At 45.6% G+C, this 109,378-nt stretch overlaps 6 protein-coding genes and 2 long non-coding RNA genes across 20 annotated transcripts in view; 3 read left to right on the forward strand and 5 right to left on the reverse strand.

Annotated features, from left to right (window-relative positions):
- The window catches only part of gpr185b (G protein-coupled receptor 185 b), a 3,538-nt gene extending 2,579 nt beyond the window's left edge, over positions 1–959 (forward strand). For all 5 annotated transcript variants that reach the window (XM_088295091.1, XM_088295089.1, XM_088295090.1 and 2 more), the window contains exon 2: positions 1–959. This exon is cut by the window's left edge and continues 1,348 nt beyond it. The gene's annotated coding sequence lies outside the window, so the exon portion shown is untranslated.
- A 2,676-nt stretch (positions 960–3,635) lies between these two features.
- LOC148338668 (actin-binding protein WASF3) lies at positions 3,636–11,814 on the reverse strand. Of its 2 annotated transcripts, XM_088294555.1 has the most exons (11): positions 11,610–11,814; positions 9,019–9,152; positions 8,496–8,630; positions 7,865–8,018; positions 7,666–7,783; positions 7,169–7,237; positions 6,812–6,859; positions 6,558–6,691; positions 6,201–6,485; positions 5,710–6,128; positions 3,636–5,562 (listed from the first exon to the last, which is right to left on the reverse strand). In XM_088294555.1, the coding sequence occupies exons 2-11, from the start codon at positions 9,149–9,151 to the stop codon at positions 5,405–5,407; spliced, it is 1,653 nt and encodes a 550-aa protein (XP_088150681.1). In that variant the 5' UTR covers position 9,152; positions 11,610–11,814; the 3' UTR covers positions 3,636–5,404. The 2 variants fall into 2 exon arrangements, with proteins under 2 accessions (XP_088150681.1, XP_088150683.1); XM_088294557.1 differs by lacking the exon at positions 7,169–7,237.
- A 2,272-nt stretch (positions 11,815–14,086) lies between these two features.
- Positions 14,087–52,634, reverse strand: htr2cl1 (5-hydroxytryptamine (serotonin) receptor 2C, G protein-coupled-like 1). Of its 4 annotated transcripts, XM_088293675.1 has the most exons (8): positions 52,426–52,634; positions 46,366–46,555; positions 23,413–23,548; positions 18,625–19,304; positions 18,282–18,482; positions 17,349–17,645; positions 16,228–16,421; positions 14,087–15,238 (listed from the first exon to the last, which is right to left on the reverse strand). In XM_088293675.1, the coding sequence occupies exons 4-8, from the start codon at positions 19,022–19,024 to the stop codon at positions 14,669–14,671; spliced, it is 1,662 nt and encodes a 553-aa protein (XP_088149801.1). In that variant the 5' UTR covers positions 19,025–19,304; positions 23,413–23,548; positions 46,366–46,555; positions 52,426–52,634; the 3' UTR covers positions 14,087–14,668. The 4 variants fall into 4 exon arrangements, with proteins under 4 accessions (XP_088149801.1, XP_088149803.1, XP_088149800.1 ...); XM_088293677.1 differs by lacking the exon at positions 46,366–46,555; XM_088293674.1 differs by lacking the exon at positions 52,426–52,634 and having other exon boundaries at positions 46,366–46,840.
- Positions 52,635–60,438: 7,804 nt separating this feature from the next.
- Positions 60,439–63,624, reverse strand: LOC148338670 (uncharacterized). 2 transcript variants are annotated; one of them, XR_015842840.1, is made up of 3 exons: positions 63,332–63,624; positions 62,428–62,507; positions 60,439–60,733 (listed from the first exon to the last, which is right to left on the reverse strand). It is a non-coding gene; the product is annotated as an uncharacterized LOC148338670 (long non-coding RNA). The 2 variants fall into 2 exon arrangements; XR_015842841.1 differs by lacking the exon at positions 63,332–63,624 and adding an exon at positions 63,138–63,208.
- A 1,905-nt stretch (positions 63,625–65,529) lies between these two features.
- Positions 65,530–70,853, reverse strand: ccnb3 (cyclin B3). Of its 2 annotated transcripts, none has more exons than XM_088293321.1 (12): positions 70,717–70,853; positions 70,525–70,607; positions 70,292–70,390; positions 69,104–69,213; positions 68,878–69,004; positions 68,703–68,801; positions 68,372–68,464; positions 68,144–68,281; positions 67,546–67,701; positions 66,800–66,949; positions 66,595–66,725; positions 65,530–65,808 (listed from the first exon to the last, which is right to left on the reverse strand). In XM_088293321.1, the coding sequence occupies exons 2-12, from the start codon at positions 70,600–70,602 to the stop codon at positions 65,739–65,741; spliced, it is 1,251 nt and encodes a 416-aa protein (XP_088149447.1). In that variant the 5' UTR covers positions 70,603–70,607; positions 70,717–70,853; the 3' UTR covers positions 65,530–65,738. The 2 variants fall into 2 exon arrangements, with proteins under 2 accessions (XP_088149447.1, XP_088149446.1); XM_088293320.1 differs by having other exon boundaries at positions 65,531–65,808; positions 70,292–70,393.
- LOC148338672 (uncharacterized) lies at positions 70,825–104,065 on the reverse strand. 3 transcript variants are annotated; one of them, XM_088293323.1, is made up of 6 exons: positions 101,210–101,526; positions 100,240–100,585; positions 99,627–99,774; positions 98,880–99,029; positions 98,295–98,511; positions 70,825–70,858 (listed from the first exon to the last, which is right to left on the reverse strand). In XM_088293323.1, the coding sequence occupies exons 1-3, from the start codon at positions 101,399–101,401 to the stop codon at positions 99,653–99,655; spliced, it is 660 nt and encodes a 219-aa protein (XP_088149449.1). In that variant the 5' UTR covers positions 101,402–101,526; the 3' UTR covers positions 70,825–70,858; positions 98,295–98,511; positions 98,880–99,029; positions 99,627–99,652. The 3 variants fall into 3 exon arrangements, with proteins under 3 accessions (XP_088149449.1, XP_088149450.1, XP_088149448.1); XM_088293324.1 differs by lacking the exons at positions 70,825–70,858; positions 98,295–98,511; positions 98,880–99,029; positions 99,627–99,774 and adding an exon at positions 101,686–104,065 and having other exon boundaries at positions 99,783–100,585; positions 101,210–101,290; XM_088293322.1 differs by lacking the exons at positions 70,825–70,858; positions 98,295–98,511; positions 98,880–99,029; positions 99,627–99,774 and having other exon boundaries at positions 99,783–100,585; positions 101,210–101,524.
- On the forward strand, positions 71,211–72,498 carry LOC148338673 (uncharacterized). The gene is made up of 3 exons (XR_015842839.1): positions 71,211–71,322; positions 71,774–71,881; positions 72,144–72,498. It is a non-coding gene; the product is annotated as an uncharacterized LOC148338673 (long non-coding RNA).
- tnfsf10l (TNF superfamily member 10, like) lies at positions 74,866–89,165 on the forward strand. Its single transcript, XM_088294675.1, has 7 exons — positions 74,866–75,256; positions 81,790–81,933; positions 86,785–86,821; positions 86,909–87,016; positions 87,124–87,272; positions 87,344–87,454; positions 87,524–89,165. Exons 1-7 carry the CDS (start codon positions 75,023–75,025, stop codon positions 87,707–87,709), a joined length of 969 nt encoding a protein of 322 aa, XP_088150801.1. The 5' UTR covers positions 74,866–75,022; the 3' UTR covers positions 87,710–89,165.
- Positions 104,066–109,378: the final 5,313 nt, after the last annotated feature.

The raw sequence follows: 109,378 nt of genomic DNA on the forward strand, positions 1-109,378 counted from the left end.
CTAACGAGGTCACGAGGTGGAGGCTTCAAAGTGTGGAATCATCTGATAGCGCCGTTAAGTTCCATCTTTTAAGCACATTTGGAACTTTTCATGTCGAAGCAACAACCGCACAAGCCAAAGGAGAAGAAAGCGAGAGAGCGGCCGCCTCCGTCTGACGTCAATGCATCGGATCGTGACTTTGACGAGTTCAGCACCGAGGACAGCGCCGTGGCCAGTCAGGGGGCTGGCAGATTGCAGGGTAGCTCTTTTCCTTCCGCGTGTCTCAAGATCGGATCAAAGCTTCTTTTGTCGATGGCCAATTAGAGGAACTGATGTGATGAAGCCGTCTCCCGCGTGCACGTTCACTCTGCTGACTCCAGCGATTATCAACGAGGTTGAGCTGATATCGGCTTTCACCGAGCCATAAAGATGTGTGTTTTTTCCAACGCCCACACGTGTCGCGTGTTTTGCAGAGAGAAGACATTCAGGTGGGCAGGTTCAAACGTGGTCCAAAGAGGGGAGGGAAGGAGGGCTTGAGGATGATTTGGAGATGAGAGGCTTTGACGAACGTAAAAGCAAAAAGCGCAGGCTGTTTGTGTGACGAACGTAAAACCATGCCAACGCTTTCTTCCAAATCAACCGCACGAAGTCGAACATGAGTATCTTCTAACTCGCGCACATCTTTCATGGCCACGTCATCTCGTGTCTTCTTTTGGCTCTTGTGTAACATTTGCAATAATTAGAGAACGAAGCAGAAGGAGGCGCGTACAACGTCAAAACAACAAACTTGATTTGATGAAAATGTGGCAGGGCGACCGTGCAATATTTGATTTTTCACCGGAAGTTTAGAAGTAAGGTGTAAGCAAACTTGACACGATGCAGCGACGCAGTGAAAATCCTGCGTTTTTGGATTCAGTGCATGAGTCGCTTTCGATATTCCTCGATTCCAAAAAGGCAAACTGGGTGTGACCTTGGGTGATGTTTTTCTCAAAGCTGCGAACGCAAAAACTGGACTTCGCTCAACGTTACATTTGAAACGATCGCCGTCACCGTTCGGTGGAGAACTGCCCTCGACTCATGACTGTATTTTAGTTCCAAACTAAACACATTGTTTCCTGTCTCTTTAATGAGCGAGCTCATTTTTATAAACAAAGTGAACACACCAAATTTAAATACACATTTAAAATACACGCAAAGCTTTTCTCGCTCAACAAACTTGCACAGAAGCTAATCTGCTAAATTGATGTTCACTTTAAACAGAATACAACCCCATAAAAGTATTTGCAATAAAATATTCCACGCGCCTTCTCTGGTCTTAACATGGCATTCTGATCATAAAAAGACAGCATTTTGATTCATATTTCGTGTTGAGAGTGAAGCAATAAAATCCTTCTGATTTTTAGCCATCTCAGAGGCGGCCATTTTGTCACTTCTGTCGACTAAAAATGACATCAAAGTTGCTCAGGGCTCATAATTGGTCGTTAGCTGAGTCCTGCGCATCTATGATGTCATTTTCAGTCGACAGAAGTGACAAAATGGCCGCCCCCTGAGATGATTTTACTGCTTAACTCATATTCCACAAACGCAATATGAACCAGAATGCCATGTTTTGACTAATTGGGCCTGCATAGAACATATTATTATAAAGACATTTTCGGGGTTGACTTCCCCTTTAACGAAGCCAAACATAGAGATTGCTCGTGGTCATCTATCGTAATCACATTATTGTTCAAGGTAGCTTGGCGCCAGTAGACCACATTGATGAATGAAATGCTTCGTTAGCAACAACAACAACAAAAAAGTCGTCCCCAAAAGATTTCAATTTCATCACATCACGTAATTTTGGGGGATTCATTTTATTACCATTAACCTCAGTCGTTTAGAAATATCAAACATTCCTGAGGTACGAGTGGAGCGACCACTCACCGTGTGTGTGAGTGTTTACTCACACTGACAATTGGAATGAATCATCCCCCATTAGCAAATATCACCGTAAACACACGCACACACCACACGCACACACACACATACGCGCGCGCTACGTGATTAAGGAGTTGGCTTTCTGATCTAAGTGTGTTATTTTTCTTATGCAATGCTGTACAGAAATGTCTATTTTTGTAACGTTTGATCAGGGCACGACTTTGGCTTTTTTGACTTTGACATGTTGTCTGCTGTTCTTCCTGTTCACGTTGGGACGCGTTTTATTTTCCTTTTTGATTGTGGAACAAATGATGCGTCAGGAAAAAAGGGCCATATTTTCCACCTCGCTGGTGTCTTATTTTGATTTGTATGTGTCTGTCAGACAAAAAAAAAAAGCACTTGACCTCGGTGTCAACCATCGTTTGTTCTGCTTGAGTGCTTTTGGAAAATTTACGCACGGAATGTCACGCACGTTTCTTCCTCATTTACTCCATTTCAAGAGTTGTTTTGACAGAGTTTTGTGTCCATTTCGGGATGCCGCTTCAAGTGTCCAGCATTCTCGCAAAGGCTTTCAAAACAGGGCAGCAGGGCAAGAAGTCGCTTAGCCGGTCGGGCTTGCACCCGAGCGCAATTCAGGAAGTTCCAGACACAGGATCAATCAAGAAAAACCAAGTCAGAGCTAATATTTGGACCGAGTATGGCCTTCATTGACAAATATTATTTGAGCTATCCATTGTTGTGTGTGTGAAAGAGAGAATGCGCGTGAATGTGTGCGCGTGTGATCTGCGACCATTAAAACAGCATCAGGATGAAAAAAAAACGCACTTTATATGAGGGACACAATTGTTGCACTTGTATGTCGAATGTAGAACCTCCGAGAGAAACTTTTATTTTTATTATTGTTCATTACTGGAAAAAGAAAAAAGGGAAAAAGAACATGTGACTGTAAAACCCGAAACGGAAACGGTAAAAAAATAAAATAAATAAAAAGAGGCTAAGATGGTGATTGTTTTTTGTGGCGTCACTGAGCAAGTCATCCATGTCACATGACTGGAAGGCGACGACTATAAAGATCCTCCTCACAGGTAGACGCGCACGTTCATTCGTGACGCAGCAGGTGGAATCCGAAACGCGCGCACGGCTAGGCAGACACGGGAAAAGAGCGCCCCCGGGTGGTCACATGCGGCTTTGCAATGATGCGGCTCGGCTGCCTGACGTCACGGCGACCGGAGAGAAAAGATCGGGCTAATCGCCCCCCAGACCCCCCCCCCCCCTTTCATGTCAATTTACATGAGGGTAAACTACTTCACGTTAATCAGTCATTAACATGAACATCTGGCCGAGGACGGCAACACGCACGCGCACACACGCAAATTAAATGTAAGAGGTTGCTACCGATGTGATGCACTTCATCTCCCAGATTACCTCAATTGCGTCATTGGAGTATTTTTTAGGGAGCGCCTGGCAGTGGAATTTTTTTTATTCCTCCATTCGTTCATCCAAGGGCTGATTTCGCAGCCACGTCACGTGATCACGACGGACACACCCCCGCATCACGTCAGCGTCTCTCCCCACCCGCAAATGGGACCATGATAACGTAATTTTTGGTTCCCTTTTGAAAAGTTTTAGGTCATTGTGTTTTATTTATTTATTTATTTTTTGGTTGCTCTTGATCAGGAGTGATTTTTATTTTATTTTTTAAAAAAAAAGCAAAAACAATGCAGAGAATGAAGACATCAAGTTGAGCATTTATTGTCTATAGTTGCATGCATACTTGCTTACAGCAAATTTCTCTGAATGAATAAGAATAATCTTTACTGCAGCATTTCCCGGATGTCAACCCATAAAAGCACACAGCGACAAGGCTGAAAACGTGACATTCGTCCACGACGTGAACCCGCACAACATTTTCTTGGCAATACGACTATCGAACTATTAAAGCTCAAACAGTACCACTCAACAGTCCATTCAATACACACATCTTTAAATTAATCTTTTTCAAGAACTGTGTGTGTGTGTGTATATCTCTTCATTTATTTAACAACAATCTATCAGCACATTTGCAGTTCCAAAGAAGCAAATCCGTCAATGATTTGACTGTTTTTCAAAGCGCAATGTTTCAGTCTTGGCCTAAAAAATAAAGTATGAAATAATACTACAGTAAATCAAAGCAGATGACTCACAGCAGCGCATTTCAACAAAACAGTCAAGCCAGAGCTAAGTGATAAATAACGCCGTTTACTACAGTTGCACATGTACTGAGAGTGCAGACACCGAGCCGCCGCAGCGCTCACAATGGACTCCGCGTGTGTCGAAGCCTCGAAACGCACAGAAAATATTCACAGCTTTGGATTGAGACCGAAAAGTGACTTCAACGATTTGAAGTTCGGCCCGAGCTCGCGTCAAATAAGCGTGACGTCACACTTGGACATACTGGGCGGGGGGGGGGGAGCTTTTGTTGCTTTTTCGTTCTTTGAATCCAAATGTGAACGCTTCTTTTTTACCGCTTGCAAATCAAATGTGACAAGTCATCGTTCTCGCTTTGACTTGCAAAGTTAATAGGTTGGCGGGAGTTCACGTTAACACAACTGCTCGCTTGAACGTATTTCGAACAACAAAAAAGACAAAACAACTTACAACCAAGTCACTGTACAAATGTTCATGTTGTTTGCTGCAATACACTCGCGCCGCCTGGGGCCTCGCTTAGAAAGTCGAAACGGACGGCGGTGAGGCAGCAAATCGATTCCGCTGATTGCTGTCGGTTAATTGGCCGCTTTGCAACGTCAACAAACGTCAGCATGCGTGGACGCACGTGTCGCGTAAACTTGGCGAAGAGTTTGTTACGCGTGAATGGAAGAAAAGTGCTCAGGTGGGGTTACTTGTTCCTATTTGCTGACGTGTTTGGCAGATGTTAGCGTTGCACAACGGCACGCACTTGTGTTCTTTCGCGCAATTCCAATTTGGATGGAATGCAAACCATTTGTTGGGTCGGAAAGAATCGATATTGTCAGGGGCAATCCAATGTTTCTATTTTGAGAAGGTCTCGTCAATACTCATCATATATACACCAGGTTCAAAAGTTTGAGGCCACCCAGACAGTTGCATGATTTGCATGAAAACAAGAGAATCCACGTGGGCATTCTAAAGTCTGGGGAACATGAAATGTGTTGGATTTTGGGGGGTGGGGGGACGCACATTGATATGAGGGTGTATTTCTGATGAGCATGGCGAAAATCTGCGATTTAATTCCCATTTAAATACGACAAAAAAAAAAAAAAAAACACTAATATGTGTTTGGGGGACAATCTATGATATGCGCATCTGCGGGTGCCAAACCCCGATATGAAGGGTCCACGCTACTTAATATTATCTGCATTGAAAAAAAAAACAATCTCTTTTCATTCCCCCCCCCCAAAACATGACCTCAAACTTTTGAACGGTTGGTATTTTAAGGAGGAAACCCGTCGGCAACGTGTGCGGCCCCTCACCGAAGCTAAACAGATTTTTAGTCGGACCACTCGTTCTCATCCAGCTCGGAGTCGTCGTCAGACTCGCTGTACTCCACGGCGATGCGTCGAGACAAGATGGTGGCCACGTCGTTGCCGACTGGCTCGCGTTTGGCCTCCTGCTCCCTCTGCTCCTGCACCTTCCTCAGTTGGATACCTGAAGCGAGACGAAGAACCAATCAGCACACTTGAACAACTCCGGCAAAAAAAAAAAGATCGGCCAAATTGCATTTTTTTTTTTCCACTTTTAAAATTTCTTGCAAGCATTCGCAAAAAGACTTTGGCGTCCGTGAAGTGGGCCCACCTCTACGTATGGCAGCCAGCAGGTCGGAGCGGGCGTCGCTCATAGGGATCATGCCGAGCACGGCGCCCTTCCTGGCGGGGGGCGCGGCATCCGTCGCCGCCTGACCCACGGCGGCGCGCGTCGGCGAGGGGTGCGCCTGGTGACCCACGGAACCTCCGGGCGGAGGGGGCGGCGGGGCGGCCGGCGGCGCCCCGGAAGGAGGGTGGGCGGGAGAGGGGACATAGTTGACCGGGGGAGGCGGAGGGGAGGGCGAGTAGGGACGGGAGAGGGCGGAGGAGGCCGGGAGCACGGCCGAGGCGGCGCCGGAGGGCGGGCCCGGTGTGTGGTCGAAGGCGGTCTGAGCGGAGGGGATAGTTGGGGGAGGTGGCGGGGGCGCAGGCGGGATGTAGTACTCTGGAATGGTGGACGGCTGGCCACCGCTGTGAGGGAACAAAATCATTTCAGAGGACGGACGTCAGGCACGAGCTCGGACGAGCGGCAAGCAGACGTACCCGTGGCCGGCGCGGTAATCCTTGAGCGGCGGCTGCCTGGGCCCGTTGAGGGTCAGATCGCCGGCGGCCTGGTTCACCTGACCCGACGGGGTGCGGCCCAGGGAGGCGGCGTGGCGCCCGGCTGCACCCGCGGCTCCCGCTGGCTGGTTGGCCGGCCGGAGCCCCCGATCCAGCGACTGGGTCTGGGCGGCCGCGCCCGAGTGGTCCCGGGCGTGGCGTTCTGAGGCGGCGGCCTGGCTCAAGGGGTGGTTGGGACTGGCGGGGTACGAGTCGGACGCCGCGGACCTGACCGCGAGGGACGTCAGTTAGAAGCAGCGGAGCAAAAAAGCTCAATCAGGCGGCGTGTTGTCGGCGTACCTGCTGTCGGGCGACAAGGAGCCCTCGGGGGAGGTGCCGTGGTAAGGCGAGGGCGTGAGTCTGGCATCGGGTCGGAACTCCTTGTCGTAGGCCAGCACGTTCCACTCTTGACGCCGGTTACGAGCCTTGCGCACCTTGCAGAGAAAGAAAGCGAAAGAAGATGATGAGCGGTCATCATGACGACGCCTCCTCCGACACGTGCGAGCGGGTCGCTGGGTCAGAGGGGGGGGGAATTCCTCTTCTCCCTCACTGACCTTCTTCACTTCTCGGCCCGGGTCGTCCACCTGCCTCTGTTGCTCCTGCTGCACAAAGAAAACGCAGGTGCTTGATTACATGTGCTAGAGTTTGAAAGGTCGGGCTTTGTGGTCAGGTCTCACATACGGACACACACGCATGCACGCGCAAAATTATCCAAATCATTTTGCAAATACTGAAGCACACTTAACAAAATGCAAATCAACACAACACAAAACACAAGCATGATGAGTGTGAATGTGCTCGGACCGTACATCCTCGGTGACGTGTTGTTTATGTGTGTGTGCGTGTGTGTGCGGATGTTGGCGGGGTGAAGGGGATTTAGGGGGAGAGGTCAGGGCTCAGGGTTTTCTTACAGAGATGGACAGGGGGCTCCTGGGTGGGGCCTGTCTGGAGTGGGACCTGTCTGGATGGGCCGGGCAGCCCTATGGAAACAGACACAAGCTGCTGGGTTAGTCTGAGAAGACTGACGAGAAGGAGGAGGAGAGGAGAGGAAGGGCCTCGAGGAAGAAGGCAAGGAAAGGCCAGCTTGCGCTGCGGATTGCCGAAAAGACAAAATGCCGGCGGAGACGTGAGAAAATGAAGAAATGTGGACAAAGGTGAGCAAAGGCATCCGGCGGAAGCTGGTCAGGATTGTGGCTGAGGTCCAACGAGAATTCAGAAGACTCAAGTGTACGGCGCCAGGAAGCAAACGCACACGAGGGCCATCCGGAGTTTTTGTTACCGCCTGACCAACTTCTGCCGCGTTACGAGCAAGAGCAGCAGAGAAGCAAAAGAACGGGCAAACTATCCAATCGAACGCGGACGCACGCATCGGCACAAAGGCAACTCGAAGCGGTCGGCCGGCGCTCACCTTCTGCCGCCTCTTCTCCTTGCGCTTGTCCTCGGTGGCCTGCAGCATCTTCTCCTTCCACAGGTTAAAGAAGTAGGACGAATCCGTGTAGAACTTGAGCGCGTCCTTCTTATCATCCCTGCGAGAAGCGTCCAAGGAGGAACGTGGCTCACTCACGGCACGAACAAAAATGCGGTGTCAAGCGAAGATGTGCGCGGACCTGTAAGGGCTGAGGATGTTGAGCGGAGGAGGTTTGTCGCAGCGGCGGTACATCTCCACCACCGGGTTGGGCACAGACGTCCTGGACACCACCTGCTGGTCCTGGATGGTACTGCTCTTGAAGGCCTTCCTCATGTTGATGTCTTGCAGGGACACTGACGACGACAACACCCACAACGTGTCACACTCACATCCGACATGTGTGTCCGGATATTTAACACGGCTGCGACACTATCCAAGGAGTGCCAGATGGCTGCATGTAACCCCCCCCCCCCACACACACACACACTAAAGCCTACTGATGTGACATATGCTCCCACCACTGAATTACTTTTGCGAGTTGTTCGCCTCTCGTCACGCACGAACATTTTTTTATTTTTTTATTTTTTAAAATAAGGATGGAGAGATGATGACGAGGTGGAGGACGGAGCAGCAAAATAGGGGAAAAGTGCCCCATCTGTGAGTACTCCTACTTTGACCAGTATCTTTTTTTGCCCACAAAGATCTGGATTTCTACTCAAGTATAGAGTGAGAATAGGGAAAACTGAGAAAGAGCCTGAAATTTGGACTCATCTGAAGTCTTCGTAACGGCAACCACACACACACACACACACCCCAACGCACACACACACCTTCCTCCACCGTGGAGTCTAATTGAGTGACTTTGACCGCGAGTTGGTCGACGCGTTCCTGCAGGCTGCTCATCCTCAGGTAGAAGCTGTTTGCTTCATTGAACAGCTCCCCGAAAATGTCCTCAGCGTGGCGGCCTGCACACACACACACCCACACACGCACGCGGGCATTTTGCATTTCAGCTCATAACCGTCAAATAAACTAACAGCAACTTTACTGTCCAACAATATTGCTTTAATAACAACAATAATGAAATTAATCTCTAATTAAAATGCCAAACTAATCGTGACAAATTCCATGGACAAAATATGTCAAAGGAGCCATATTTTTTTTTATAATTATTTCTATAGTAAAAAGGTTATTTATTGGCCCATTCAAGCATCAAACCGTTTTTTTGGAGTTTTGCTTCGCAGCACCTTCTTGTCAGATAGCAAGTTTTTACAAAAGCATTGGACTAAAAAGTTTGCTGTATTCCTGACTAGAATGATTGACAAAACCAAGAGAGACGTGTGTCACACTCACTGAGGCCTCCCAGCTGCTTGATGATGGCGGCGAGCGTGCTGTTGGTGACGCACTCCAGCTCGCTGGTCACGCCGTGAGGCAGTGCCCCGCGGCACAGGTGCCTCGGCTCGATGCTCCTCTTCACCAGCGGCATTCTGCGGAAAAAAAAAAAGAAAAGAAAAACCAAGCGTTCTGGATGAGAGGTGGATGAGATCGCTTGCGCATCGAGGACAGTGCCTCTGGATCGGCAGACAGGTGTGGTGGTCTCCGCCGTACAGGGTATCAACCCTGCCTACATGTTTTTCCATATCCTCACAAAACTCCTCAAATGCAAGTTATTTCCTCAGTGACCAATGAATGTAGCTGTGTTCTGATTGGCCAGGCGGTCGCACAGGCCCAAAAAAAGATGGTCCAAATTGCTTATTCATCTTGACTGCATGCATTACCGCTAATGTCCACCAACGGTTTCGGGGACTGCTGCCGTGAGAGGTGAGGACATTCTGTGATGAGCACAGAAGTCCAATAAAAAAATTAAAAAAAAAACTCCAATCGGGTTTTGATCTCAAATTGCACCTGACCCATTTGGCCCCCCTCAAGAGGGGCCCACATTATCATTTCAGAATGTGCCGGTCCTGACCAGCAAATGCTGGCCTTTGAGCACCATCTCCATGCGTGACTCCAGGGAGGGGCGCCGGTGACCCGCGTCCGGGCAAAGGAAAACATAATCCAATTTTTGTCATTGTCATAGGGGTCTTTTGAGCTGTGCTTCGCCCGATCCCGCACCTGGGATCAATTTACCACGGGTGACTCTGCCACCACGATAAGGTGACGGCTCAAAGAGGTGTATAAACTGCTGTTCAAACGTGTCGACGTTTATTATCCTCGTTAGGATCACTCAAGGGGGATTTCAACTATGTTGAAACAATAATCAAAATGATTGGCAGAGATGGAAGGCCTTAAGCAAAATATTATTTTGGAAATTGGGCTGGCTCAGATCCCCTTCTGTGGGAAGGAAGGAGATGATGGAGTGTTGTCATGACAACGTGTTTGCTGGTAACGGCAACAGGAAGCGACACAGGACGAACAGATTGTGTTGAACTTTCATCTTACATACAGACACAATTTACGCCTTTCCTCCACATTGTCAGCATCTTCGTCATCGTCGTCGTCGTCATTTGTGTGTTCCCAGACCTTTTTTGAGTTTGACATTGATGTTTCTCCTTCGAAAGGCACATCATGGTCAGCGTGAAATGTGGGGCTCAACAATCAGAGCCCCGCAATCGTTCCATTGTGAATAGCAACAGAAAGAGAGCTTCTTCTATAGTGGATGAGCTGTCACGATACATCGCTATCTTGGATAGATTAACAAAGATGCGCATAATTTGTAGTTTTTAATTCTCTGACGTACAGTGGTTAGGAATCACTGTATGACCCGAGCGACCCAGGCTAATGCTCTTAACACTGTGCCTGCTGTGTCTCAGCAGACACGTGGAAACAAGTCTCGGAAGTCACTTGGCCCGGCGCAGTAAAGCGAGGTCAATGTGGCTGTCTGGACAAGTTCAGGAGAAAGGCACACTGGAGTCAAGTGAGACTGAAAGAAGAAGTCATTTTCACTCGGTCTCCTGCAGTGCCCGAGTAGTAAACAGGTCAGCCAAAGCGGCAGTGGCCTGCCTCCCCCCGGCCAGGGCCGCCCCCCCCCCGGCCTCTCACAATTGAATGTGTTGATCTCAGCGCGGCTGCAGCAAGTCATCCGCGATAGAAAGTGTCAGTGAGCTCGGGGGGCCCAATGGGGTCAACTGGGGGGTTTTGTGGGTGGGGGGGGGGTCAAGGTGTGTCTACTGGAGCGAATGTACGAGTGAGGGACGGACGGGCACAAGTGCCGTCTGACATTGAGGGATTGTGACAAGACGAACGAATGCGAGCACGTTCGCTCTCGTCTCGGCTTTCCCACCTCAAGTTGGCACCAGCGAGCGCCTGTGCCAAATTCCAGCTCCTTCTGCCACAATTTGGTGACGTAAGTGCCAGAGGAATCTCTGCAGACTGCAAATGTGCACGGGAAAGATGAAAAACAACTCCAATATTTCACACGAACGACGCTTGTAGATCCTCGAGTGCAACATGACTGGCACATACGAGCATATCGTGGGGTTACCGTGGCAACCAGAACGTCCGCGAGGTGGGGGAGAGAGCGAGAGCGGGAGAGGGTGGGGGAGGCATGAGGGGCGAGGGCGGATTGGTGCCTTGCTAGAAGGCATGTGGGGCAGGCACGTCGTACATGCGACATACAAGGTGCAATACACACTCGAGGGGAACACGTACGTGCATGGTGTGCGCGCGCACACTCGTGCCCTGTTTGGCGCGAGCTTTGTGCTTATCTCGTTGACGCACGCACGTCCTTGCATGTCAGTTCCGAAGACGAACACGCGCTCGGGGGTCGGGCACCATTCAACGACGGTCACGCGCAAACGGGGGTGCGGGGGAGGACGGCGTAGAGGGATGGGGTGGGGTGGGGTGGATTCTCGGGGCCTTTGCGGTTAAGCGCGTCTTCGTGTGGGGACGCGCGCGGGGCCTCATCGTCTGTGCGTGTGCGCGCTCCCGTTTAAGAGACTTACCTGGCCGGCTGGCTTCTCGCTGCTGCTTCCTTCTTGAGTCTTCCGACGATTTTTGCTCGTCTCCTCCCCTCAGTTGACGGCGTCCATGTTTTGGGGGCTCAGCGGATGGACGTGCGGACGGATGGAGGATCGACTGCCGTTGGACTGCTCGTGTGTGGTTTCCACGGTAGCGACGTCGACATGACAAGCGTCAAGGTAGCCTGCGGTGAACCACACAGAACTTCCGGTATAGATTTCACAATAAAATCGCTTGCGGCATTTAACTAGGTTAATGAAGACGGTGAGGGCGTTTATTTCATTATTTGAATTTATTTGAAGTGCCAATAAAAAATAATACACACATCAGCACTTTCATACAGAGTGTATTTCATTTAATAATAGTATTATTACCACTCATACCAGAATGCAACATCTTAATCTCTTTTTTGGGGGGGATGGGGGGGTGGATTACATGTTAATGCATTTTAGGTCCTCCACAATATGGTTGTTTATAAATACGACAATGTGTGACGACAGCAGTCGCCGTTTATCCTTCCGTCAAACAACGCATGCGCGAGTAACTATGTGACGTCATAACTGCCTTCATTAAATTTGACGTCACATGACTGAAGTGTATCACAAAGTAATGGTCTTCGTGACTGAACGTTGACGACAACGAGTTTGAGATTTGTGATTTTTCTATTGTAATTCCGTTCCGTCATCGCGTCACGTGCTTCCAAGTACGTCCTGTCGCCACACGGCGTCGCTGTTGCGTTACAAAAGGTAAGTTTGCGCGTCGCTGTCCGCGGTGCTGATCCATGTGATTATTTCTTGGCATGCAGCATGATGTAAAGATGTTGCAAGAAATCACACTTAATTTTAATTAGAGGTTTAGTTTTTTTCTTGTATTTTGAATGTTACAAGATAGATTTGTATTTAAATCATTTCAATGTTACAATTCGTTTTTAGTTGCCACATTAATACTACCGTATTTTGGGGGGAAGTTGTCATTGTTTTTTGTTTTGTGCATTTCCAACAGTATTCATCCTTGCTGAAGACAAATTAACACCTAGGTCAAATGTAGACTTTCTTTAACAAAATATTTAGAAGTGTTTCGCGTGTTGACCAATAGCACATTGAAACAGTTAACATTTCCTAAGGAGGGGAAGGGTGACCTCCAGACCTTTCCATTTCTCTGAGTGTCCTGCAAAGGACAAAGTTTGGACTGTTGGACAAAAGACAACAAAAGACATGTGGCCGCGCATTGGAATCTTTTTTTTATTCAATAAATTGCAGCACCCCGCTTGAAAGAACTGGAACTAAACATTTGTTCGGTGATCGATTACTGTCAAAAGAAAATAAATGCTGGCGATTTCCTGGTTGTTTACAGGCAGAGTTGAGGATATATTTGGGAACGTATTTAACAAAAGTGTAGCCATGCTTTTACGCAAATGAGTCAATATTTCAAAATGAAACTGATTTTATTCAATCTTTTGGCAGGTTACAGTGAGGTCAAACATTGCACGCAGCACCTCGTGAGACGACAATACGGATTGATCTTGCGCAAAATGTTGTTGCCTAGCAACAAAAAGTCTGCTGCAAGTTTCCATTCAAGGACATACGCATAAATCCTCTTCATACCGACTGTAGATATCGTCTTTCTATCTCTGATGACAGACATCTCTCGGTTGCTTTACATTACGCAACTCGATTGAGAATATCCTTTCCTGTCATGATAGATTTTAAGATTCCTCTCTGATGGGATGGATTAGGATGTATTCTCTTTAACTGTATGGATCAATATATCATTTTCAAATGGTAGAGATTACGATGCGTTCTCTTAGAATAGGCCAGTTTGGATCAAATAAAATGTTGGTCGCTCTGAAGAGGCTTTGACTTCCTCGTCCAACTCTGCCAGTAAACCTCTCCTGATGCGTCGACACACAACAGATGAGATCCCTATTGCGTGATCCCTCAGCCGTGCATCTGTGACCGGACGGACCGAGTGCCGAGCGTGGGCCAAACGTGCACACTTGATATGCTCAAACATTGCTAGCTCATGTAGAAAAAGCATATTGTAGGAAACCGAATGAGGCCGAAGTAGAAGAACAGTTCTGTGTTTATCCTCGATTACCTTCAAAAAGCCTGTGCTCGTATTATATCACCTTTGACCTCTGGGTTCATCTTCTCCAATTTTAACTTTGCAAACGTGACTGGATCACATTTGAGGAAGACCTACTTTATATGTATGTGTATACAAACAGTATATACATACAGTATACATACACACACGTTACATGCACATGTATACATATATATACTGTATATACACATATGCATATACATATATATGTATAATATGTATATATTTAAAGTATACACACACACACAATTTTATATATATATATATATATATACATATATATATATATACGCATATATATATATATATGAAATTTGCTGCATATATATATATATATATATATATATGCAGCAAATTTCATAGAGTTCATTTTCTTCTAAAAGAAAAGATCATTTGGTATTTGGTCTCAGTAAACAGTAGCATTTGAGTAAAATATTCAGGATACATTTCTCAGTTTTACACTGACCTTCACGCCGAATATTTTATTTTCACATTTTACCCTGTTACTGAGACCATATAGTCTTTTTAGAGTAAAATGTAATGTACTAAATTTACTGTGTACATGTATACACACGCACACGCACACACAGACACGTTTATACACGAGCGTGTGTGTATTCATTAGTGTGTGTTAGGTGTGTGTGTGTGTGTGTGCGTGAGAGAGAGAGAGTGAGCGAGAGGTGCCTAAACAACCTAATCATTTCGAACCTTTTTTCCTTGTCTATAAAAAAAAACACAGAAACGCGCGAACAATTTAGTTGTCCCACATGGCCACTGGGTGGCGCGGGGAGACTAGCGGTTGTCCTACATTCGATATGGAGGTTCTGCTGGCTTCCACTACCCGGGATGAGCCCTCCTCCGAGTTTCAGTCTTTTTTTTTTTTTTTTTTTTTTTTCTCCGAGTTTCAGTCCGAGCCAGAAGTCTCCTTCGAAAAACGTCACACGCTGCTTGTGTGAACCGTGGAGGCGGGGCTATAGCTGATGAGGGACAGCTCTTGTTCCTCGGTTTCGGCCTCAGTTTCAGAAAACGCCCCGCCCACGTCGTGGCACCCGGAGAGGCTCAGCGCCGCGCCCCCCCGCGTTCGTGTACCGGCGTCCTCCGGACCCGGCATCAGCTGGCCGCCGTTTCGACAGTTCCTGTCACGGCCCCGTTGGGCGCTCTGCCTCCTGTTGCCGTCCATCAGGAGCGGCGTGACGGCGTGCGAGGACGGGGGCGGGGCCAGCAGCGGGTTCTTCATGACCTGGCCGCCCCCGACCACGTTGGCATTGGCGCCAACGTTGTAGCGACAGCGGATATAGCTGGAGAATGCTCTCCTGTAGGTCTTGTTGAAGAGCGTGTACACGAGCGGGTTGACCCCCGACGAAATGTAGCCCACCCACACAAAGACGTTGAGCAGCTCGTGAAGCAGAGACTCGCCGCAGGAGGCGCCGCACAGCACCAAGGTGACGTTGGTGATGAAAAAGGGACACCACATGACAAGGAAGAGGAAGAAGACAATTCCCAACACCTGGAGACGGACACAGTGAGAGGAAAGAGGAAGATGAAGAGGTTGTAGAAGGAAAGGACGCATGAATGGAGAGAACGCCATGCATTGCGCGGAGTATCCACTAGGGGGCAGTCAATCATTCAACAATGATACTGTAGAACGGGCCATCGTGCAAGATTGAAAAACTGTCACGTTACTTAAAACTTTTAACTACGTCTTACAAAATAAGACTACTAGATATTTTATTACTAGATGGCGACAACACTGACTCAACATAAAAATGGCAACCAGTTTTGCCAACACTTTATTGGAAGTTCCTTTTTTTAAATAAATAATTTACAGGTCTCTATGTTTCATTGAAAGGTAGTAGGCTACTTATTGAAAATAAAATAAAGACAACACTTGTGTATAAATATACAATAAAGACGATCTTTCTATATTTTACTGAACCATTAATTATCTAAGGGCAAAACTGAGTGGTCACTGCTCATGTAGTGCGCACACTTTTTTAAATACGTGAGGCGGAAAAAAAAAATCACAGGTTGGATACTAGCCTTTAGGAAACCACATCAAATTCCGCACAGGTGTTAATTAAAGCATCAACGTCTCTGCCTGCTCTTAATCCCTTGCGCACCCGATGACCAGTCAAATTGCAGCCAATCAAATTGTGTTTTATCATATCGCGAGTATATTGCAAATTCATCATTTAGCCACACTTTCTAAGGTCAAGTAAAAGGTCCTCGTGGCTCAAGTTGTATGCCTCCTCTCATTGTTATTCATCAGTCTTGCACAAGAAAAGTAATTTAGAGTTCAACAATGCCCTCAAATCAAATCTAAAGGTCCTAATTGCAGTACACAAATTATTTAATTTGGAGCTTGATAAGAGCAGGTGTAAAAAGGACATAGGAGTGTACGCAGACATTTTGGCTCACAAAGTATCTGCACTCTCGTTAAACTGAAACATTCGGCATCCTTTTAAGATAAAAGCTAACAAAAACAGTCAATCCCACCTTGGAGGCCCGCCTCTCGTTCTTGATGGCCTGCATCATTCCCCGTCGCCCGTGGCAACCAGCGGCGTCGCTCCGTCCGGGCCCGGCGGCCGGCGAGCTGAGCTGTGACGTGGCCTCTGAGCCGGGAAGGATGCTGACGCTCTCAGACGCGGACACGCTGAGTAGGATGCCGGGCTCAGATGCTGGCTTTAGCTCTATTTTGGGGGAGGCGACCATCTTAGATGTTTTCATTTCATCGAGAACAATTCAACAGTCGCAAAATTCACAAGTTTTGAGCAAAAGGCCCAGCATTCTCGGCTGTCACCACTGATGGGAAAACAGCCTACCCTCGAGAAGAAACGACAAATTATCTAATGTTCGCACGGGAACATGACGACTCTAATCAGCTCATCTTCTCTTCTATCGTACTTTGAATGTGTGATGTGTCAGCTGACAAGATGTAACACGAGGTAAATTGCTAAAAAGGGACACATTTCAACAGGTAACCTGATTCAAAAACAGACGTGGGAATTCAGATAACATGATCAGAGACGGACGACCTTATTAATTCACAAGCAAGCAAGTCGACGCTCGGGTGATAATACTCGAGTTGACTTTAAGTAATCAATGTCGTCAGATTTTATTTTATTTATTTTTTTGGTACCCACATCCAATGGCAAGATGGCTAAATCAGCCTACCCGCCATCCTTCAGTGTATAGGATTGTTAAAAACGAACACCAATTTACTATAATATGTGATAATATTGAGAAAAAAAAAACTCAGGTGTGGGCAAACTACGGCCCCGGGGCCACATGTGGCCCATTAGACGTTTGAATCCAGCCCGCCGAATTTGAAAAAATTTTAAATCAATAAACCTTATGAATGTTTTAGTTTTTAAATACTGTGGTTTTTCAAAGACATTGTCGTAATGCTTTTGTTCACTTTCATTTAAAATTAAATGTATTTTTTTTTTTCTCCGATGAGGTGAGGTGACCAAAACACTCCATCCATCTGCTCCTGGTCCGGCCCCTCTGTCAAATTTTAGAACCCATTGTGGCCCGCCAATCAAAAAGTTTGCGCACCCCCGGTATAACTATTTACAACATCATTCACCTTGTGAAGTGGCCTGTTGGGAGCTCACCTGGCGGGTCGGGCAGGTCTGGCGGGACGTTCCCGTGAATCTCCGAGGCACCGGTCACGGCGGGGGACTGCAAAGGCTGCTGGGAGGAAGCCTTGGCATCGCACAGAAAGACGGTGGCCTGCCTCTGCAGCACTTGGATGGTGAGGCCGTACGTCACCACCATGATGACCAGCGGGATGAAGAAGGCCACGAAGGAGCCGATCAGTATGAAGCGCTCCTCGTTGAGCACGCAGCTGCCGTTGACAAAGACTTTGTCCTCGTTGTGGAGGCCGATCACCGGGATGGGCATTGAGACGCCTGCGAAACATAAAAATTGCTTGGTCAGCTTGCGGCAACTCGTCAAGCTCTTCATTTACAACTTGAAACGTTTGAAGATTGTTTTGGGTCATCTCCTAACAAAAAGTCACACACAGGATGCTCCCAAACAGAAAATGTTCCTTCGTCGAGGCTCCCTTGACTTCTTAATGAGACGTTGAGGTGTTTTGGTTCACGTCAGCTGCTCCAAAGACCATTTTGTAGTCAAGAGTGCCCGGCGGGCATTAAAATTGCTCTTTCAAAAGCTTGTTGCGTGCGTTCTCTCTTGTTAGTCTGGAATTTATGCCTCACCTGAGAGGGCTGAATTGAAATCTTTTTTTTTTTTTTTCCCCAGATGTAATCATTAAGATAAAAATTTTGCTGCCGGACAGCAGCCGCATGAATTATGGATTGTTTTAACTCGACTGAGCTCCTCTCTAAAGGAAAACGTTTGCACAAGTTAGACATCTCGTTGGCAGAATGGACTGACCGCAGTTCTGTCAGAACTTTACAGTCCGGAAAAGAAGGAAGAAAAAGTACACAATCTGCAAACTGCCAGAGAGGGCGAGAGGGAGCGCAATCTCCACTTTGAAGGAAAGTACAAAGGTTGACAGAGAGGAATAATCAACGTATCAATACCAATGGATATGGTCCAGACGGCGGCAATTTTCATCATGGCTTTGGTCCTGGAGTTGAAGCGGCTGTGCTCGATGGGGTTGCGGATGGCCACGTAGCGGTCCAGCGAGATGGCGCACAGGTGCATGATGGAGGCGGTGGAGAAAAGCACGTCCAGGTAAATCCAGATGGGACACAAGGTGTTGGGGAGGGGCCAGGCGTAATCTGCTTTGACAACGTGACAAAAAAGGAACAGGAAGTGAGGCGCAAAGCGTCTGGGCCACGCCCAACCGAACACGAGCCAATTGGTTTTCTCGTCAAGGTGACACATTCTGATCGGTTGGGGGTGAGGCGTCGGCAGACTCACCGTAGAGGATGTTGATCAGGGAGATGGGCATGACGAGGATGCCCACCAGCATGTCGGCCACCGCTAACGACCTCAGGAAGAAATTGGTGGCGTTTTGGAGCTTCTTCTCCAGCGACACGGCCAGGATGACCAGGATATTTCCGCCGACAGTCAGCGCGATGATGACCAGGATGAGCAGTGCCGGCCAGTTCTTCTCCTTCATGGCCGAGCTGGTGACCCCCTCCCGTGTCAGGTTGTTCACAACGCCACTCATGGCCACCGCCATGCCGGCGCTGCCGCCCTCCACCAGGCTCTGGTTGAGCTCCGGCGAGCCGTTTCTCGGCCACGACGTCCAGCTTGCGACCTCCGGGGAGGCGGCGGTCCCGAAGCCGCCGAGGGGAGCTGTCGCCAGGCTGCCCATCCCCGAGGAGAGAGCCTTAACCCGTCGGAGGTCGGAGAGGCATCAAGGGAGACTTACTTGACCAGTTCGGAGGGGATTCTTAAAACAAAGACAGGCGGGGAAATGCTATTTATCATTTCAGGTTCAGGTTCAACTCCCATGCCAAAAAGTCCCAGCTAGGAAACCGCAGCTCCAGAGCCGTCCGTCTGGATCTTAAAATTAGACGAGTGGTTTTCATGGCATTGTGTTTCCACGCTTGGAAGAGGCTCCCGGCGATTTCCTTTTTCAGGCGGGGACGGATCTGGGGAAATAATTAATAAAAATGTCATTAAAGTCGATAATGCCTCTTGTATTTTTTTTCACCGTTCAATCAATCATTTCTCTTTGACGTTTCGCCGTCTCACCCGGCTTTCTTTTACGAGTAAAAGGGAGCTCCTTACATGAAATGCTAACGTGGAACTGAGAAGTCATTTCTCCTCCCTCCCGCTGTCCTCTCCATTTCAAGTAACTGCACAGATGGTGATTTATCCCGTTTCCTCTCTGACCTTTTATCCGCGACCGGGCTGCGGAGGAGGAAGGTAAAACCGCACCCCTCTCAGTCTAGTCGCCGACACCTCCTGTGCCATCTGGGGCACCCGAAGGTGATTTTAGAGCCAGATGAGCTCTGCAAAGACTTTAATCCCTGGAGCGTATTCTTAGTATGCCATGGAGCATTCCGCTGGGAGAACACCCGAGACATATAAAAAGTACGGCAGACATTGCGGGAGGCGGACAGAATGGTTTGTTTTGCAAAATATTGAGCGTATCAAGTTGCTACAATTGCCGAGATTGTCCACCCTCTTGTTGACCATTTAAGGACATGAGACTGCAAAGTCCAAAGTGGGGAGAGCCTCGATTAATGTTTGTCAACATGAGCAAGTTCAACCAGCAAGTGCAAAACAAAAGAAGAAGAAGAATTTTCCGGCTTATTTTACGGGCTCCAGTTCAGGATTGCAATGGTAAAACTTTACACATATTCATTCATTTTATGTTCCAACCTTGCCGTTTGATTTTGTATTTCTGCTTTATTTATCAAGCTAAGGCAATTGAGGACAAATTCACATTTGCAATGAAGAGCAGCAGACAAAAGCAAAAATAAAAGCAAATACAAATAAATGGACTTCAAACTGTTCAATGTGAAAGTTGCATCAAAGCACCCAGCGAATGAAAGACTCAAAACTGGTGCAGTGTACGTTCTCCCTCATTCACTTTTGAAATGATGACATGGAGATAAATAAGGTGAGTTTTATTGTTTGTTGCAGGATGTTTCAGTCTTCTGGGGCAGAAAATTGAAAAGGAAACCGATCGAAATTGGTTTGCATTTTGGGGAAAAAAAACGAGGTTAATGAAACTGCTAGAACAGAGAGCGCGTTTGACGGTACACATGGCGGGCGAAGATAGGATGAAGTCTTGCGCAAAGAGCGTTTTAGAGCTAAACGGGGATCAGTACATTTGTCTGCATGAGTGAAGAGACGGCTATTCGGGGATTCCATCTCACTATTTAAGGAAACTCCAGTGACAAAGAGAATGACGGCGTGCTTTAAGAAGAGTTTATGAAGCTGATCTCCTCCTCCGTAGTCTAAATTTGGGGACGGCCGTCATTTAAACAAACAGTTCAACATAATGTGTTTCAGGATTCCGTTTCTGTTCAAGATCCTGTATTTAGATTTGCTCAGTGGTAACTGTCGACTGGGAAGGGGCATTTTGAATGTCGGGGCAGTTTGGATGGAGGAGCAAGACGGTGAAATAATTGTGTCATCATCACAGAAATAGGGAAGACAGTTGCCGATAGCGTGGGTTACATTGGCCATGTAAATATTTAATGGAGTTGGGCCGAGAAGAGAACCCTGCAGGTGCTTTTGAGAAGTGGTGCAGGTCTGAGAGAAGACCCTTTGCCCTTACTGACTGAGTGCCTTGAGCGGTAACTGTCAAACCAAGAAGCACAGAGAGACCAACATTTCATCATCCGTCGGAGATACACTGGTGCTTCTTCAAAGCCGCTTCTCTTCACTAGGGTTGCGGGCGTGCCGGAGCCCATCCCAACTTTCATCGGCCAGTAGGCGGGGGACACCTTGAACTGTTGAACTGGTTGTCAGCCAATGTGGGAGGAAACCGGAGTACCCGGAGAAAACCCACACAGGCACGGGGAGAACATACAAACTCCACGCAGGAAGGCCGGAGCCGGAATCCAACCCACAATGTGAGGCCATCGTGCGAACCAGTTGGCCATCGTGCTGGCCCTACACCGGTGCTGTGATCTGAAAATCCTGACTGCAGAGGGTCAAGGGCATTTCGGGTCTCTAGATGTTCTAACGGCTTGTGGTATGATTTCTTTGAAAAACCTTTGGAGTGCAGAGAAGAATGCAAAAGTTCATTAGAAGGTTCTGCCCTACGCTCCAATTTGGAGTTTCACAGAACCGACATGCGCAGATGTCTAGTTGTTATGTCCTCATATTCAATATTCGTGTGTCCTGAAGGAGAATTTGGTCTATCGCAGGATTCTCAAACTCAACGTACAGATAAAGTCTGAGTGTGTCTGGGCTGTGTAAAGTGTTCCACAAAAAGGGGGTGTGTATCTGAAAAAAAAGTACAACTAATTCAATCTTCATTAAGAACAGTTTGGAACTCATTTAATCCCAGAAACCCCCTCAATTCCGTTTTGGGGGATTTTGACTGATTTTGCGAGGCCAACAGAATATTGTGTTCTAATGCTATAAAAACAAGGAGCTATGACGTAAAAAAAAAAAAAAAAAGGCTAAGACGTATAAATACGTCTTTGGGAGGCGGGGACTACGTTTTTGAAAACGTATATGTATGTTATATGGATTGAATGAGTTTTAATAGTTCTTCAGAACAGGAATTCATATAGGTGACCTCTGACCTCCCTGGTGCTTTGAATACTCAGCATGTCGAGTTAAGTCGATTTTCTTGAATGGCACAGCTTTCTCTGTGCATTCATTCAAGACATTTTCAGGTGCCCCTGTGCCCAACAAAATAAATTGCGTTTCGTTTTTCTGGTAATTGGCTGTTCTCGTCACCAACAGCTCTCTTAACAGCAAGTTTTGAAAACGACATGACTGGGAATCCGTGACGGGATATCTTTTCCACTTTGTATCACTTATAAATTAAGTCTTGCTGATGAGCCTGAACTATGGTAGACCATAAGTGATTAAAAAAAACAAAACACAAAATACACCAACTGCATTGGCGCCGCAAAAAACATTGCGGCTGCATGAACATTAAACTTTGATGTCAAGTGGGGGGCCAAGAAATAACATCCGGTGGGCCTAAAATGGCCCCCGGGCCGGGATTATATACCCTTGGTATGATTTTTGATCTTGCATGAAGCGCACGCATACTGTAGCCTTGAAATGGCACCTGCAGACAACGTGAATGTCTGAAGCGATTAATTTTGTGGTCACTTCCAAACCTTTTTGAGTGGTCAACAAATTACGTGAGGATTTTCACTCTTGGCAAGACGGCTTCATTTGGAGTGTCCACTATACTGTTTTACTTCTCCCTGAATAAAGACAAGGAAGATCACTGAGCTCCAAAAATAAGTTATTGAGAGCAGAAATTCCGCAGTAAGGATCGTAAATGTTGTCTAGTGAAAGATCACAAAGTGCCCTTTGGCATATGCAACAGTGTTTCCCGGTGCGGCGAGCCGCTGATTTTCAAACGTGTCGAAGCCGGCTGGAGAGTTGCGAAGCTCGTGTTTGCACACAGTGTGGCAGAGTGCGAGTCTACGTGGGCGTTTCCGCATGAAGTGTATGTTTGGGAGAGTTAGAATGCCTTGTAGATGGGTTGGGCAGAGAGGGGGCGAGAGGGGGGGGGCGAAAGGCAATAAGAAGAAAGGTGCCTCAGTGAGCCACTTTACTCTTTGTATCAAAGTGTGACTGAGGGCAGCGTGGACACATCTGGCACATCTCACTCCGGTGTCAAGTGTTTCAGCGAGCACGCAGAGATGATGACGGATGCGTTTTGGTTGTCCGTACCTTTGCTGCTTTGCTGGATAAAAGTGGGAACACGACTAAGATGCTGCTTTTGATGGGGCTCTGTGTTTATGAAGTGGAAATCATTCCGCATAATCACATTTTCCGGAAGGAAAACAACGGCAATAAACACCAACGCAGCAAAGGTCAATTGCATGTTTTAATTGCTTTGCACTTATTTGAATCATCTTGATTGTATCATGGATTTTGATTGCAGTTTGTGTTTACGCGATTACATTTCGCCGTGGGTATGCACATTGAATTGCTTCTTGCTCCGAAACTCAAAGTAGCACAGCTCGGGTTTACCCGTTCTAAACATATCACGTTAGAAATATGATTGATTGGGAAAACAAAGAAGTTGATGGGATGGCTTCTCACCTCGGGAGGTACGGCCGCTATTCGTGAGCCTTCCCGTCGTCGTCCGGCTCTTCCTGTCACGCTCCCGCCTGGCCGCCGCCTTCGTCATCTGTCAGTCCACGCGTCCGGAGCGGCGGGATCACGAGTGTCCCTACGCCTGCAGGGACACGAGGACAGGCCTTTTCATATTTTGGGGAGCGCTCAGGAAGTAAGGTCCTGCCAGATGCTCAAATGCTGACCCACTTAGAGAGCCGATATTTTTTCCCTCCTTTTGAATCAATCAACAGATTTAGCTGCTCACAATATTGCAATTAAACTGCAGAGATAAACAAAACGACCTTACTGAGTCGTGTGTATGCGCGTGTATTTTGAGCGGTGAAAAATAGCGGTCATGACCATTTCCTCTTCGTGACATGTCAACACACCCGTATAATTAAGCACCCTTTGTTGGCAATGAAGTGGCAGAATGCCAACGCATCACAATAATGTTGAATCGAGTCCCACGCCGTTCATAATGTGATGAAACGTCGGCAGAAAAAAATGACGTTACGGTTGTTACATTTTGAGTCAACGAGGTATCTCAGATGATATTCTAGTCTAATGCACCGGAACGAATGCTACGTTGAAACAAAAGTTCAATGGGTTCTCTGTAAAATATGTTAAAAAATTGTTTTTGTTTATTCTACGAGTACAATAAAATAGATGGATATATGTTTTTCACAACAGCTGCTGCCATTTCGTATTTTGCGAAGCAAACAACATAAGTTTTAGTGTCCATGGAATCGTTGTATGAAGGTTGTAAAGCTGTTAAACTGTAAAAAATAATTAATTTAAAAATACTTTTTTTTTTAAACTTGAGTGCTCAGTGCTTCAGTACCAAGTGCTCCAATGTGAACCAATGGAGTACCACAACATTCAACAATCTCTTGCGAACAAGGGGCTGAGTGAACAATCGTTATTTATTCATAGCACACTGCTGGAAGATTATGTAATTTTTACCTGTTTTTGAACAAGTTCATTTTGGGACTCTCATGTCACTCTCCTGGACCATACTTTCTGAGAACAACCCACTTGACCACTACTGTTCGTCAGGAGACGGACACCCCGACGCTTTTCTCCCGAGCTCTCGGCCCGACGGGCTCTCATAGGAGATGCGAGGATGACCGATGTTCATTTATGTTCACTTGGGTCCGTTCTTCCAATCACTGCTTTGACTCAACGAGGCCCGATAGGTAGAGAAGCAGTTTGCCACCACCTACAGGAATGGAGTGGAACAGCACATTTTGGCTCCGCCCACTTAATAATGAAAAATGCTGACGTTCCAGTTTTCTGAGAGCTGCGCTTGGAATATGTGCTACCCTCCCGCTGATTAGATGAGTTGTATTTTGATGACCTGCCATAGAAAATGCGGAAATGATTATATGGTACTGATGTTGCGCAACAACCGGTGCTGAATGCCACTCATCGCAAAGCGTTCCTTCGCTGTCTTGCAGACTGAAGCGATGCGGGCAGCACTGAGCTCAGTATGCAGAGTCACCTACAAAGTCTCCCCTGACATAAACGGGGGGGGGGTCACTGTAAATGCTAACAAGCACCTCTGAGAGCAGTGATGTAGGAACATGTCGGGTCAAAAGGGCTCCTTTTCATCAGCACTAAGCCAGGCGGCCACCTAATGGACCGCACAGATGGAATGCCATTACACTGCCACAGCCGGGAGGGAGGGAGGATTGTGTGATCTTCTTTGCAATGTATTCCATCTGGAATTCTGTGACAACAGGTTAGCCTTTGTATCGAGACTTGACATCAGAGTGACCTTTGACTAGAAAAAAAGAAAAGCGAGGACACACTCAGAGGTTTAGGAAGCCCAGCTGCAGATATGCGGAACGTGAGACCGCGCCGAGCGAGATAGACGTGATGGAAGATGACACCACAGTGATGACACGAAGGACAAATGCGGTGCCGTGGAAAAGACGGCATGAGTAAAAAAGTTGAAATGGAAACAACAGGAATCATGCTGGTTGTTTGCCGTTTCACCTTTCATCCCAAAGCGCCTGTGTGTTCACGTCAATACGACATGACCGCACACTTCGTTCGGGTTCAGTAAAGATTGGCGGACATTTGCAAAGCCCAAAGGAAATATTTGATATACACGAACAAACAAAAACATGGGGGGGAAAGATTGTCTCTTTTAATGCAACATTGAGCACACATTATTCAGCGAGGAGACGGCAGAGCAAACAAGATGTTGAGGAAAAGATTACAAAATCACTTTTAACCTTCCAATTACACAACCTTTGGTCCTTGACAGCTCTGTGTGTGTGTACATTTAAAAATGTAATTACATGCTCTTGACAATACTATTTTGGTTTGGAAAATGCTTTGTGGCGATGCAACACAAGCAAGCACAAAAGGAAGGCAGACGAGCACGAACGACCTTCAGGCTGTCCGCCATTTCTCCTCCTACTCGCGCCGAAGCCAATAACGACATTGCGCGGTGATTTGCTCGTGAATGTGTCGCGGGGACTCTTCGATACATGCCACAATGGTTCTCGGCAGTCCTTATGCGATGATCACGTGGACGAAATGTAATAAGTCACAACACATCCACCAGCGACAGTCGCAATATTTCCAACATGGCTTGGAGGAGGAGGGACAGAAAAAAAGAGGAGGGGGCGGGGGGCAAAACAAAGAAAGGGACACATCTGAAGGCTATCAAGGTGCTCTTTGCCCTTGAGTGAACAATATTGCGCAATCACCATCCATCCATCCGGCTTCCACTTGGCCGTTCTAAGTGAAGGAGAGCAGAGACTCTTTGCATTTTGATTCATCTTTTTGCACCGCGTGTAACGACTAGCAAACCTGGATGAACACGCTTTGAGTAAGGGGCCATTTATATCTGCCAAGAAAAATAACGACAAGCAAATGAAAAGTTGGGCTTCCATGAAATTAAACCCGTGGCAGGAGTTTGGATTATCAATCAAACTCCAATATTAATCTGTTGTCAACACACAAAGCTCATGCACACACAATGAAGGTCATCGGGTATTTCTTAACTTTATCTTTCTGAGGACACCCGTGTTGAACCGGATGAAAAGTCCCATTATTTTAGCCAGCGTCCAGAATTTATCGGAGTAAGCTGAGAGTTCAAAGTCGGGGGCGACAATAGTTGGAATACGTAGCAGCATCCATATTCAAAAGCACACGACAAGCTTTGTCATCTTGAAGGCTGACGGACGGCGCGCCAAGGTCAAGAAAAAAAGCCGAAAAAGAACATAGTCACCATTTGAAGAGAAAAACAACAACATTAGGAAAACAAAGAAGGCTTTAGCACGGTAAATGTAATATTGTAACATATGTTCTCCGTTGCCAGCTCAAGACGCTTCATCAAACGGATCATCGCCCGTTATTTTTTATTTTTCCAAAACTCTGCGTCTCGACAACTTTCACCTGCGCTCATCATGAAATCCAAATCATCGATTTAAACGCGTGATGTCACACAAATTGTGCGTTTCATACAAAAACGACATGGCCGACTGCTCGCCTTTTCCAGCCAGTCCTCCCGAGCCAAGAAAACCTCAGCGGATGGAGCAGACGAAAACGCTGAAGGTGACCCTGGCGGCCAACACGTTTGCATCATCACTCACGTGGGAACTTTATGGCAATATAGCCGTTTAGTGCTTTTCTGAGGTGTCCATTAGGGATGATGAGAGGCATCTGGCCCGCTGCCCCACCACCAAATGTCACCACCATCATTTGCACGCCTCTGCTTTGCTATCTAATAGCAGGCAGCCCATTGGACACGTCACAATTGAATTAGGCGAAGCCCCCCCCCCAAATCCTAATGTGAGAATAATTTGCCAATACTGCTTTTTCTCGGACCAACTTCAAATACATTTGAGTATTCGCGAATACAAAGTATCAACACTTGATAATGCCATTGCATCTTGGAATCCTGATGAAAATGTGTATTATTTTCATCAAAAACTGTTCAAAAACACAAACATGCATTGAAAAGGGACGCAAGTTTCCCTCGAGGAGAAAGCTTTAAAAGCCAAATAAACTGGAGAGGGAAATCAATCCAAATGGAGCAGACAAAGCCTTGAGGCGCTGGAAGCGAGGGCGGAAAGGTCAAGGCAGGCGTAATAGGCGAGCAGAATTTCTGGCGGATGCCGTTGTTGTCGTCGTCTGACTGGAGTGTTGGGCCTGCTAGCACCCTTTAGCATGATGCTACAGATGAGCATGTGAATATTCGTCGTTCTCACATCGCAGAGGCAAATCGTTTCCTCTGAGTCATGTTGTAAACTCGGTTTTGATGTTTCGTGTGCTCACTTGATGGAAGGTCTACGACTACCTTAACATCTATAACAGTTTCCACTGGTCTGAATATGCTGTTACACATAGCATGTTAGCATTAAGCTAGCAGACTGTGGTTATGATCATTACATTTTTTTCAAGTACAATGTTAAATTCTCTTGTTTTGATGTGTCAGTTTGACAGTACATTTCAACCGGCATCTTGAGGCAAGCATACTTTGCCACTTATTTGGAGAACTCTGTGAGCGAGACACTGCAAGGAGGCGAAAAGGCAACATTCTTCCAAAACACTCAAAAAAACGCTTCTCCTGACTAAACCTTCATGGAATTAAATACAATTAAATTAAACTTCTATCATAAATATGATCATGATTTCTTGATTATGTTAGGGCAGCAGAGAAGGCCTTGACCATCCACCACTGCCTACTACAAGCGGGTTTGGGACGTATTCCCATCATAAACCAGAGGTTGACGGCAAGCGCACAAGAGGCCGTTTGACCTTCACACTCTTGTGGCTAGAGGGAAGGAAGACATGAAAAGATGGAGGAGGGAGGATGGACAAGGATGGAAGAGGAGAAGGAGGAGGACCCGGAGCACGAGAAGGACTGGAAAGCACCTCCAGACCACCCAGAGGCCAAAGGAGGCTAATTAACATGAGAGGCACGACCTCTCTCTCCTTTTGCCTCACAGACCACATGGGCGTCTGCATGCGTGCGTGTTGTGAATCAATACGAGAATGATCACGTGGGGCCGTGACATTACATATTACGACGTGAGAGTCCGTGAGCGAGTCGTCGTAGCAAAAGCAGATGGAAGGGGCTGGATCACATCCATGAAACAAGCACATGGCGACGCCATTTGAAGCGCCACACTTTTTTCTTTTTTTCAACCATTGTTCCTGATTTAGGAGTTGCTCAGGCTATACAAAGAGGAGAACAGTCGAACAATTTTTTTTTGCATAAGACACGAAAGAAACCAATCACAGAATCAATCGCTTACTGAGCTCACCTGAGCGTGGACATTCACCTTTCCACTTCAACTGGTATGAAGCTGGGCAGACAGACAGACAGGCCGCAACGTAGGAATGACTCATCCGATGATCAGGGTCTAAGTGTGCCAATGCGGATGCCAATTAGCTCCTCGCTTGTCGCCGCCACACCCTTTTGGTGCCTTGTCCAAAACAACGTGTTACAGACAGCGACAAGACTTAAGAGCACGTCATTTGCATCCAAAATCTCTCAACATTCTTCCAAACACTCCCAAAACACAACCTTGTTGAACTCTGCAAAGCGGGCCGTCACAATGAGGTCATGATGCAATAAAAACATGCTGGATTACTTCATCAAAAGCGAGCCGGGACGGAGCGAGCAGACAAATTGTGACATGCCATCATTCGCATCACGGCACCTGCTTGAAAATGCAGCGTCTCACCGCAGCAAGACGCAAAGACGAACGTGACGTTTGTGCTCACGGATTACGATGACATGCGTTAATTGGTTCTTGCGTCTAAGGAAGCTAGAGTGCCAGCTCAAGATTCGCAGCTGACTCCACTAAACAGTACAAAGACTGGAAAAAGGTAAAAAGAAGGACTGTTGCCATGGTGAACATGCAGTAAAGCAAAAAAAAAAAAAAAAAAAAGGAAGGAAAGAAGGGTTATTCGTGCATGCGGCATTCTCCTACAATCCATCACTCCTCGGGTGCTTGTGTGACATGAGAGGACATCAAGCTACATTTTTGGGTTCCTGTTTTTTTTCACTTTACAGCAATGCCAAGTGAAAGAGAGACATGTGGAAAGTGGTATCTTGTCGGTGTGCAGCACGCACGCACGCACGCACACGTCGACTTGGCACACGGCTTCCATGTCTGATTGTTATTCCTCACTCTGCTTGCTGATTGTTATTCGGCGCTTTTCACTGCTGCTGCAGCCATTCCAAGCCCTCCACCCGCGCCTCATTGTCTTTATCTGCCACCGACTCCATTATTTCTCCATTAAAATTCAGGATGACCCGTGTAATTGCCTCCTTGAGAGGGAGAAAAACAGAAGACAATGATGAAAAAAAAAAAAAAAAAAACACTGCCGCCTTTGCGCACGATTGCGCACGTCTGCGAGGCCAAAGCCAATGATAGCGTCTGTCACATACAATCGACCACCGGCAGCACACACTCGAACGCAACTTGTGAGGAAAAGCTAAAAGGAGCCAACCGGCGAGCCGATAAAAGCCAAGGTGCAGAATGAAAGAAAAGTGAGACTAAAGAGGAGTGAGGAGAGGTTCTCCGCAGTGCTGCTGCAGTTCAAGCCAACAAGCAACAATAAGCACAAAGCTGCTTGAAAAGAATCCAAGAGGTTTGCGGTGCCTTACGATGGATGAGACAACAAAGTCTTTGGAAACTTTGGAAAGGTGAAAATTGAATTTTTCGGCGGCTATCTTGTTCAAATCATGTATAATAAGGTTATGTTCGCTGTTCTAACTTTTCCATTGGTGCTACTGCCTTGGTGGAAACGACTTTGTGCAAGATTCTGACTGGGCTGCGTGTAGCGCCACCTGGTGCTTTGGCATGAACTTGACAGCCTGTCAATAAGTCATCGAAAGTGGGCGCCAAAGTGGCGTACGCAAAATGCGCCTCATCTGTCGTCGTGTGACTGAATCAAAGCCGATAGGAACCTTGGATTTGTTTTGCTTGTTTTCTCACACGGCCTCCCAATTCTCATTAACCTCGACTGGAAGGGAAAGGGAAGAATCCTGATTTTCTGCTTTCCTCTACAGATAACGGCACCTCATTCCTCCTTCCAATAATCTCGTCATTCATAACAGGCGTTGCTCCCTCCCGGCTGACCGTGCGGACCCACTCCAATGTCTCCTCCTCCGCACTACTTCCCTCTCCTCCCCCCCTCACCCTATTTCTGCCAACAACCATCTCATCATACCTGAAAAAGTGCTGCTGTTCACTCTAAGAAGGAACATGTCGGCTAGTTTTTGTCTGTTGAGGGGTTACGCGAGCTTAGCTCAGGGCTGAAGACAGAAATGAAGGGGTCCAATCAAAAAGCATCGTCGTTCACATGATTTCAAGATCTGAGAGCGGGGATGGGCAACTGACAAAAATGGAGGGAAATTGTGAAAACAAAATGGAGGGGGGGGGGCAAAAATACAAAAAGTATTGAAGCGGGGAAAAAAAAAACTAAATATGCAAATCCTTGTGTACCAAAATGCAAATACGCAGCAGTCAATGGTAGTTTTAAGTTGCAATATCACCAATAATCACTAGATGGAACCCATGTCTTAGTTGCGCTTACGCTGGCTCTTATAGTGCTCTATACTACAATGTGAGTAAGCCTAATTTTTTTGGTAGATTTGGAATGATATCAACAAACATACTACCTCAATATCAAAATTGTGATTGAGTTGGAAAAAAAAAAAAAACACACAAAATGAGTTGATTTGATCAGCAGTTTTGTGCCATCCTTGAATGGTAATTTGCATCCATTTTCATGCAACAGAGAAAAAATTGACCATTATGTGGTTCTTTTGTTTGTTTCAAATCCTTTGTTGGGTGGGTTTGGATAATCAATCTACAGTATACACACATTCAGAAATGCATTATGATAAATTTTATATATTAAGAGCACACATTTTTACACAGATATTGTCCCTATTTAAAATGGCATTTTTGTTATACATCTGGTTAGGAAGTGTGTTGTACCCCCTCTTTTCCCACAAGACAAACGATACAAAAAAATGTTTGCCCCTCCCTCTCTGTGAGGAAAAATTGGTCGATATGTGGCCAGACGTTACCTCGTCTAATTTCATGACTACAAATGAAGACGCTGAGCAAATGATGTGACTATTCACATTATTCGCTCATTTTTGCTGCCATTACAAATCGGAAGTTGTTATATCATATAAGCAGGTCGAATCCGGCCGCACGGTGACGCATCAACCTCGACGATATATCCATATTGAACTTATGTGAACGGAGGAAGCAATTTGATCGGACCTTGGCATTTCTGTCCTGAGCACGGTGAGTTTTTGGAAAAAAGCTCAAATGTGAGATATTCGTCTCAAGGCGTGCTGAGGCAGACAAGTCATAGAAAATGGTGTTCTGTATGTGTTGCACCTTTTAAATTTTGACTGAAAAAACCCCCAAAAGCAATCACCATACATTGTACGTTAACCGTTTAGCTCGAAAGCCACACGTTTCGGGGCAAACAAGTTGGGCCTAAATCGATAGCGCCCTCCGCTGGGTATTGTGACATCTTTCCGCAAGAATAATTAACTTCTTCACTATTGACAAAAACATTGCCAATGACAAATAGTTCTCCTTGCACCAACTTTTCCTACCGGTGCGAGCAGGCCAGGCAGAGATGAAAGGACGACGCAAGACGACGTCCCAAAATGACACAAACAGCAATTATAGGAAATGTGATCACAGGCAGATGCCGCGGCAGGTTACAGAGAGAGAAAATGACAGCGTCATAATTATTTGACGGAGAATCATCAAAGTCGGCATTCTGGGCTTAAGAAAGGCAAACTAGAATACAAAAGAAAGAAAGGGGAAAAAAATGGTAATTATCATTTTGCCCGCCGCCTCAGATGTGCAAGGTGATTTTTTTTTTTTGCATTCCAAATACACCTTCAGCCATTTTCGGCAAGCAAGTGCATGCTTTGCACTTGGTCTGCTGATAAAGCACAAGCCATGGCCTTCATTATCTCACAAACGGTATAATTAAAACGCTGTTTATGCAGTATTAAAGTTGCACGATGGTGAAACACACTGACACAAATAGGAATTGCTTTCTGACCTCAGCGTTTTTTTTTCATTTTTTTGTTTTTTTTTTAAAGACAAAACAAGCTGAAAAAGGCTGCCATGGTTCCACTTGAGTGACATTCCATGTACCTTCGCTTCCAATTGGGAAACATCAACAACCGACAATGGAAAATGAAACTCAGTCAAAATAAAGGAACAAACTGCAGTTTTATGAGCACAATAACTCCTGAAACCATCACGCGTCTCACATGTCCAGCATTTATTTCAGCCTACTAACAAGCGACCCATTTTCCTTCATACTGCCACACAGAATTTAGCCAGGCTCATTAATTCCATTAGTTAATACCTTCATCTAAGTCAATTTGAATAGCTTACAACTAACATATTGAGTTGTAATTGAAAGTATTTCAATTCTTAAATGAGGTCCCTTGATGCATGATTAGATTATTTCAGATTTTGTTTGTCCTCAACTCGTTCATGTTTGCAAACACCCAACCGGCTGCAAATGGAACTTTTTCAAAAGCGAATGAATATGACTCACTGATAGTGCTGAGTGTGAATTAGGCTTTGTGGATTAGTCATGCTTAGCGTCTTTGCCTTGAATCAGATAGTTTGGCTATTACAACAATTTATGTTCATGCACAGTCCACCGTACATGCCTTGTATGTCAATGTTTTGATTTTACATAAAGGCCGTTACATCGGTTATCGGCCAACATATTTGATTTCAGATTTTTCTTTCAGTGTCCAATATCAGTATCAACCCCAAAAATCCCATATCGGTCGTGGTTTTACATCACATACACAACAAACGGGTTGGTCCATTGAGCACTACGCTGTGCTCAGTGCAGTGTGAAAAGGGCTTATTAGTTCAGGGACCGCAAACGGGCGTCCTAATGATGGCTGTGCGGTGTATATTTAATTCCAGTCCACGCAGGGTGCAGATGAGCTCAAAGCATACGCGACTCCCTCGGATCGTTTGCACATCCTGCACTTGACGAGCGACACCAAAAGCCACTTCAGAGCTGCCAGACTCCATCAGTCCAAATGTCGGCCTTTCAATATGTGCTGGGGCCATTCGAGAGTTAAAAATGGAATTTTTGTGTTTGGAAGTGGAGCCGGTGACAGCATTTGGATGGGACGTGTCAGGTTCAAAGCTGCGTGTCATTTTGACCTGGGTTGTTTTGGGAATCGCCAAAATCCAAAAGTTATTTCAATCCAAAATAGCTTAACAGGGTCAAGTTAAATTTGAACATGCAGAGGACCTCTTATTGGATAGCAGCTTGAAATGAGTGATTTACTCGTACATTACTCGTTCACATCAGTCCATCAATCAGCATCACAAATGGCTGAAATCATATTTAAGATATTTATTCATGAAAGCAGTTCAAAATTCAATTTCTCCCGTCTGGCTCGACTTTTAGGGACAACCTGTATATTGGAGGGTAGCAGATTGGCGTGTGTGTGTGTGTGTGGGGGGGGGGGGGGGGGGTCATGCCAGGGCTCAAATGAAAATTAAATGAAAAATTATTGAATGCAATATATAACAGTTGTTCTCAGTCTTTGCACGGTTTCAGCAATTATCTTCAAACATGCTATATTATGAAACAAATCTGAATTTATTTTAAAGGGTCTTTTAAAATTAAACATATATTCAATATTTATCAGGGATGGCCCACCAGATGATGATGATCCGGTACGTAAAAGCAATGACTAACTTTGCCCGAGTAATATTCCAGAGCTATTATTTCATTGATGAGTCCTGTTATGGCTACTCTTGGATTTAAAAAAAAAAAAAAAGTAGCATTTATTCGGAGGTTTTCGATTCACTCAAAAGTAAGCGGTTTTTTTTTTCTTTACAAAACATCTCTGTGGTGGACATCAAAATCAATAAGAAAAAAAAAACTGATTTAGCAATTGATTTAGTGTTTAGTGGTTGATAAACAGTCTCACTCCTCACTTCAACACATACGAAAAAAAAATAAAAAATCACACGTTAGGCTAAACCAGCCTTTGTAAATCTCTAATCAGCAGTATGGCCTGACGGCGAGAGGCAAGAACGTCAAAGAAAATAATTCATCAATTCAATCATCATCTCAAAAAATACAACAATTAATGCATAGCTCCACAAAATAAAACTCCCCACGTTGAAAGGCAAAACCAGGAAATGAGCCACTCATTTATGATTTTGACCATCTCCAAATGTCTCGACAAATCCGAACACTCCTCAGGTGAGGGCTCGGCCTCCCTCGCACCCTCGCGACAATGGGCCACTAATGCCGTCCCTCCCCACGCGTGACGGTCAACCCATGCATGCTCTCAGCTTGGAGTTTGCGTGTGTCCCGGCCTCCACATTGCAGGCGCTGTGTGGTGCGCAGAAAAATACACACAGCATGCACAATGAGGAGACTGCAACCCACCGTTTCAGAGACACGCGTTGCACAAACAATGCCAGACGGCTCTCATTAGATCGTACCTAATCAATTGGCCAGGGAGCCAACATCATTTCAAGGCACTCTGCGTCTTTGAAAATAGAAACAGAGCATAAGCGGACACGCGGCACACCGTCCATACTAAACAGCCAAGAGCCAACACTTAAGCCTTCCTCTCGTCGCTCCCCCAATAACAAGCAGCACGCTGTGACAGGCGGAGAGATAAATTCCGTCCAATGTCCCACGCTAAGCGACACTCTCAGACTAATTGGAGGCCACACAAGTGGAACGTCATCACTGTCAAGGACGAGTCAGCCTTAGAAGAGGCAAACTTTACAAAATCGCGTTTACGCTCCACCTGCACTGGGTGAGGGTGGCAAAACTGAAAAAAATAGAACAAAAAAAAAAAAAATCTCGCTATTATCATCATCATCATCATCATCGCAACCGTTGGAGAAATTGTTCGCCTTCTCCTTGTGATGTGACAAAGCAAATTGAAATCATCGCATGGTCTCTGTCAAACGTCAGGACGTACAGAAAATGGACGATGGCCATTTTGGAGGTAGCCACAGCAACACAACGGGATGTGTAAAATTGGCAAACCTTTGAAAAACAGCACAATGGAATTTTGAATAAACAATTTCGGAGTTAATGGCAAGAATGAAGAAGCTAGTGGAATTTCTGCTCGTTTTAATGTGGACTGTTGGGTCGCGCCTGCCTGAGGGAAGGAGCTGGAAGAGGTGGTGACCAGGATGTGGAGGGTGTGAGAATTCTTCCTGCCATTTTTTTTTTCATCAGTCTTAACTGTCCGTTTTGTCGAATTTTGTCCTTTTTTTGTTGCAGCACCAAACCAGACGGCGATGGATGACCACGGGAGTGATTCAATAACTGCTGTAAAGAATTGTCTCAACAGCGCCGGCGGCAGGCCGTGTTTCCTCAGCAGCCACTTAAACACTTGAGAACAATTGAAGACAAAGCATGTGACATTTAAAGCAGACTCATAATTTTATACGTATCGAGAAGTGTACAAACGACTTCAGGCACCAATAGATTTGTTGTTTATTATTTAAGCCTCGGGGCAACCTTGATTGAACATTTAACATTTCACATCTCAAGCGCTACTACTGGGAAAACTTGCAGAAGTGATTTGATTATGCTTTGTAACAGAAGTCAGCAGAAATTGGTCCCCAACCAACAAAGCCAGAAACCGGGATGCAGTACCAAATGAATTTTAGCAGATTATACAGTCTATGTCTGCTCTTAACGTTCGTTTAAAGTTGTGTGAACGAAGAATATCCATCAGCTTTGCAAATTAATAAGGACTTTCATTACATTCGAGGATTTCTCTCCATCTGATGAAATCTCAACCGTGTCCCTGAGCAAGAAACATGAATGCAGTCTCTGCCCGGCACGCGTACAACGCAATGTCAGGACTGAATAATCTTGGATGTCTGAGCCCGTGTGTGTCTGCGAACGCACACGCGTGCGAGTGTTCATCCATGCGTGCAGGTGCGACCAGCACATTCAGTGAGAATGACAATGAAGACACGTCGTATGTGACGCACGTGAATAAAAAGACTTGGCACAGACTCCCCCAATGAAAAAAAAAAAAAGGTGAGCATTTCTCAGAGAGTGCCATTTGAATGGAGGAGGAGGAGGTGGGACAAAACGAATGTGAGGAGGAGGCTTCCATGGGAGTGAGGTGAAGGAGGAGGACGGGAGAGGACGAAGGCAAGCGGGAGAAGAACGACGAGGTCTGCTATGTCCTTGTCGATTCCAGATCACGTCACACGTCTGTGTGGAAGTGATCATCTCGGTGGAGCGACTTTGGTGCTCAATAGAGGGGTTCGACCTTTGTGCTTAAAATTGCAACATATCCCACGATCCCATGCTCGGTCAATTGCGTTTTGTACTTTAAAACCAATTGTTCAATTACGAGGCAAAATGTTGTTAGTTAAAGTTGTTGTTCCATCCAAAACAATTGATTAAATAACGGACATCCGTTAGCGATAAATCATACAGGAAGTGGCAGACATGCTAATCAAAATTAGCATCGATGTTACGGTAAATTATAAATCTTCAAGCAAAACACGGGGGAGCAGTCGAGCGTGCCGTATGCTGATCTTCTCGCATAACTATTTACGAGGACACGGCATACAACAGAACGTCTGCGTTTAAATGTGAAGCTCTCTCCGGAATGCAAACCGACGGCGATGATTGTGGCTTGACAACATAGCAACAGCCGGCAGTGAGAAGGAGGAGCCGACAGCCAACGTTATCTGCGAGGTTTACTTTCTTTCTTAAGTGAAATTCCTGGTTTTTAATGATTTTCGGAAGTCGAAAAAAAAAAAAGTTTCCGGCTCCCCCAACGATTATAGCCACACGTATGTACAAGAAATGATGCTTGGTTAGTGGTGCTTGCCAACTAAAATGTCCGCCGGCAATGCATTGTGGGAAATGCCAAAAAAGCCCGTACCCCTCCACAAGCGAGCAAAGCCTCCTTTCCTTCCTCCAATCAGAGCCGCAGCTGATAAGGGCTTTTGTGGTTATCCAATCAAAAACTTGCACCTCCTAGAGCTGTCATTCTCACTCTCAACATTCCATCAAAAAGTTTTCGTAACAAAGTCAACACCTCCGACAGGGCCTCAACACTTAACCACCTGTCAAGTCAAAGAGCCAACGTCCTCAAATGCCTCAATTGCTCCCCTGGGAAGAATGAAGGACCAAAGTCCTCGGAAGATGATGACAACGACCTTGTTCAAGAGAGCAAATGACAAGTTGACTTTGTTCCATTTGACTTGAATCAGATGCGGATCAAAACTGTCCACATTCACACTCAGCACACCTGTCGCAGGTTGAAGGTCGGACCTTGCCATCAACACCCACACGCCAATCAAGACGGTAGCCTTTCAGTTTGTGACCACTCCTCTTAGAAGATCAACTGAAAGGTGCCAAAAGAACAAAAAAAAAAAGACAAAGTGTATTTTGTCATGTCTTCGTTCTCAATTTTACCACACTGTATTTCTTTCTTTCTTTCGTGATGTTTAACTGGTGTGAGAACGCCACGAGAAGGCGGTCTCTGGAAAAGCCCCAACACGAACCCCAAAAAAAGGGTCAAACTGTAGTGGTCGTTCACAAACAATTCGTTCAGGAAGAACGACTTTTTTTTCAGGGATTGAATGGATCACACCTGCATGTCATCAATCTTGCCAAACGACCAATCTGCAGCCAGCGTCAAATGTCAGAGGGATTTTACTGAACATACTGCTAGAGTTAGTGAGTGAACGTCATCTCATTTCCCATTCACAAACAAGTTAGAGAGAGAATGTGGGTGCGTTTTTATTTTCTTTTGGCGTTTTTTTTTTTTGGGTCAAACCATTCTGCGAACGAATCTTTTGAACGATTCTTTTTGATGAACTCATTCTAATGATTCAGTTCACTTAAAAGGACTGTCATACCCATCGCTATCAAACTGGCGCTTGGCGCATCACTTCCTCCATTGAGTCTTCTCAATAAAACCCCCTCAAATGTGTGATCCCCCCCCCTCCCCTCCTTCCAAAAATGATGATGTCCCTTTTCCCACCATCATTCGTTATTGTCGATTCTTCTCAACGAGTCAATAAACATGAGCGGGACTTGCTACACATTGTCGCGTCGGTTGCATTCAAGGTATAGCAGCCAGGTTGCTTCAGCTAATTATTTTTCAACACTTATCTCTTTCCATTCATCAAAGGCGCCGCCGCCGCCGCTTTTCCCCTCCCTTCGCTCCATCCGTGCCCTCCTCCCAAGGTGAGCACTTTGGATTGCACATTCCGTCACGATCAATCAGCCCACGTCTTGGTTTATCGCTGATGTTTATTCATGGTTATGACACAGTGAGGAGTTTGGCTTTAGTGGATTAAACGGCACCCCGATGTTTGGAGTGTAGTGTCAAAGGGGCCAAACGCGAGGCTGAAAAGCAGCAAAGCAGTACGAGGATGCGTCAAGTCAAGGTTGCCGGTGGTCGAGATTGTGTCCTGCAAAACGGGACCCGCCTCCGTTTGGTCACATCGACAGAGCGCCCCTCTAACGGATTTTTACGCTAAGCGATCTATAGCCTGACAAAAAGTTGCCGGCAGACTTGAGAGAAAATCGTCACTTAATATTGGAGAAAAAAAAAAAAAACATCGGACACATTTCTCAGCCAGTGCTGCAAAGCACCACGTTTGCACTCTCTTCAAACCCAACGACAGAATCCTTCCTCTTGATCGACTTTCACTCGCCAACACGCATGCGCTTGGCGGGCGAGGAAGCACCGATAATAAACAACGAGAGAATCAGCCCATCGTTTCTTATCTGCCGCTGCGAGCTTGCCGGCAGGAAAATGTTAATCGCACCTCGAGAGAGGCGAGCGTGTGGCTATTCCACATCGATAAATCTTGATTGAAGTCTCTTTGCAGCAAAGCGACAAAAGCTTTACTGTTGCTAATCGCTCGAGTCTGCTCCTGCGCTCGCTACAGGCACCAAAACGTTTGCTTACAAGCCAAAGCTCATCTGCCGAGAAAAACCTTCTGAACTGCGTCCACTTTTCAAGCTTTCAATTTCATCTATCATTATCCACTCTTTGTGGTTTTTGCCTTGGGCTGTGGCAATTTTTGCTTTCTCTCATTTTTGCTTCATCGATTTATTTGCTCCACTTCACACAACAAATACCACCGTAATAAACACTTTTTCATTCAAAGATATATATATATATATATATATATATATACTATTTCTTCTTTGCTTTTGGAAAACACGTGTACAAATGCCTAAAGGGGTGACAAATGAGGACAATTTTCTGCAAATTCGATAAGGGCATCATTCAGCGGCCATCACAAAATCAATAATTGATCGTAAATACAATAAAACATGAATATAAAAAGCCATTGGAGTCCATTTGACAGATAACGGGGGTAGTTTGAACACATTCTTTTCCCCCGGTTGCTCTTAAATACAACCAGCAATGAATCAAGTCGCCAGAGGCTTCCCCCCCCCCCCCCTTTCTTGCGTCACAACAAACAGCACAGCAAAAAACAAAATGAAGAAAAAGCAGCCAAAGCCACATCTGCAGTCTTCAACCCATCCACACCGTCACTCATTTGGAAAAGACAAAAATAAGTCTTGGTTCACCACGAGGCTTTGATTTCGAGGGATCTTTTTTTTCACAGCACTTAATATGACAGGGGTCTTCAATCGCGTTTCTGTCTTGCCAATTTTCCCATCGCACCCTGTTGCAACACACCTGATTCAAATGATCAGGATCGTTATCTGGCTTCGGCAGACCTCGCTGATTATCTGATCATTTGAATCAGGTGTGTTGCAGCAGGGAGAGATTCAAAACAGACAGGACACCGACCTTCGAGGAACTGGATTGAGGACCGCTGATATAGGACATCACATGGATGCACACACTGTAGATTAAAAAAAAAAAAAAAAAGTTGTATGAACTGAAAATTTCAAGACAACAAACTTCTTTGTTGTGCGAACTACGATTGTTTTCAAAAATATCAATTTATACTTCAAAATATAAATTACACAAGTTGTTCTTTTTTACAGTGCAGCTGACAAGGTAAGATTAGATGAGATTGTGTTTTTCACAGCATTCAATAGGACATCACGTGGCTTGTTGCACACGGCAAGTTGAAGCAAATCAATACAAAACAAATGTCAGCAAAAATGTCGCATAAAGGACCAACATTTCAATACATTTTACTGATCATATGCTTTATATAATACATCTTGATTAATGGAACGGATTTACGGAACATTTAACAGAAAATAAGGGTGCTTTTTGTAGTTGTTTTTACCATGTGACTCCATATGATAATATTGGAACTGTCCAACCCGAGAATCATAATAGCACCATCCGCCGTTTATCTTTTTATCCTATTTGACAAACTTGGAAGTAGCCTGCTTACAAACAATTGAAACAAAGTTAACTATAAATCTCTGTGAATCGTTTGCACTTTTTTAAAAGTTTTAATCTTATCGATAATATTGCACATTACAGGACTGTGAATACACAGCAGCCACTTTGACTAATGCCTGCCATTTCGAGTCACTCGAGAGCCAACTTGTTACTTTATCTAATAGAGTTGGCTGATTAAAGTTACTATTCAAAGATGTAATCCATTACTTTGCGACAAAAAAAAAGATGTCCTAATGTTCAGCTGGTGATTTTGCCAGGCCTGATGAGTGTCAAATCTTTGATGAGTTTTCGTGCATCTTTAGTCCCTCAAAGTTAGCGTTGTTTTCTTAGCAGACAATTGCCACTACGTTGCAGAAGTGAGTAACATGAGGTGCAAGTCATTCATCGCCACACCGAATTCAGCAACAGTGCAAGACGGGCATGATTTGTAGATGCGACGAAACTAATTGTCGACATAAGTAAGAATTATAAGTAGTGGGATAAAAAAAAAATAAAAAATACGGACTGGTCAAATGCAAGGACGGAAGCGCTGTAAAAGAACGCAGGATGATTATTTTATGAATAAGGACGCAGGGCCGATGACGGGAGGGTTGTGCAGGTCACGGACGGAGGTCGGACCGTCAAAACAGGGTAAAGTACACATCTCTGTTAATACCTTAGCCACATGAGACAGGTGTTACATAAAGCAAGAGTACTCTTACTTGAGCACAATTTTTGGCCACTCTTCCCGCCTCTGTGTATGACTCAGGAACCTCGTCAGTGCATAATCGCTTTCGTCTATTAAACACCTCATTGGAAATTCTCTCTGGGCTGTTTTTTTTTTTGTACTTTCATAATGAGACACATGGAGGTCTTCACTTGCTGTTCAAAAAGCAAGACCAAAAACTCGTCGGGTATCGGTTGGAGCTTTTCTGGAGGTTTGTCATATGTCCACCAGAAGGCCAAAAAACAAGACAAAGTGCGCAAACATTGAAACTCAGCTGAGCACATCATGATTCATTTCATGTGGAACTTGTGCCCACATGTGGTTGATAAATTAGTAGCAAGCAAAGAACTCCCCAAAAGTGGCTTCACTGAGCTTTTCTTCCAGAGAGGCTGCAAAGATTCCACGGCGAATGTGCGGCAAAAGGAAGAAAGCCAAGAAAATTGACAAACGCAAGAACGAGCCAGTGAGTGAGAGGCGAGTAGTCGGCGGCGCGTACACGAGCTCGAGTGCTCACCCATGTGTCAAACTGTCAGGCGGCGACGGCGGAACAGACGAATCCCCGAGGCCTTCAGAAGAGAAAAAGCGGCGCTCTGCAGTCACTGTGAGCGCGGCAAGAGGGAAGGCGCACGGCCGGTTCAGAGGCGAGGAGAATATCGAGCAGCAGAGCGGGAAATCAGAAGGCGGGAGGCAGGCGGGGGATGGTTGCTTGGGACGGGGGAGTGACCACGAGGCAATCTCACCAATGTGATGAGAAGAAAGCAAGAAATGGAATGAACGAACGATGGCGAAGCGCCGGACGGACCTCCCCGATTTAATGGGACACATCCAAGTATTGCCAAGTACCGATTGCATCGATAAAGGAAAGACAAACTGTCGCTGACTTCTTTTTACTTAAATCCTTAATTTAATCGCCTATACAATGAAACCAGTTTGGTCACGGCTCAACTTTCAAACATGTCGACTAATCTGGCAAACTATTGCCAGATCTGCGCTGCGTTGACGGGTGAGACGCAAAAAAGACCCCATGGGTCCCCACGCACAAAACGCAACAACGCGCGTTTGTGGGGAGGCGCGCCCGTCACAACCATGCGACATGTCAAACAAACAACATCCCTCAAGCAGCAATTAGGGTCGTGTAATCCTGAGCACATGGGCGAGGAGAGCCATGGCAGCCAACAAAATTGCAGTTGTTGACTCAACGGGAAACAGTCCAAGAGACAAATCCAAAATGACAAGAGTTGCAAGATGAAGGCCGCAACTCACGTGCAAACAAACACAGGCTGACTCCAGGGACGTCATTCACGTATCAAAGAGTGCTCATGATTCCTCTCGTGGATGTACACCGCTAAGCAAAAATGAAAAAAATACTGTATTTTCACACCTATAGGGCGCACTTCAAAGTCTTACATTTCCTCCATAATGAACGGCGCGCCCTATAACGCGGCGCGCCTTATGGGTTCACCGGGTGCCGAAATCTGTAAATGTGTGACTTCGATAAGTGCTCCTCTTGACTGACTGGGAGCATTTCCTTCCGACACGCTGCTTATATGGAAAAAAGGTGACGTGAAGAACAGCATGCTGGCGTTAAACGGGGAAGGGCGTGGGTGAAAGGGGATGCTAAAAGCACGCCCCCAGTAGGTACAAACTCGGAGGTTGCAAGTATAACCAAACTCAGTTTTGCTCCCGCTGCCTTTTTAGTTACTGAACGCTGATTATGGAAGCGTGCGGATCAGAATGAAGAATGTCACTTACTCGCTCTAGCGAGAAGTGAAGCCACTGGCGGCCATCTTACGATGCCACTCGTGAAGTGCGCCTAACGGGAATACATTGATTGCGCCGTTTTCATGTTATTTTTTGTGTCTGCGGCAAAAAATGCCACAGTATGTACCAATATATCTGGGAAAAGATATCCTCAGTTTGAATGTGAAGATAAATACTCTCTTATAAAGGTGTTACTCAAACATTCAACTGCATCAACTTGTCAGAATTGTGACCGATGAGTGGAAAGCCAATCAGGGGAAAAAAATGGTTGCAAAATGTGAACCTGACTTTTGTCTGGAACAATTCACAATACAAAGTTAATAATAAAGATACAAACAGTCAAGTGGATTTTTTGAGAGGCTCTCATGACTCCATACAGAGATCCTGGCAGAAAAAAAACACATTGCTAATTGTTTTAAGCGGAAAAATAAGAGAAGTTGAGAACAGCAGTGGCAATGTAAGATCGCTGACCTCTGGCTTCCGCCGCAAGTTGGGACGTTTCGAGACGCGCGGTCATTGTGAGCGCCGCACCTCAATATGTGATTTTGCAATCCAAACACTTCAAAAGGCATGAGCACTGAAAAAAGACCGACCCCCAACATTAACATGCAACGTTGATCGTGAGGCTGCTGCCTCGCCCCTTAAAGGCACAAATTCAAGCTCGAGCTCAACTTTTACAGCATCTGTTGCCACAGCAACCAAGCTAACCTAATTGGTTTTAAGCATTTCATGTAAATGATGCGTAAGCACTCGGCCCTCTTCAGACATCGTCTGTGACGTGTGCATTCGTCCTTTGGCTATTTTGAGCTTGAGCACCTTCCACTGACATTACATCCCATTTAACGTCGTCCCTGACTTTCACTTTTGACCCCCATTTGGTACGCGCACGGCATTTTGATGAGTGACACTCAAAAGAAATTTTCATTTGCTTTCCACTTGACAATTATGCTCCATTTTGTGTTACTCTGTAGCATAAAAGACCAATCAAGTACATTTTATACAATTTGTTAAACAATGTGCTAGAAATATCACATTTTCTTTGTGGACGGCGCTCAAGTTACGCATCTGCAAGCGGACCGCAGCCCCACTGGGCGTTTTCTTTCGGAGCATTTGCAAAGAAGGCTTTCTCTGACTGGCGTTTAGTGGGAGAGGACAAATCAAGGCTTAACCCGTAAGATGAGAGGAGAAGGATGACGGAACACGACTCATTTTAGCCTGCAGGATAGCGGACTTGGGACACGTGGATGTGTTTTGCTCTAACAAAATCCAAATTGTAAATCCCAACATACCTTACGAAAGTGAAGGATCAAATGAGATTTGGCGGCAAGCCAAAACAGGAAATCAATGAAACAAGACAGGAAAGCTCCTTCTAGGGGAAACTCCTCACAGGCCGCACGCCGAAACCTTACACGGCTCAAAGCTTTTGGAATGACCATAACGTCAGCCCAGATGCTAATCGAATCTCTACAACGCTTAACGGGAAGCATTTGATCACCAGCGATGAAGGGGCGAGCATCCCAGAAGAACAATTCTAATGGCGAAGCTACTTCAGCGACACCGCGACAACTCAAAAACGACGTGAGCATCCCGCAAGCTTGATGCTAAGCTAGTCTGTTAGCAGTTTTTTTTCTGGGACTGATGAACAAATACTGTTGCTCAGAGTCAGTAATATGACATTCTTAGCCGTTAGGTTATTTAATGACATCACCCTCAAAGCATTACACCTTTCAGAGAATTATTCCAGAGGTCGAAGGAAAGCAGATAACGCGACCCCGGAACTCAGCTTTAATGGCATATCCTTTCATCCCCGACATTCTCAAGGCGGAAAAGCGCTTTTGCCTCCCGGAAGGAATGCTCTGATGCTAGCGGAACCATGTTGAACTGCACCGCAGTCAAATCCCACATTGGGCAACGCCAGACATTGGAGTTCATTGAAATAAACTCACTAAAATCAGAGCAGCTCTGAATGAACACATTCAAGAGCATGCACATACACATCATCCAAAAAAGGACTTGCCTCAATCTTTGCGATTTCTTTTTTTCTGTTTGTGACTGATGAGGTCTGTCAAGAATTTTTTTAAAAAAGTCTCCGCTCTTCAGTCATGACATTCCACCTTTGATTGATTTTCTCATTTCGTGCAGTTCGTTGCGCTTAGTGCATGCGTTTGTGGCACTATATGAGAAAAAGCATTTGGTGTTGGTTTAGCGCGCACCCAGCTGGTCAACTTGGAGCGAATGAATAGCATATGTGACTGCGAGAAGGTCACACGAGCAAGCCGCGAACCGAGTTGGGATGAGCCAGAGAAACACGAAGCGCCAACTGTTGAGGGGAAACAATCCCTCCCGATCTTGTTCTCCGAGGTGGCCAAGCGGCAAGTGAAGAGCGAGACAAAGACAACAAGCGAGGCTCCGGCGTGCATTCAAATGAGACTTCAGGAACAATTTCAATTCGGAGAACGTACCCAAAGGAGCCTTTAAATCTCGCCGCTTCTTATTGGCTTCCTGGAAAGCCGCCCGATGACTCACGTCACGGCCTGAGATATCTACACATGCCGGCCACTTCATTAGGTACCCCAGTTTTGGCCACGCGGTGTGCACAAACGCGAGTGACTGCGGCATTTCATTAGGGACACCTGAGGAGCAGCTGCGGCGTTGCTCATGCAGGAGGACTTGCTGAACATCTCGTCGATGGGTATAAGGAAGGCACTTGGTGCCATTCTGGCGGCACTTTTGCTGCAGACATTTACGCGCCACAGTCACGCCCATTCACGCACTGGGAGGCGGCAGGGACGGCCACGCCCTCCAGCTCACCTCCCAGGCCGGAAAAAGTGGACGCGTTCATCAAGCGTTCACAAATACGCGTCGCGTGCGCACGCATCGGCGAGCACAAATCCTCCAAAGTTCCCTCCAAAATCTACTTTGAAAAGCGTCCGAAGCAAGACAAAAAATTAAAGAGAGAGAGAGCAAGAGAGACTGTAAGTGAGAGAGCGCGCGAGAGAGCGGGCGAAAGATGCAAGAATCGCGAACTGGATGGAGAGGCGCGTCTCACCTGCCAGCTCGTCTTCGTCCTCCTCCGTTCGCTCCACGTCGTCCCTTTGACGAGTAGCCGTTTGTTTTGGTGCAACTTGCCGCTTCCCAAAGGGGGGTGAAGGCAAGGCAGGGTGCCCGCCCCGTGGTGCTCTCGGTTCGGTTCTGGCTCAGGACTCAGCTTCCTGTGCGCAAAGCAGTCCTGCAGCAAGCTGATTAAAAAAAAAAAGGAAGGAGGGGGCGGTGACAAAAGACCCTCTCGCGTGTCCAGTCCACTGGGAATGCCGCTCATCTGCTCATGGAGAGACGTCAAAATGCGCCGCGGGGAAAGTTCAAAAAACATGAAAAGAAGGAGAGCGAGTGGCCACGTCTCGTCTTGTTGCAAGCGGCAAGCGCGTGCGCGTGCTAAAAGCTCCCGCCGCGCTACTGCAGGGGGGACGACGCAAGGATTGAAGAAATCAAAAGCAGCAGGCAGAGATCACCTCACAGGCGCGTGCAGAGAGGCTGACAGACTGCGCAGAACTAAACGAGCATTATTCTCAAAAGGACGCTTTATTAGTCACTGCACATTAGCTCCGAGGGCAAGCAAAATGTACTCTCACACACTCGTCATTTGAATTTTTTTAGAAACCGGTTCTGAAACGTGCAACTCTTAACTATATACGGAAACTTCAATTCATACCTCTACGCGCACCTGCACATACGTCAGTGGAAAAATGTGAAAACCTTCTGAGGTCCCCAAGCGTATTGGGGTCCCCCTGTGAAGCCACAGATGTTTATGATGCACTGTAATTCACAGCTACGTTTTTTTTAGAAAAAAAAACATAATTACAAAATAACAGACTTTCCACCAATCTGATTGAGTAACTCAAAATGGGTCAATATTGGGTTAAATTATTTTTTCTAATGCATAATCACTATATTGGGGATCAATGGTCGAGTAAATACACTATTTGTTTACACTGCTCAATCTTCTGATTGAATGGGTGATCGAGTATAATTTATTTTATTTTATTTTTTTTAAACTTTTGATCAACCCCAAAAACACAGATTGTGCAAAGCCTACTTAATGCGTTACTATATTCCATATTATATTTTTGTAATAATATGAAAACTTGATGTGTTCCAGAATAACATTTACATGTGATGATTATTTGAGAGCTTTTAATTGGCCCGTTATTGTAAGGAGAAATCATTGGCCTCTTAGCTTTGTTTCGCAAGCTCACCAGTTCCCATATGCACGCTTTCAAAAATCATACACCAATTATTTTTTGGACTCCAAAGCTGAAGCTTATTCCCCTGACCCTCCTCCCCCCCCCCCCCCCCCCCCCCCCCGCCACCAACTCCTGCAAGACAGCATTAGATGATGAGCTGGAGAGGTTTGCATTACTCAAAAAGGAGACGATTGAATCCTGATCCTACATGTACACTCTTTAAATCTTAATCAGGGCAAATATATGTAATAGAATATGCAATGTGTGGAACAAGCGGAATTAGTAGAAAGGAATCCCGACACGACCAATCGGGGCTTCCTGTCGCCTCCATCACGGCGCTGTCTTCCGCAATGGCCTAAAACTGATTTTCAGCAGGTTGATAGATGATGCTCGATTGTCCCGGACAACCTCAATGTTTGCCATTGTGTTGAATTAAATGATTTAAACGCTAGCTAGCATTCGGGCAACTAGCATCAGAATCCTCTCGCATGGGCCTAAAAGCAGGATTATTAAAGGAATAAAGCTCAGAGCTTTCCTTAATCCCATAATGGTCGCGTGAACAATCCCATTGGTAAAACAGAACACGCTTCACTTTTTCATCCAATTCATTTGGGAAAACACCTTGAAAAGGTGTTATTTTACTATTGGGGGAAACTCCCTCCAGTCATGTGATTTGACTCAAACCAGATTTAAATCGCTTATTTTCGGATTTGCTGAATGGAAATGTATGGAAGACTTCACCTGAGTCTGACTTGAAGCACAGGTCTTGCCTATTTACATTTGAAAGGGTTGTTTAGTTTTGAACAGAAATATTTTTAGTTCAGTGTGCAGCTCCAACCAGCCAAGATGATGCATCAGAATTACCCGCATGAGTTATTGTTCAGCATCGCTGGAATGTTGCAATACAAATCGAAGTTTTTCTTATGAACAGTAAATCTAATTCAAGTGACAAAAAAAAAAAAAAAAAAAAGACACATTTTTCTAATCACAATTTTCCGAGTTGCCACTGCGATGTTATGCTCATTGTTTGAAAAAGACAATTTGTGAGCTTGACATCCGGCGTGTGAGGCACACGTGCTCAACCAGTCGATTGCGGTTGATTGGTTTTTAGCCCATTGGTCAGCGTTCGAAAAACGGAGACATGATGGCATGCGTGAACCCAAGGAAAATTATATATATATAATTATTTTTTTATTTATTTATTTTTTATGTCGTACAACAATAGACTGTAATTGGGCATCCTCACCAGTAGGTGGGAGTGCCACTCTCGTTGTTAGAGTATGCGCAGGTAATATAAATAATGTTAAACTTATTCATCAGAGTTATATTTCTTGTTTTCACAAATGTTTATAAGGATATTCTACAGATGTGTACTTATAACTTAATAGACAAATGATACTCATTTAAAGTTGCAGCAGAAAGTTGGGAGGTGACGCGAAAAAATTTTTCCTAGCAAAAGAAAATAATTGAGAAACATTGCCTCAAGGAGAAAGCATCCTTATTTTCATCTGCATAGCAGTGAAAGAAAGTACAGAAAAACCCAGGGGCAGCAAATTCAATGAAAACAACCGGGGCCTCAAAACTGAACCCTGCGGAGCACCATACCGCAGTGGGACGACAGTTTGGCATTCAGCGCAACCAAGGCTAACACAAAAAGTCCTGTCAGCCAAATAGGATCTGAACCACTGAAGAGCGCTACTACTAATGCCCAATTGGTACTACAAACGAGCCAACAGATGACCTGATGTCTTCTAAAACAACCACAACAGCCCAGTTGCCTCCCATTCAATGCCCAAGAACGAGTATCGTTGTGTTTCCTTTGAGTATATGCAAGAATGTATTTACCACATATTCCTCATTATTCCAGCCCAGGGTGACGTTTGCAAGACAAGTTGCTGGGAAAAATAAAATGTCGAAGTGAGTTACGTCTAATTCATCGTGACTCGAAACTTAGATTGAAGGGAGCACACACACACGGACACACACACACTCTTTATGATTCTCACAAGCATGCGTTCGGGATGGGAACATCAATCAGGAATGATCATTAAGTGCGCTGAATGCATATGAAGGTGTTTGGGCAAAGAATGAACAAAGACATCATGAATATGATTATTAGAACAAAGAAGTAGGTGGCGCGGACCTGTGTTCAATTTAGGGATGCTCCTGGTGGCGGTTTAAAGTGAAGAAGGATTTTGCATAAAATCCTTGTCATCCCTCGTCAGCCCCTAAAGACAAGCCGCAGACGCCTGGAAGTTGACTACAAGGTCGGCTGTAGCAAAAAGGCGTCTTTGGAAAATGGCCCAATATTATTAGACGGGTTCTAATGGCTCCATTGAGCGCGTTTAGTCGAGTTTCTGCCTGTCGAGAAAGCCATCGCTGAAGAAAAATGGACTAAATGGCACATTTCGTAGTTCACTCCGTATATATTGTCATACGCGGATCACCTGGAACGTCTAACATACTGGAGAGAAACGATCCATTTGGAGTGGTGTAGAAATTGTCTTTTTTTTCTTTTTTTTTTCAATATGGCTGTACTGAGAAATTTCATTACGTGCACGTCGGGAGCACGACGACTTTAAGTGTTGATGGTGTCAAGCATAGTATAATCCTATAAACACTGGCTTCTATCCAAGCGGTCAATATAACCACTTCTACAAAACAGCCACCGCTTGCGAGGAGGCTGCATATTTGTTTAGGCTGTACGGATGTTTTCAGGAGGATCTACACGCTGGTGATGCAAAGGAATGCGTCTCCAGACACTGATTGCCTCTTTAATCACAAACGAATGCCATAAAAAGATCCTTCGCATAATGTCCATAAACCAAAAATTACTTTGGATTCCAGCTGTAATGGAAATAAGAAAAAAATAATAATCAACGGGGGACAAGTGCTTTATTGCACAGCTGAAGCATCAAGACAATGCTAAAGGCGTTTTGAAAAGAAAAAGCTTGTTTCTCTTTTCCGAGTATCGAATGAACAAAGATACAATTTGTCTATTCAGCTGGCATCAAGGTTGAACGTCATTTGCATTCATCAGCACCAAAACCCAGCAAAACACCAGCAGCCTGAGGAGCCAATGGTTTAAAGCGCTAACGGCAACAATTCTGTCACAAAAAAAAAAAAAAATGAAGCTGACGGCCAACCTGATTGAGTAGAAAAGTCACATTGACATCCTCTTTAAATATAAATGTTTTTGTTCAAACAACTGAGGTTCTTTTTGACCTCGACCAGTTTTTGTGGATACTTTATAAAAACCTTTGCCAACATCCACATTGCGCTCTAAAGACTTTCGAGTTGACTCTGTACAAGTGGAGAGTGAGCAAATGCTGGGGAAAAAAAAAAAAAAAAGAGCCTCCGGTGTGTTGTGACTCAGTCTCACAGCTCCAGGATGGAAATAAGATCGGAAGTTCAGAATGGAAATCTTCCGAAGAATCTGACTCATGTGCGGCTGTTGGGCAACACAGATTGGAAACATCATCATCGCCAAAGAGAGAGAGAGAGGAGACTCCTCAGGATTTCTCTCAAGGTCAAAGTTGAGACGGTGTTGCGCGGATGTAATTGGTTTCCGCCACGCATTCCGATTGGATGCCAGATAAGACACTGATAGAGATAAAGATTACCGGTGTTTTGCTCATGTAATCCAGCACAGAGGTTTCATCTCATTTGGCCAGTCTTTGCTGCTGTCTCCGCACTGAGTGGATTTAAAATAAATGGTGCAAAATTCATTTATTTCCACTCCAACCCAAACAGCAGTCACTCTCATCCCTCTTGTCCACACAAGACCGAAACACTCATCCACAAGCCGGTGCGAGTAGGCGGCAAACCACCACGACAATGACACACAATGTTTGTCTTGTGCGTTGCAATGAAAGCGCCAACCCGGGTCAATCCTTAACCAGAAGCGACTGGCCTCGTTTATTTGTGAGTAATCTCCAGTGAATCTCTTCATGTCAAAAGAAAAAACCTTTTTGACCGCTTCAGAGGCCCAAAGCATTCTAGCAGAGAGAGCGGCTGGCTCGTCCGCGCTCGGAAGCTTAACAACACCTGAGCGCTATATAAGGGACGCACAATTCTGGTTGGGAAGGAAAACCTCGCATCAAAGAAAAGCCTGAACGAGTGAGCATTAAGATACGTAGCTCGAAGCAAACCAATGTGGGCTTATCTTTTTTTAAATATTGTTAAAAAAAATAAAAAAAAGCTTTAAATCTCAGCAGCTGCGTAAGAATGTTCTTTTTAAAGGTTTAATCACATAAATGTTTCATAAGTGATGCCGAGCAATTTTGTATCTCCTCCTCCACATGTTTTGTCAGCTACACAATTTCACTGCTGCAGAGAGTTGGATGATTTTGCCGTGGCATCGTTTCAATTTTAGTAGCGAGCTCCTTTATGCGGGTAGAGTGTCAAAGTCTCAATGTTGGTGTTGTGACAAAACAAGATTTTGTCTTAACATGGTACCGCGGTGAGTAATGGACCATATTGTAGATCAGGGTTCTTTGTAAGCCTGGAACAGCTAAAATAAAGAAATAAAAAATGGATGGCTATTCCGGTCCCGTGAGGTTGAAGATGTTTTGAGGTTGACTTTAAAAAAAAAAATAAATAAATAAATAACGGCTCGGATCTTGACACTCAATTTGGGCAAGAAAAGAAAGAAGCAAGGCCACCGTGAAATGGACGAAAATGGCAATTTCTCCTTACTGTTACTGGCTATCTCAAGCATTTTGTTCCGCCAAATCCCATCATAAGATAAATTGAACAACAGTTGTACACGCCACATGTCGCGTCAAGAAACCTTGCACGGTCTTGCACCACCAGCCTGACGAAAGCACATCAAACCAATTCTTCTCAAAGTCCGCAAACTGGCCCACCTGTTCCTTCTGTCACGCAGTCATCTGTGACGTCTGATGGCAAGACATTCTGCGTCACGCGTCGTCTTCTTGACTTGGACTTGCATCTACTATGGCTTCGGCATGCTGTTGCTGTTAGTACAAGCTCAGAAGAAACTCCATCCATCCATTATCCGAACCGCTTCTCCTCACGTGGGTCGCGGGCGTGCAGGAATTCTGTTGATTTAGTACAGCAGTGTTTAGTTTTTTGTTGTTGTGTTTTTTGTTTTTAGGTAGTGCCTGCCTTCAAGCGCAATTGATCGCCGATGCAATCGCTGTTTTAATGCAGTATTAGTTGGCCGCGATGGGCTGCAACCGCATCGCAGTCGTTGCTAATTTGGATTGTGGCATCAACGGCATGTTTTATGGAGTGCTGAAGTAAGCGCGGATCAAAGTGAGCTTGTCCTCCAAAGCAATAAGCATGATACAATCGTGGATAATCTGTCTCCCTCTCCCTCGATAAAACACACACTCACACACACACGCACACACACGGTCGCACACACGGCTGACGACACAGCATTGGAGTCTTTCAGCACAGTAACGATTTTTGCCCTAACTGAAACAAACGATTTAACTGTATTGGCAGATGGAGAATGAAATGTCCGCCAGAGCCAAGTGGCACACTAAGTCACTTTCACACACACTCAGGCACGCGCACACCCACACACGCAAGAGCCACCTCCTCTGCCAGTCAAAAAAAAAAAAACGCTCCAATAAAGGGGGAGGAAAAGCTCCAGTTAATGCAGTAAATCCCGACAACATCCCAACAGGATTTGTCTCCAGGTCGGGCCTGTTAGCGGGCCCCTCACCTGACCTCTCCCATTCACTCTAGTCAACATGCTTGCCTGATAGTCACGGCAACTATGATCAACTTTGACTTGAGTTCTTGCTGCCAGGAAGGTCTTCCCACCAAGTTGGTACTCACTAAAAATGCTTTTCCACTTGCCTTGCTCCACACCAAGAAGTCCGTCTCAGAGCTGGTTCTAAAGCGCCGAGTGGGGCAGAGTTGGCACGGTCATCTGTTGGCCGACATTGATGACCTAACGAACGCTGCCATACACGGCCATTTCATGGTTTTGCAAAATCCTAAAAATACAGTACATACAATAAACATAACAGTGTTTGACAACAATGCTAAATCATAAGGACAATGGTATATGTATCAATGGGTATATTTTTTAAGATAAATGGTAGATGTATTCATACAAGTTCAAGCGCAAGGACCAATCGTCGCCCCTCGCCTTGGGGATGGTGGCTTTGGGTAGCCGCCAGAGGGCTTCAGATGCCGCAGAGTGAGGATGAGGAGCTATTGACTCAGAGAGGCGACGACATAAATCAGAGCGCTCTATTCAGAATGAATGAATGTTGGCAGCGAGCTTTGGACACCGTTTGCCAAATTACTATTGCACTCTTTCATTCACATATGAAATTGTACACATGGTTCATTAGTGTTACACAAAAAGACACAACGTGAGTAGAGGATAAAGACCTGTCACCAAAGGTGGACCAAATGGGGTCAGCCGCACATGCTTGCGCACGCCCTTTTAAGGCACGGATTTCTAAAAATCACATTCTATTATTAGTCTCTATTATCCTAGTAGCTCTTTTTGTTGTGAGATACTAATTTTGAGTTGCCTATCCCGAAGACAATAACAATAAAGAAACAGTGATGTTATTTTTGTGTGATTGATAGCCATTCTTACCTAAAACAGCCAATCATGGCCTTACTGAAAATAATGTTTGGTAGCGAGTCCTGCACGTTGTTCAAAGTGTGGCATTGCGTAACGTAGCAAGACATGCCAGTAAAAAAAAATGTACATAATTTGTAAATACCATTGAAAAGAAAAACGCCATAAAATCTGAATTTCTTGCGCATTTAAATATTTTCAGAAGTTGGTGAGCCTAAGTATAATAGTCAACATAAATTTTGGTGACTATAGATCGCAGTTTTTGGACATTAGGCGACGTTTAGTTTTCTAAATTACGCGTTTACACTATCGTTTTACGAAACACTACGGCAAGCGAGGAGGGACATATTACATTAGTGTCGGAAATTAAAGAGCCATTTGAACTGTTTCATAAAACACTTTGGACATCTACAAAGAAGAAAAAAATTCTTTCCTGGTTTCCTTTCACCTTCTGCAGCAGACACCAGTGTTGAACTGAGTGGTCTGATCAAAACGATACATCAGCGCATCCGCCATATTGGATGTGGCTATTGTACTACCTATAAAATGGGCAGTTATATTGTCTATGATGATAATGCTTGTGGTTGTCACAAAGGCTGCCATTCAAGAGTGCCGAAGACTCGGAGCGACAATGCTCTGCGAATATGTGAAGCAAAGTAAGTGCTTTCTGTCGGGTATTAATATTAATTAGACCCCTCCATGCATTCATGTGCCGGCCTTAAGGCTGGGCTCTGGTGACGGGTTTGACTATATACACTGCATTTATGTCTTGAAGGTGGCCGGCTGATGGCTGTCTTATTCTTGGAAATGTGTTTTTCATTAGTGAAAGCGTCAAAGGGAGAAAGTGTGCATTTAATGAGCTGTACTTTGCAATGTCACCACGTCATGCAGCGGCAATTCACATTTTGAATTGGATATATAAGGTGGTATATACAGTGTATGCACTAATATATGGTTCCGCGATGATTATGACATTCTGCAGCAGCTCTGATGGCCAGAATAGGCAGCATAGTCACTAAGCCCAAGAGCGAGCAGCAGCATTTGTAGCCGGCTCGCTTGGGGGATGTGCACCTGAGGGGGGAACGAGGGCTCTCCTTGGAAAAGCGGCGCCGCACACACACGCACACACACATTTGTGTCCCTCGCTTCACACAAGCCAGTTGGAATCATCACTCATCACGCAAGCTCCGAACGTATTCGATCACTGGGAAGCAAATACGATACCTCTCCGAGCTACGAATTCAACTTACTCATCCAGAAAATCAATTTTCAAGATCGAAATGAATTGTAATACCATTTATCTATTCCAGCCCACAAAATACACCTTAATTATTTTGTGTATTTATAAAAAAAAAAAAAAGCACAAAATTTGTTGTATAAAAACTAGATACACAATGAAAAAAGTGTCCTTATTATTGTAATTGCATGTTGGATGTAGTCTTCTAAGGGGCGTGGCTAACAGAGCCAATTAGAGCGTGAGTTGTGTGGCCTACCGCAGCAGTGTTGTGGTTTTATTACGCTCAATAATGCGGCTCTCCTTGCCTCCACGCCAGGAAAGACTACCTTTTTGTTTTAAAATTCTGTCTTTTTTTCCCTTAATCATCATTTGCTATTCTTTGAAAAATTACAAAAATTGATTTTCTGCTCAGGCCAAAGCAATCAATCTTGGGGCCGGAGAATCATGTTAAAGGGATTGAAAAGCTCCATTTACAAAAAATATTTTATTTCTACTCAATTCAAAGCAATCAACCTGGGTGCAAAAGAAACATTTTATATGTTGAAATGTTTTGAGGAGCTCCATTTACACAAAAGTAGCGCTTTGCCGCCTATTGTAGCATAGATTAAACTGTCAATTTTTTTTTTTAGGGTGCATCGATTACTCCGAGAGTTGGGCTAGTCACAGAAGGTCTTGGTCGTTATCTCCTGCAAAAGCCAGCACTGGAGGTTTAATGAATCTTCATTGCGCCATTTTTTCACATACACTCGCATAGTGAGAATGTGCAACTCACAACACAAAGCAAAAAAATAATAATAATAATCGTAAGAACTGTTAATCAAATTAAGGTCGACTGTATAGGAAATAGTGCAACTTGCAGTTGTACTTGCAGCTCAGCCATATTGTTCTTTGGATTAGTTTTAACTTGGCATGCCAGAGCTGCGTTTGCTCAAGTCTCTAAGTAACACACACACAAAAAAAGCTCAAGTAGCTCACCAACATTGAGAAGCAAACACATCCATTTGCCAGGATTTCAGATCCTTTCAAAGTTGCAATCACCCACGATTGTATTCCAGCAAGTGAATACACAGCATACATATGCGCTTGTCGCCCTGCTGTCGAGCATCGGTCCAGGTCAGACTGCCACAACGACGCATCAAACTTGTGAGCCTTAATTGAGAGAAACACGGATGGCAAGAAACAGGTGAGCGTGCGTCTGAGCCCTCAGCCAAAATCGAGGCGCAGCCAGATGGAGGGAGCAAATGAGGCTCGGAGACAGATGCGACTTGCTCTGACACTGACAATGTGAGATGGCCCTGGCGCAGGGGGAAATCCTCAAAAAGGGGAAAAGGGACTCATTCGAGGAGCTCCGGCAGAGGCGTGGGCCCGAAATCGCCACACGAGTGGAAGAGCGAGGCCTCAAGAGTAGAAGCAAGTGTCTTCATCTTCACTCTCTTCTTGCTGTGAAGCTTACAACTGTGCAATCAGAAGTCCAGTTATGTGATGGGCGCTTTCTTGATGTGCCTCCAGGCTTTTCCCTCAACATCTCAAGCATTTTTCACTAACTTCTTGTAAATAATGCATCCTAAGTGACTTTAGGAGGCCAGGCTGAGGATCACTGGCACCCCTGGAGGAATAAGGCAGTATTACACATGTGTCTTTATGTTGGTGTTCTCCGAGCACTTCATCTTTCTGTCAGGAAATGAGCAATGACTCAAGTGCAAGCTGAGCTGCAGGAAAACAGCACAAGTGGAGACTTAACTCCAAAATCCAACCTTGCTGATAAGAAGGAGAGATTGTTGAAGGAAATGATCTATTCGTGGACCTTTGAACATCCTGTGTGCGCTGAGCCTTGGTGGTCAGTTCCCTCAAGTAAGCCGCACCGACTTGCCTGCCCTTGACGGAAAAACTTTTCCCATTACACACTTTTGCAGACGTACTAAAGCCAATTACAACATGAAACATTGAGACAGCTTGTAGGGCCGGGAAAGTTTTTCTGTGGGGGTTTTATCTTGGTGACCTTGAAGAAGTTGAACTCACAGAGAGCAGCTGATCGCACATCTGAACCTCCCAGATGGATGATTAGTGCGTCGGCAATGAAGACAGCAGGTGACGCTATCAGCGTTATTCAACGTGACAAAGAGCGATCAAGAGCGGAAGACTGATCAAACACGCTGCTGTCCGGAGGAGCCGTGAAATTCAGACCTTTTCCTCAGCGAAGTCAGGGCAGCGGGGAGATTCATCATTCGACATCAACGCTGACAACATGACAGTCACCACCATGATTTCTCACGCCGTCTGCATGTCAACATTTACGCCGGCCTGCTGCTTCTTTGTCTAGCAATTTTTGAAACTGTTAAGCACGACTTCAAAATTGTCAAGAGTGTTGAAATATGTGAACTTTTGAAACAGCTTTCATGTCAAGTGGGCTAAGACGCCCTCCTGTCTGTAGTTCCCTTTCTGGTCACTAGATGGAGCCAATTCTATATTCACTTGCTTCCCTCGACCAAAGCCGCTTTGTTACACGATTTGTCATTGAAATAATTTTCTGGCTCGGAGGGATTTTCAAGAACTGTTGACAACGTGGGGCTCACGGGTGGCCGGCCACCCCCACTCAGCGCAGCCCCCTCCGCTCGGCATGAGAGTCAATCGGGGTCAGTGAAGTGACTCGACTGCGAGACGGTCGCACAAGCGTCTTCATGGTGCGGGCGCTAATCTCTTTCAAGTTGTTGTCACATTGATAAAGAAAGGATTAACTGGAGTGATTCCTGCCCGCCTCCAATTCACCTGACTAACTCAAACTTGTTTGGAGGCATAATAAGAAGCAATCTGCACCATCAGTATCACAAAAACAGCCAAACCTTGAGGCCCAAGCCATTTATCTACGCAGTTTGTTCCAAAAGCTCTCCTGCGTGTGCCGCAAAAACATTGCCGCATTTATCATTTTTCATTGCACTGTTAAGTGAGCGGCCTAACATGGTGGTCAGGTCAACCGTTCCACAATGCAACAGCCCATCTTGAAATGTCAGGGGGAGAAAAAAAAAAAGGAAATCCACAAAACACTTCCATTAGAGGGATGCAGAACACAAACTGACCAAAAAATGGTGTGTTCATTCGCTGAGGTGAGTACAAGATGCTGTATGGACAAACAAACGTCGAGCACCACTTTCAATGCGATCATTGAAAGTGCTCAATTATTTGTAACGGAGTAAATGTGGACATAGGAGGTTTCTGCCCGACGGCAAAGTGAAAATGGACGCACGCAACCTTGAGTTGCTGTGTCTGAAAAGCACTCCATGAAAAAGCGCCTCTCGTTAACTCGGCTCGTCAGTTGGCGCTACCGAAGGCCAACAGAATATTCCAGGCCGCAAATTTGCGGCGGCGGCGCGTCCCGATACTGGCGAGGCCTTCTCTCCGCCTGCCAAACAGACGGCGGCGAGCGCAGCCCACAAATGTGTTCTTTCTGCCAACATCGCTCTGCAGCTGTCATTCAGCTCGCCGGAACAGCGCAACAATTGCAACATCTTGAAGACGGACGGGACGCAAAGCCGAGCCGCTACAAACATGGATGCATTAAAAAAAAAAAAAATTTAAAAAACTTTCAGGATGCCTGCGAGCCAACTGTACCACTTGAACAATTCGAATCGCGTAATGCATTGCAGACCCACATTCAATCGCTGAAACGGCCACGTAAAATAAAAAAGAAAGTTTGAAGGAAATGTCGGCTATCAGTACATAAAGGGGAAATAAAAGTTACAAGAGTGTGGAGGAGACAGGAAAAAAAAAAAGAATAAAAAAAAGACAAACAACCCGATGACGCATGCAGGCCATCTTTTAAAAGACATTTTGTGTCATGTTGGGGGGCGGATGTTAATGCTACTCGAGTATGCGTGTGTGTGCGTGCTACACTTGTAGGCGTGAGCGTATGTGCTCCACTTTGAATTTATATAAGACAAGAGCTTTCTGGAATGTTCCAGTCCTGTTTGCATAACGCTGCATATTGAATGGTGGTCACTGTGTGTACACGCATGTGTGTGTGGGGGTGTGTGCGTGTATGTGTGCACATGTGTGTTTATTCATTCCTATTTGTGGGCCATGTTTTTCTGACATGCATGTGGTGTGTGTGGGGGTGTGTGTGTGTGTAATATTAAAAAAGAGATTAGGGGGGGGGGCAAGGGACACGACACCTGATTAATGCTCAAAAATGGATTGAAAAGTGGATTTGTGTCAGTGGATTTGAGCGCACGCGCATGCACGTTCGTATTGTTTCTGGATGTGACACGCTGTGGCAATCACAATTTCAAGGAGGAGGTCGAAGTGGAAGGTCACCCTAATTTACCCCAAAACAGGGGCGGCGCTAAGGAGTGGTAAGGGGCCAAGGCCACCCCCATAGCTACGGGAACAAAAATTGGAATTTCTTTTTTTTTTTTCCCTTTCATACTGTCAAGTTTATTTTTTTTATTAATAAATATACAATTGATCTGAATGCAAACTTTTAAATCTTTTTAAAGTAAACATAGAAGTATCTTATGAGACAAATAAAAAGCCACTATCAAGAAAACAGCATTTCAGCCCAGCAAAATGTTTTACTTTTTTATTTGGTCCAGCTTGATCATATGCATGATTTTTTTTTTTTTTTTTTTAATGAAACGCTGACTATGGATGGTATGATGAATGGCCACCCCTCACTGAACAACTTCTGCGTCCCTCCCCCAAAGTTCATGTGTGCATACATGCTGACAAATTCGACAGTTACACTTCCATTTCTATTCTGAAAGGCGTTCAAAGCAGCAACATATCCACGGCCAAAGCAGATGAAAACAACCCAAGCGTCGCTTTTCCCTGAACGCCGGCTGACGTGTCAACTTTATTTTCTTCACTTATTTTATTGTTGAGCAATCAACATAATTGTGCACCTTAAACTGATTTCTGCATTTGGAATCCATAACTCAAAAACAGGACGGTTCTCCATAAACACTGAAAAAGTATACTGCATGCCAACTTGAATTATTTTTCCTTCCTCTTGGAAATTGTAAAAGAAACGTCAACATGCCTGGCACAGTTTCCAGGAGAACTCGATTTCAAGTGCACACAGAATCCAAATTGGATATCAAAGTTGAAGAGGCTGCCGCTTGCTTGTGTCGCTGTTTAGTTGCTGTTCGATGGAAGGCGGCCAAGTGCCCGCCGGCCAAGCGGTGAATCCATTCAGAGGATGTGCTGGATCCATTTTGAATTTGCAGGGGGAGCGTCGCCAAGATGCTCGATATCGATATTTGGAAACGCCCCTAGTAGGGAGTATCGTTTATCAATATATCGGATGATGCATTGCGCAGTTTGAGAAAAATGATGATCCGTTTCCAGAGTAATGTTTCATTTCTTCACTCTAAAAAGAGTAAGACATCACAACACAAATGGACAGAAAGGTCACCATTTGCATTTACTTGGGAAAATGTGCTCGTCTTAAAACATCTTCATTTGCTCAGTATTCAGAAGGGGAAGTCCATCCGGGGGCGTTTTAATGATGGGACGGCGACCACGTCAGAAAGGACGCTCAAGTCGTCTTCCAAACTAGTTTGTATTTGACTGACGCGCAGTGAATGGCGATGCGCAGAGCCGACTCCATGGGGGGGGCGTAGGGGGCTGTGCCCACCCACCAAAATGCTTATGGCCACCCCATTTGAACATGGCTCTCTAAAAATTAACTATTTTATTTCATGTGGTATTTTTGAGTTGCTTATCACTAAGACATTAAAAATATAAAGAAGCAGCGGTCTGATTTTTTTTAAATCTTTTTTTTTTTTTTTTTGACGGACAGTCTTATTTGCAACAACCAATCACAGCCGTATGTCAATGCTTGTATGAGAGGGTCCAGCATATTTTTTTAATGTTCAATCAAGTTTGTTGTGTACAAAGTAATGGAGGAAGACGTGAGAGACGAGGATACTGCGCTAGACTGGCCCTTGCCTTAAAATGTCAGAAAACGGCAATCACTCGTCACCAAAATGATGTGGACATCTCTACTTATGCCCGCATCAACATCTAAAAGTATCAGAATGATCACCCCAATATTCTGTATTTTATGGACAAAGCGTTTCTCTCATGAAGTGACATAAGCTTGTTCATAAGCATCTCTTTGGGGAGGAAAACACCATCGCCATAAAATTCGTAATACTTGGGCGATTATTTCTAATATTTTTAGAGGTTGATGTGAGCATAAGTAGATATGTCAATGTGAACTTAGGTGACTATTGATTGCAGTTTTTGGACATTAGGCGACATTTGGTTTCCAACATTATCCGTGTAGACCAGGGGTGGGCAAACTTTTTGATTGGCGGGCCACAATGGGTTCTAAAATTTGACAAAGGGGCCGGACCAGGAGCAGATGGAAGGAGTGTTTTGGTAACCTCACCTCATCGGAGAAAAAAAAATACATTTAATTTTTAAATGATAGTGAACAAAAGCATTACAACAATATATATGTCTTTGAAAAACAACAGTATTTAGAAAGTAAAACATTAACAAGGTTTATTCATTTAATTTTTTTCAAGTTCGGCGGGCCGGATTAAAACGTTTAACAGGCTGCATGTGGCCCCCGGGCCATAGTTTGCCCACGCCTGGCTTAGACTGTCGTGGCGCGTCACAACTTAAGAGCCATTTTAACCCGTTTCATAAAAGACGCCACAGGAGCCACCAACCATTTAGACATCGAAAATTAAAATTGATTTTCATTTGCTTTATTTGTCTTTTAATTTCTGCTGCAGACAGACGGTGACGCGGGTGTCAGTCGCCATAAAAATCGGCAAATGAACGTAAGATTGCGTTAGAATTCAAACAAAAGCAATGATTTGCGATTAATCCACTGAGTTCTGAGGTTTATGGTACATCTCCAAGGAGCAAGTGTACAAGGGATTTTTGCAAATAGCTTCACTTTACCACATCCAATATGGCTGCAAGTCGACATACTCAAGGGTATATTCATAAACTTTGGAAAATCTGCCAAGATGGGGCACTGCGTCTAAAAGTTGTAAAAGTGACAACAGACTTGATGAAGAGCACTCGAGTGCGTGTTGAGCTCACCGACAAGTATCTGGATCAGAAGGGGAGGGGGGACATTGCGACGCGGCCTCGAAACTCGCCCAACGTGCCTTCTTTGCTCTCTGGCAAAAACACAACAGCAGGATATGAATCATCTCATGAAACCCCGGGGATGAAGAACGAGATGTCACTTCAATTCAAATGGGAGTCAAGGTAGGTGAGCGAGCACCGTTGGCCATGTAGCGCATGTTGCAGAGTCGAGGCCTGAGGAAAATGAATATGCGCTTTCAAACGATCGCTTGGATAATGACTTAAGCTCCAGACAGCTGATCGTAATTAGATCAAAAGCCACGCTTAAGCCTCCCAATTCAGATTCCCATTTGGCATCTGATTTCCAGCTTGATCAAACCACACAGATTGAAAACGGATTCTGTTTTTCTTTTTTGTAAAGTCACTGTGAGGGGGACCTTGACGATCATCACGACCTGCAGCGGCCTTCATGCAGTATTTTATTTTTTATATTTCTTTTTGTACAGAAATCCAGCACGGACTCCACATGACTCACTTCCTTTTTTTCCCCCCACAATACGCTGATAGTTGCTTGCAAAGCTTGTGTGTGGCGTGACGTAACACGCCGACTTCAATGTGCCACTCCGCGTGAACAATTGTGACCAATCTCCAGCATAAGTATGACTGAACGTTGCAATTGATGACATCACGAATAAATGCTCTCCTAACATTTTGCTACCTACTTCAGCCGACGTACCAAGCCAACCAGAGGGCAGTTGCAGTTGATGGCAAACAAAAGCGGGCATCCGGCGTCGACCATTGAGACACATTTTTTTTTGGGGGGGGGGGACGGGACAACAATATACATAAACAATACAATTGTACAATCTACTGGACAAATACAAGAAGATTAGATTAATACAACAGACAAACTTACATAGCTTTGTGGTCCAAAGAAGAACTTACATCATCCAGATACATAGAAAATAATATTTTAAACAAGGCACGATCGGCGTGGGCTCGGCCGTGTCCCGTGACGTCACAAGTCCCGCGACCTCGCCGTCACGTGACTGGGGGATTCTTTCACGGCTGCTGGAATAGCTCTCTCTCACAGTTACGTGTTCACTTTGTTTGTTTTTAGACACTTCATTAAGTACACCCGGACATTCTCTGATAGCCTAGAGCAAGGGGGTCTTCAACCCAGTTCCTCGAGGTCCGCTGCCCTGCCTGTTTTGCACCTCTCCCTGCGGCAACACAAATCAAATAAGCAGCAAGGTTTCCAGTAGATGGATAACGATCCTGATCATTTGAGTCAGGTGTGTTGCAGCACGGAGAAAAGGAAAACAACCAAGAAAACGGACCTCGAGGAACAGGATTGAAGACCCCGAGAGGAAAAAAAACATACATATATATACATTGAGAGAGAGAGAGAGGATCACAAACAATTACGTGACTGAGCACCTTTCCAACTTAGTGTTAGCATACATTCCTTCCTTCCTGAAACATTTTTTTGTGATGCGCTGTTGATTTGGTGATTGTGAGAGTCAAAAAGAGGAACCCCTGGTTGTAGAGGATTCCATTTGCAGAAATTAGAGCTGCAAACTCAGCAGAAATGTTCAAATCTTCTTTTGATCCATTTTTTAATATTCTTGCATTTGGGTAAACCACACGTTGGCGTGTTTCACTGCCGTTTCTTCTCTGTCTTGCCCCCTCCCTCCCAGGGATAGGTGAGTCTGATGCTGTATTGATTGGGCCGTATGGACACTTCCCCGTAGGTGTTGCTATGGAGAATTCTGCGTTGAACAGGTCCACTTCCTCATGGTCCTAGTTAACATTGAACGGCACATTATGTGTTCAATGTCGCCCACTCGGCATCTGTTGCAGCTTGGTCACCTTTTGAGGTTTTTTTTCCCCCCCATGTATGAGGTTTTGGAGTTTTCCCTTGTCTGGTTGGGAGGTTTGGATCAGGGGATCGCGGCAATATTTGGTCAAGCAAACCAATCAGCTCAAATTGGCCATCCTCGTTTTGCCGACGGTTCGCAAAGGGGGAATGCGAGGCGGGAAGCTAACTCTTGCTGACGAGGCTAAACATTATCCTCCCACGGTGCGGATCCTCGCCGCTAAGTAACCTCTCCTCGCCTCTGTGGCGGCAAATAAGCTACACTTCTAATAATCTTCGTTATGGCGGACGAGGAGTAGCGAAGCGTGCGACAAACCAAGCAGGAAGCGAGCTTGCAAAGCTAATGTGAAGAAGTGCTTTGGTAGACACTTTTGACACAAATCTGATTGGAGCCATATGTAAAAGTGGAGAGCTCACCAGCGACGAAAAGCAAATAAAAAGGTTCATTATCAAGTGTCAATGGTGAAACAGAGCGCGTCTTCTCGGCTACCAATTAATGTGAAAAGCAACCAGTATAATACGCACTTCTTTAGTAAATTTGCTTTAAGTAAAGCGTCGCTTTATGGTTGTTTCTCTGCTAGCTTCTCCCTACGAACGCTCGGATTTGGTCATTCACTATAATCATTGTCCAAAAATATTAAAACGAAACTCACAAAATTTTGGAAGATACTCACGTCAAAAGCGTCTTAGAGATGTCACCATTTTGGTGACAATCAGACACGTTTTTTTTTGTTCGTTCAATGAGTGACAGATTATTGCCACTGTCCGAAGCACTACAGGCAGGAAACTTTTCGACGTGAAGTAACTTAAAAAAAAAAATAGATCAAGTTCCGTCTCAATATTTTCAGGGAATGATAATCACTACACTTGGGCACATAAAACTAAGTGAGAATCGTTTAGTTTTCAGACTTAAGTTTTACAGAAATGCTCACAGACTGGCCCTTAATGAGGCCCAGCCCTGCTCATTTGTTCTAATTGAGAAAAATAAGTAAACCAGCGGCAAGGTCGCCTAGAAGTCTATATATCGACAGTAATTTTCATAATGAAATTCGTTTTGTTTTTGGGCCAAGGAAAGAAACTGTAACGGGCAGGCGTGCACTGTTGCAAAGCGAAAAGCACGCAAACTGGGTGAGAAAATTTGGCCAGACTTTTCTGTTTCTATACTAGCTGGTCTGCTTCTGCCCTCTAGTGGCGTGCTTGAAAAAGTCATGTATAGACGTTGACAGTATGAAACTCATAAAAAAAAACATCTTTATTTTAAACACTGGCAAATGATAATACACATGTAAAAGTAACAGACAAAATTACACTTGCCGATTAAACTTTTTTTTTCTTCAACACTAAAATGAACACTTTTTGCAACAGCGAATAAAATGGACAAACAATGTGTATAAATATTTAACATTAACTATTTACAACTGCCTCCAAGTGAAATTTTGGACTTTTAAGTTGATAAAGTCTTCTCCAAAACATCATAGTCCACCAGTGGCAGGGAAGCAACTTCGAAAAACACCCTGAGAAGGGGAACAGAGGACAAATCAATGGAAAATTTAATTTAAAAAAATAAATAAATAAATAAAAGATCACCCATCAAATGGCAAAGTGAATTAGAAGAAAATGATTTGGCTGTGTTGGGAAAATATTCCCTAGTTTCTTTATAGAGAGTTGACTATGCAGTTAAAAAAAGATAAAATAAAAAAAGTTACACAAGACGACTCGATCACTGTTAATGAAATAATTTCTAATGCATGATCTCAACTTTCCAAAAGAAATATTGAACAACTAATTTCTTGTTCGAAGGTGCGCGCATCTTTAAAAAAAATAATAAATAAAAAATAAAACTTTGCACTTTGTCAAGCGGACAGGAGAAAAGTAAAGATGGAAGCGTTTTAAAATGACGCAGGACGGATAAGGAACAATTATTTTTACGAATAAAGACAAAGGGGCGATCACGGAAGGGTGAAGGGAGGACCGGCAAAATAGGTTCAAGTGGCCATCTCTGGTTAAAACACCTAAATAAAATCATTAACATTAATCTTTAAGAATAAAGCACTCTTTGGACTTTCTTACATGATTAAGTACTTTTTTGTGTCACCGGGGCTTCACAACGAGCCTTTTCTGCAGTTACGTATAAAAAGTAATTATCGGAGAGATGCACAACGCATCACAGGATATTTCATCTTCCCTGCTTTTGAAGATGCGTCGAGGGCCGGCCAGGTTGACCTGACCTCGACTGTGAACACAGCCGCCATCTCCATAGCAACGTGGAAAGAGTCAAATACCACAAAGTGCATTCTTACTTGTGAGAGTATTTGTTGCGGACCGCTTTCAACGCGCTGCTGGGAGGCCGCGCCACCGCCGAGTAAAGTTTCCGGACGACGGACGCCATCTCGGAAATTCTGTAGCCGCTGTGGAACTGCAGGATGGGCGGCTGCGGGCAGAAAAACGGCGATGACGAGAATGACTCGACGAAAGGCGTCCGGCGACGCGTCGGCAAATTCGTACCCATTCTGGCAGCTCTTTAGTGCGCAGGGCCAGCAGCAGGCAGGCGGACGCCAGCAGCGAGGCTCGCTCTAACGCCAAGTCCACGTCCATCAGGCTCAGCTCGCAGAAATAGCGCGCCAGCGTCAGCGTGTCCATGCCCACACCGACGCACTGCACACGCACACACACAGGAGAATAAACGCATGAACCATTCGCGTGGCAGACATTCTTGCCATTGACTTCCGTGGAAATGCCAAAAACGACAAATGTTCGTTTTAACCTCGCAGCATTTTTCATTTATTTATTGCTCTCTTTCAAGCATTGTGTGCAAGGATAGCATACGCCTTCTTAACTGCGGGACGTTGATACGCAAAGTCAGTCCAGGAAACATGCTCAGGCGCTCGAGATGGCATGTCCATATCGATTGTCATCGGGTGCGGTATTTAAAGAATACAAACATTTCTGCATAGCGCCATGCAACACACACATTTGATTCTTCCTTAAAATTATATTACATTGACTAATTTAAAAAAATGGTTTCTCAATGTATTTAAAGCACATTTTATATCGAACCATTAAATGGATAAAAGATACAAATTAACTAAAACAAATATCCAGTGGAATTATTAGCAGTACTTCATATAATAATGAAATGTACAAAAATTAATTCAAAGAAAAAAGATTATCAAAAAAACAATAGTTTTTTTTCCCCTGGAGTCTTTTCACCAAATGAAAACGCAAAGGAGGAAGACCGGGTCGGGCCATACCTTAGCGTAGCGGCGGAGGAAGTGGTAGGCGACGGGGATGCTGATGTCGAAGGAGAGCGTTTGCAGCATGCGGGCCTCCATGCTGAGGAATTCCTGCCTGGTGTACGCATCGTCACAAATGTAAAGGAAGTTGTCCACGGATGGCGGGTCGCGCTCCTGCAAACGACACGGCCGTCACCAGCTGGCTCTTGACACCTTAACGGGATTTTCTCTTAAGGCCCTAAAATGATCATGTGATCGCTACAAAATGATTGCGCTCATGTCTGTTTATTAACCGGACCGAACCTCACTTTACAGTTTTTTTTTTTTTTTTTTTTGGGCGCCATTGGAGCATTTGTGATGGTCGACCTCTTTAACTCATTCACTGCCATTGACAGCTAAAGACGTCAAAGATCCATTTATTTATTGTTACTCGTCTGGTAGTGAATAAAATAAAAAATGCCTGTTATGTTTATGCTTGAGCGCCTCTTTGGGCACCCCTGGAGACAAAATTTTGAGAATCCCTGCCTGAGTTTTACTTGCCTGGCTGCCACTCGTCAGCCCTAATAATAAAAAAATAATAAATAATTTAAAAAAAAAAGGACACACGCATGCATACCTCAAACTTTGAGGCGAGCAGCATGGCGGTGGAGCCCACCAGCTGCAGCGTGTCGCGCTGGATGGGGGTCCTCGCCAAGAAGTGGTCCGTCAACTTCACAGCCAGGTAGAGGGTCTCGTGGTACAACTCAAAGTTCTCCTGGTAGTGCGGAGGAGGGGCAGGGGCATGATTGCGGGCTTAGCGTGAGCGGTGCACGTGCAGCCCGTCGGCCGCGACAACGCAGCTCACCTGCACTTCCACAAGCCAGTCCACCAAGATGGCACGCATCTCGGCGTTGATGTTGGGCTGCTGGCACATGTAGTCGTGCAGCACAAATTTCTCCTGAAAGCGAGAACAAATTGGTGGCGGCAAACGGGGCCAGGTCTGCCTGTTTTGCAGGCAAAATGGCACCACGGTAAAAACAGCGCGTGGTCGTTTAACATGCTTGTTGACGTAGCGATACAATCCACGTCAAGTTTCATTTGAGGGATTGTTTAAAAAATGACATAAAAAAAAATAAAATGAAGGATCAGGTCCCTTGTCAGGACTTGATCTTAAGGCACGCCGGCGCTGGGCTCACCTCTCGACTTTTGAGGTAGTCAAAGATGTCCTTGGCGTACTCGGGACTCATGAAGCAATCGTCGCGGCTATCGGCGTCCACGTCAAATTCGGTCGGAATCTGTAGGGGTGAAGCCAACGATGACACGTCCCCCCCGGTTGGGGTGGGGGGGCATGAAGAGAGTGGGGCGGCTCACCTGGGGTCTCAGGAGATGAGGCTGCACGTGTCGGAGCGCAGGCTCGCCGGATGGAACCGGCTCTGCTGCTTCCTCCTGCTCTTCATTGTTTTCAGATGACTGTCCCTCGGTGCTCTCAGAGGACGACCTGCGCAACGTCAAAGAAGCAGCTGGCTACGGTACGAGGAAAACGGCGGGGAATTTAAATAAAAGAAAGAAAGAAAGAAAGAAAAGAAAAAGACGCTACTTTTTCTGCTCGGCTTGACTCTTTTCTGACAACGAGGGTGCGTTCGTTTTCTTCACCTCCTGCTGCTTTTTCTTCTTCCTGCCCGGGAAGCTGATGTGGACTTTGTGAGCCTGCAAAGCAAAAAGCAACTGGTTGTACCAATACCCAAACTCTACGAGGGATCATCAGACATACATGTGGTGGAAAATTATACAGTTTCATGTCATGGCTCCGAAAATAAAATGATCATTTCTTTACTAGAACCGATGCATCTTCATCCATCTATGCCAGCAACATGTGGTGGCAGGCAGAACGTCCGCGTGAGAGACGAGGTCATCATTACTTTCGGTCGCATCAAGTTTTTCAACTTTTTGCGGCTTTTGTTTGGTGGCTGAGCAATTCTTCCGGTGTAAAATAGCGAATCAAAGCATGAGAGTAAAGTTCCATTGTATTTAACATTCAAAATATTTGCATTTAATCTTTATAAACTGTTTGTTTACAAACTTATATTTCGCTATATTTTAATATGATCTTTACATGCAGTCAGTAGTAGGGTTTTTTATTTTTTTATTTTTTTGACTGGATTGGCTCAAGGCCAGCAAAACTGCAGATATGAGAGTAAACCAAGTGGATGAAACCTTGAAATGTTGCGGTTGGCTTCCTCTAATATGTAACACAGGAATAAATCCTATGTTTTTTTTTAACACTTTGATGTTCACTATTAAAGGATGGTACAGTAGTTGGGAGGTGAAACAATTTACGATGGTCATGTAGCGCCTCTCTAGCCTGGTGTGACAATAATGCAGTGCTTCTCAATTAATTTCTGTTATGCCCACCAAGCAAGAAGAAAACAATTCGCGCCCCTCACTCAACCACCCACTCTCCGCCGCAACTAAAAATAATAGCATTTGTCTATAAAATAGTTATAGTTACACTTCCGCAGCTTGTTGCAAAATAAACCGACACCGTAGAGTTAATACTCGCTGCGCACAAAGGGAAATGAGAGTGCCACTGCTAACTACTGGAATGGAAGTGCAGTTACATTTTATTGTAATACGGAAAAAAAAGCATGTTCCCCAAGGTCACACACGCCCCCCCAGGGGGGCCTGACCCACTATTTGAGAAGCACTGCTATAATGAAGGTGGCTAATCCAGGTTCTTCAAATGCAATAGAAAACATTTGCATATTTTTAACTTGGTAACACTCACATTGGTCATGTCAACGAGGGCCGTCCTCTTCTTGAGCTTGGGGGGTCCATGGCTGGGCGAAGTGGCCCTCTTGGACTTTGGAACTTCCTGCGCACCCTGCTGCTGGAAAACGACAGAGGATGGGATTGAATGAGCGGTTGTGTGTACGCATGTGTCTTTGCGTGCGTTGTTGGGTTTTTGGAGGGCGGGCTACAAGTGCACGCACACCTATTTTTTTTTATTTTTTTTTTTACCAGCTTGTCGCAATCGACCCCATCGGGAACCTTGCGGGCGGCGGGGACAGGAGCTCTCCTCCCTCTCAAAGTAGGCATGGCGCCTGCACAAAACAACGTTTGGCTTCGGTGGACTCAAACTAGCCATAGGCTTTCAGAGTGACGCTTTTGTGCTCGTTTGCACTCAAATTGTCAACATGGGCTCTCGCTTACCTTAAATGAAAATCCCCGCAAGTGGAGCGCTTGGGAAACGGCGGAGTACGCTTGCGTGAGGAAGATTTGCTTTTGATGTTTTGCAGCCGTTTTTGGCCAAAGCGTTTTGCACACTCGAATCTCGCTGCGGCTTCTCGATTGGCTGGAATTAAAGTATCGTGAACCAATCAGCGGGCTCCTGACGACGCTGCCTTGAAAGGGTTGCTCGTTTTGTTTCACATCGTGTCCCGACAGGGGACGAGCCATCGTGCGGCTTTCAAAGCCGAACTATAAACAGCACGATGGTGTAACTATGTTTGGAAACAGTCGATAAATCAATCGCAATGCGGATGTGTCATGAACCATAATGAAGACATTTTTTTATTGTAAATGCGTCCTTGAACCGCGGGAGATTCCACAAGCACGTCGGGACAAAAGCTATTATTTCCAAGCGCACGTAAGGCCAAGAGCTGTGAAAACAACCAATGGGAATTTATTTTGGTTTGAACATGTGACCCACGACAGTTGCCCAGTAACTAACTTTAACTTTTTAACAAGCTCGCTAAAAAGATGTCGTTCGTTTTCTAAAATGGGTTCGGTCATCTGTCTTCGCTCCAAGCCACATCGGTTAGTTTATGGATTTTACTGCTTATGTCATTTTGTGAAGCGGCTATTAAAGATGACATCGCGCAGTTGCCGTCTATTGTAATTTCTTTGAACAAAACAAGGCAAATTAAAAGCAAGCACAAAAACGTCCAAAGACAACAAACAATATCACGTGATGTACATAACATAAAAACACGAAAAAAAAATAATACAAGCACAAATATTTATCCTTGATGTTAATGTTTCATCTTTCGAGATGCTTGAGATGAGAGAAATCTCCTTTGAGCAGTTTGGTGCTCATAAAGTATAGAACGACTTCAGTTGAGTGTTACTACTTGCAAACATTACAAGTGTCTCAGCAATTTTGCAAAAAGGCCTCGCAGGTCGAGGGGTCAGGACAACAGCACAAAGACAATGCATACAGCACTCGTTCTTTTTCTTTCTAACATGAAGTGTATTGACATTCACGCAGATTAAGTGCGCGTGCTTCCTGTTAATGGCTCAGGAAGTGAGCGTGGCGGTTTGTGATCACACTCGTTGACTCAACAAGCGCTGTGTAAGAAGTGAGAACAACCTTCCGGTGAGTTGGATTTGTCTATTTGGGTTTTTCTGTCATCCAAATGTTTTGGGAGGATAAATGCATATCATTTATTTTTTTAAATATTAGAAGGAGTTTAAGAGGTGACCTAATCATCAGAATCCAACACACGGTTATAGTCGAGCACAGTCGTGGGATGGAGGCCACCAAAATTTAATTCTGAGTGGACCGCCACCGGCCACATTTGTCCATATCCGTCCCACCTGGAGACACACACACGTTGACACAGTTTCCATGTTGACAGGAAGCTACAATGAAGGCCTTGACTGAAAATCCCAGCCAGGTCACCGGACCCGTACAGGAATCGCAAGTCCATGCCAATCCACCTGCGAACCGGCCAGAAGCCGCTGTGGAGTCTTTCGCAGACTGCCTGGCCTGTGACGTCATCGGCTTGCTCTTGCATGTCAAAAGTAGCCCAGGGGGGGACCGAGCAAGTGCCCGAGACCCGATTGGTACGCTCGCCCGCCAGCTGGCTGAGAGTATCATCACTTCCTCTCTTCAACAAGCTTAAAGAGGCGCTTCATTGAAGTTAACGTTGGCACTTGGATGATGGGTTTGCATGTAAAAATGATGACAGTACTAAAATGCTCCCTCCAAAAGTCTCTAGTGATATTTTTTTTTTGTGATGAGATTTACGACAAATTGCCGCGCCCTCTTTTGGAGCTCGGCTTGTCATTTCTTTTTCCCGGTTCCAGCGTCTACGTCACAGCAGGGACGCAAACAAGATAACGTTGCTCAAATTGTCAATTCTGTTATCTAAAATGGCGAGCGATCACCACCAAAATGTACTCTTGTTCAATTCAACTTGTGAGAGTATAAAAGCGTTCTGCACAATAGTTTGCATTTATGGACATCAAACGTGAGGTCATTGTGATCACTTCTACAAAATTAAAAATACTGTGCCGATGGATTCTCCACAGTGAGCGCACTTGGATTATAAAGCCGAGGCGCCACAAATGTTTTTACATTGGGTCAAACTGTCCACAAGGTGGCAGCACAGGAAAACCTACTGGAAAAGTTGACATGAAGCTGAGTGCACGTGGACATTTATTGGGGGCGGGGCTTTTTGTGGGGCTAATGCAAAGAAGAAACTGTGGACAGCCATCTGCATCATTGTTATTGCGGTGATTGAAAGCAAGCCAGTCCACACTGTGACTGAATCTGCTGCTCAAGAGGGGGAAGTTGAGTGTTTGTTGCCGGCTGTGAACAAGTGCGAAGCCTCCCAAAACAAACAAAGTCCCCCCCACTCCCGAGTGGCCTCGGAACTAATCGGCAGCAGTCGGGTCTTGGGTCGGTTCCGCAGGTTCCTACATGTTTAATAATAGGGAATGCAGCTATCTTCGGGACCCAGTTAAGTATTTGAACATCCGATCATGGGGGGGGGGGATCTCTTAATGCTACAGAAGAAATTCAGAATCACGTTTGGAGACAGGTCTTTGCTGAAATGAAATGCTCCAGTTTGGCATGATTATCTTGCATAGCGCTTTAGTGGCCAAAGTTTGTCCGTGCAGCAGTCGGAGGAGGCTGTGATTCCAGTCAGACCAAGTTTAAGTCTGACAAGTTGTGCCGATAAAGATTGCGCGCTTTGATTTACACAAGTAGTTGCATCTTCTTTGCTGATTAGACAGAAAAATTAGGCGTGCACGACAAAAGGAACGATGAGGATGAGTCACTGTTTTGATGACTTGTGACACAGAAAAATTTGACGCATGACACGGACTGAGGAATTCAAGATTTCGGACATGACTTGAGATGAGATGAGTTGCTGTGCATACAAACATTTTATAATTCAACTTTATTGGTCTTCTGTCTTTGCGCAGACAAGATACTGCCTTGATAAGCCAACTTGCTTTGGGAGACGACTTGTCCAAGACAAAGTGACCTGCTTGAGACTTGAAGGTTTTAAGATTTGATCCCATCTCTGGAAATCAACATGTTTTCTCCGTCCTGACCAGCAAACACCTGAGGCGTCGTCGCAGGTGCTGAGCGCGGTCTTGTTGAGTGTGTCTGCGGTCCGGCGTGCGACCTTGCAGACTCCAAACACACACTCACCATCCAAAACATCATCAGCGTCTGCATTATGTTTTTGGCTCAGCTCGCCTGGCTTCTCTGCGCTGAACGCGTGACAACTCGAGCGCACGTTTCAACTCAGTCGAGACGTCGGACCTTGCGCCGGAAGCACTGGCAGATTTAACAATAACTCCTAATTTAAAATTATTTCTAAATCATGATTTCTGTCACCTTTTCCCCCCTATTTTTTGTCTTTGTCCTTCGCAAGAAATGGCTGCATTTCAAAATCTCAGCTTCCCGAGCCGCCCGACACGGCATCGAGTGATTTCACCAGAACCTTTCATGAGGAGAAAGGCTTAACACTGCTCATACTCGCCCTTCAGGTTCTTGAAAAGCAAAATGTCCCATGATGTTAAGTCGGGACTCGTGGCTGACAACGTCAAGCCACCCGTTCGCCAACAACAATTGCAAAATTCCCCCAAGCCATTTTATCTAGCGTCATGATCACGTACCTTTTTCACCATTCAATAACTCGCAACCACCAAGTCATCGCACGCCACGTCAATTCAAAATTCAATTCTGCTGCATTCAAGAACAAACGCCAACGAAATAAAGTCAACAAATAACGACGTCTTTTCATTTAGGGGATTACTTCAAATCAACCAGTATGAAAGAAGTTTATATGGCAAGACGTCATCCATCATCTTGATTTCTTCCAAAAGAAAACTCAAGTGATGACAGAAATGTGTGCTGTGACCTAAATACAACCAGCCGTCTGACACGCTTGCTTCTCGAAAGCGGGAAGGCAAAACATACCCGACAAAGAAAGCAGGTTTTCACCGAGTGAGTGAAGAGGGTGGAAAAGTTGTCGAGCTGTTTGCTTGCAGGCCTCCCTGCTGCTGCTGCTGCTCCTCCTCCCCCGCCCTCCCACCGGGTGACAAAGAGGTTAAGCCAGCCCCTCCGCGGCTGCTCGCCGCCTCGTCCTGCAGGCTGCTCCACTCGTCCACTCCAACAGGCATGGCCGCATTCCCGCTTTGAGCCGGGGGTCCTCTTGCATGGACATTTAGCGTGAGCTTAGTCGCTGTTCCCTGGGTTCCATGCGCGGTGGGCGCCATGGCCAGCCCGAGCGAGCAGCAGCTGCAGCAGCAGCAGCAGGATTATTTCCGATCGGTGAGCAGCGAGTCCACAACCTACATGATGGTTCCGACCGGGGGGCCCGGCAGCGGCGCGGGGCGGCGAGAAGCGCCGTCCAAGATGTGGGTGGCCCTCGTGGTGGCGGTGGTGGTGGTCCTGCAGGTGGCCTCCACCACGGGGCTCTTTGTCTACCTGAACATGTCCATCTCGCAGGTAAGAACTTCTGCAACTCTCACTTCCACACTTTGCACTTAAGAATTCGAGTGAAACATGCACTGCTGCTTCGGACATTTTTCTCTCCTGAAGTCATAATAAGATGTCTTCTCCCGCACTGGAGCTTATTTATGGAACTAATCACAGCAGTATGCTCCTTACTGCACAGCAACAATCAAAACAAAAGTTTGTAGAGGTGCAGATTCCATCTGGAAGCATTCTCGGCCAGGCAAAAGCAATCAAAATGTGCCATTTTGTATTTGATGCCAGAGTCTTACGACCCCCCCCCCGACCCCGTCCGCCCCCTCCCATGCAAGCAACATTTCACACATTTCCAAAGATGAGCCCAGCTGTGAAAAGACCCTCCTCGGTCATCAGCGGCGCGGCTGCAGAGGATAAGGACGATCTTGTTTTTCTCCTCATTACACGGAGGGCGCATGTGACGTGATAAGACCCCCAAAGGGGACGCTCGCATCAGCCTCTTTATCTTTATTATTCCAAGCACAGTGCTAATTTGCCAAAAGCCCAACGCCATGCTTTCTAACTCGCTGACTGCAAAGAGACAAAATGACAACAAGCTCAGTCACATTCAAGTGGACACATGCACTTATCTTCAGGAGCACACAGAAAAAACTTGTTCTTTAAATAACAGTGCACATATTGTGTATTCAGCCCCAAACTTGTTTTCAGGCCATGCTCGGGCCTCATGAAATGCATGAGGCCTGAGCATGTGTGTTTGGGGGAATTACCCCCCCCCCCTCCCACGTCTGAATGTACCCCCTTCTATTAACAAACAAGGGCAGCCCATGGAGAGCAACAACACGAGACAAGCAGGAATTTGCCAGCATTGCAACCAAACAAATGCAGTGGGCCACCAAATGTGGGAAAAGTAGCAGGTTTGCTACAAAGGCCAGACAAAAGTCCTTTCGAGCAACACACGTTGCAACGGACTTGCTTAAAAAGTGTCCAGAGGAAAGGCAAGCGGGGGCAGCAGCGGCACCTCCACACATAAGCAAACCACATTGTGACATAAGAACATTCCATCGAACATTTACGAGAAGCCTTTTAGACAAACATTAGCGCTCCCCAACCACGAGCGTGTTCACATCACGGCATATTTTGACGTGAGCGGCGTAAAAACAAATGATCCAACATGGAAGCGACCATTAAAATAAATGCAGAGAGAGCAAAAGGAAGCAGTTTTGGGAGAATCATTCATTGGAACAAATTGGAGGTGAATGACATCACTACTCAAGGCTTTTTCTCCACTGTCTGCGTCTGGCGGGCCTGTATGTGTTCCGACCATAAATGAAGGGTGATAAAAAAAAATGGCCACTTGCGCCCACAATATTGAAGAATCGGCACACAAAATGCTAATTTGTAGAAATAAAATCACTCAATCGTGACCACGGAATAGATAAAACGAGCACCTAAAATAACGCATTTGTACTTGATTGTCATTCCCATCAACAACTTGGCCTTCTCGGTCAGCAAAATGAAACCATCTGTAGTGCACCTTCCCAGCTTTTCTAGAAAAGTGGGAAACATCACGATAATTTGACAAGAGCAAAAAGCTTCCACACATGATGTTATTAAATCTGACTACTTGCATTCCTTGTATGAAGCTCTATTGGCGCATGCATGCGTGTGTGCGTGTGTGTGTGTGTGCGTGCTATCACTTTGTTTGCTCCCTCCGTCCGTCAACAAGCCCTGATAAAGGCTCTCAGCCAGATTTACAACGCTGACACCGGTGCAAACAAGTGCAATTGTCACTTTGTGTGTGTGTGTGTGGGGGGGGGCATTCGCAAATGTGTCAGGTGGCACACAGCCAATCACGTTGAACCAGCACTTTGCACTTTCGGTCAACCATGTGGCGGGAGTGCTGGCAGGAAAAGAAAACAGAAAATAGGATGTTTGGTCCTAGTGGCCCTTGTACTTCTCTTCTTGCTGACTTGGGCCCTCTGGCTCCTTATCTAAAGCCAACAAGTCTCAAACTTGGGTCATGATTTTAAATTGGACAGGCAAATTAGTGCTGTTGTTGAATCCATCTTTTTCGTATTAGGCAGCTGGTTAAGGTAAAATATCTCATTTCTCAACAGCACTTTGAAATAGTAATTCATGCCTTTGTCACATCTCGGCTGAATTACTGCAATGCACTTCATTCCGGATTCAGCCAATCCTCCATCAAGCGTCTCCAGTTGGTCCAAAATACTGCTGCTCACCTCTTGACTGGTACTCATAAGAGGGGAGCGCATAAATCCCAAATTCCTTCACTGGCTCCCTGTACATTTTGGAATTCTTTTTAAGATTCTATTATTTTCTGCCCCATTTTACGCACCTGCTTGAGGTCTGAGGACCAAGCGAAGGCTCAGGGGGGAATCGAGCCTTTTTCGTTGTCGGTCTCTTGCATGGGAATGACCTCGCACTATAACGTTAAGCAAGGCCCCTCAGTTCCCATCTTTAAAACTCATCTTAAAACGCATTTTTATTCTCTGGCTTATGACTCAACATGAGATTTGGTTTTTGGTCTTTATTGTTGTGCTTTTTACTGTCTTTATTGTAATTTAGTTTCATTGTTTGTTGTTGTATGACACTTTTGTACAGCACTTTGTATACAGCGGTGGTTGTGTTAAAGTGCTTTATAAATACAGTAGAGTTGAGTTGAGGATATTTACGACCAGCTCATTTGTGCAGCCACAAGGGTCGCGGCAGACAGGAAAAAAAGAAGAAAAAAAAATCACGGATGAACAAACCAGCGTCAGGCGACAGAAGCACAAAGGATGTCACTGCACTGCCACTCAATACGAGATCTCTGATGCGCTTGCTTCAATCCACGCCACTGGTGTGCAACAAACAAAAAAGTCCTGACCCATTTGTTAGCTATTTCCTTGTTCACGGCCCGTTTACCAGAAGCGTACACCAACCTTTGGCCCTGAGCCTCAGATATGAATCATTATCTTGATGGCCACAAAAGAAAAGTCCGCCCTGCGACTCCATCAAAACAAGACAGAATCTAGAGCAGCGTGGCTCAGACAATGGCGAGTTAGAGGTCAGCACGCCAAGGCCCGGGAGTGGTCATGTGTGTGTGTGTGTGTGTGTGTGTGTGCTCACAAGCACACAGGTGCACACAAAAGACATCTTGAGACCGGTTTGGCCGCTCGCAGCATTCCTTAGTCGGCGCGGACGCTCGCTGGAGCCTCATTAAACACGCAACGCAGACACGTGTGCGCCACATGAAGCGTCTCTACTGGGAATTCGGCATACACACACACTCGTCCAACAGCTCGTTACCGGCACTGATGATGGAGCGCCATTGATTAACCCTCTAGTGGTTCTCCACAGTCGAGGGGGAAAAAAAAGGCTACATTTGGACCAGACACTCCCAAGATTGAATAACACAGCTCGACCATCCAACAACTCATCATTACACTCTGACAACTTTTTAACTTGAAACAAAAAGATATTTTTCTGTTCGTCGGAGATTCTGGAAGGTTCTCTGTGCACATGACGCAGCCATGTTGGACCTCCTCCCATCTTTGCTGTCACCTCAACATTTGAGCTTCTCTCTCTTTGGCCAAAGCGATTTATGCCATGAGTCCAGCTGCGGCCACGCACATGCGGGCGTGTGTGCGCGTGTGTGCGCGTGTTCTTATATGTGTGTGTTCATTCGCCCTCTCCATCCCCCATCCAGCCTGTTTTTGGCCGGCCTTCGGTGGACACCAAAACCCGAAAAGTATACTGTATCTCTGAGGGCTGCTTGGAAAGCGCGCAGCAAGGCGTGTGTGTGGGGGTGTGTGTGTGTGTGTGTTTGGCAGTGCACAGCTCTCATTTGAGAGGATTAGAGAGAGTTGAGAGGGGCCACGTTACTCAAATCCTGCAGGCCGGAGGGACAGACCAGGCAAAGACTCTAAATTTAGACGTGTAACGTGCGCGTTATTAGTGCACTTGGCACTGACATGCGCACACACACACACACACACACACGCACAACAACAATACACATGCAGGGTGGGAACAGTGAAGTATTGTTCCTCACTTCCTGAGAAAGTCAGAGCTGCTCCGTACAGCCTTCATGTGAGATTGCTCTGGTTGCCATGGTGACATCCCATCAGTGTATAGGGGGGAAAAAAGTAGACCAGTGGGAGACAAAGGAAAGGCTAACTACGTTCCACAGTTCAGCACAGTTTTCAGGTGTGCGCCAGAGTCGGACGACTACTCAGGGCAGTTCTTGTGATACAGAGAGGGGGAAAAAAAAGAGGAGGAAGAAAAAGAACTCCGGCCACTCCACAGCCACAGACATAAGTTGTTGATGGGAAAAGTAAAGGAGGGAAACGCTCCCAGTGGGAGGACAAAGTTAGAAGTGGTTTGGCGCCAGTCAGCAGCCACACATTGTATGCTAACAGCGCTAGTGGAAAATTTCAAAATGGCATTAATCGCTCCAATCAATTCAATCCATCAATCAATCGGTGGCAAAAAAAAAAAAACAGCTTCAACCTGCAGCGTCCACCGGCACGTCAAAGTTTCTAAGTGTCTTTTCTGAATGGTTTACTCATCCACTAAAAAAAAATATATATATATATCATAACAAAAGGCTCCGTTGTAGATCTTCACTCTGAGAGTACAAAGAGACTTTGAATGAACGAGTCTTGGCATGATCGATCCACATCCACAGGACAAAAAAGAAGCAGAGGAAGATGTAACTAACAACTAAACTCACTTTCCAAATTAAGCACACAAGGCGCTACATGCAGTCCTTTTCAAATAGTGAGGCGGCGGGCCCTGGAGGGCATGATGTGATGCCAGAGGGATGCGAACATTTTTTTTGTTTTTTTTGTAATAGCACATCCACTACAGTAGGTGGCAGTGGTGCTCTCATTGTCAGAATGTGCGCAGGGAGTATTAGCTCTAAGGCATAGCTGTCAAACTCCGGTCTTCCAGGGCCTCTTCCATCTCTCCCTGCTGCAACACACCTCAGTCACATGATCAGGATCGTTGTCAGGCTCATTTGCAGAGCTTGCTGATGAGAATTTTTTTTAAATCAGGTTTGTTACAGCAATATGTAGGGAAGCGACCCTGGAGGATTGGAGTTTGGAACTCATGGTCTAAGGTGTTTTTTTTTTTTACACCGGGCATGCACACCGAAAGCACACAGACCAGCAAATGTGAAGTGCAGTGAACAAGCCCTCAAGAAGTATATTTAACAGGGATGAAGAACAAAGGAGGACACAGATTAAAAAACCTTAAAAGTTTTTCTTTGTTATAAATTGATCTCTAAATCCTTATTTTGTTCATTTGAAAAAGAATCTAATTTTATGCATGTGTATAATTTTATAGACAGTGGAGAGTTGGAGGGGGCGCAAAATATATATTTTTTCTTCCTGCACGTGCGTAACAGAAAATAATTGAAATGTGCATTAATGGCGTCGATCATAGTGAACAAAAACAATTCTGTCGCAAAATGAAAAGAACAAATCTTTTCAGTAGACACACTGAATCGACTTAAGTGGGCTCCTTAAATTGATGTGGAGGGCCACATTTGGGCCCGCTGGCTGCCAGTTTGACAACCAGTAATGGTTCTCTTCCTCAAAATGTTCTTTTTTGGTCGAGTGCCTTTTTCTGCTGCCTATCCCACCATAGATCAAACCCTCCCCGCTGGCCTTGTCGAGGTGAATGGACGCTGTACGGACGGAATAACATTTGGAAAGCAGGGAGGCTGTTTTGGCAAACCACACGGACGTGACCCCGCCCCTGGACTCCACTGTCAGCACTTTCAGGTCAAAAGATGAGAACATAAATGTTTCCAGTCAATGCACCTGTTTTGCATTAGCGCTTCAAGTAGCGCAAGCGGTGCACGCTGCTCATCCGGCGGAGTAGCAGAGCGGGATACCCGTTGCAAGACAAAAAAAAAAGCAAATGCTAACTTCCTGACCACGACAATGTGGCTCATTCGCACCTCTAAATGAACTTTGGGAGGGAGTCCAAGCAAAACAATGAAGTTGAATCTCTCTAGCGTGTCCTGACAGACAGGCCCCTCACGAACCGAAAAGAAGCCGTTTGTCGGAACAGGACAATCTCAGATGACTGAATACGAAGTGAAGAAAGGTCTGAAAAGACGGAGACATCTGTGTTCCTCCCGAGCTGGTCGCCACACACGCCATGTGAATATCATTAGTGCACAAGTCACTCCCAATGACGCGCCTTCGTAGAATCTGAACCTTTCCCGTAAACCCAATAACCGACACCATGCTGACCCATTTCCACAGGCGAGCCAGCAAAACATGAAAAGAAAACCAAGTGTGTCATCTTTGCTCATGCTGGCTCAGCGCGGTCATTAGCCGCACACTCAGCCCGGGCCCAAGCATCACAGGGGGGGGGGGGAGTTTTCCAAGAGAGAAAGTTTGTTGTAAATGATCATTGACACAGTCAGGTTGCTGAAACGCATCGTCAGCGCTCACATGTTGACTTTAGCGGGCTTTTCTCTAATTTGTTGTCCAGATGACGGATGAGGTTTCTTCTTGGCGTTGTGCGTGCAGGTGCGGAGTCAGGGGGTGACCGAGGAGCTCAAATGTCTGAGTTTACTCAACGCTCTGGACCAGGACATCCCAGAGCAGCTGGCCCAGCTCCTGGGAGAACCTTGCATCAAGCTGGCCGAAGGCATCAAAGCTTACATCTCCAAGGTAAGGCCCCAAAACAACTCGGAATCAGAAGTGGGCGTCCTCGAGGGGCGGCCGGAATAACACATGATGTGTGCTTGATTTCAAAATGAAATGGCAAATATCGCCTTGACCAAATCAACGTGATTAGGCAATTGCAAGCGCGAACGCAGCTAGCATGTTTTGCTTGCAGCGTTGTCTTGCTGCTGACTGCAAACGGACGGAGATTGTTTTTTTCTTCTGTCAGGGTGCCAACCATGACTCACACATAAACATCGTTGACCTTCTTTTTTTGCTTAGTTTGCGTTGAGAGTGTGTGTGTGTGTGTGTGTGTGTGCGCTTGCCCTCATTCGCTTCTTCAAATCAAATATGAAGGCTCTTGAGGACTAAAGGAGGGTTACGCCAGCCAACGCTCAATTCGACCTGATGCTATTTTTAGATTTGATGAGAGAGCGCGGACGGCGCCGACACAAGATGATAAGCTTTGGCTTTCTTTTCAACTTGTTTGGTTAGAACGCAACTTTCATGACGTGCGCGAGTGACAAGACGACAAGCGGATGACGAGCTGCTCATATAACACTAATTTAATGACATAAGTGTCGCCCGAAGCCAAGTCGCTAACACGGACGGCTGTGTGGAAGTTCAGTTTTTAGGCAAACATGCTTTCAATCAGCACGCACGCCGGCGGTGTGGGGAAAAAAAAAAAAAAGAGTGGGCTCTAATCCCAAGAATACCTGATGCAAAATAAGAACAATTACCTTTGCAAAGAGGTCACATAGCAGACACCAAATACAGATTTTTTATAGTGACCCACGTGTAAAAGGACCAGAGCAATAAACACGACAAAGCCACGCACAGAAACAGCGTGGGAATATACAACACCAGTGGGAGTCCATTTTCATAGCGTCTTCTTATGACATCACAGAGCGACACGAGAAAAAGAGCGGACAATCGTTTCTCTTTCAATGTCAAAGGATGACATCGCTTTGAAAAGCACAGCCGCTTCATGACAACTTTTAGAATTTGACGAGGGCACCATGCCACAGAGCTAAGCGTTGGCTAGAAATGAGGCCAGACGTGCCGAGTGTCAATGTGGTCACGTGACTCATCCTCCTCATCGAGCAAAACTTTCAATTGTTTTGCTTGAAGAAGAAATGACCTCATCCATGTTTGTGGGATCGCAACGCTAACAAAGAGAAGGACTCTGGATCGACACGATCGCAGCAGAATGATAAGACAAAACATTCGGGTCTTATTTCAAGTCACGGCGGAGCGATTGTCACCTTCTTCCAAGTTATTGCATTCCTTACTTTGGCTTTAGCTCGTAAGCTCATGATCACCGTGACGACGATGACGACGATGACGATGTCTGCGTCATCACGTGGGGACTGTTGAATGCCAGGAATTCATCTTTTCAGTTCCTGATCGCACTCACATGCGGAGAGGCTGTCGTTTTGTTCGAGTTCCTTGTTCTTCCACACCATGCGTGCAACAGAAAAGGAATTTCCCCAAAGTGGGAAGCTGATATAAATAAACTTGAGCATCCAGTGGAACCTTTGAGCTCACCATGACACGTTTTTCCACTTGATTGTCAACGTGTCAGAAGAAGACGACTATAAAACTTAATTCCTGTGTTTATATTTTTATACTCTCTCAGCGCACTGCATGTGAACCTTAAATGATTTGCTTGATGAGAAAAGACTTTTGTGCATTCCTGCTTCCTCCTCCATATCATGAAACTCTGTTGCAGGGGCTAATTAATCATCAACCTGCCGTCCCCACACACACACGCACACGCACACACACACACACACCTACACACACAGAGCGAGCCGGCCCAGGCCTGTCGAGTGTAAGCAACGTATTCAAGTATTGGGTTGCAGCTCCCACTAATCTGCAGGAGAAAGGTTCCTTCATGTGCCTGCTTGTCGCTCGTCCTGACATCCCAGCCGGCCTCCTTCTCTTTCCCTCTCCAAAAACGTCCTTCATCCTTCCTCTCATTCCAAAATCTACAATCTTTTTCTCTCCACTGTAAAAAGGTGCAAAAAAATTCCTGTGAATCTGAAAATACTCCAAAATAAATGATTTGGCCTGTCGGAAAAGCATATTTCCGAGTGGCAGGGGTTGACAGTGCCCATGCGACCCCCCCCCGCCGCCGCCACTGCTTTTGTATCTTTTCTCAATTCACCTGTTTGAGAGACACGAGCGACACTTAATCCAGTAAATTGTAAACCAGCAGGCGGCAGCTCCTTTCCACAGCTTGTATTTACGAGCTCTCTGGGAGAAAGCTGACCCCGCTCCATCCAGGAGTCCACATGTCCTCCAAACAAAAGACCGCAGTGCACGGCCCAAAAAGCTAATGGCGGCCGAGTGGTGCACCGACGGAGTGCCGTAATTTGGGTTTGCGCAAGGCGCCGGAACGCTTTATTTGATTTTTTTTTTTTTTTAATTTATTGTGATTGCAGCTTGAGGTTCCAGAGGTTGCGGGATGAGAAACGCTGGTGTGGAGAGGTCACGCTGGAAGCACAGTTGAAAGGCTCATTTGTTGAATAAACAGCAAGAGAAGGAATGCAGACAGTTTTGCCGGTGCAAGAGCGGTGCCGTCACGTTTGAGCTGCAGGTCCAAACACAAATCTTGTGGAAAAAGTCAACATCTACTTTGGGTTGTAATTCTTGTTCTTCTTAGTCGGCATGTGTCCGTGCGGGCAGAAAGCAAAGCGCCACGAGCTCGCGCCGTCTTAACGGTGCGAGGGACAAATGGGTGCCACATGCTCAGGAAGTCCTTTTCCACAAGGTCAAGACCCTTACAAAAAAAGGCACAAGTCTTGCTGTCAGGGGGGCACAGAATCAAGGAATCGAGAAAAAATGTGAGCAAGCATACTGAGACGTCTCGGTTTCGTTGTATTTTCTTGGACGCGTTCTCAAATGGACACCACAAAGTCTGCCATCCAAGATTGATCACCCGATTGCGATCTCTCCAAGCGGGTGCACACGAGGCGATCCGGATGAAGTTTGATGGTAAACTATGAGAGGCGCGAGCTCAATCCAGATGCTGAGCAGATTTGCAAATACATTCAAAAGCATTTGTTCATAAACTTTGACGAGTTGATGAAGGCATTCGTATCCATGTAAACCGAAACGCAGCTTCTGTCTTTTAGTCTTTTGATGGATTTTACTCTTTGGCCATCCGCTAAATACCCGCGCGCTTTGTTAGGGCTAGTGACGACAGACAACCCGCCGCTCGGGAATCACACCAAGCCCCCCGGCGGCCTACAAGAGGATAGAAAGCTCATTTGTTCGCACAAAAACAAACGTGCTGCCAATTTTCTCCTTTTTTCCTCACGGGTGAGGAGGCAATTTTCTGCTCTCAGGACCTGAGGAACGCGAAGCCCAGACGGACATGCTCGGCCGAGCGAGACCGTAGACTGCACAAACATGTGCAGGAGGCCACAACGGCTGCCAGTAGGGAGCGACGGCACCGGTGAGCACAAGACGGGACTTGAGCGTTCAAATCTCCGCCAAGGCCAGTCTGTGAAAAGCAGGGGGATCGGTTTTTGGAATCACTTTATATTCTTTTTTTATGCGACATGCAGAGCATCCATTGAATGACCTTTCTGACACATAAAGTGAGAGAGATAATCAGCACACAATTTTTTTTTTTATGGGGGGAGGGGGTGGTGTCATTGCATCCTCGAGGTGGGACTCATAATGCCTTTCAGCGTTTCTGCAACAACCAACTCAACCGCCACTGGCCCAGCTCTGTTTTGTCCTTTCGGGATGATTCCAACTCGAGAGTTCCACCTGACCCACCCACCAAGCGAGGACTCACGCAGGCATTGTGTGAGGTACATTGAATACACACATCCAAAGCCAGAAGCATGGAGTCCAATTTGCAGCTTGACTATCAGCTGTGGGAGAAGCTGGCCAGCTGCTAACAACACCACCTCAGGTCAGCATGAGCTCACTTGGCATCCATCACATTCCGCTTTTTAGGGCCTTTCAGGGAGATTAATAGCAGGAGGGACTCAGTGGCACCTAACAGCTAACATGGGAGCGAGAGGGAAAACATGAGGAGAACGGACCAAGGAAACAACTCAAGATCCATCAGCCTGATTTACAAGGCGTGCCTGCGCGCTTCCGGGACACCCCGCGACACGACGGTCACAGGGAGTAAAAACACCAGCCGGGCTGTCGGGGAGCTGAGCGCCCGCTGCACTTAGAAGTTGACGATGACGGAGCGAGCGGGAGAGAAGAAACAGATGGCGGCCCGTGGAGAAGACGCGCGCCACATCAAACCGCCATGGAGTAGGATATCGCAGGAAAATAAAGACTTTGCACGATTTGTCGAGCAGGCTTGATGGATGCACGAATAATAGGGGGTCACGAGAACATGTCAGTGTTGAAAACGTTGTTACTTCAATTACAATCCAACAAATCCATTCATAACTTATTTCATGAGATAAATGGGAAGAAAATTATATATATATATATTTTTTTTTTGTAGGGGGAGGGGCCAATATACAAGCACAGAAAGGTACAAAAACAGTGCCTTTTAACACAGCAACAACTTTGCTAATTAAAACAGAACAGACCCAAGAAAAATTAAATATTTACCGTATTTTCTGAACTATAGAGTTCCCCTACCGGTGAAAGAAAAATCCACAGAAAAGCAGCACCGTTGTATTAGCCGAATGGTTCAAAATCTAGGAAAAAGCGACTTACAGTCTGGAAAATATGCTAAATACATTTTAATTAACCAAGTTGAGGAGAAAACATCTGAAAGAATGCAGCAACTTACCTGTATTAAGATGTCAAAGTTTGAAATGGCCACACAGGCGCTCATAGAAGTTGTTTCTACTTTCTTTTTTTTTCCAGGTGACTGAAAACATCATCTCCAAACAAACCTTTATGGGTAAGCGCGCACACACATGCGCAGACGCGCACGTAATTTCCGAGTCACCGCTTGTTATGCACCTGCTGTATCTTCATGTAATCTCAGTGGCCAGAACAATGCCTCGCCCTTTCAACAACTCGGGGTCAAAGTTCTTGAGCTCAGTTGTCCAAAGGCCTTCGGCCCACTTGACCCTGCGGGACACCAGTTCGCAAGGTGAGTACTTGGAAAGAGTGGTGGCTCCAAGACACGTCATTTGGAAGCCATTGGGACTGGAATCTTCAGATGAGACGAGACCTCACTTGGCCTTCTTCCTCAAACAGGGTACCCTCAGCCGGGACTCCACCAGTCCTGCCGCCACATGGTGCGCTCGTGGGCCAATAGGAGCTTGGGCGCTCACCTGCACAACATGACCCTAACCAACGGCAGGCTGCGAGTTCCCCAGGACGGCCGCTACTACTTGTACTCGCAGGTGAGCCTCCTTTCCTTTTGCCGCGTCTACTTCCTGAACATTTCCGTGAGCCGCCCAAACGTCTGTCACAGGTGTACTTCCGCTACCCGTCGCCCGCCACCGGGGACGTGGACCAGCGAAGCGTCAGCCACCAGCTGGTGCAGTGCGTCTACAAGAAGACGTCCTACCCGAGTCCCATTCAGGTACGCCAGCCAGCCGGCCGGCCGGCCCGCTCGCTCGCCGTGCTGACGCCGTTTGCTTCCTCCCGCCAGCTTCTGAAGGGGGTCGGCACTAAGTGCTGGGCGCCCGACGCAGAGTACGCCCTCCACTCCGTCTACCAAGGAGGACTCTTTGAGCTGAGGGCCGGCGACGAACTCTTTGTCTCCGTCTCATCGCCGACTATGCTCAACGCAGACGATTCCTCCAGCTACTTCGGCGCCTTCAGACTTGACCTCTGAGCACCGGTGTGACGGGGGAGGCTGGTGAAAAATCCACAAACCAGAGAAGGTCGAGTTTCTCGCTTTGCTCGGAAGGATGCGCGGAAACACTCGACCAGAGTGGAACTCAACAAGAGTGAAAAGGCGGGACAAAGTCCTGACAACTTCTTTGAGCCAAAGAAAACCACTAAGGGCGCAAAAGACACAAGGCTGCTGCTGATGAACATTTTTTTTTATCCTCCGGGAAGATTTTTTTTTAAGCAATAATGAGTCTGCTGCTTGTCTTGCAAGGGAATCCAAAATTTTGGACTCCGGACCGAAGAATGTACAGACAATAAAACGTTGAAGGAATGCGGAGCAGAAATCCCACGTGCAAGGACTATTGTGTACAAGTGCATCCAAATTAGTGAAGGGTGGTGATATGAAAAGTCATCCATGTGTACTTTACTTTGACGGTTTAAAGCCACTTGTGGTTCTCACTGAGAACATTTTTAAGGGAGGACAGTGATGAAGAGGAGGAGGAGGAGACTGAGCCAGATGATGAAGGGAAGAAAAAAAAACAGTCGGTTGAGGCTCACCAGCAGCCGGACCAGTTTCGCTTTCTTTCTCTTTCCCGTGTAAATAGTACAACCTGGTCTTTCCTGCATAACCTGCAAAGCCCAACGTGGACCATTTGCACTAGTTTCACTAAAGTTTACATTTTATACACAAATCAAACCTTTGGACGATGTCCAGTACTCAATAAAGCAGAAAAAAATTTATGAAAACAGGTTTTGTGGGGGCTTTTAAAGTCAGGACATGATTGATGTGAGTTGATGCTGGTGGACGTGCAGTTTGTGTGAGGTAGAAAAACTTTGCAAGTGCGCCATGCATCACGTCTGAGCTGCGACTCCAAATGTGCAGTAGGTAAACACGTGCAAACTTTTTTTTTGCTGACTGTAGATCCAAGCCGGAGCATCTGCTGCTCATTTGGACGCCGCCAAATAGTTTGTCCAGCAAATTAAAGGAAAGACAGCGGAGGAGGAGGAGGACATCTACAGACGCAAACCACGCTGCCCCCAGCTCGTGTACGCACACACATCATCAGCCAGCATAAACACAAACGCACACATTTGGCCACGCTGTCTGGCTAGACTTTGCAACTTTGTGTGTGCGTGGCTTGTTGTAGGGGGCTCGCTTCAGACAAAAGTCGAGGTCAAACACAGACACGTCTCCACAAGTCACTAAAGGACCTGCATACTATTTGTTGATTGTTTTTCCAGAGTATTTCCCCCCCCCTCATTTTCACCCAATTTGTCAAGATTTAATTTAATTTTCAATTATACGCCGATTGTCACTACTGGCGGGCCGACTTGGTCGCCATCCTTTGTATTCGTCTTGGAGTGTTGAAATATTGTGAGCGCATCACCGCTGCACGTTTGCAATGAGACAATCCAACACGGCAGATTAAAGTGGAAAACACCAGAGCAATCTGTTCCAATGTGGTCCCCCTTTTGGACGAATTCCCTTTTCCCTTTGCCATTGCTGGAAATGCCAAGTGGCTTCCGGAAAGAATCGTCCCACATTTGGGCTGCGGACGGATACGTGAGCTGGTTGGGCGAGAACTTTCCGCAGGTCCACTAATGCTCGTCTTTTCTTGAAAACGAGTTCACCGCGGGAGGGAGCAGAATGGATGGAATGAAGCAGCAGAGGGAACAACAGCTTCCTGTTGCTCTGGATGATATTACAGCCTTGTTTGTCATCGTGAGTGAACATTTGCCCAGCTTGAGTTTGGCATGCCACTGCAATGTATCGTTTGTTTTGGCCACGTCACTGCCCTAAAAAGTCTCTATCCATCTAGCAATCTGGAGAAAATGAAGGCCTTTAAAGGCCAGAGTCCACGCCCCGGTGCTGCCCCGACATGGCACGGCTACATTGGAGCAACATTCCCCACGATGTGCCCAAGATCGCATTTCCACGAGAGTGCGTCCGGGCTTGTGAAACAATCTCAGCGCTCTTTTTCTCATGGCATCAAATCACACTCGCATGGCGTCAAATCTGCCTCTTGTTGCCTTATTCTCCGAAAGCACGCCTATCAAACTCGTCACGGGTCAGAGTTGTTTTGCTTTCCGTCAGTGGGCTGAACAAAAAGAATTATGTCTTAACAGCCCTGTTCCAGGTCAGGTTGTTGTAATATAAAATAAATGAGGCCGTGATAAGATATTTTCTGACCCGCAACCTGTAATTCTTTTCAGTCTTTACGAGAGGGAAAGTAAAAGTAAAGCCAACAAATACATTCACATTCACGGAGTCAGCGCAAACGCTGACACCACGTAAATTTCCCCCCAAATAAAGTTCAGCTGTTCTCGTAGGATCGTCCAGACCTTTTTTGCAATTTAGCAGAAGCCCGACGGTTTTACTTTAGCACTGACCGCATTCTGAAACTATCCGCCAACTCCGACATTGACAAAGGCTCCTGGAGCATCACATTGCTCCACAGCCTACGTCAACTAAAACATTCGTTTGATGTTTGAGCAGCGTTGACCTTTCGAAATCCTGGCAACTAAGCCCAGACATATTTTTAGCAGACCCAAACACACCTGTTTGGGTGATTTCAATGATCTTTCCTTTTCTTTGTAAGATGATATCTCGCCACCCCGACCAAAGGCGTGATGATGACAGGTGATTGTTGTCAAACGCTGCTCGTACATGCCAGAAATTCCTCAAGTTCCTTCAATGTTGCTTCAGGCCTCTCGCCAGCTTCCTTGACCAGTTGTCTTCTCATCTTGTCATCAATTTAGTTGGGTCATATTTCACCACCTAATGACGGCTGTCTTCACACTAAAAATTATTTTGGCCCCTTCGCTTGACTGAAAAATGAGGTCCCTCCCAGATGAGATGATGGGAGACTTGTGTACTGTAAGATGTGACACAAAAACTGTGAGGAAAAGCCAACCAGAACATTTGAACTTCAGTGGCATTTTAAATGGTGGCAGGTGTGACTTCCATTCAATTACTTATTTCTGTCTCCAGTTAAACGAGGGTGTGCTTACTACTAACAGTACTACTAAGAGGCATTTCCCCAGCATTTCATAATTGATGGCTGTATTTTTTTTAAACAAATACAATTTGCAAGCAGAAGTCATGAGAAATGATGGCAGACAATTATAATAACTATTGTTCAATTTTTATTGGGAAGGAACGTGGTTAAAAAAAAATTAATTGCGGTCAAATTGGCAGAAAAACGGCAGATTGTCTGCCAAAATGAAAAGAACAAATCCATTTGAGAAGAAATATGAAGTAGACAACTTGTGCATCGGGAGGCCCCCTCAAATGATGCAAGGGGCCGGATCGGGCCCTCGAGCCGCAAGCCTGACACCGTTCTTAAAGGGGAACTGATCAAGTGCATGATTTCACGTTGTGGTTGGCTTCGGGAGCTCGGGGCATATTTTGGGCCGACTGACGACAATCGCGTCGCCTGCCGTTGGCCTTCGACTTAGATGTTTCCGCCCACGGTCACGCAAGCATTAAATAGGAATGTTGTGCTTTTCTTTACGGTGTCGTAAAAACGCTGCGCACGGACATGGAGCCAATCAATAAGCGGTGCGAGGGCTTAGATGCCGGATTAGAAGCAGGCCGGTGCCAAAGATGCTTCGATTCATTTGTTTTCTTCTTTGGCGTTTGGAAGGAAATATGAAGGTTTGTTCTTTGGCCACGGAGATCTCAGCTTTGAAGCGGGACTTGATTTACTCCTTTGACGACACTACAACGCCCAACACCGAGCCATACGCTCGCATTCGCACGACATGACCTCAAAATGTCAACATGTGTCATTTGGAGCGTAAAACAAAAGTGCTCAGGCACGCCTCTTTGCCTTTGGCCGCAAAAGTGTTAGATGAGGAGCGCATTGGAAGAAGAACAAAAAGCCCCGATGGGCGACCAGCTCAAGAAGCACATTTGAAAATCAGCATTTTCAAGATGTGCGGCAACGTGATTTGTTGTCACGTCAGCTTGGCAATTTCTTTGACCATTTCTGAGCAAAATGGTGAAACGAGAATGGCAGCATGCAAGATTTGCAACTACAAGAACTCACGCAACAACTAAGACATCGAAATTGAAATCCGTCACGAGAAAAGCCACAAAGACAAATGGGCGGCAACTTAAAAGTTCAGCTCACCAATTGCCGGCCAAACATGAAGAAAGCAAATGCCACTGAGGCCTTTCGTTGGCAAAGAAGACGATACACATGACTCTTTTGGGCCCATTCCCAAACAATGTGATGCAAATGAGTTAATCGAGCGTCTCACTAAGAAGTACAGATTGTGACTGCACAAAGATCAGTTACGACTGAGCCAGAGTGTCGTCAGACTTGACGTGTGACTTGCTTCACCCGTGTCATGACTTGACTCCACTTGCTTGAAATTATGCAAGCTGCTCACTGCGGCTGCTGGCTAAAAAAAAAAAAAAAAAACATGAAGTAAAGCGGCGTTAGCCAGAAGCAGCGTGACGCGGATCTCAGCACTGCGCCGTCCAGCTCCCTGCAGTTTGATGGCCCGTTGAGGATGTAGCGAGCGCGGAGGTCGCGGTGAGCGAGTGGCGCTGATTTAGAAGCGCAGACGCTAACTCGGACACAGCGCTGGCTTTAAACATCCACAGACGTCTGGCCAAATCGCATGAGGGCAACATTCAGCCAGCAGCCGCTTGCACGGAACAAATCATTTCAACACAAAGGTCACATCATAATAATAACGATAATGTTTCTGATTATCTAGCCTGTTCGACAGCTGTGTCTGATATGAGGTTGCGCTTTCTATTGTAGCGAAAGAATGCCTGTGATGGTGGTCTTGGCTTTCAGCGGGTTGGTGACATCTGTTGAAAGTGCGTCTCGATGGCCCGACGTCTTTATTGTATGTTTGAACAAAGGCCGAGTGTTATTGTTGAACCTTCGCCACCCATCCTGCGCGCAGTCACCTCCGTGCAAATGTTATCTCCGGAGCGGCATTCTTTTCCTTCTTAAGCCGCAGTCCCACCATCTCACATTTTCACACACATTGTCAGTTATCAACAGCAACCGGCGCTTTCACGTTATTATTATTAGCTGCTTTGCACTGTTTTCCTTTAAGCAAATCAGGAAATGACTTTTAGAAAGTGTGCGCACACGCACACACAGAGATCCCAAAACATCCTGAAGAGACTAAGTGGGGCCAGGCAAGATTCAGGGGCTGGAAGCCACACAACAATACTTATGCTGCGGCACTCCTGGCCTGACTACCGGCCATTGCGAAAGCAGTGGGAGTTGCGCTATCGTCATGCTATCGCAATCCCTGGCAGGGCACCTAAAACAATGCAATAAAGCGTTACTGGGCGCTTGATAAGGTCTTTGAAAAGCCTCCCCCTCCTCATGGAGCCACAAAAGGCTCGGTCGCAGGAAGCCAGAGCCAAAACCGCCTGGGAATGCGGACAAGTGCGCGAGTCGTGAAGACCATACACGCAGACGGCCATTCAAGGGAGCATCTCTTGCCTCCTAGAAAGTTTTGTTGACGTCATATTCACACCCCAAAAACAAGAAGCTCTTGTTAGAAACACAAGCATCATTCTCCCGTGGGACAAAATAGGTTTTCCGCATGATTTCAAGCGACAACACAAAGGCAGCTTCGGGTGGACACTTCTCCAAGTTTTGGCGACAAAGGTCAGCGGCGTCATTGCGTTATGTGAGCGACTGAAGCTGTGGGAAAGCACCTCAGGTGAGGCCTGGAGGGCACGCAGGCAATACTGCACAGTGGCTCGGGTTGCATTACACACACACACACACACACACGCACGCATGCACAAATATGCACGCACGCGTCATGTGTTGGTGATGTGACACTTTGGGGTGTAGGGTGACTCCTTGAATTGGCGTTGGCGCAGGCAAACGCTTTGAGCGCCTTGTAATACCGCCCAGACAATGACGGCGGCCATGGGAACCCGGGACGGCCTCTGCTCATTGTGCAACAGCCCTCCAAGATCTCCGAGTGAAAGTGCAGTGTGACGAGGTGGGGCCGGGGGAGGCGCGCAACGCGTGTGACAGCAAGTCAGGTGGGTAACTCGAGCCCCATGTGAAGTGTCAGCGGGCGCGGGAATACAAGTCAGTCGTCAGACGCCGCACACATTCCGCAGGCGCCCTCCCGCACTCTACAAATACCTTCACGCAGAGATTGCGACGAGGTGTCGGCACTGATCCAGAGCGTTTGCAAATCAAGCGCACTTGCAAATCAAGTGGGGATATTTGATGTTTCTCATTTGTTTTCATTTGGCGAGAAAATCGGTCCCAATGCTTGCCGTTTCTCATACCTTTTGACAAACACATTCAAGCAAATCACTTCTTATCAGGCTGAGCAATAGTTTGATACTATTTCACAATTTCCCATGACTAAAATCATTAAAAACTGGGGAAAAAAAGTTTTAACACAATTTAACTAACAATTAAAAAATTAAAACTGGGCACTACTTTGCATTTGTGGTCTAACAGAAATAGCAAGGGGGGGGGGTGTCCCAGGGAGTTACATCATCAATGAAGACATGTAAGCCCGGGAAGCCATGACATGACCGACACCATGCTTCGCAGATGAGCATGAATGTTTTGGATTCATAAGCAAATCCTTTCTATCTCCACTATATAGTCGCATCAGTCCATAAAACTTTGTTCCAAAACTTTTGTGGCTCATCTACTTCTTCGCAAAACCCAATCTGACCTTCTGACTATTTTTGACGCCAATTGGCTTGCATCTTGTGGCATGGCATGTATATTCCTTCATGTGCAATTTTTATTGATGATGTAACCTGAGGCATAATGAATTTAGATGTCTAAAAAAACAATTTTGCAAGGCAATTTAGAGAAAAATTCTAAACCAATTGTGAGATGCTTCATCATGCAACAAGTTAATGACCCAAAACTCACTGCCAACACAACACACGATTTTGAGGGGGAAGAAGTGGAAGTTGTATTGTAGTGTATTGAATAAAAGACAATCACCCAACCCAAGGATACAGTTGACTTCCTAAAGAGGAGACTCAAAGGAGAAACTACCAGAATCAAAAACTGAAAGAGGCTGCAGTAAAGGCCTGGAAAATCATTTTGAATGAAGAAGGAAACAGTCTGGTGAAAGTCAAGGCTTGATGTAGTCATTGCAAGAAAGGGTTATGCGACCAAAACCTTAATGTTATTCACTTTAAGCTCATTTTATGTCAGTTTGAATATTTTTCGTCACTTGAAAAGCAGACGGCCTCAAACAAAACATGCTGTCTCCATTTCGAGTTGTTTAACACATCTAGATGTAAGTACCACGAAGTAAAGGCTGCAATTCTTGATTTTTTTCATCTCATATGCATCTATTGATCTGAAAACTAAATGTCTTTAGTATGCAACCAAAACAAAGGAATTGACCTTGCTGTTCCAATACTTTAGGAGGGGACTGTGTCGTAGGGACTGTGTAGGTTCACTTGGAGACTTTTTTTTGGTCTTTCTGATTGAAATCATTTCGAATGAAGATCTCTGGTCACCTGTTTACATGTGACGTGGTCGTTTCCGATCCGCTGTCCACATGCTCCACCCTGTTCATCAGACCCGCCGTGTTCCAGCCCGTTTACAGTATTCGCGATTGTTTGAACACTTTTTATTAACGCAAGCACTTTATAAAAACGACTTACCAGTACTTTAAAACAAGTTCTCGTAGCGCAGACGAGCGCCGCTAAAAAGCTGCCATTTTAAAGTGCGTGTTCGACGACGTCACTACGCATTTACGTCAAAACGGAGCATGCGCAGAACGGACGCAGCCCGGCGATTCCGATTTAGCTGTTAATATGACGCTCGTTCGGATTGGCAAAAGGAATACAATACAATAAAAATGTATTTTTATAGCGCATTTCACAACAGATGGAGCTGTAACAAATCGCTTTCCATATGGTGTAATATAAATTAGCATGTAATAAGAATGTGAATCCGATTAAAATTCCATTCGGATTCAGCCTTTTTCAGCCGATTGGAGTGTTTATATGGAGAATTTTCATTCCGTTTTGTCATTCGGATCCTTAATCATCGGAATAAATGGCTCCACATTATAGAGTATCTGTTTGAATTGTGTCTTGACAGCTGTTTTGGCTCAGCCTTCTTGAGCAAAGTGCTCAAACGTTTAGGGTTGAAGCATACGTTCGCCAGACGTCTCAAGATGTTTCGGCTCCACTCCCACATGTCCAACAGTATTTGAAAAAGCCACAAACGTCACAAGAACATTTTCCCATTGTGGTATAAGCAAATACGCATTTCAGCAAATTCCTGTCTCACCACTTACAAGTAGTTTCAATGATGATTGTAGCTTTTGTTTATATTGTTGAACCACAAAAAAAAAGGTGTCCTAAAAGAAGAAAGCTGCACCTATCATGAAAGTTACAGCATCATAAATGCAAAGCTGAAACATCTTCAGGCGTCTAGTGAAAACGCCGTTCAAACCTGACATGGTTGGAGCACTTTATTCATGAACAATAGCTGTCGGGATGTGCCACAGTCTCTTTGATTTACCCAAATTGTTTGAGGCCACCGAAACATTATGCAAGGGTGAGGATTAGGGCCACTTTCATGAGTTTCTTTCAGCATAAATATGTTGGACCACAAAAAGAAAACCATGTCCGGTTTTCAATGGTTTATTTCCACCACGCATTTGTATTTATTACTTTAGTCAGTTTCCCTCCAAAAAATGTCGTGATCACTGAGCCTTTTTCATTCATTTACAATTTTGTCCACATGTGTGCGTGCCACAATGAAACGCAGTGGTAACTGTGCAGATGGAAAGATATCATTTTTAGTTTTTAGTCCTAATGGCGCTTTGAGGGAAAGCAGAAGTCGAAAATGAGTCGAACGCCCTTTCAAAAATGCAGTGGAACGGTTATCATGACAACATGGCCTCAAGTCATTAAAAGGGACACATGGCTAAACACATCAATCGGAAATTGTTTGGGGGAATTCCTCAGATGAGTTCGGACGTGGGAGAGGAGCTTTTCCTTGACTTTTCACTTCCTTTCAACCCGACACGCGAGCTGTGTCCAGCCGGGGTAACCCAAAGAACAGCAGCAAGCCAACCAGCGTTTCACATTCCAGGCGGATAACTAGAGGAAGCATGCAGAATTCCAGGGGACTTCAGAGGTGTTACAATAGTGTCGAATAATATCGAAGTCTGGATGAATTGTCGTATTTCAGTGCCCTCGGCTTCACAGGTATGACAAAGAAATGGGGGGGGGGGAGACGGGCATCAAATGAAGACAGAGAAATAATTTAGTGGGGCGAACCGTTTGACATAGAGTAAAAAACATGATTGCTTTTCTTTGCTCGTTCCTTCAACGTGTTCTTTGTGCAAGCTCGTATCTCTAATTCTCACTGGACGCCTCGGCAGCCTGGGAGGAGAAGGAAAGACAGCGAGAGAATCCATCAGGCCCTACTCGGAGTGCTCTGTCTGGCCTTGTCCTGTCTGGCCACGGGGCAGGCCCCGAGACCCTCGAACATTTTCTTCGCTGACATCCTGCATTCTTCTATCTGCTCACAAATCCTCTGTAGGCTGGATGAGGAGGAGGAGGAGGAAGAGACGCCCGCTCACTCCTTAACATGGAACCAAAAAGCAGGATGACAACAACAAAAAAATGGAGCAGATGTGAAATATTCCAGAGGCCTCCATCTGGCTGCTCCCACAAGGCATTGGGGATGAGTTTTTTTTTCCTTTTCTTCTGGTCCCAGACATCCAAACAGAGCGAATCGTTGCCACTGTCGTATGTGTCAAAAAAAAGCAGTACGGGATCCAAGCAGGCATTTGGCCTCGTTCACTTGAAGAGAACGGTGTCGAGGTCTCTGTTGGCTATCTGCGCCATGTGATTGACAATGTCCTTTTTGGTGATAATGCCCAGAAGCTTCCTAAGCACACAGCCACACAAACAGAAGACAAAAGAAAAGCGCAATGAGGCCAAGCCACACAACACCGCTCCGCCACAGGAGGCCCTTTGCGGGAGTGGGAAGTCAAGCTAGCGTGCAGGGGAAGGGGAGGGAGGACTTGTCACCACGCGACGCGCCAGGCCAAACCACACCGATTTGGAAGGGAAGCGTTCAAGTGCTTTTGGGGAGAATTATGGTGACAATAAAAGCGTTGACTGTCTGGCTTTGTGCCTTCCACACCTCGTATGGAGCAACTAACTTCCATGACTGACGAACAACAGAAAATAAACAAGAAAAATGAAATTTACACTACTCGCTTCCTGGTTTGCTTGGGAAGGGAATAAAAGCAGCACTTCATTCTTCATTCTTGGAAATGAGATTTTTCATTGATAGTAATTCCCACACTCCCTCCCCAGTCATGTTTTTGTAGAATTTATTGGCACTTAAAATGTTTTTCAAGGTCTTTAAACAATCTTGTAAAACAATACTAACACTTATTGTGAGAGAACAATGTGAGTGAATAGCACACAAGTCATTTTAAATGTTACTCTCCCATTTCACAACACTCAAACCCGCTGGCACGGATCGCTTGGATTGGCCAAGCCGCTGAGTCTGTGTATTTGTGTGTCCTGCCCCCACTACTTGTGTGTTTGCGTGTGTGTGGGCGCTTACCCGTCGTGCGTGACCAGGCACTGTCGCAGGCCCAGTTTGCAGAAAATGTCGACAGAGATGCCCATGGGCGTGCGGTCGGACATGATGAAGGGGCTGAGGTCTAAGATGCCCTGGAGGCGGAGGTAAGGGGGCGCGTGAGGGACCTGGGCGGGGGCGTGCTGTCAAAAGAGCACCTGGGACGCACTGACCACGCCCTCTTACCGCTGACGTGCATTATCTGGAATGAAGCATGAGCACAAAGGGACTTTTTGTAGCCAACGTGGACACACGGACATGCACATTAGACACACACATACACACACCCATGGCTATGAGCAGATCTCTTCGGAGCACAAATCCCACCAACCTCTTCAAATGCTGGGAGACGACCACAAGAAAGCCGCTGAAGCGTGCGCACTTCACCAGCGCCTGCCGACCAATAAGGTCACCCGCGGTCAACACAATATTAGAAGACGTACAAATAGGATTCATGCTCATGGACAAATACTTCTTTACTTTACGGAAACGGGAAGTCAACACAAAAATGTTCCTCATAAGAATATGTTTTATACAAGCCCACTAGTCAAAAGATGGCATTCAGATTACCTCGTCCATTCGCACCCGTCCAAAAGCAAAAGCGTCTGCGACCAATTTGCTGGTCATGGTGGCGCCCATGATTGGCATGATGTGCTCCCACCTGCCTGTCAGATCGAACGTGATCACCACCCGGGGAAATAGTCATGCGGGTCAGGATACCTGTGGACAGAAAAGAGTGACTTGGGCACAACCTGCAACATTACAGTTGGGCTGCAAAACTCAAGGAGACAAAACATTGAGGCCACCACAGCAAACTGTAGGCTGTCGACTAACAGAGGCGAAGTAGTAGTTTGAAAAGTCAACAAAGAAACATAATTCAGTCAGAAATAGCACTTACTGGTGACAAAATTGTTACGAGAACTAGTGGGAGATCTTGTTTGGGTCACATCTGCCAACATTTAAAGTTGTCTCCAATATTTGAGTCAAAAAATATTTGTTATCAACTTATTAAATGCAAAAAAAAAAACTATCAAAATAAACAGTGAGCTATCTTAAAACGTTCAACTTTTGTTATATTTGTATTCTCCTATCAGTCAAAATTGCTTTTCCATGGAAGCTTCTCGTGCCAGGGGGAAACCTGACTAAAGTTTGCCTCACACCATCCATTCACTCATCATCCGAAACGCTTCAAAGCGAAAATCATCAAAACGCCACGTGACGTTTAAGATTTCTAAGTGTTCTGCGCTTGCTGCAGGCTGACTACATGTTGGCAATTGTCACGCAGCAGCGCACTCTAGCGGCCGAGTTTGGAAATACCTGTGTGCCGTCTGGCTCAGAATATGCTATGCGCTATGCAATCTTGGGACAGCATCCAGTCGCGGTGGTGGGTAGGCCAGCTGTTTCATGCCCACGCCCAGCAGTTGGCTCCCACTGCCTTGCTGTGAATGAACACACCTGATGGAACCTGCGCCCAGCGCATGCACACAAAATACAAACAGGATTAATACTCAGCGACACATTTGACATATTCTTGTTCTTCATGACAAGCTTTATTTTTACTGTACTTCAGAAAATGACAGATGTTTATTTGATTAGCTTCAATTAATCAATTAAACCTACATTTTCAAGTAAAACAAGAACAAATGTCAAAGTAGACAATGACATAAATTATGTATCAAATTGCAAAAAACGGGCCCCAACTCCCTGCGTAGACTCTGTCCTTAAGATAGCCCCAAAGAAAAAAATCAGGGGGGCTTAGATCCGGGTAATGGGGTGCCCACTCAAAATCAGTCTTGAGACTGATCACTCGGCCTCGGAAGTTCTCCCCTCCTCTGATTCTTGTCTGAGGCTGTAACGGTCTGCAGCTTCTGTATTCTGTAAGCCCTGATATCGTGCACCAGCACACTCCTGCAAGTCTCACGGGACATACCGAGGGACTGACTTCGCTTACGCACACAGCGTTTCGGACTCTGCTGGAGAGACTCTCTCACTCTTTCAAACAGCTCGGCTCTTCGCGTCTTGGGACGTCCCGAGTGGCTCGGACGGTTCTCACTGGCAGCGTTGAGGTTCTCCACGGTCCCATACTTCTCGAAGTGATCCACCCAGTTCTGAATTCTGCTTTTGGATGGAGCCTTTTCACATTTGAACAGATGGATGAAACTGTCCTGGGTTTTCTTAAACGAGCCTGTCTTGTAGTAAAATATAACACAGTGTATTCTTTGTCCCAGCTCCCACTGGGGTCTTGGTGTACTCACGGTCATTGATTCTGCCATGTCCTGTAAAATAAGGGCAATCAGTGAATAAATAAAGGAGCTATCACATAAAGTGTACACGGGCCCCGTTTTCTGGGGGTATGTATATATATCTATATCTATATATATATATATATATATCTATATATATATATATATATATATCTATATATATATATATATATATATATATATACACGCGCGCGTCCGTGTATTACCTCAATAATACATTTAGTCATTTCCCCTGGCAGCGGAATTTGTTTTCCTCATGCTTTGGCACCAAGGGTGCTCCATTGATTCGCTTCCAAGTCGTTCGATAGTTTGCTTATGTCAACATAACAAAGCTGCTAAAGCAATTCATTCAGTCCTGCGTCGCTGTCGCCAGTCACAAAACAGCTTCGAAAATCACGCTAGGCTACCATAACGCAAAGACAAGTGAAGTCTTTGGTCCAAGATAGTTTTCGTCGTCTGGGTTGCGTTTTGCTCGCTACTCGCCGATAGCAGCAAGCATCAAGCTAGCTAAAATCACACTTCCGCTCCTAAACCACCGTCGTTGAATTTCAACAATGACGACATTTGTTGCTATCTAACACAGAACGAAATGCATGTTTTTGTCCAAACTACAAAACATACATATTTGGACCTTACCTTTGACGTAATTTCATCATTTGCCAATTTGTTGTGAAGGAAGACGCCTTTCATTTCCGGGAAGCGCGTCCTGAGCCGTGACTGTAGCAGGGTGACAGAAAAATCAATCGAACTCAGAGCCATCGGCGCCTGTCCAAGTAGGTCAGTGGAGCAGTTGGACTCTGTGGCCAGCGCCTCGGCCAACATTCTCATCAAAGAAACATTTTGGTATCAGATATATAACCCTTTTCCAACAATATGTGTCTTTTTCAAACAAATAATCGAGAGATGATCCTTTGTAAAGTCTCATCTCTGTTTGTCAAACCAATTCTAACAAACACGACTTTTGACATTTTTATCAACTGTTTTTATAGAGCACTTTAAAAAACTCCAACAATAAAGTGCTGCATATAAAAACAAAATAACAAAAAAATATACACTTAATAATATATCAGTTATAAATACAAACAAAACATTTATTTTCAATAAATGATTACCTCTAAAAACAAAAAAAAAACCAGGGAGATGGAAATGTCCACTGTCTCTAAAGACTAACGGTCATAGTCCTGATTTTCCGCCAAGGGTGAAAAAAGTTGTGGTCAGATTGCTCAGTGGGAGAAACGCTAAGAGCCATATGCCATAGCTTGCCACCGTTGTTGGTGAAACATCGTGAACATGAAGTCTGCTAACATGAGCTGTCTCCAACTATACTTGCGTTCTCTATCACGCTTCTCCTCCTTCGGGTCGCTTCAGGGTGCGCTGAAGCCTCTTGGCTGACTTTGGCACTGACAAGAATGGAGCCACCTCCTTGGGGAGAGGTTCATTCTTGTCTACTTCGACTCCCCTCTAAGCAAAAGCAGAAAAAGCAACACAACACAAGTGGAATGCCAAATGCAGCAGATTTTATTGAGTGCACAAAAAGAAAAGTGTTGTGGACGTCACATGCCTTCACAACAGGAATAATACACAAAGCATTTCAACAAATCATACAGCCGTCATGTGAAGACGGAACGCTGTGGAGGACATCCGTCATCCGCTTGGCTGTGTTTGGAATCGCATGCTAACATGCTAATGCGCTAACGCCACATTCGCACCGAGCGACTCGGCTTCATAAAAAGGTCGACCTACTTCCAAACAAGGCCAACAACTCCAGCGACCTTTTGTGCGGACACATTCGCACAAATCCTCATCTAGATTTGTCCAACAGATTCTTACCTAGATCGGAAAATTTGCCCAAAATTCTCATCAAATTGTAACCCTTTTTTCCTACATTGTCCTTTGCCTTTTTGAAACAATTCTATCGCCGTGTCACACATTCACATTGAAATTGGAGCTTTTTTCAAACAATCTGCAAAGGAACAAATCAAGTCGAGTCAACCGTTGGAGTATGCTGAAGACGTTTTGACCTGGAATCCAAAAAGCTGCCAGGTTCTACGTTAAGCCATTTGGGTGGTCGGCTTGTCGGGCCTTGATGAGCTCTGTTTTGGTGGCCCTGGCAGAACTGACGCAGGTCCAATATATTCATGATAAAATATTATAAGTTTCAATTAATATTTCATTTTTAGCATCACTTTACTGCATAAAAGCCTTATACAAAATATTACTTCTATGTAGTTACTTTTTTGTATTATATTAGGGTTTTTTTTTTCACGGCAAAATCTAATATCTAACATTTGGTGGACATTATATATTGTTCAAGCCATTCCGAAAGGAAGTATTTAACTTTAAAAATGACTGATCAATTTAAGTGGCTATAACTCAAAATATTTAATATTTATCATCTTTATTTATGAAATCTGTACTGCGTCAGTGAACATGAGGTAGCCCGACACGGTCATGTAGCAGCCACTAAAAGATTCTTGTCTAGAACTGATTCTTCCTCACAAATGCGTCATTTTCTTTTTAATCAGTTCACGTCTGGATGTGCCCTTTTCAAACTCATTTTCTGGAGATTGTCATATGCGGCGATTTCAAGCACAGCCTGCGCATTAAGTGGTGCAAATTCAAATTGGCGACTCAATGTCCACCAGTACAAATGGGAATTCCCAAACGACAAAGAAATGCGAGCAGAGCAACAAGAAAAGGTGTGCCTAATAGAACAACTACAGACTTGTAGCCAAGGTGGGAAAACGAGGAAATGGTGCCTGGCTGGCTGGAAATAGAAATAAGGTTACATTCCTATATTAATGGACTAATTAGGCTCTCGTTAGCAGTTAGCGAAGCGTCGCAAAGTGGCACCGTGTGCTTGGAATCTAGGCCGGCTTTTGTCCTAGTTTCTCGCTGAAGGTGACGAGCGCAGATTTGAGGGAGAAGTCGACGCCAAGCGAGCAGACGTCCGAGGTAACACGATGCCAGCTGTGGGCAGGTGCTCGTTGGTGAGGCGTTCAGGTTACCAAAGTGCGACGGCTGACGTCAGTAGCGTGCTAGTGACACCTCAGATCTAATGACGGGAGAAATATTTGAATACATCGGGCAGCACTTTCCATGTCCGTCCTGTCTAGGACACGAGGGACAAACCGCCGCCTGCGTCCACTTTGCAATCATGAAATCGGACGCCAGCCGAGTGTGCTTGTCTTTTGTCGACCGTGTTTGTTTTTTTGTGCGTTCTGAGCCGCGGCTGTCATCGGGATGTGCTCGTGAGTTGCAGTTTTTTTTTTTTCCCCATCCCGAGCGCCTCCGGTCAATCTCATGCGAAAAAATTCTTTATGATACTTTGCAAACGATAGCAAAAAAAAGAAAGAAAAATCCTCATTTAAATAATAGCCCCGCCCACTCCAACATTTCTGTACATCAGCGGAAAGTTTTGGTGTTTGTTTTTTTTTTTTTCTCTCTTTTTGTAATTTTTTGGGGGGCTCTGATTCAGGCAGTTACTCTACTTCTTCTTCTTCTGGAAACGCCTGAACTGGTTCTGAATGGCCAGCGCCGCCTTCTCCGTTTCTGGCGCCTCCAGGTCGATGTCGATCTCCTCCTCCTGCTCGTGAGGCTTCGCCGCCGAGGCCTTCTCTGCATGGGGCGGGACCGGGGATGGGAGTGGGAGGGGGCCGTTTGGTGGAGCTCAGTTAGATTTGTCCAATTCAAGCACATTCTCCTCTCAGTTAGTTCTAACATTTCCTGATGACAATTTTGTCCTTTTTGTAATACATTCTGGTTCAATGTTTTCGTTTTAAACACATTCTGGTAAAATGCAGATTCTCAATTAATTGGTAGATTAATTTCAAAATATATGTAATGCACAAAATAACACCCCCCCCTGTCCCTGTGACTGGGTTGTTTGTAATATAGAGACATCCAGGTAAAGTCCTTGCACAACCCGTATTGCTAACCTAAGCATTGCTCGTAAAAACTGGATTTCCCTTCAGGCCGGGTCTAGACAGGCATGTATGAGGGGGAAGCCACAAATCTTGAGGGGACATTTTGCTGGATTGTACACGTAACCTCAGAAGGACCAGCAAAATTGAATGCAAGCAATCTCGACACTAGCGTTCTGTCGTATGTCACTTGTTTACAAGACTGAGTCCCTGAATGACATACACGGGGTTGGGGCAAGTCTGCTCAAGGTTTTGCAGGGGTGGAGAACTAAAGATGTGATTGGTAGTTACGAGCCAGATTACAGACGCTGGGTGGGGGCGGGGCTTCCTATAGGTGTCTAACCTATCCCTGGTCTGTGGCAGGGGTTGGACAGTGCTCTCTCCCCGTGCGGCGCACACGCCCTGTTCTATGAGAATAGTCTACATCAGGGGTCTTCAATCCTGTTCCTCGAGGGCCGGTGTCCTGGCCGTTTTCCACCTCTCCCTGGTGCAACACACCTGAGCGATGGTTATCTAGCTTCTGCAGACCTTGCTGATTATCTGATAATTTGAATCAGCTGTGTTGCAGCAGGGAGAGATGGAAAACCTGCAGGAACAGGATCGGGGACCCCTGGTCTACATACATTGAGGGGGCATTAAGAGAGCATATGAGTAGTGCGGTGGAGAGAGGCATGTGATAATAAAAACATGAAATATATTTAGGGGGATTTAGTTTGGTCGGGGTTCTAAAATTTGACAGAGGGGCCGGTAGCAAATGGATAGAGTGTTTTGGTAACCTCCCCTCATCTGAGAAAATAAATACATTTAATTTTAAATGAAAGTGAATAAAATAATATATCTGTCTTAAATAAATAAAACATGAACAAGGTTTATTCATTTAATTTTTTTCAAGTTCGGCGGGCCGGATTAAAATGTTTAACGGGCCACATGTGGCCCCCGGGCCATAGTTTACCCACACCTGATGTAGTGGATGTGGCAAAATTGTGGTTATTTACACACCTTTGTTGTCGTCCACAGCCGCCTGGCCGCTGTTGGCCGACTTTGGAGACGTCAGCTGGGAGGAGGAGGAAGAAAAGAAAAAAAAAAGACGTTAGTGCGAATGTTCATCAAATCATGTGACATTGAGAGCTTTGCAGCCTTGCCAGCGTGTGGCCGACAGGCGATAAGATGCAAGCGACAGGCGGAGGTCCAACAATCACACTCATATGTGTTATGTGGCGCAATTGGATGAGGGTCAGAGGACGGACGACAAGTAGGGTGTTTTTGTGCCGGAGGGAAGACAATCCAGAGTGTCGGACTTGCGGACGCTCGGCCATGTGACACTTTGACAAACACGCAGGATGAAAAAGCACGGGGGAAAAAAAGGTAAACGCTTTTCGACGTGGGACATTGCTCACCTAATCCACATGTGCAACTCTTTGTTTTAGTTTATATTTTTGTCGTCTTACAAGGCACAAACCAAAGGACAAAACATACAAATTCTCGTTGAATAAAAAAAGTCCGCTTTCGTCATTTTTTAAAGGCCCAAATCTACAAATAAAGCTTTCGACTCAACGCATCCCTCCAAATACTGTCATTGTTTAGTCCTTTTTTTTTTTTTTTTTTTTTAAACCAAAGCCTTGCGGAGTAAACCAGCCATGCGCTCAAACTCTGAAGACTTTTCCTCTTTTGTTCTGAGATCCTTCGGTGACTCAAGGACGCAAGCAATCACCCGACACGGGTCTGACCGAACCGACACCGGAGATGACCGATCTGACTTTCCGAAGCTCATCTGTGCGGTCGTTCTTTTCATCCACCCGATCCTATTTCCCGAGTGTTTGATCAAACGACATTACACCCAAAGATGCTTTACAAACAAAACCGTGACAGCTATTTGTGTCATGTCTTTAGTATCGCGCTGAGTGCACTGCATCAAACAAACATCTGTCCTGAACCACCAGAATATGAAGAACAGCTTCTCGGCTCTCCGTACAGCTCACTCAAGTATACTTGACGACACATTCGCACATCGACGATGACAATACGATCATCGCGGAGTCACTTAAAAACTGAGGTTTGGATCGAGGACAAGGAATGTGAACGCGATGACGAACGACGTCAGGATGGCGGCGCGTGCATCAGTCAGGCCGTCGGTGGCGCTGAGCCTGAGAGACAAAGACAGATTGCAGCATTTAACGAGAAGACCCCCCCCCCCCGGGGGGGCGGACGGCTGACGGCCAGAGAAAGACACATATGGAGCGTGAGGAGAAGAAACGCAGAAAGATTGGAACGAACGCGGCGTATTGAGTGAGAAGTGGGCCAGCGTGAATGGGAGCCAGATGGATGCACAAGCGACAAACACCCCCAACCCCCCCAGCGTGCTTGTCTTCCCGGAGTCAGGCACATGTGATATTATGCAGCGATGCTTCTTCCTATTCCTCTGCAGTGGGCATACAACGAGGAATATGGCTCTTATGTAATCCGGCGATACCTCCATTTTTGTCCACCTAATGTTACCTTGAGAGCTTTTTTTTAAAAATAATTCTAGCCTTCATTTGGTCAACACCCCCCCACCCCCCTGCGTTTTTTGCTGTTGGCATGGATGCGTCGATGCACTACGAGAGGTTCCCCACAAGGGTGACGATTCCAGCGGCATTCCCAAACCCCGATGGTGACGTCTTATGGCGCATCGTGCGCAGTAGTGTCCTCATAGGGCAATTGTAAAGATAGAACAAAGCTCTCGTAGGCGGGAAAAGTGGGGGGCACTTAGCCAGCATTTGACTCGTCACTCTTTCTATTGAAGATGTGGAAGTAGGGCCATTAAAAATAGTGCCTTAATGGCTTTATGTAAGCCAGTGGGTGTGGGTCTGAAATGGTCCCGAAGGGGAATATGGTCTGGGGAAGCTTATGTTCTGCTATGAATGTTTGATGGAAAACACACATAAACACTCCCTCTCTCACAAATATACAGGAGAGCTTTGCCATAGAACAGCATGAAGTCCCTTTAGTTTATTTATAGACACGCGTCAAAGGATGCAATGTACCCATTGCTCACATGGAAGACAATTGTGCAAAACACAAGTATAAAGTGTGCTATTATTGTATTCGAGGCCAGTATCTGTGTGTGTGTGTGTGTGTGTGTGCGTGTCAGCTTTAGCAAAAGTAAGTGTGCTCTTATGAGAGAGCGAGAGGAAAATCCAGCAAACATCTGTCACACAGCGGAAGTGCTGCAAACAGGAATTCTGTCATTACGTAAGAGCTCTCATACTTCCTCTGATATTCCCCACAAAGTGCCAAAAGCCTTCACGCTGTGCACAAGCCAACCATGCCAACGGCCTCCTCGAGCTGTTGCCAATGAGAACACAGTCAGGCTTTAGGAGAGTGCGCGTGCGCGTGCGCGTGTGAGTTGAATAGAAGCCGGTGAAAGGAGTGAAAAGGAAGCGGCTGAGGAGCTTTCAGCCCGAGGAGATGGGCTGTCAAACAAAGACGTGTGCGGCTCCTGACGTCAAGTATGAGCCAGGAAATAAAAAAGAAAAGCAAAGCGAGCAAACTTGAATTGGACCACATCAGCACAGCACAAGACATACAGCATGAAATCAAAGACTACAACACAAACAAAAGTCCATGAACAATGATTGACAGAAAACACATTTACACACACACACATTATATATATATATATATATATATATAATAAATATCTATATATATATTTATTATATATATGTGTATATACCAATAAATATACAAACATGTTTTTAATTAGCACTGACTAAAGACATCAGACAAACATCATACTATATACATTGTCTTTTTAATGTTATTGGCCAGAATTGTCTCAAAACTAAAAATCCCAACCATGACTGAAAGAACTAGTTTTTGTCAAACTTTTGACAATTAAGTTTTCGTAAACGACGAACAAATGCGTTTAGGAAGTGAGCTGTTTGAGTTTGACCATGTTTGCGTTCGGTGCAGCAGGCCTCTGCAGCGCAACAACACTGCGACAAATAAGCTCAAGAAGAAAAAGAAGAAAGCTGGAGAGTTGCCACCGCACCTTGAGATCGAGGAAGACTCGGGCGAGGTAGAGGAAGAGCGTGTGGTGCATGATGAAGATGAAGCAATAGTCCACACTTACCTCGCTCATGGTGCAAAACTGCAGCGCTTCTGGACTATGAGGAAGACGATGAGGAAGGCGACCTGCCGCCGCCGCTAAAGTCAACAAGAAGAAAAGGAAAAACGAGAACCGTTGGGGTTAGAAGGACGTGAACAATTAGAGAGAGAAAAAAATAAGAAGGCTGCTGCTGTTGCTGGTGTTGCTGCTGCTGCTGGAACCGGCGGATGCTGCGAGAGCGAGTGAGGCTGCAGGCTGAAGCTCACTGGAGGAGGAGGAAGAGGAGGAGGAGGAGGAGGATGCCAGCTCTCTCGTTCTTTTTGCCCCCCCCCCCCCCCCCCCCCCTACCCGACCCCACTCAGCAGGGAGGCTAATGGAGCGTCAGAGGAGGTCGAGCCCGGAGCAGTCGATCAACTGCTGCCTGATTTCGGTTGATTGTCCGCGTCCTGCTGCAGCGGCTTTGCAGAAAATAAGCGCCAAAGTTAGTCAGTGTACTGACGGCCCGGTGCACTAGAGGGCGCCATTTCGTCATAAACAGATCAAGCTAAATACACGGTCGGCACATATTTTGTTATCTAGTCTACTCACTATTTGGGTTTCATCTTGGTCAAGTATGCGGATTGGTTTATTACAAGTCATCTACAAATTTCATGCGCTCCCACAAAATATTTCCGATAAATGTTGGAAGAGCGAAGGGTGTGATCATTTAAGAGGTAAAAAGAGAACAATGAAGAACAAAAGTTCTAATTACATGCAATGTAGCTATTGCTGATTGTTGTTTCTTTTGAATAT

Source organism: Idiotropiscis lumnitzeri, chromosome 4, assembly GCF_059441095.1.
Source record: "Idiotropiscis lumnitzeri isolate Australia: NSW breed Sydney's pygmy pipehorse chromosome 4, RoL_Ilum_1.0, whole genome shotgun sequence".
NCBI classification, from domain to species: domain Eukaryota; kingdom Metazoa; phylum Chordata; class Actinopteri; order Syngnathiformes; family Syngnathidae; genus Idiotropiscis; species Idiotropiscis lumnitzeri.

What these genes read in the sequence shown, in the direction of transcription:
- LOC148338668 (XM_088294555.1), bottom strand. Translation starts at nt 9,151, where the DNA reads ATGCCGCTGGTGAAGAGGAGCATCGAGCCGAGGCACCTGTGCCGCGGG. An exon ending in CAAGCAGCTGGGAGGCCTCA is followed by an intron (nt 8,631 to 9,018) that starts GTGAGTGTGACA and finishes GTGTGTGTGCAG; the next exon opens with GCCGCCACGCTGAGGACATT. An exon ending in GCTGGCTGCCATACGTAGAG is followed by an intron (nt 5,563 to 5,709) that starts GTGGGCCCACTT and finishes GTCTCGCTTCAG; the next exon opens with GTATCCAACTGAGGAAGGTG.
- htr2cl1 (XM_088293677.1), bottom strand. Translation starts at nt 19,024, where the DNA reads ATGGGCAGCCTGGCGACAGCTCCCCTCGGCGGCTTCGGGACCGCCGCC. An exon ending in AGACCTGCCCGACCCGCCAG is followed by an intron (nt 16,422 to 17,348) that starts GTGAGCTCCCAA and finishes CCCCCAAAATAG; the next exon opens with AGCTAAAGCCAGCATCTGAG. An exon ending in ACGAGAGGCGGGCCTCCAAG is followed by an intron (nt 15,239 to 16,227) that starts GTGGGATTGACT and finishes GTCCGTCTCCAG; the next exon opens with GTGTTGGGAATTGTCTTCTT.
- ccnb3 (XM_088293320.1), bottom strand. Translation starts at nt 70,602, where the DNA reads ATGCCTACTTTGAGAGGGAGGAGAGCTCCTGTCCCCGCCGCCCGCAAG. An exon ending in TGCTCGCCTCAAAGTTTGAG is followed by an intron (nt 67,702 to 68,143) that starts GTATGCATGCGT and finishes TGTCGTTTGCAG; the next exon opens with GAGCGCGACCCGCCATCCGT. An exon ending in CGCAACAAATACTCTCACAA is followed by an intron (nt 65,809 to 66,594) that starts GTAAGAATGCAC and finishes TCCCCTTCTCAG; the next exon opens with GGTGTTTTTCGAAGTTGCTT.
- tnfsf10l (XM_088294675.1), top strand. Translation starts at nt 75,023, where the DNA reads ATGGCCAGCCCGAGCGAGCAGCAGCTGCAGCAGCAGCAGCAGGATTAT. An exon ending in GCTACTACTTGTACTCGCAG is followed by an intron (nt 87,273 to 87,343) that starts GTGAGCCTCCTT and finishes CGTCTGTCACAG; the next exon opens with GTGTACTTCCGCTACCCGTC. An exon ending in CCTACCCGAGTCCCATTCAG is followed by an intron (nt 87,455 to 87,523) that starts GTACGCCAGCCA and finishes TCCTCCCGCCAG; the next exon opens with CTTCTGAAGGGGGTCGGCAC.
- LOC148338672 (XM_088293322.1), bottom strand. Translation starts at nt 101,401, where the DNA reads ATGAGAATGTTGGCCGAGGCGCTGGCCACAGAGTCCAACTGCTCCACT. An exon ending in ATGATGAAATTACGTCAAAG is followed by an intron (nt 100,586 to 101,209) that starts GTAAGGTCCAAA and finishes CTTATTTTACAG; the next exon opens with GACATGGCAGAATCAATGAC.